The 144,179-nt window shown below is 40.5% G+C and overlaps 4 protein-coding genes across 5 annotated transcripts; 3 read left to right on the plus strand and 1 right to left on the minus strand.

Moving 5' to 3' along the window:
• The first annotated feature begins 36,660 nt into the window (after nt 1–36,660).
• Nucleotides 36,661–48,939, plus strand: si:ch211-149e23.4 (uncharacterized). Of its 2 annotated transcripts, none has more exons than XM_061720411.1 (14): nt 36,661–36,771; nt 39,929–40,258; nt 40,978–41,286; nt 43,248–43,529; nt 43,612–43,750; nt 44,906–45,075; nt 45,166–45,447; nt 45,546–45,842; nt 45,927–46,211; nt 46,330–46,495; nt 47,146–47,306; nt 47,402–47,477; nt 48,592–48,619; nt 48,706–48,939. In XM_061720411.1, the coding sequence occupies exons 1-14, from the start codon at nt 36,705–36,707 to the stop codon at nt 48,850–48,852; spliced, it is 2,739 nt and encodes a 912-aa protein (XP_061576395.1). In that variant the 5' UTR covers nt 36,661–36,704; the 3' UTR covers nt 48,853–48,939. The 2 variants fall into 2 exon arrangements, with proteins under 2 accessions (XP_061576395.1, XP_061576396.1); XM_061720412.1 differs by having other exon boundaries at nt 46,330–46,492.
• A 634-nt stretch (nt 48,940–49,573) lies between these two features.
• Nucleotides 49,574–53,741, minus strand: rrp8 (ribosomal RNA processing 8). The gene is made up of 7 exons (XM_061719653.1): nt 53,377–53,741; nt 52,898–53,159; nt 51,826–52,657; nt 51,112–51,241; nt 50,925–51,031; nt 50,741–50,837; nt 49,574–50,250 (listed from the first exon to the last, which is right to left on the minus strand). Exons 1-7 carry the CDS (start codon nt 53,479–53,481, stop codon nt 50,137–50,139), a joined length of 1,647 nt encoding a protein of 548 aa, XP_061575637.1. The 5' UTR covers nt 53,482–53,741; the 3' UTR covers nt 49,574–50,136.
• Nucleotides 53,742–58,401: 4,660 nt separating this feature from the next.
• Nucleotides 58,402–76,768, plus strand: LOC133441905 (integrin-linked protein kinase). The gene is made up of 13 exons (XM_061719655.1): nt 58,402–58,525; nt 59,955–60,179; nt 69,413–69,578; nt 71,070–71,165; nt 71,248–71,344; nt 71,477–71,560; nt 71,748–71,833; nt 71,943–72,052; nt 72,282–72,409; nt 72,612–72,733; nt 72,873–72,972; nt 75,003–75,133; nt 75,252–76,768. Exons 2-13 carry the CDS (start codon nt 60,091–60,093, stop codon nt 75,399–75,401), a joined length of 1,359 nt encoding a protein of 452 aa, XP_061575639.1. The 5' UTR covers nt 58,402–58,525; nt 59,955–60,090; the 3' UTR covers nt 75,402–76,768.
• A 7,129-nt stretch (nt 76,769–83,897) lies between these two features.
• On the plus strand, nt 83,898–100,759 carry apbb1 (amyloid beta (A4) precursor protein-binding, family B, member 1 (Fe65)). Its single transcript, XM_061719656.1, has 14 exons — nt 83,898–84,007; nt 88,566–89,215; nt 90,255–90,460; nt 90,546–90,605; nt 93,671–93,750; nt 93,860–93,926; nt 95,013–95,159; nt 95,518–95,645; nt 96,688–96,802; nt 96,903–96,984; nt 97,082–97,162; nt 97,243–97,358; nt 97,599–97,775; nt 98,393–100,759. Exons 2-14 carry the CDS (start codon nt 88,588–88,590, stop codon nt 98,546–98,548), a joined length of 2,043 nt encoding a protein of 680 aa, XP_061575640.1. The 5' UTR covers nt 83,898–84,007; nt 88,566–88,587; the 3' UTR covers nt 98,549–100,759.
• Nucleotides 100,760–144,179: the final 43,420 nt, after the last annotated feature.

Below are 144,179 nucleotides of genomic sequence, written 5' to 3' on the forward strand. Positions count from 1 at the left end.
CTTTATATAAGTAAGGAGCTTTTTTTTGTTAATGTAACTTGACCAGAGCTTCCTTTAGTCACCTTTCCAAAAATACCCCAGTAAACACATTATCGACTTGTCAAGGAGCTGGACAGTTATTTGTTTGAATGAGAAGGTGTGTCCAAACTTTTGGTCTGTACTGTATATATTTATATATATATATATATATATATATATATATATATATATATATATATATATATATATATATATATATATATATATATATATATATATATATATATATATATATATATATATATATATATATATATATATATATATATATGCATATATGTATATATATATATATATATATATATATATATATATATATATATATATATATATATATATATATATATATATATATATATATATATATATGCATATATGTATATATATATATATATATATATATATATATATATATATATATATATATATATATATATATATATATATATATATATATATATGCATATATGTATATATATATATATATATATATATATATATATACATACTGTATATATATAAATATATACAGTACAGACCAAAAGTTTGTATATATATATATACACACACACACACACACACACACACACACACACTAGTAAATGCATGCCATTGTGTCAAGAAAGTCCAGTTCTCTGGGCACTTTTCCAAGTTTAATAAAAGCTCTGTTGCAGTTTAATTCAGTCCAACTGCAATAGATTTGCGATACAACTGGAAGGACCTCACATTGAGATTGTTTTGTTAAGGCTATGCCAGCATTTCGTTTTTTCTGTCCTTGCTTAATTATTTATTTATTTAGTGAGTTATATTTGTTGTTTTTTTCCCAAAACAATCCTTCAACATATTGTGAAGTAAAGAAGTCAGAGGAATAACTCTTTGCACAACCAGTCATTAACTTACCGTTGTCCATTGTCCAGTAAATGCGAATGACAAAACAACTTCCGTTCTTTGTTTTAGTCTTCCTGCAGTAAAGATCAGAAAAAGTGGTCTGTCTGCCCGTGTTACGCTCAGCCTTTTCGATAGCTACCGGTCACAAAAGGAGGTTTTTATTCATATACAATGGAGCATTTAAATAATGAAGTATAGTAGCAACAGGCCAGACACAGTAGAAGCTGCCGTATTTACTTTGTGTCCCAGCGATTAAAGACAGGATTAAACATTACCTCGTACAAAAGCACAAGAGAGACGGGTCTAATCTAAACCGGGCCTGAACTGGATGCCTTCCCACGTCACCTTTAAGCAGCACATTGACTTGTTTACAGTATAAATAGATGAGTTTCCAACAAAGATGAGAGGTTGGGCACGGCGACAAAACAGTCTTTGTGCAGGGTCTCCTCTGCGACCCAGAGCGGAGACAATGAAGGTTTTCATCGATGAGCCATGTTGTTTCTCTAGATTGCAGCGAGGAATCATTCACAGATCAGGTCCCGTGGGCTGCTCCCAGCCCACTCCACTTCCACCGACAAGCTTGCTGCTGCTGAGCGGCTGCGTTTCACTCTGCTGACTCAGGGAGCTCACAGAGTCCGTTTTTTGAAACTACCGAGAGCAGCGTATCTCATTCCACAACATGAAATGAAGTCGCAATGATCGAGTTTATAGAGTGACAGACAGAGGTGGTCACAGACTTTTACAAATGTGTCTTGGGTTTTCCCAATGGCTCGGATTCTAATTGGACTCACCGCACGCCACAGACTCTGATCAGAATGGGTGGGCGGCCGCCTTACCGAGCTGTGACAGGGGGGACCCCCACATCCCTGGGCATTGTTCTGCAGTGCTGGAGCAGATATAATCTTCAGTGAATTTTAATCCCCGCAAAACAATGCAGTGCTCCCTGGGAAATGTCCGTAGGGTATACGGAAGGAAACAACAGCACACATTTCAATGGAGCAGACAGAAATACAGCCCTAAATGGACTGAACCTGCGCCTTTTTTTCCCTTTTTTTGTGCAGCAGCAGAAAGATATATGATGTTGCAGCTCCTGTGAGTTCTTTGGTTTCTTTCCTCAGAGGGGTAAACACACCTCAGGACTGGAACACATTTTCTGACCCACCCATGAAACTTCAAATACTCCATCCATAAATATGCACGACATTGCTATACTTGTAAAGTCCAAATCACAAAAAGATGGGGCAGTAAAGAGAAGCGAGAAGGGATTTAAAATACACACACAAACACTTATTCTTGCATTTGAGAATACACACCCACATTTTTTCCTCTGTAGGTCTACAGCACTTTGCAAAAACATGGATCCAGAGTGAAATTAGAAAAAGCAAATATGAAAATTTAAAAATATAATGAGGTTATTTCAAGCAGGTGACGCCATAAGGTGACTGTAATAATGATTTGTTAAAACGCAGTGAAAGGCAGAGTCTTTGAGGACCAGGGACGACCGGAGGACCTTCACTTTCTCATCACAAAAGTAAGTAAAATAGTCTTCAAGACACATTGGGAAAGGGTTGCAGTTTTCTCCTTCTACAGCTCAATATATCATTAAACTATTCACAGAAACTAAGGGAATTTGAGTGTGTAAGGAGCAAGAGTGCCAGTTCAAGATTTACACCACTGTTCAATGTTCCCTCGGACAGCATTTATCAGGAAATCACAAACCAAATGGGTGAAGGATTACGTTTTTGTTAAGCACCTAACACCACTATATGTGTGTATATGCAGATGTGATACTATTGGATTGTACCACAATGTGGAAGCAGCAACAGAAAACCTCCAGTTCTGCTTATCATTGGATCTGGGAAGTGTCAAGAGCAGTTGATTGATTGACCTCAGAGCTCTGACAGGATCATGAAAGTTTAAAAGCTCAGATAAATAAGGTGGTGCCACACCGTTCAGACTCTCACAAACATCCTACAATGGATCCTGTACTGGAGAGGAAGCCAGGGAAGGGTAGCCAGCACAGGGGTGATGTGGTCGCGCCATTTCTTCCCGGTCAGAAGGCGAGCTGCTGCCTTCTGGACAGTTTGTAAATGACGGAGTAGCAATTGATCGATCCCCGAGCAGAGAGTTAAAACTTTACCGTGCTTAAAATAAACTATTGTTACAATACTGTGCAAGAAACTGGTTCATGAGGCTCTTCACATGCTCCAGAAAGTTATAACAGAAACACCTTTACCTCTTTGTAATGTTTTCTATTGCATATCATAACTCATGAAAGACATTCTGACCTGCCTTTGTAGTGTGTGCAGAATGTGGTTTTACATTTTAAAAATTCATGTATGTCCAGAATAGCTGCTGTCTTCCAAGCGAGATGATTATATAAAAAAATGTTTTCTCATCAATCCTTCTGTCTTTACATTTTTCAGACACATGTAAAATACCATTAACAAGACCACTAAGGTTGCTACGACGGAGTATTAGGGCCAAACTAAGACAAAAACATTTTGGAAATTACGAGAATAAAGTCATAATATAATGAGAATAAAGTCGTAAAATTACGAGAATAAAGTCGTAATGTTGTGAGAATAAAATCGTAATAGAATAAAGTCATAATATTATGAGAATAAAGTCGTAATATTACGAGAATAAAGTCGTAAAATTACGAGAATAAAGTCGTAACATTACGAGAATAAAGTCGTAATGTTGCGAGAATAAAGTCGTAATAGAATAAAGTCGTAATATTATGAGAATAAACTCGTAATATTATGAGAATAAAGTCGTAATATTATGAGAATAAAGTCGTAATATTACGAGAATAAAGTCGTAAAATTACGAGAATAAAGTCGTAATGAATAAAGTGGTAATTTATGAGAATAAAGTCATAATATTATGAAAATAAAGTGGTAATTTATGAGAACTCTAACAGGAAGAGCTTCTTCTCCCTGTGTTAAAATGAAGAATATTGAGCATCTTGTGAAGTTATATCTATATATTTATAATATATTACAACTTTATTCTCGTAATATTACGACTTTATTCTTGTAATTTTACGACTTTATTCTCGTAATATTATGACTTTATTCTCATAATTTTACAACTTTATTCTCATCACATTATGACTTTATTCTCGTAATTTCCTTTTGTTTTTTTGTTTGGCCCTAATACTCCGTCGTAGGTTGCTGATGACATTCTGGATGGTGTTTTTCCTCATCCTCAGTGCTCATTTCTTCCAAAGAAATGGTCTTGAATGCTGATTTGTCCGACTATAATACACATTACCAGTTGATGGTGGCCCATCCCAAACACCTCCAATCCCATGAATGAGTGTGTCAGCATATTTGAGATAAAATCATAGATAATGTCTTTGGATTTCATTGTTGGACTCAGTCGTGTATATTTTGATCTTTTGTTTACCTTTTTGACCCCCAGTTACTGTGTATTTGTCTTTTCTGGGGTTTTTTTAATAGCCAGTGCATAAGCTGGCTCTAAGTGATGATGGGCAGAGCAGGGAGGACTCTCTCTCTCATAAATGGAGGGAGAAACATTTGCTGACAGGGGGAAGCGTCACCTTAAAACAAGGACAATCTGCCAGCGCAAACAAGGTTTATCGTGTCACTAATTGGTGCCAAGATAAATACGCAACACAGAACAAACACTCAGTGGCCAACCTGCAGTTTAATGCCTGAAAAGTAACAAATCGGAAGCTTCGCTGACTTTACTGATTCATTTACACCTGCATTAACATTTTTGGTATCCAAACCACACGTTAACAGAACCAGTTTCTTTGTTATCTTCTCACCAGATCCTGGTTCCACCTACCTGATCCTCCTCACAGTACTGAAGCCTCCAGTTTATCTCCACTCCTACTTCAGGTCCTCTTTCCAATCCAAGCTCATGTTTCCGCTGTCCTGTCGGCTCAGTTTTTTTCTGACGTGGTTCTAGATCTTTTTGATTTTTTTCATTTTCTAGAGTTGTTGAACTTGACTTCTTGTTGGCATCAAAGGGATGTTGAGTCCAGTCGATAAACGTTACATCGAAGCTTCACTCTTGTTCAAAGATGTTCGTCACGGATGTAGCTGTGTGCTAAAGTGTGTGCGACATGTTGGGTAACTCAAAGAGCTTACATTAAAGCTCCAGGAAATGACTTTGGTATAACACATATTCTATTTGCGTCTGTGCTTTCCTAACAGAGTTAGGGTGAGCGGCCCCCTGCTCAAAAAGCCAGGGTCTAATAAGAGAGTTCAAGTTGCATGGCACCACCTGCCATTATGCATTAGTTCAACTAGAATTTGGAAGTCAGCAAAGCATTTAATTTAAATTGATGAGGAACGCAAGTGCTTACAAGTGCAGCAGAGGTCAGGAGTTTGAAGTAGTTTTCCACCAAGTGACAAACACTGAAAAGCCATGAAGAATGCAATGGCTTTTCAGTAAATTATTAATTTAGATACAAATTTGATTTTGACAAAGATTTTAAGACTGTTCACAAGAGCTACATGTTTTCAACAGTTGCCTGTGATGACTGGAGCTACTTGAGGTGGTTTGGGCATCCGGTCCCCCTGAAGCCTTGCCGGGAAGGTGTCCCGGGCACGTGTAACCGGGCGGAGACCCTGGGCCAGACCCAGGACATTCTGGAGAGATTGTGTTTCTCTGCAGAGTTCTGAACGCCTCTGTATTTCCCTGGAAGCGAAGGAGGAAGTGGAGGGGGAGAGAGAGGTCCGGGTCTATTTGCTCAGGCTGTTGCCTTTGTGATCTAAACTCCTATTAACAAAAGTAATGGATGGATGGACGGACAGATAGAAGCACGGATGGCCATTATGTAGCCATTTGCAGTAGCTTACGTGCATGGAGCATCTACAAGGCCTTTTCTAGTACCGTCATTACTGATCCTCAAGGTCCTTGAATTTTTGTCGTAAATTTCATCATGGTTCCTCCAGTTGTTGTCTGGATATTTTTATCTGACTAACAAGTGTCAAGCTGTTGCTTCAGAAAAGATAAGCGACACCTTCTAGTCATTGGACCGGTCCTCTGGGTGCTATAAAAGGGGATCCATACAACAGTTTGACAGACCTCCTCTGTGTCAGGCTGCTATTGTGGTTATGAGAGACTTTGAATTTGACTAAAGAATTTCAGCATCCATCACTTTCTGGGTGAAGCTCCATCCATCTGTCTTCACGGGTGCTATTCTGTGCTTCCTATGTGGTTATTTTTAGTGCTGAAGCTCTGTTTCCTTCACCTGTCTGTGTCTGTCAGTCTGCAGCTCCTACGATTCTCAACGGGCTTCATCTGATCCGAGTGAGCGGACAGCCAGCGCTCCCCGAGCGTGCTCCCTGTGAGCAGCTGGCCCGGGCCGCGTGGATGCAGCGTGCTCTCTGCTCTCCGACCACCGACTGTTTGCACTTGTGCATGTGACAGCGCCCGTCATGTGACTCCTGGCTGCGCGGGTGTCAGAGCTGAGAGCAGACCACCACCGGAGCCTGTTGTAGTTGGATTCAAGTCCTTGGAGCAGTGGAGTGGACATAAAACTTCATGTCGCGTTAAGCCCCTTGCAAGCTCAGCTTATTGTGAACCAGTCAGCTAGTTCAGACCTAATAATGTTTAATCATCTGTTTAGCTCTGATTTGTGTTTGCTGTCTTTGTTTTGCACCTTTTCTCTTGAATCTATTATCAGAGCTCCCTGAGTAGTACAGATGAGACTGTCACACTCAGCTGTTCGGTTTGGGTGATCTATCACCAGCGCTCAGTCTCACAATAAGAACCTTCTTTTTTGAGACAACAACATCAAGCCGTCTGTTACATGTGTGATTTAAAGCTCTGGGTCGCGGTCATGTCAGACAGAGACCTCACAGGTCCGCAGACACAAACATAAGCCGGCACCGGTAGTTCTGCTTTTATTTCATGAATGTTCATTATTTTCTGCAAGCGTTTCTTCAAGAATGCTCTGATATCCTTCTTTCAGTTTTATTTCTTTTATGCTATCTATCTTTGTTACAGGTAATTATTATTAATTATGATCAGTAATTATTTTATTTCACTTTACAGATTTATTTTTTCCTTTGTGAAAGTCCAAACTGTATAATTTGCCATCAAACATTTTAATTTTGTGTAACATTATGAAATGGTGGAGTATGGAGAAAGAGAAAAACATTTATATTATCATCATTATCATTATGCTCATTTTACGCCATCTAATTTGAATCCCTGTTATATTTTTTCTAGAGTAAGTTTAGAGGCCATCATATCTCCAAAAGCCTGTAAGTACATAAAAGACCAAGAATCACAAAGAGAGGGACTTCCTTGAAAAGAACTCAGATGTTCTTTGATTGGTCAAATTCCTGGAGACTCACCAGTGGGGAGATACATGTGCTTTTAACATTTTAAAGGAGCTTGAAGCCGGATTGTGGCAAGATTTATGAAAAAATCCGTATACGTTTTAAGTTTTCTAGTAATAATGTCAGATGAAGCGTTCCAAACCCAAAAGAATGAGCCCTCTAGTGTATCTCTCCGTTGCCTTGAACAGGCTGTTGCTGCAAAATGTGCTGCAATTCGGTCCCGAATTTCCCGCGCTGGGCTGCGGATGTGACGTCACATGACGCCGCATGTGCGTTCTCCCCGTTCTCCCGTGCCGGCTTCGCTGTTGGCTGCAGTACCCCCGACGGCCGTCATGGTGAAGGGTGGCGCTAGAGAGTCTCATTTCTTAAAGGAGCCTCAAGCTCCTTTAAGAGTTGATTAACACAATGTTTTCAACATTTACTGAACACTGACTTCAACACCAGAATCATATTTAGGATATGAAAGTTGACAGTGATGCTCATTAGCTGGGGCTGGGGACCATTACACCTTCAACTAAAATAATCTAAATATGAGTATTTCCATCATATTTAGATATATATCACATTTATATGTCAATATGTTGTGTGTTTAACTGAGATTCATTCTTCATACTATTGTTTAATCCACCAATGACCCTGAACAGGGCTGAGGTGGGTGTAGAAAAGGATTGATCGGTGAATGGATATTTTAATTTACCTACCATTCTTGAATGCAACATGTGACACACAACTTTTGTCATTAATAGCATCACTGTTAGTGTGTTGATAGTTCAGCACTTCTGTCATTAACCTACTTAAATATATATTACAATATATATACTGAACTCTTTGCCTTGATATAATTTCATAACTCTTTTAAGCAGCGCCTTATATGATAACCGTATCCATGTCAACGTAGTTCTTTGGTACGTATGTGTTGGTTTGGAGATGAATTGTTGTGTTGAATAATTTTGATATTCTTTTTCATTTTTTCATGTGGCCCGTTTTAAAGCATCCTTGTGAAAAGCCTCATGAAGTTCTTGCTCTTGTGGAGATACACTGCATGGAAAAAATAACCATACACGAAATGTTCACCGTCTATGACATCATAGAGAACTAACGTTAAAACTCAAGAGTTTTACATGTATAACTTTAAGACAAAAGAAGAAAAATGAGGATTTTACACCCAAAGATTAACCTGATTATATGCCAGTTACCATAAAGGCTAGTCCCTCACTTTTGTGTTGAGGTGGTTTTTGTTTTTAATAAGAGCAATTAAGCATTAAGAGAAAAACCAGTGTTTAAAACCAGTGGAGCAGAAATAAACTCTGGTATGTATTCTTCCCTCTGGTCCTCTTGGACTTTATTTGTCTTTATATTCTTCTCCTGGTTGACTGCTTGACTTCCTAATGATCTGTCACCTTCCTATAACAGAGACACTTTTGAATTCATTAAACGCAACCTTGATCATATACAGAAATGGGGACGACAAAGGAAAATGGAGACAAAAGAAGGAGAGGAACTCTATTGTTCTACTACAATTCATCCATGTGTTTCCAGAGAGGGGAGGATGAGGTGAAGTACAACTTATGTCAAATCGAATAAAATAACTTTCAACAGGGAGGGCATGCGGTGGGGAGGCTGGGGCCCATTTTGGAGCTTTTAAAGTTGCACAGCGTGAAGTCTTAATTACCGAGACTTATCACTGGCCACTGTTGCGCTCATGCTGCGATGGTCAGGAGTTGGAAGCTGTTGCCCCCACAGCTACAGAGGAAGAAGAAAAGACTAAAAACTAAACAAAAAAACAGGACATTTTACAGTTTATACCAAAAGGCAATTGGTTGAAGTGAGTTTCATTTATGGATTGTTGGATAACAGTTTGAGTTCATCCTGTTCTTTACTTGATGTCAAAATGGAGATATTGTTCAACCACTTGAACTTTCTCTCCAGTTTGTAATCCGTCTTGTCAGATTGAACCTTCATGCACAGTCATTTTTATTGGCAGTAATGATCCAAGGTTACTCCCCGCTGTACAATCACATGTTAATGTTCGTTGTTCAAACAAAAGAGTGCAGGGGTTGTTTTCTTGGACAAAGAACAGAGATGGTGAGAAGCTGGGCATCCATTAGTGGGATGATGTGAGAGTGAGAATGATGACAATGAAGGTAAACCTGAGAAAGAATCATGTTTAACTATATCAGTGCAGAACAACACAATCTTGTGAAACAGTATAGCACAGCAAAGCAGCACAGTTCAATTCTCTCACTGCTCTGTTTCCTTCTCTCATTGACAAGTCCATATTGATCACTTCTATACAGATGATGCACTTGTGTTCATGGTCATCGCCCTAGCTGGACCTGGGTGGACTATAGCCAACTTCGCATAACTGAATTAGGCTGAATGAAATCTGGTACTGTGACGAAAAAACTAAACAAAACAGAAAAATGCTTGAGTATATCTACTGTATACAGTATGTAACTGCCTCTGGTTACTACCAAGTAAAAAACACTGCCAGAGCGCTGCCCGGAGCCCCGCTGGAACATGATGTCATTTGGTTGACAGGCAGCGTAAGCAGCGTAAGCAGCGTAAGCCACTATGCGAATGCGGATTGATAAACCTAAGGCGATGAAAAAACGGGCAGCCTAAGTGACAAAGAAACATGTAAATGATAATGCTCTGCCATGATTAGATATTTGTTAACTGGTGGCTTGTAAGGGCCCTGAAATGGTTGCCCAGCTATTGTGGCTGGTACAAAAGCCCACAGGTTCACCAAGCCTAGTGTCTTAGGAGACAGAGCAGCCAGTAGCGGCCAAGGCTACCCACTGAATCAGGGAGTCAACCTAGGAGGGTCCTGAAATGGTGAGATGCTGCAAGAGATTGATGGTAACAAGACGGAGATAGAGAGTGTGCTTCTGGCTGCTTAGTTAAGTACACTCCCACTGTGCCCTTTGCCCCAGACTCCTTAAGGTCAACTCAAACCCAGCCATGGTGGTTCTTACAACAGTTAACAGCACGTCATAGAGTTAAAAAAGCAGAAAAAAAGCAAGATTTAAAAGAAAAATCAATGGTCATATTTGCATTTACATGCAAGTACAGGACCTGTCACTGAGCTAGCCAGCATTCCTAATAATGAAGATGCTGACTAGAGGAGTTCTGAAAGCTTCAAAATGGCAGCATGTATCACATTATTTATCGACTATATCATAAAACAATTTATGGAACAAATCAGATATGAAAATGAAATTCAGCTGCATAAAAAATGATTTGGTACATTACTTGGGTGTAGAGGAACATGTTTGGGGGACTCTTTATGACTTCTGTGCATCTGAAGTACTTGATATTTGGTATCTTAATCGTGAGACGATCAAAAAATTCATTTACAGAATATGTGCTGAGCTCACGGTCCTCACAATGAATTAATTCTTCTCTGCTTCCATACAGTAGTGATATTCATAATCAGATATTTTACTGCAAAAAAAATCCCGTACATGTTCCAGTAGCAGATGAGGACAGCTGAGATAGTTTGAGCTCTTTATATTTGAAGTACAGACAGCTGTGTTTCCCATTTCCTCTCCCGGTAAAGACAAACAAAACTCTGATACTGACATCTGTTTCAGCTTTCAAACTTCTTTTTCTAATCTTTGATTATTGAGTAATTTGCACATTTATTGTAATTAAACCATGTGGAAAGATCAAAAAGTAAAGCCAATAATTGGCAAAGCATCAGAGGCTGGAGAAGTAAGTTACCACTAATATAAACTTTAGCAGTGAGTTTTATTTCATGTGATAAAAACACACATGCCAAAGCGGTACTCAAAGTTGTCCAGAGTGCTTGAGTGAAGTTACTCAGTTACCTTCCTGTTTCTGTAAAATTATTACTTGGATACGGTTCATCTTCAGTGCATCCACACTTTTTTTCTGCTTTGCATGCAAGACTTGCTGTTTTACATTTCATTTGGAAAACAGAGGTGCTATATAACTTCATTCAGTCAAGTACTCTGGACTGTTTTTGTTTCGACTTCAGTTAAGTCATCCAACAGCTAAAATGTATGTGATTATAATATATAATATAGTAGATTAAACCCGGCTCCAAGATAAGCTGCAAAGCTATTTACACATACAAATGCAGAAAAAATGTCATAAAAAGCACAGAACAAAACACTAATACTTTTTAAAGAGGTATTTTACTTGTAATTGAGTATTTCTACACCAGCAATGGTTCTTTTTCGTGGAAAATAAATCATGTCCTGGACAACGAGACACTGGACAACGAGACACACAATACTGTGCTTCGGTATTGTTTTAAATAGTCAGGTTTCCTTCCTTAAACTAACATGACCTTATTTTATTCTTATTTATTTATTTTGTTTAATGAGGATGCTGCAGTATTGTGCAAACCAACATTTTGTCCATGTCTCTCTTGTTAAATAGGTCATGTAAGGTAGTGGTTTCCAAATGAACAACTTAAAAACTGTTTAAAAACTATGTTACTGCAGTAGATTATGGTTTTATTATGTTAAAAAGTAACTGAAAGTCAGGTTTGACATACCAGTAGTTCTCTAACTCATCATCATCCTGCCCTCTCTGAACTCTGTTCCTAATTAGCTGAATATCTGGGTGTTTCCTGTGGCGATACCAGAACAAGTGTCACAAGGCATTCTTCTTTTGGCCCCGGTATGTGTCTGTTCTTGTGTTAAATAAAAAAACAAAGATAAAAAAAAGTCTCCCCCAGTCTGTGTTACCTTTAGAGGTCGCGCACCGGCCCGTAAGCAGCCCTGCAGATCAGGGGTCTGGTAGCCGTGACGATACACTTTCATTTCAGCTAGCTAGTAATCCCACAATGCAATAAAACTGTCTGGCCCTTGCGTCTGGCTCCAGTCGGACCAACTTTACTCACAAAAATGTCCCAGCCCCCCACCGGTATTATTAAGGGGAATGTAAATCTCAAAAGTGCAGGTTTAGATCACTTTTCTCCCCCCACCTCCAGTATTTAGTCCAACATTACACAGCTCCTGCCAAGGATACAGACAGTAATTACATACACGAGGAGAATCACACGTGTTATAATGACCGAGTGCATCTCCAGCAAAGCAAGACACCAGCGGGGCCAGAGGTCAAGGCAGCGTGGTCGGCTGTGTTTGCGTTGGCCAGGCAGCTGCAGCTTCGTGCAGAAAATGTGTCTCTGGGCCGAGACATTTCCTCGCAGCTGGTTTTGGTCAACTACTCAAAACAAACAATTGGCTTCTGCTCTATCTTCTTCTGACTTGTATATCATTTTATGGAGACAAATAGTTGCTTAAGGACACTTATATACAATAGAAATACAGTATAACCTGTCTGGGCTGAAGAATTTAGCTTGGCTGGTTGATATGAATATTTGCAATTCACCCAGGGCTGATGCTGTCATTGCACGTATTGAGTCATAAAGTAGCCTGGGAACCAAGCGGTTCTGGGAACTCATATTTCGTTTGATCTGGCAGAATCCCTTTGGCCTTCCTCCTATTCAAACAGATTTCCACGCAACCTTTCCCCACACTGGGCCAATCACAGCTGTTTATATCATATATAACTATCAGGTGCGCGACGTCGAGACCGTAAAGAATAAGACTACTGAGGCACGTCGATCACAGTGACATCACTAATTCACATTTGCTCGTTGGTCAGGTGATTTTCTTTTCGATGGGGATATTTCTACGGAGTACATTTTCTCCTCGGACCGCTATTCGTACCAACAGATCATCTTCCCTTTAGCCATTCTGTTGGCACTGATCACATGATTCTTATTTGATAGAATCTATCATGTGTTTATTGGCACGTTCATCACTAGGAACAAAAAAAAACTCAACTTGAGCTCTTATTTGAGTGACAGATTATTTCTCAACTCAATGCTTCTGCATTGCGAAACCTAAAAATGTGAAACCTCTTTCTTATCAGATATCTATTTCATTCATTATAGGCTGCATGCTAAGCTTCTGATATTAATTTAACCTCCTTTATCACAGCATTCTGCCTGTATATGAGCTCCATTTTTGCTTTGTGTGCATAAACATGTCCAACTTGTATGAAAAGTGCTTTACAGAGAAAATTGATTGATTGAGCTCAATATAATCCCTTAATTATACACATAAACCAATATATCATGGAATTGCTTACCCTGTCTTTAATACTAAGTAAGAAAAAAGCAGCAGAGGATTAGAATTTATACGTTCAGTTTTTGTCTGATTGTCAAAGTGGGCAGCATTAGTCATTTAAATTACATTTAGGTTGAGGCTATACCATGGTCAATAATAATCCTTTTGCTATACCCACTTTACTCTGTTCAGGGTCATTAGGGGGCTGGAGCCTTTCACAGAAGTCCTCTGGAAAAAACCACTAATCTACCTAACATGTATTTTTTGAACTACGGCAGAAGGCCAGAGGACTTGGAGCAAACCCACGCAGGTCTGTGGAGAATATGCAAACTCCTCCCAGAAAAGTCCCCGTTGGGATTCAAACTGAGAACCTTCTTGCTGTGAAGTGACAGAATGAACCACTACGGCACCGCGCATCATCATTCACGCCCATCACGGTTTATTCATACTCAGGATTTACTGCATCCAGCCTTTTGCAGCATTAAAAAATATACTTTAGAGGATGCCAGACTCATTCTTGTCAAATGCCGATCGCACCCGCAGGCCGTCACCGGCAGCATAATCTCTTAACATCAAGAGGCAAATGCTGAGTCAGTGCAGGAAAGATGAAGGTCAGGCTTTGTGTTACTGGCAGATTCAGAGAGAACAGAGACACTCAGGGACAATCAAGCTTCCTCTTGGCTGAAAACTCCTATTAGGAACAGTGTGCACTGATAAGACTACGCACAAGTGTCTGATGGGAAACGTGCGGGAATAGCCCCACATTGCCACTGTGTGAAATCTTGCGTTAACACGGACAGAGCTGCACTGCAGCGTGCTGCAGGAACACACTTCCGGAGAGGCTGGGGAGTACCTGAGAGGGATGCTATGCGTGTGGATCGTGATTGTTCACATTTGTTAAAAGACTGCAACTATCAGCAGCGGACAGAAATGCTTTCCATGCACGCTTTGTTGATATGGTTTTGATTTGCCTAATGACTCACTGCTTTGAGCTGCAGAGAGGCAGCAATCACGATAGCGGCACTCCTCAGGAAATAATTCAATTTGCATGTCATATTCTATCTATTAGTCATTCAGCAATGGGGAAAGAAGTACTCCTATATTTAACCTCAATCAAAGTTTAAATAACCCCATGTGGAAACACATAAGTATTCAAATATGTTTAAAGTAACAGAAGAAAGACCGGTTATTGTGCTGAGTCTCTGGTTCCAGAGTATTGCATTGTGGGATAAATGTGTACTGTATGTGTTCATGTGAATTAAAGTACTTTACTATTCTGCAGAGTTAATCCATGTCTGATAGTCTGAATGTGAACATTAAATACTGACAGTCACAAATAATTCTAAATAATTGTAAGCAGAGTCAATGTTTGCATGTTCTCTAAAGTACTAAACCTCAAGTATTCTCCAATGACAACTCTCTATGTTTTGTAAATGTGTAGAAAAATGTGACCTTATATGAGATAAGAGTGTGTTTTACATCAAAACTCATCAGTTATCAATTCTGCCTATAGATGGCAGCCACAAGTTTTGTGAAGCAGGAGCTCCATACCAAAGCTTCTTGCACGAACCCTCCACCTGGTCATTTTTGTCTGCAGTGTTTGCAACCTGAAACTCAGGGCAGTAATGAGGAATGCTCTTGTATCAACTACAAAAACAGGTGCAGATTCTGAACGAGGCTGTTGCTTCAGCTGAGCATCTTCATCACGGCCGCGGCGGTGTCGCCTGTGTCGTCCTCTGCTGAACAGCCATTAGACAGGAAGATGAATGAAGGCAGCAGAGCTAAGGAGGAACATTTAGGCATGATTCAGGTCTATAAAACTCTATTGATTGGCTGCTCGCCTTCCTGCTGCCCGGACGGTGCCAGAGCAATTTGTCCCCCCAGGTCTAAGGTTGCATGTGAATTTTCTGTTGTGTCAGCTGAGTGGAGGAGCGGCGCATGCTTCAGCGGAGGTGAACCCTTATTATGCCACACTGCTTTAATTAAGAGCTTGCTGTCAACGAACGCAACATCTTTAACTCATTTATTACCCCCTGCAGAAGGAATCTCTGAACTGCAGTGAGCCATATTTCATCGTCCACAGTAGAGCGTGTGTTTGTCATGAACACATCTGAAACACATAAATTCGAAGGAAAGTTGGAAATTTATTGAACACCAACCAGGATTAATTATATCAGTAGAAATGACTTTCAGCACTATTCAAAGCTACTTTTATGATACAGGATTTTTCAATTCATCCGGGGATTAAACTTAGTAAACAACAAAGTTAAAACTTGAGCTTGCACGTTATTTCTTTTCAAGGATTATTAGATCATTTTTGGCCACTTGGGGGCAGTGAAACAAGTAACACACCCAAGACATCAAACAAAAGGTTTTTGGAAACATAGTTCTTATCGCAGTGTGAACTGCTCGAAGCAGAGGAATTGTGGCAAGATGTTTTGATGCATGAGCATGACCTATAACAATAGTGGTGGCATTTTAGGTTTGAAGAAACCGGCCGCTCGAAGTTCCCCCCCCAGCTACATGTTGGAGCGCAGGTCTTATGCTGCAGGAGGGTTCACCTTGTCAACAAGCAAGCAAGTCCACATTTAGGGAGGTATTTATTTCTTAGTGGTTCACCAAGTATATGTTGTGGTTGACATTTGTTTTGTTTTCATTCTTTGCACTATCGAGGCGGGGACTCAGGGGCTTTAAGCTTCAGATAGTGAAGTAACTTAAACCCAAAAAAGAGGGTAAACTCAAACCTGTTTCAGAAACAGGGGCATCTCATGCTTGAAGACTGTTACCATGGTAACATTCTCTGTGCCCATTACCTGGTGGTGGAGAGGAGGTTTCCCCTGTGCTTCGTCCTCTTTCTTAATGCCAAAACATGTTTAAATATCTTTTAGGAATCGATTCGTCCAACACAGAGACTTCAAGTTGGAGATGTGTGAACATGAACACTTGCTCTGATTGATGAAGAGGCTGCAAAGGTTCGAAGGGAGCTGCATTCGTGTTTGACATGTTTTTGATAGTGAAATCATTTTTCTACACTGTTATTTTTGCTCAACGGCCACTCTATTATGTACAGCTGGTAAGTGTCAGAAAATGCTAACATTCATCACTTTATCGGGTATACCAGGTGCACCTCATAAGTGGGGGTACATCTGCAGGCAGTGCATGTACACATGCACTCACTATACTTTTGATTGAGGTCCATCCTCGCACTTTATTAACACCTTATTCTCCCTCTACTACTTGACATTCAAGCCGTACGGCTTGAATGTCTTTCTTTGGTTGTATAACAGTGTGTGGTAAATATAATGCAATTTGGGGTAATGGAATGAGTGAGAGGCAACAAAACACAGAACAAAGGCTTCAAAGAAAACAACACGAGACTGAAACTCAACACAAACAGGGGAGTGGCACAAGAAACTAACTCAAAATCCCGTGACCATGACAAATAGCTGTGTCATTGAGGTGTAGGGTAAATCTGATGAGCAGCCCAGAAACGTGAAACCAGCTCTAGGTTTCAGAGAAATCAAAGAGTATTTTGTGATTGTATAAAAACCTTATGTTGTATAGAAAAAGTTAAAACACCCACGCTGCATCTCAACCATTTTTGAAGATGCCAGACTGTCAGATTTAGTCTGACTGCAGAAGAAGTGAACTTCCTTCTTTCCAGTGTGGTTTCACTGCTCTGTCTGCAGCTCACTCCTGCTCAGCAGAGCAGCAAGGAGAGACTTGATTTTTGCATAAATCACAGACTTATTTGCCAAATCTTTGCAGGATTTTAGACTAAAGTGAAAAGATAAATAACCCAGGCTGAAGTAACTTTTTTTAAATCCTCAAAAATTATTCGGAGACATTGCAATAAAAAATCTTCCATTAGTTGTTTAAGGTAAAAATGTTTTACTCTGCTGTAAATAATTTCCAGCACAGCTGCTTGATTCAGGGAGCCCAGTTTCCAGCATCACTAATCATTACCTTTCTGAGCTGCGAACGGTTGCTTACTTACACATGCAGTGGAGCAACATTTGCATTCATTCATGGACATGTTTCCGATATTCACTCTCCTCCTTTTCTGTTCTGGCATCTCTCTACTCCCGAGGGAACCGCCTTACTGTTTAGCTGCTAAATGCTGCACTATGTGCACCACCTACGTGCTAATTGTGTCTTTCTGCTGTTTGATGCTGAGCTGGTAGTTTGCATAAGATTCATTATTGGGAGTATCTCTCAAGCTGCTGCTGAAAAGTACATGGAGAGTTGTGAGAATGAAGCAAAACTCAGATTGTTTTATTTTTTTGTTTAAGTTTTTTAGACACCAGACGCTTCATGGTGCTAATATGGCTCTTCAGTTTTTTGATGCAGAGCATGCATGATGATTCATTTTGCAAGTAAAACCCTTAGGCTGCTGTTTCGAAGGTGAGGAAGATTTAACCCTGCAAGACGCCCGCCAACCGACCTTATCACACGGCGGCCACTTCTGGATGGGGTTAGAGAGGTGTGTCTTCCTGGTTCTGCAACAAAAACAAGGTTGTGGTTTTAGTTTTTTTTAAACCAGCTGAATGCACAACATTTCAAAACCACTCCCAGAACTGATTGTGCATATAATAATTCTGAAATCCCTTTTGTTATATCTTGATTTCAATCAAAGTGTAAATGGCATCATCTTCTTTGATGAGCACCGGTAGCTTACCCCCCCGGTGGGAGTTGTGCAGCTTGCATTAGCACAGCCTCGCAGACTGCTGGTTTTCCTGTGGCGGGGGAAGCAGGGCCAGGTGCCAGGTCTGGAGGGGTGCACAGGGCCAGTCATGCTCAGCATGTACCAAACAACCGGTGCATGAACCAGAACCATCTGCTGCCCATTTCATGTACATTCTCACTTGATGCTCTTCCAGCAGTTTTCTTTTTCACCTTTGGAATGAGACTAAATAAAGCACCGATCCTGGCAGACCACCCCGATTTTCTGCAGAATTTTGCCAGAAAACAAAGGGATTTACTTCCCTGAAATGTATTTCAAAGTAGCTCCATTTATTACAAACCCTCCCTGACTCCATCCACTACTTACTGTAATGAACAGATATGCTTCTCCACTCTACTTGAGTGTGTTTAAGTAATTTCCATCAACTAAAAAACCATTAAGCACTCAGCAGTTTGGCCTCAACTGTTGAAGCACATGAATGGCTCACGACCTAAACATCAGATGCATCATCCTCAGAACTGCCGGACCACCGTTTGAGTAATTTCCACCAACTAAATAACCATTAAGCACTCAATGACTGCCCCCAAACCACTAAAGCCCTCTGGGTCATCAGCGGAAATGAGATGGATCTGAGAAGTGACGACTCAGAAACAAACCAGAAACAAAGAGACAATAGTATTTGTTTCTGTCATCTTCTAAATGTCTTCAGTTACCAACAAAGTTTCAGTGGCACAAACGTCTCTGCCACTTCCATGGTGCAGTTTAAGTTAACGTGTGATGTCCTTTGGCACGTTTCCTGTCAGTTGTGAGAAACTTCGAAGACTAGCAGTTCAAAATGAGTCAACTTACACTGCAAACACACAAGAATGAGCTTATAAAAAGCTATGATTCATTAAGAATCAGAGCGTATACGTCCATGGGGAAATATTTCCTTCACAGTTCAGAGTTGGATCTGTAAGGTACTATAACTTTTAAAGGGTTGGAGTACAAATCATAAACATTCATGAGACCACCATGATTCATGGTGGATCCATAATGTTTTATAGGAGCTGATAAACGCGTCAATAACCATTATGTGCTCCTAAAATCAAGGTCAGATTGTGTGGTGAATGAATCTGAGTGCCCTTCATGTTTTATAGATATGATTTTTAAAGTGCAACACACTTATTAAGGCTGGCCTGTTGCAATAAAGGTGTTAATTTTTTCATGTCTTCAAGTGTGCAGATGTTTTTTGTGGTCAGAACCTCCTCAACACAGAAATGAACTTCAAATCAATTCCTCCTCTGCAGGGAGGGATATCTGTCAATCAAACTGTTAAACCTACTTCACATGTGAGAGGTGAAATATATACAATACCTTGAACAGATGATAAAAGGAGCGTTGCTGTAAATTTTAAGAACTCAACACACTGAACCTTTAAAAGGCATAAAGCTACGAGGGAGTGATGCATTTGTTTTTTCCTGTTTGCTTCACTAGTGGGTGGGCTAAATGCAGTTTGCATCAAAACACATACAGTAACTATTCACAAAGTTTTACAGTTAATAAACCCGATTCATATTAAACGAAGATTCTACATTATAAAAGTGCATTTAAATCATAATATAATTTACAGTAAGTTAATATTAGCAGTGCCCTGCGATGGACTGGTGACCTTTTGCCCAGAGAGAAATGGGATAAGCTGAAGCCAAGCCCGTAATCCTGAATGGAAATAACCAGTTATGGGGATGGACGGATTATGTGATGAATGATTCCGAAACAGCTGTTCCCTTGAGATGAATGTGCAGGTCCTGCCAGCAAATTGCTAATTAATCATTTTGCTAAAACTTGTTTCCGCAGTTTGTAGGAGGCTAACAAAATATTTCACTGTAAAGAGAAGTTTGCTCACAAATTTAAATGAATCAGTTAAATTGGTAACAAGCAAGTTAATTAAGTACATCCAACATAAGATAATAAGTTGCAAACGTAATTTACCATGTTTGACTCATTGACTTAAAGGAGCATCGTGTGATGTCAATACTGTAGGAGCCATGTTTATGTTTATGCACTTCCTAGCCACAACGCAGAAGTATTTCCTTTTTTGTTTCCTAGTTTAGCTGACCTGACCCGTAAGTGGCGTTGTCATGTGGGAATATAAGTGGTTGTAATCAGTGTGACCAGGTGTTTCTGATGAGCCCGGAGGAGCAACAGTTTTCAACTGTGCGGAGCGTCCTTCGTTCGTTTGTTTTATTATATGAACAGTGTTACGTGGCACGATTAAAATCATTATTATAGTTAAAACCGCAACCAGAAGTTTCCCGTGGATCATTGCTCTCCGTGCAAGTTAAAACAAGGCCATCAGTAACCTGTGGTGACAAATAGGGACTGTCACTACAAATACAAAAATTAAATTCATACTCCACACACCGATCATAATGGGGCAGTATAGTTGCGCAAAGTGAGTTGATCCCCCCTCGCTTACGTGACGAGAAACCGAAGAGTCTTTCCTTGGCAGCGGGTCAATTTAACGCTTAATGTATTATGGATCAAAACCCCAAATCTGAGAGTACACACAGAATCTATCACAGTTTGGTTATTCAGTTCCGGTTTTATTTTGTCTTTGTGTTTCAGTTCTGGTTTGACTTTCCTGTTTCCCATCTGCCCTGATCGTCTTCACCTATGTGTTCTTAACCGTTCTGTATATCTGGTCTTGTCTTTCCCCTTGTTCCCTGCTGGTCCATACTGTTTCATTCCTCAGGCTTTACTTCTACTCTCATGTTTGTTTGTTTGTTTGTTTGTTTAACCCTGCATTGCAGCGCTTTTAGTTTTGTTTGCTTTATTAAACACCATTCTTGGAACTCCTGCCTCCCGACTCTCCTGCATTTGGGTCCTATGTACAACTCATTGTTACAGAATCTGTAACTGAGAAATCAAAAGCTCCACCCGAGAGTGCAATTATTTTTTTCATTTACGCTTCTTTTTTCGCCATCATTTCTAAAACCATCTCCATTTTCGATTCGTCTTTCTCAGCTGCCCTTTTTTCTTTTTTTTTCGGTTGTAATTCTGACGCGATTCAAATAAGCGCCACGTCGAATCTACAGGACGTACTACAGATCAATACATTTGACGATGAATTAACACCATGGTGGTAACCTGACTTACTCTACCATCAAAAATGTTTAGGGAACAAAAATGTAGCTGTACCTAATAAAGTGACCAGTGGTGGTTTACTTACCAACCTCAAAGAAACGTTGCAAATAAAAAAAAAGCTGCCAATATTTACTCTAGTTCTAGCCCGGTTGACATCTGCTCTTTTTTCGCTTCAGACCAGGGAGTTGCGGTGGTGGAAAGTTATCTTACTGAGAGCTGCTTCTGTTTACCTATCCTGAAATGATAACTAGGGGGCGGTACCTGCATGACAAGTTCAAGTACACCCACAAACCACGCAACTTTTTCTTTTTTTTTTTTTATTATTTTTATCCCGGTTTTTTTCCCATTTTTACCACCCCGTGCTCCTACCTACTGACAGTCCTGGGCATTGCCATCCTCTACCAACCCCGGGAGGGCCCTGCACTGAGCTCAGGTCTCCTCCTTAACCTGAGGAGTGAGCAGGCCGCATCTTTTCACCAGACAGGGTGGGGCTTCTCCGGCCAGACGTAGCGCGTGGAAGGATCACGTTATTCCGGCCGGATCCTCCCCACCCCATCTGGCGCCCCGGTTGGCCAGAGGGGGCATGTGTAGCCCAGGACTGTGTGCATGTTTTTGTGAGGGTAGCTCCCATTAGCTACCCAGGGGAACATGGGGAGAACATGCAAACTCCACATAGAAAGATCCTTTCGCCAACCCCACCCATGGTGTGGGCACTGAAGTCATGGAGGACCTTCTTGCTGTGAGACCGCTGCACTACCAGCTGCGCCACCGTGCCCCACCACGCAACTTTTTCATGTCATCGTGGTATTATGAAGCCGGACAAGCCGAAGCTAGTTATTTAGGACGCTGACTCAGTAAATATCTCAGCAGCCAAATACAGTCAGTGTTTCTGTCACATGACTGCACTTCTCACTATGTTTTCTAAATCATTGTTTTCCAATCCTGGTCTTCGGGGGCCCCTGTGCTCCATGTCTTAGATACTACCCTGCTTCAGCACACCGTGATACAAGTAGCTGCTTCATCAAAAGAACTATCCAGACCTTGATGATAAGCTAATGAGGACTGTTAATTTGAATCAGATGTGTTGAAGCCGGAAAACATCTAGGACCAGGATTGGGAAACACTCTTCTAGGTTATTTTGTGATATTTTAAGCTAAAATCTTACACAAATTTTCTCTGAGTGAAATTTTAATTTCCCTTCGGTGACAGGGAAGACCAAAATGGATTTAAAATAATAATAATTTGAACAACAGAAAACAAATCTAGCTTTGTTTCATAACAGGACATGTGAATGTTTTTTGGGTATTTTGGGCTATTTTTTTAGGTTTTGTAACCATTTTTTCTGCTGGTCTTATGAAAATAATTATTATTTCCAGTCCAGGTAATATTGTGCTGCCCAAACCGTACGGTTGTCTTTGAAACCCAAACCTAATCTACATTATTTCTTTTTTTTTCTATCAACTAAACTAAACCAAGCGGTGACTGAAAATGACGTAAGAAGTAAGAAACCAGCATAAAACAGGATATAGCACAAAATATTTAGAAATTGAAGCAGATTCTCTGACCAGTTTTGGATTTGTTTTCCTCCATCATGACACTGTCCTGAGAGAGGACTGATGAAGTTCTTTATAATCCTGAAAGGGAAAGTGTATATCCACCATGATGAAGATGTTGACTGGCTTTGTGTTGTTTCTGTGGTCCTCTAACCTAAAATGAATGTAACAAGCACTACAAAGTCCACTTCTACAACTCAGACAATTCCTCCAGTTCATGGCGGTTACCTGTCTGAATAGTGTGAATATGGCCAAAAGGCTTTGAAAAGTGTGCGAACCAAACTTATGAGGTGCCGTGAGGGACATAATTCTGAATTAGTGTTCATAAACACATATGAAATCCAAAACCTTTTATACACACAGGTGAAATGCTCTTACACATACAACTGGAAATGTTCATAAACACATATGAAATCCAAAACTTTTTATACACACAGGTGAAATGCTCTTACACATACAACTGGAAATGTTCATAAACACATATGAAATTCTCACACTCACTTGTGAAATCTCTCAGACACACAGGTGAAATGCTCTTATACATACAACTGGAAATGTTCATAAACACATATGAAATTCTCACACTCACTTGTGAAATCTCTCAGACACACAGGTGAAATGCTCTTATACATACAACTGGAAATGTTCATAAACACAACTGAAAATCTTCTCACAAACACAACTGAAAATCTTCTCACACACAGTGGTGAAATCTTCTTACAGACACAACTGAAAATTTCAGTAGAAACGGAAGTCATTTCAGTAGAAACGGAAGTCATTTCAGTAGAAACGGACGTCATTTCAGTAGAAACGGAAGTGAGTTGTTTAGCACGATTTTTTTTTTTTTCTGGCAGTTATTTTGACTTATTGATATAGCAATATCTTCTCAGCAGCATACAACAACTCTGACTGAAGAAAGAACTTTACTCAATAATATTAGCTTCAGCAGAGACTGCTGGATGAGCCTCACGTCACTTTTCCCATCACAGTGTTCTGTTTGATGCTACCCGTTGAGAAATGCTACTTTGTGGTTCTGCGCCATGATTGATTCACATGAGCAACATTAAGTCTAATAAAGTTCCTAAATGTCGGTTTCCATTATTTTTATATTAATTGCCCAGCCATAGTGCTTTTATTGTATTATTAATTTAAATGAATGTATATCTTTAATTTGTTTGTGCGAGTGCGAGTCCTGCAGTAGGTGGGCACATTTTGAATGTATCCACTATGACAAAGTCCCACATTATAAGTGCCAGAAAAGTGGCTAACTACTCTGTTTGGCATTTTGTTGTTGTTTGTGTTCGTTAACTTTTATTTATTATTGTTATTGTTATTATGTTATTAAATGTAATTTTCTGAACTTAGCACTCTTCTTTTGAAACGACAAATTGAGACAATTTGTTTGTTTGTGTGCCTTTACTTTTATTTCTTATTATTCTATACTTATTATCAATCCAAAAATAGTGATCACAAAATTGATAAATTGGGGGGTGTAAGTATGCTGACATTCATCCTGCAGTGGCAGTGAGGTGATTAGTATCTTACCTGAATGCATTAAGTGACGGGAGCATTATTTGATAGGATGTTACTGGACTATCAAATTATGCTACCATTAAATAGATTTAACATGGATGATATGGGATGTTGAGTATTTGATCCTTCAAAATACACTACCCATGACATGAATTGCATTGCACTTTGTGAACATTATATGATAAATGGAAAAATAAAAAACTATGTTATCGCTTTATTTGATATTCATTCCGTTATTGGCCTTTATTTAACCAGGCAGGTCATTAAGAACACATTTTTATTTACAATGACGGCCTGGCAAGAGACAAGGACCACTTGGGGAAAAAGGACGTGGGCTAGGGAGTAAAATAGTAAAATTGTAGCTCTACAAAGGTAGAAAACCATTAGGTAGCATTTTTTGATATGGTAGCAAGAATCGATAGACAGACGCTATCGGTTTATGCGGTGGTAGCATTTTTCGACGAAGCAGCAGAAATCGACAAAACAGCGGCAGCGGCAGCTTTCTGCCAGTATATATCCATGTGCGAAAGCACTTTTGGGTTTGATAACGTGGTGTGCATCCTCTCAAAACTGTAGTTGTTGCCGTTGCGGGATGCTATGACGCGGCTGCCGTGATGGGAAAAGTGATGTGCGGCTCATCCAGCACACCTGCACCGATCTGCACTCGCAGTCACCGGGGGGGGCGGGGCTGTAGCCCCGCAGTTGTAACACCTAACAGGGTCCTTATAGTCTCTGCTGAAGCTAATATATTATTCAGTAAAGCTGTTGCTTCAGTCAGAGTTGTTGTATGCTGCTGAGAAGATATTGCTATATCAATAAGTCAAAATAACTGCCAGAAAAAAAAATAAATCGCGCTAAACAACTCACTTCCGTTTCTACTGAAATGACGTCCGTTTCTACTGAAATGACTTCCGTTTCTACTGAAATGACTTCCGTTTCTACTGAAATTTTCAGTTGTGTCTGTAAGAAGATTTCACCACTGTGTGTGAGAAGATTTTCAGTTGTGTTTGTGAGAAGATTTTCAGTTGTGTTTATGAACATTTCCAGTTGTATGTATAAGAGCATTTCACCTGTGTGTCTGAGAGATTTCACAAGTGAGTGTGAGAATTTCATATGTGTTTATGAACATTTCCAGTTGTATGTATAAGAGCATTTCACCTGTGTGTCTGAGAGATTTCACAAGTGAGTGTGAGAATTTCATATGTGTTTATGAACATTTCCAGTTGTATGTGTAAGAGCATTTCACCTGTGTGTATAAAAAGTTTTGGATTTCATATGTGTTTATGAACATTTCCAGTTGTATGTGTAAGAGCATTTCACCTGTGTGTATAAAAGGTTTTGGATTTCATATGTGTTTATGAACACTAATTCAGAATTATGTCCCTCACGGCACCTCATACAAACTCCTGCTCCGATCATACAGAAACCGACCAACCCTTAACAGAGAGCACCCCCCTCGAGGGACACGGTCAAATGCCTTCTCCAGATCCACAAAGCACATGTGACTGGTTGGGCAAATTCCCATGAACCCTCAAGCACCCTGCGGAGGGTGTAGAGCTGGTCCAGTGTTCCATGACAGGGACGAAAACCGCATTGTTCCTCCTGAATCCTCAGGTGGAGGAGTTCAAGTATCTCTGGGTCTTGTTCACGAGTGAGGTAATGATGGAGCGTGAGATTGACAGACGGATCGGTGCAGGGTCCGCAGTTATGCGGTCGGTGTACCGGACCGTCGTGGTGAAGAAGGAGCTGAGTCGAAAGGCGAAGCTCTCGATTTACCGGTCAATCTACGCACCTACCCTCACCTATGGTCATGAACTTTGGGTAGTGACCGAAAGGACAACATCGCGGATACAAGCGGCCGAGATGAGTTTCCTCCGCAGGGTGGCTGGACGCTCCCTTAGAGATAGGGTGAGGAGTTCGGTCACCCGGGAGGAGCTCGGAGTCGAGCCACTGCTCCTTCACATTGAGAGGAGTCAGCTGAGGTGGCTTGGGCATCTGTACCGGATCCTCCTGGACGCCTCCCTAGGGAGGTGTTCCAGGCATGTCCCTCCTCCCTAGGGAGGTGTTCCAGGCATGTCCCTCCTCCCTAGGGAGGTGTTCCAGGCATGTCCCTCCTCCCTAGGGAGGTGTTCCAGGCATGTCCCACCGGGAGGAGACCCCGGGGAAGACCCAGGACACGCTGGAGAGACTATGTCTCTCGGCTGGCCTGGGAACGCCTCGGACTCCCCTCGGAAGAGCTGGAGGAAGTGTCTGGGGTGAAGGAAGTCTGGGCATCTGCTAAGACTGCTGCCTCCGCGAGCGGTAACAGTTGAGCAGAAGAAAAAGGGATGGATGGATGGATGGACTTTTAAAAGTGATGCCAATACAGAAATATACGGTGTACATACTTACTGACGTGGAACAAAAAACATTTCTGATCTACATTTCACATTATTGACCACTGGACTGGATCTTTAAGTAACGATACCACTAAATTGTACAAAACTAAAAATTAGCATTTGCATGGCAGCACCTATGTTCAACTGGACTCTCAGCAGTCTGATCAGCACGTATCCATGCTGGACCCTCTGTAATTTCTTGCTTGTGCTGTTCTCTCAGATGTAAGTCGCTTTAGATAAAAGGGTCTGCTAAATCAGGGGTTCTTAACCTTTCTGACCTTGGGGCCCAATTTTTTCAGTACAGAGTGGCCCGGGGCCCATTAAATATAAACACTGTATAGCAGGGGTATTCAACTTTAAGAGGTCCATTTAGAGAAAATTTACTCAAGCAAAGGTCCAGAACATCATAATATATATATATATATATATATATATATATACAGGTATATATATATATATATATATATATATATATATATATATATATATATATATATATATATATGTATATGTGTGTGTGTGTGTGTGTATATATATTCAAGTAGCCTCATAGTTGTATCAACATCTGCATCTGACTGTTATATTAAAAAAAAGTACATTTTGCCACTTAACATGTTTAACTTGAATTAAACATATTTTTTTCTCTTAAAAATAAAGTAGATTTTATTTTATTTTTCAAATGCTATCTTATTTTATTTCTCTACCAGCAGTTTGAATTTCCCCTTTTCTTTGTTAATTGTCTCAACACATTTTTATACTAAATTAATATAAACACATCTTAACAATTTAAGGTTCAGGTTCAGGTTCTCATATGCATGTGGAGGTGCTCATTGATGAGCCTGAAACGATATTTAGTTTTAATTATGTTCACTGTGGAGAAAGCTGCTTCACAGCTGTATCTGGACCCAAACATGGGCAGGATGGTCAGTTTATTTTTCTGTGACTTCAGTTCAGACTTGAGTGGATATGTTTGATGAAAAACTTTGTGTTTTGTTTCAGTGGCGTTTTACTTTCGCACTTTGAACGCCACGGTCTCTGAACGTATGAGACACTGGTTTTGTCCCAGTGGGAAGACTGAACAGGATGAATTTGTCCATTCCGGGTTGCATATTTAAAAATACAGCGAGGACAAAACTTAGTTTGATTTTACTTTAAGTTATTTACATTAATAAGTTGTCAGGACTCAGTGTGTCGGGTTCATCCGAGCCTGATCAGCTGCGACGGGCACACCCCGCACCGCAGCTCTCTGGTCGCGCTGCAGCAGTTACTTTCCGATGCTTTTTCGAAAGCCCGAACAGTCCAGTCCAGCAGACACGACAGCCCACGCATCTACATCTACCATCCTTCAGCAGTAACGACGGAGCCGCCCGAGCGGCAGCCTCAGCCGACCTCCCCGGCCGCGGGGACGCGCCGGGATAAATGAGCACGCCGTGCTCACTTGCTCTGGGCGCAGACCCAATTAATCGATCCCTAATCCTGGCGGATCTAAACCTACTCTGTGCAAAATGAAGGATTTTCTCTGTAAAGACACACCATTTCTCTTACTATTACACGTACAGCTAGCTGAGTGTCTTCTTCTCCTCATTTGGTTGGGAGTTGCTATGCAGTCCCGCGGCCCTCGCGGCCCACACGTACAAAACTGAATTTCTTTTGGCGGCCCACTAGATGGCGCTCGCGGCCCAAGTGTGGGCCGCGGCCCTATGGTTAAGAATCACTGTGCTAAATGACAGTAGTAGTAGTAGTAGTAGTAGTAGTAGTAGTACTAGTAGTAGTAGTAGTAGTAGTAGTAGTAGTAGTAGTAGTACTAGTAGTAGTAGTAGTAGTAGTAGTAGTACAGATACATGTGGCTTGTAGTCATTATGCACATATTTTACACATATTTTTCAGGCAGCATTAAATATATACATGCTTTAAATCTGTTCTGATGATAATCCTGTTCTGCAGATTGTTGTCCTCGCTGCCTTGGTTTGACAAGTTAATAATTGCCTCTTCATTTGATGGGTGAGTTGGTTTTAGGCATACAGGCATGATGGGAGTTGGTTAGCCACAAGTAAGTTGGTGATAGTTTGGCTGTAAATAAGCAACAGCAGGAGGAAATGGTGCAAATGATCAATGATTTTCCTCCTCTGCAGACAGTGATGATAAGGTTTCAAAGAGTTGAAGAGGTTACCGTGCCGGCCAGCAGCTCTGCTGGTGCTCCACTGCGCATACATTATTACTGGCTGATCACCAGCCGCGTTTTTCCAACTGAATTTCCAGATGTTCATCCAGGGAGAGCGATAAATGGAAAGACAGGAATGCAAAGAGGAAACCAGTTGTACATCTGTGAAAATTATACATATCATGTCTGTGAAACGTTAACAATTCATTGTCAGTAAAATGAATCAGCTCACAGACAGCATATGACTTATCAGGAAAAGACCGAAGGTTTCCAGAGTTTGTCTCTCCACCTCCGCCCACCTGTTGGGAATAACCAGGTCGGGTATTTTAATTAGCAGAAAAAAAGTTACCTTCATAACCATGTGATTTGAACATGGTGTAATTACACAGTACATGTCAGGAGTTTGCACTCGAAGTGAAGTGTTGCATGTAATTTTAGTAACAGACTGAACTGTGTTTTGCCTTCCGGGGATTCAATCATCCACTGTCAGAATCAAGACTGGAAATAATAGGGGTTTAATGCTGCTTGTTAAATGGAGACACACCCACTCTTGCTGTGTGGTTCAGAAGTTGTTTTCTATGATTTTTTTACAATAAAAGATACATTTACAATGTTCTTACACTTGATGAAATGATGTACTTGATGTGGGACTTGATTACAACCCTAAAAAAAAAAAGGTTTGGTCGTATGAAATATAAGTGGTGGGAAATCTGAATTTCATCCTGAATAGTATAGGCTTTTATAGTTGTTTCTGCTTCTTTGTGAATACTCCTTTGAGACAATATCAGCAAAGCACCCTGAAACAGCTGTCTTGACCCTGGCCAATGGCTGCTAGCCAGGCCTAACTAGAGGGCTCTGGCTTGTTGGCTTCTACTTTATGCAGCAGCCCTCATACTCAGCACTGAGGTCTTCTTGTTAAGACACAGTCAACCCTGAACCATTCCAGGACCTTTCCAGGTTGACTAACCTGTTAGCTAGTGGATTAGCTGAGTGGTTCCAGTTGCCAACCTTCAAAATTCCCCACTAAAGCCAACCTGGAAGTAACATAAATTGTCATTCCTTAACTGGCTGCTGGAGACGGGATGCAAAAGTGAGTCAGTCTTCACTGACTCTCATGTTTAAATGTTTGACTTTACAGCAGCCTGGTTCAAAACCCTGTTTTGGTCACCATTGTTTAATTTCACATGCATTGCAACTGTGAGGTTTTTTTTACCATGTCAGGTGAATTTATATAAAGCCATACATTTGTATCCTGGTATGAAGCTTAGCATTTTGATTGACAGTCAGCTCAGCCAAGATCCATTATCACTTCCTCCTCCGTCATCGTCATGATAACAAGCTTAACGAAGCAATGGATAGTTTATACTAGCCAAGCGTTGTCTAAAAACAACAGTTTTTTTTCACTTTGCCACCGAAAAAACATCTGAAGCGGGGTTTTCTATTGTATAATGTCCGCTGGCAGCTTCTCATCTCTATTTTATTGAAGGAGCTGGTAGCCACAACTAACTTTGATTTACATATGATGGGGTTGTTTTTGTCAGCTTCCCGTGCAACATGGAATCACGCAGTACGAGGAAAAAGAGGCTTTAAACGTGGTCATCATTAAAAACCTATATGGGTGATGTCATGGATAGGCTACTATCTTCACTTTTTTCTACAGTCTATGAGTAGCTCCGCCACAGTGACTGCAAGGCTTCTGGGCGACTGAGCAGCCTGCTCCCATGGCTCAAGTTGGCTCAGCTCCATCAGCACTAATGTTTTTATGTTCTTTCAGTAATTACATTGGAGATGATGATGATGATTGGACAGATTTCATCACAGTAAATATAATTGAGCTTTAGTTGGCCTCAGATGTTAGCATGAGTAAAGTCAAGCTAAAACACTAACTCTTGGTTACTGAGGTAAAGTAACCATCTTCCAATAATTGCCAGGCTTACTCATCCTATCTACTTCTCTATTTTTGGATTAACGGTGTTTGGGAGGAGTCAACTTCTGGTAATACACTGTCATCTAGATCAAGGACACTTCATGTTTGAAATCAACTCTTCGGGGGGGGGGGCTTTGGCTAGGGTGGTTGAGCAGGTCGTCCAATGATCCAAGGATTGGCGGTTCAACCCCCCACGCCCTCCAGTCATCTGTCGTTGTGTCCTTGGGCAAGACACTTCACCCTCCCTGCCTCCAGTGAGGGTCTTGCTGGTGTGTGAATGTGTATAAATGGTGGTGGTCAGAGAAGCCGTTGGCACGGATGGGCTGCCACATTTCCAGCACCCTGCCCCAGGGCAGCTGTGGCTACACATGTAGTTTACTATCACCAAGTATGAATGGAATGAGATGAGTGAATGAATGATATGCGACCATTGTAAAGCAACCTTGGGTTCCTTGAAAGGTGCTATATAAATGCAAGTTATTATTATTCAGATGCCCGAGCCACTGCATCCGGCTCCTCTCGATGCGGAGGATCAGTGGCTCTACTCTGAGCCCCTTCCGGATGTACAAGCTTCTAACCCTATCTCTAAAGGAGATCCCCGACACCCTGCAGGGGCTTGTATTAGTAATCAACAGCTACAAGCGGTGTATCCGCCAATCGTGCATACAAGATGCTGAGATGGCTGGAGCATTTGGTGAGGATGCCTCCTGGATGCCTCCCTGGTGAGGTCTTCTGGGCATGTCCCACTGGGATAAGACCCCTGGGAAGACCCAAGACATGCTTGAGGGATTATGTTTCGCAGCTGACCTGGGAACTAGAGTCTAGAGTTCTGAACAGAGCCCGCTGTCAGTCAGTGTTTTCATTTTTGATAGAAGTGAAGAAGGATCGAAAATACGATGGCTAATAATGAAAATATAATATAATCAAACACAATCCAAATCCAAACTGATGAGATGATAGAGTGTAGTGTAGTGTCTGTTCCATCGCTGTTTATCTAATATGTTTACCATCGTTAACTTTGATTCGCTAGTCAAGGGCTACCACTCCACCAATCAGATTGGTCATAGTAGCCGACGGCGAGTGGCCGATTCTACATGTCCAATCGGCCAAAATTAACATCGACACCGACAGACGACTGCACAGGACACACCAACCCGCCTCATCCGACTGCCCGACGATATCCAATGGTCGATAATCAGGTTGATGTGTCCCGGCCTTAACAGTTTGCTCATTTGCATAGATTTTAATAATCACGTTTGCTGTCCATCCAACCGGATGGCAAATGAGCTTCAAAGTCTTTTAGTCTCTTTAAACCTGATACAATTTGTTAATATCCCCACACATAAGCACAGTCATATACTGGATCTTATAATGACCCTTGTTCTTCCAGTATTCATCTCATAAATATGTGACATTTGTATTTCAAACCCTGACGTATTTGAGTTTTCAGTTCCTCGTACTGATGCCAAATCTCACATTCCAGTCGCTGTAGCATCATCACGTCCACCACTGCTGGAGAATTTGCTGCTGCTTTCATGAACACTTCTCTTTTTGCTAAGGATGAACTGGCAGCTCTAACCAGCCTAGGCTGTTATTAAATACAATGATGTTTGTTATATCTTCCAATGTTTTAAACCATGTGTTAAAGTCAACCTGAGTTTTCTTTCTTCATTATTTTGTTAACAAGGTGGCTTCTATAAGGCTGAATATTAATAATACTTCTAATGGTCCTAATATATGTTCTTCTCCTGTGCCTTCTGCTGTGTTTAATGTGTTTGATCCAGAGTCCTTATCACTCCTCTCTGAATTGGTCCAGCGGTTGAGATCACCCAACTGTCCTCTGGACTCTATTCCGTCTTGACGTAGACAGGTTTTTAACACAGTAGGGTCTCGTCTCCCCTGTTTCATTAACAGCTGTCTTAGTTCAGGGTCTGAGCCAACTGTTTTAAGCATGCTGTGGTCAGACCTCTGCTCAAGACACCTATCAAGTCCTGTTAAGGTTTAGACTAGCGTCCTGTTTACCTTTCTTTTCCCAAGGTTTTAGAAAAAGTTATTCTCCATCAGGTGCTGCCTTTTTGGAAGAGAATTATTTTTTCAAAAAAATTCCCATCTGGATTTAAATTATGTTTTCATGAGTGTGTTTTTTCTCAGTTATGGAAGACAGCAAAGGTAACTCCATTACCTAAAAACAGCAGAGAGCCATTTTCAGGACCAAACAGCAGGCCAATTAGCATTCTACCTGTCTTGGGCAAACTTTTTGAGGGAATAATATATAAGCAGATTCATCAGTATTTTGAAGAAAACAGCATCAACTCTGATCTTCAACATGCTTATAAAACAGTATTTTCCACTTGTACAGCTCTAACATCTCTTACTGATGACTGGTTAAAAAGAATTGACGAGAAATCAGTAGTAGGAGCTGTACTGTTAGACTTCAGTGCAGCTTTTGACATTATAGATCATGATTTATTACTTATGAAGTTATTGGCTTACAGGTTTAAAGATTCGGCTGTTGATTTTATGAGAAGTTACTTGTCAAACAGAAAACAATGCGTAATGTTTAATGGTTCTCTTTCAAACACTGTAACACTGGAAAGTGGTATTCCACAAGGGAGTTGCCTGGGACCTCTACTCTATTCCATCTTTGTTAACGACATGCCATATCTACTTAAAAATGCGAGTATGGTGATCTACGCGGATGATACCACAATGTATGTCTCTGCAGAAAGTATTGAATCTGTTAACAAGTCGCTACAACAAGAGTTGATGCTGGTTTCTAACTAGGTAGAAGAGAACAAACTAAAACTAAATGTCTTGAAAACTAAATGTGTTGTTCTTGGTTCTAAACATGCCCTGAGGTCTGATCCTAAGTTGTGTCTTTCTGTGCAAGGTGTTGCCATTGAACAGGTCAAAAAAGCCAAACTGTTGGGAGTGACTGTAGATGAAACATTATCTTGGTCTTCTCATATTAATAATATTGTGTCTAAAATGAGTAGTAACATCTCTTATATTAGAAGAAGTACCTATCTGCTGAATGAAACAACTGTCAAATTATTAATTCAATCTCTAGTCTTGTCTCATCTTGACTACTGCTCAACAGTTTGGTCCTGTGCCTCCAAACAAGAACTAGTAAAACTCCAGCTCACTCAGAACAGAGCGGCACGCCTTGCTCTCCGCTGCTCTATCCGAAGCAATGTTGAGAGTATGCATGCTGAGCTGTCTTGGATGATGGTGAAGGATAGACTAGCATGCAGCCTTATTATGTTTTTGAAAAACATCTGTATCTTACGCAAACCTGGCTTCTTGCTTATGCAGCTGCTACCAACAAATAATAGACACAGCTATGATACCAGACTGGCCCTAGCTAATCACTTTTCTCTGCCTATGCCCAGAACCAATGCATTGAAAAAAACAGTAATGTATAGAGCAGTCACACACAGGAACCATCTCCCCCCATGTCTAGTTGCAATAATCAAGGTGTCAAATTTTAAAAGGAGACTGAAGCAGCTGTGGTTCAGAAGGAAGTTATGATCGGTCCTAGGTATACATTGTGATTATGTTGCAAATTGTAAGTATATTATAAATTGAATAGTAATATGGAGTGCAACTGCTGATTTGAAAGAGCTGCAACTATTAGCTATTGTTGAAAAGCTGCAGTTGAATGGATGTTGGGATGGTTCCTATGTAAAACCTTGTGGTTTTGTTGTTGCAACTATTTTTGTTCATAAGTGGATACAGATCTGGTGATAGTAGCAAATATTGTTACTTAAGATGTTGATGTTTTTGGTTGGTTATTTAATCTTTTCTTTTCTTTTTGTTTTAACTTATTATTTTAGGAATTCTGGTGAATGTTTTCACCCTTTTTGATTTGTGATTATTGTAATCTTTTGTATGTCTTTTTGTGGACCCCAGGAAGAATAGTCTTCACATGGTGAAGACTAATGGGGCTCCTTATCAAATAAACAAATAAACAAATAAACAAACCTGTTCCAGCATTAAATCTGCTCTGTAAAAGGTCCAGAATGACCCTCTTCTGTCCCTGGATGCTAAAAGGCCTGAGCTTCTAGTTATGCTGGACGCTCCTTCTCAGATGTTTAAATCAACTTGTTGGCCTTCAGGGACTTGTGCAGGAGTAGTTTAGGTCCTATTTTACAAACAGGAATGACCTTTCCTCCTTCTCAACACCTCTGACGCCTGGTGTGCCACACAGATCCATTTTTTGGCCTGTAAAATTTTCCATATACATGCTGCTCTTAGGATCAGTGTTTTCACAAGATAGTATCACCTTTCATCTGTAGACAGATCATCTACAAATCTATCTGCCTATTACGCCCAGCTCATCAAACACATTCAATTCTATTCATAGATGTTTGGATGGCATCAAACTCTGGCTAGGACATAATTTTGTCATTTGAGAAACTGAGTCTATAACGTTTTCCTTTTCCAAGTGGCCCCTCAGTGTAGTATATACAGTAGCTTCAGGTCTTGATGCTCTGGCCCCTTATCTTTGCCACGTGGTCAAAAATCTGGGTGTGACGTTAGGAGTTCAAAATTTGATAAAGAGATTGACTTTGTTGTCAAGGCAAGCTTTTGTCAACTTCGACTCCTTACTAAAGTAAAAGCCCTTCCTGCAATGTAGTCCCCTTGAGAAAGCCATCCACGCATTTATCAATACCTGGCTTGATTACTATAATGCATTTTATTCTGGAAATAAAGGGCGGCTGGGTAATTTTATTATTATCTGGGTATATGATGCAGCAGTACCTTTGCAAATCACTGAATGGCATATTTTCAGACTTGGTGGCCCCAAACAAAGTAAAATGACTATTTTTGGGTTGATATTCATTTAAAGATCCTCTTTAAGGTGTACTTATAGACTGTTATTTGTTAGGATGCAACAGCTGGAGTGAGAGGATCGATATACCTGTGTAGCTTTTTAATGGAATACTTTTGGGGACAAAAACAGGTCCACATCTAGAATGAAGACATAGTTGATACTTAGATTGAATGTGAGATTTATGTGGGTTGCACAGTAAGAATAATAGGAAATGTCCTCTGAAGTGACGGAAACTCAACTGTGCATAGACCGAAAGAGGATGAGATGGTATTTTCTTTGTTGTAAAACCCACTTTCACAGGCTGCAGTTCTCACTATCACACTATGCCTGCCAGTTTCATAAGAGATCATTCAAACAACCGTTACAAACCACACAATCAAAATGTGTTCAAAGCAGCCTTTTAATTAGGTCACTTCATTCACTGTCACCCTCCTGTGGTTTCAATGACTCAACACTAAAGCTGATCAGCAAATAAAAAAAGATAATTAGAGATGGCGAACGCTGACTCGTGTTGCTCTGTTGAGTCCCTGCATGACATATTGCCTTCCTTGTGCATTAGTTCGCTTGCACTTTTTTAGTTACAGGATGAGAAATTGTGGAAATAAGTTTGTCTGAAGGGAAAAAAACAATAGCCTTAGAGAAAAAGAGAATAATAAGGCTATAAAATAATGACCATGAGTGAGTGATTTCCCAAAGTGCAGGGCAGTAGCAGCAGCAAGCTGTCTGTGCTGTCAGACAGGCAGTCTCTGAGAGTCCCCACAGGGACAGGATGGTATGAATGACGCACGGCTTACCGTTACCCAAGGCGCCCAACTATATGAGGTGGCCGAGTAACTGAACAGAAACTCCATGCATGGAGATGTGGAGAAAACAAACTATTGGCACCTGAGAAGAGAAAAATGTAAAAGGCATGCAAATCTTCACCAAAGTGTGTCAAAGAACAGAACAGTGAAGCAGCCATGAGTTAGTGTGTGGGCATGTGGGTCTATGAGTGGCAGCAAACATGCACACATGTCAATGTCAGCTGGAGAGGGTGTGTACCTATAACTATAAACCACAGAAAGCACACACTCTCTAAATACCCCTGTGTCTTACATGCGCTTGGTGCATCCACCTCTGTGTCACTTGATGACACCATCATGGGATGCTCTTGGCTGTTGCTTTTGGGTCTCGTCCTAAATGTTTCTCATTGCTTGGAAATAGAAGGTAAGTCTGCAGGGTTTACAACCCATCTGTGACTGTCAGCTGTTGATGTGTTTATTTTTATGAGACCTTAAGGTCTTTATTTAACATGTGGCATTTACGCGCAACAGTACTGCTGCTTTTTTTTTTTTTGTTTGGAGGGTTTTTATTCCTTCCATATTAGTCAAATTATAAATGCACACAGGAAATAAAATCATATAATAAAGAGAAGATAGTTAAGTAGTTCTACAATATACAGCTGCAGGCCTGTTTTTAATGTCAGTGTGGCAGACCGTTTATTGTTATTGATCAGCTGTGTCACCTAAAACCCAAGCAATTCCTTTACAGTCTTTAAAACTAATATATGAGGGTCATTACATTTTTGTGTGCGTGCGTGCGTGCGTGCGTGCGTGCGTGCGTGCGTGTGTGTGTGTGTATGTGTATGAGAGAGAGAGAGAGAGAGAGAGGGAGAGAGAGAGAGAGAGAGAGAGAGAGAGAGAGAGAGAGAGAGAGAGAGAGAGAGGAAAACCCTTGACAGCATGCAGTTATACAGAAACTCGACTGTTAGTAGACTTTGGTATCTGCAGAGTCACTGAATGAATGTTTAAATGTGAGAAAAGGCTCTGGCTCCCGAAAAGACTGAGTATCTTTGTGCGTGTGTGTGTGTGTGTGTGTGTGTGTGTGTGTGTGTGTGTGTGTGTGTGTGTGTGTGTGTGTGTGTGTGTGTGTGTGTGTGTGTGTGCGCTTCACTGCTCAATTGTTGCTGTCTGGTGAGAAAAAGAAGCCCCCAGGGTTCAGGAAATATGATGCACTGCATGAAGGCATGTTTTCTTTCTTGGTTACTACTTAGTTAGTATCCTTAAGCCATGCTTTTTTCCCCCCATTCTTGGCTGACATTTATTTTGGCAATAACTTGCAAGGGCAAATGGTTTATGGACTCAGAAGACATAATTGAAGTGATACAGCATATTTATTTCTCTCCTCTTAAAAGGCTTTGGAAACCCTCCACATTGTTTCCATTTGCTGTGATATATAGGGAGACCAGCAGCTTTGCAGCTTCACCAGTGCTGGATGCAAACAGTTTAGTTTAGCCTGCAGCAGCTGGCTGCATATTTCGGTGTACCATGACGCAGTGCAGCAGCACGTTTTCATCATTGTACTCATCATGTATATAAAGCTGAAAAGAAGCTCTCGGCTTCAGCTGACTGATAAAACAAACTGTCCTCAAGTGCACTTTGAGTAAGAGAGCAGGGGAAGGAGAGTGAGGAGGACTCGCTGTGCACTACAGGAAAGACAGCACGGTGTCCTCCCTTCAAAGTGCTGCATCCTGTCAGTGCCTGTTAAATCCCCTTTCCTTTAACAGCTCCCTTTAACTGCAGCTGACTTCTGTTCCAGGTATCTGTGTGACGACCCAGACACCACTTCTAGAGCGCTTTCACTAACACGCTGGCGAGACCAGGCTACATTTAACAAAAACCAATGTTTCCAATGAAAAAGCCCTTTGAGTGTAGACAGCAACAACTTTAATTAAAAAAGGGCAAAATGCCTCCACTAATATGTTTCAGAATGACATTAATTTGCTGCAAATAAAACTGAATGAATTGCTTCTGGACAGAATTTGCTGCAGAAAACCAGTTGGCTGAGTAAAATGTGACCATTTTACGGTTCCGCTCAAGTGAGTGAACTTTCAATGATCCACATACGTTTTCTGTTGCTGCTGCTGTCTTTGACATAAAAGGCTGAATGGTTATCAGCCAACCAATCATACACTTATATAGCTGCATGAGTGGCTGTCGAACAGTTTGTTGAACATCCTTCTGGGTTTGAATCCTGTGTGAGAACCTTCTTAATTTTCAATTTTAATCTTTTCTTCTTAGTTTAGACACCTATTCTACTTTAATCAGGAAACCAACAGACTAATTGCACTCTTTTGATTAAGATTAACTGAGATCATAGGTATTTGTGGATTGCAAAAACATCAAAGTGCCAACATTGTATTATTAGACTTCTGTGGGTGCAAATATTCGTGATTCCTAGAGGTTGAATCCAAATGACATCTTGAGGCTGTGATGCTGAGTAAAGCATTTCAAGTAGAAGATGTGGAGTGCTTCAACATGTAACTCTATGTACCGTAACAACTTATTGCAAAAAACCTAGAAAACAAGTGTTACTGTCACACAGCGATTGTGTTGTAAAGATGCACCAGAGATACCCTCTTCATTCCACCTCCACTCTCCAGCTGTGCATTCCCAGTGACACCACTGTGCGCCCTGTCCAAGTCCCTCCCCTCTACATCGCTGTCCACAGTCAGCAGCAGGTCCCAAATGTGTCTGGTCACTGGCTGCTTTATTTAGTCAGCAATAAATAATGGAAATTGCTGAATAAAAGACAATACAAATTCAACTTTGTCCCTGTTTTTTCCCCTATGGGACACAAACTGTAGTGCTGCTTTAGTTTTGGGTATTCTGACTGCAGATCTGAAAGGCGCTGTCAGACCACCATCCGGCCCGACAGCCTGATCTGATACATCTTTCCAATTGTCATTTCACACATTGCACACACTATGGCTAAATTTGCTGTCTCCCAAGGTGATGTATCCACGGAAACCAAATACTGCTTCACCTTCTGTCCCATTCACACAGGACATCAAAGCGCCACAGAGGTGGAATAACAAACTATCTTATTACTATTTTACTTAACCTTTTCATTTTATTTCTGGCTCCTATTCTGTGTGTTTAAATACAAACTTTGTTTCCAACTAAGAAATGCTAACATCAGCACGCTGACCCAGTGACCTCAGAAAATGAAAGTAAGAAAGTAAGTTAGTAAACATTTTCTGTTAAATATCACTTGTGCTTCAAGTCACTTCCAATCTCATTTCTATTAATTAGTCATTGGCGACCTCTAACTGTAATGGAGAACCTGAATACCTTACGGCTACAGTTATTCTGGCTCATTTATCGCAGTTTCACATCTGATGAAAGACAAAAAGTATGTTTGAAACCTTTCCAAACCCACAGCAACGTGCATCTAATCACCCTGCACATCGCCCTCTCTAGAACAGGACGCGTCTTCCTCCTCGAAAGTTCTGCTTTGCTGTTGTTTCTGATTGTCGATTGTGTTCAGACGAACTTGTGACCTCTCATTCCTACCGAGCATCATGTTCTTTTGTGTCTCCCAGGTTCAGGTGCGGAGCAGACCTTCGTGATCTCTCACAACGCCACGGCGCTCCTCGGGGAGGACGTGTACCTGAGCTGTAGATATCAGGGCGACAGTCAGATCCACAGCGGCAAGTGGAAGCGCCAGACCAATTCTAAAAGTAAACTCAAGCGCCTGGCGGGATTTCTGAACGGGAAACCCTTCAGCAACGATGACTTCTCAGACCCGGACTCTCCCACCAACCTCACGGTTCGGATGAAGGTGTCCAGCGTGGAGGCAGAGGGAGAGTACATCTGTGAATTTGAGTCTGAGGAAGAGTATTTCTATGAGAGTGTTTTCGTCACTGTATTAGGTAAGTTACTGTGTAGGGCTGGGCGATATGGACCAAAAGTCATATCTCGATATTTTCTAGCTGAATGGCGATACTCGATATATATCTCGATATTTTTTCTGTGCCATAATTGGGGTTTCCCCCAAAGCCTTATAGCATAGCATCTCTGTTAGCTTCATCTTTTTCTGAGGCAAACCCTTAAAAAAACAGTCAGTTTTAATACAAAGCCTCGTGCCAAATGTCACACAGGTTCCTTTATTAACAGAGGTCTGCACAATATCAAAATGTATAAAACAAATGAAATAAAAATAAACTGCCTGCATATATAGAATAAAAATGCTTCTTGAATAAAATAAAACAAATATCCCTTTCCTGCATAACCATTAAATTAAAATACACTGTGCAATTAATACAATGTAGACAGTAACAGGCAGACTTTTCCACTGAGGTTGACAGTTGTGCAAATAACAAAACATTTGTGCAAATCTCAAATAAAACATTCAAGTCCATTTTTCACAAAATAAGCTATGTCAAAATCATAAAAAAAAAAAAATGTAAAAAAAAAAAAAAAAAGATTTTTTTTTTTTAAATCGATATAAACGATATTGTCTCGTACCATATCGTGTTTGAAAATATATCTATATATATAGTAAAATCTCGATATATCGCCCAGCCCTATGTGTTATAAAATGAACATTTTGAAGTCTAAGGCAACATTTAACGCGTGAATTTGTTCCCAGCTCGGCCGGATATACAGGTCCAAGTGAAGGAGGAGACCATCAGTGACACCTCGTACCAGTCTGTGTCGTGCTCTGCGGTCGGTGGGAGGCCCACAGCTCAGATCAGCTGGTTGGTGGGCGGCCTTCCTCCCTCAGATCCCCCCTTCACTGTGAACCTGAGTGAAACTCCTCACTCAAACGGCACCTCCTCCCTGAGCAGCGTCCTCCGCTTCCCCACCCACTTACAGGACAGCGACACGGTGACATGTGCAGTCCAGCACCCAACCCTCCCAAACCCTGAACTCACCACAGTGAGGGTTGAAACATACGGTAAGTGCATCGTTCACGACTCCAGTTGGGAGGTGTTGCATCAACCAGTTGAAGATTTGCAATCAAACATCACGACTCAGCATCTTGCAACACCATAACGTTTTCCTCCTGTTCCTTCTCACTCTGCTCCACATACACACTGACAGACCATTAATCACATTACACAGCGCAGTGCATTCATGTGGGAATGCAGTCTTCCAGAGAAGTTGAGCAAAGGGAACAAAAAGGCAGCAAAATTCAAGAAACTTAGAAAAGAACAAAAAAAAATGGTGCAAGGTACAACGTTGGTGATTGTTCAAGAAGAATGTGCATGTCGACACCTGTCAATCTTGTAAAGCAAGTTTCAGTTTCCTGATCTTTTTTTTTACTTTCTGCACACCACATAGTATTAATGTGTGCACAGGATACATTATTTGTCCTCTGATGACAGCTGGGAGACGCTCCACCCTCCCCTCCGTGACCCTGAACAGAAGGAAGCGCCCATACAAGACGGATGGAGGGGGGCTTTAAATGTACAATCTGTGAAATTAGGAAAGCAGTGGGTGTCACAGTAAAGCCAACCACGTAAACGGGCTGAAAACAGGAAGTGAAACCTTACTTTTTTTATCTTTCAGTCCCTCAATATTATTTTGTTTCCTAAATAAGGGAGACCTTTCATTAATGTTTTTTGTGAAAAGAAATGTACAAGTTCACTCCATTCTGCATGAAAGTGACTCATATGCCCTTTACCGTTACCAGTGGGGTTTTGTGGGCAGGTTTCAGGCAAGCTGAACAGATATTAATCGAAAAATGGACTGGAAAATGTTTGAGTCTACTCATTAGTCAGAGATAATTCTTACTTGCAAATCCAACACAGTGAACAAATCCTGCACATTTGGGCTGAATTGGAACGTAATCGTACTGAAAAGGAGCGTCTTGTTTGCTTTTTGTGCAAAGCGGCTTGAGGAGACGATTGTTGTGAACACATACAAACTGCGCTGAAATGAATACCAGCAGACCTTCTGGTTATTTTCAACTGGTTATTTCAACTGATCCTGACTGCACCCCGAAAACAAAGCTGAACTGAGTGGAGCGGAGCTGTAAGCACACCACGCAGTAGAAAAACCTCCACGGGACACGTCAGACTACGTGCTTAAAATCGTTCTTACCAATTACCTCCAGTGGTCAGTGTATCAGCAGCTGCCTTTGCTGTATTAAGGCATTCATTTTCCAAACTTTCTTCAGGGTTGCGGGGGGGTTTGGACCCTTTCCCAGCTGTCACAGGTTTGAGGCATCTGTGCTAACCACCACACCACAACCAGTGTAATATGATTGGAGCTCTGACATCATGCTGTAATACATATTTGTATTTCCATCTATTTTAAATTGCATATATGAGAACAATCCCATTAGGATGAGTGAGGCCAGTTGGCTCATTTGTCCACAATTCATCCACACTCCACTGAGGCAAAGCTGCTTAGGTAGCTTCCAACACGTCTTTGTTTAAATCTGCAAATAACATTTGGTGTTAACAGATGGAGATTTTTCCGCTGAGGAGTGATGATTCCCCGACACCCGAGGTTTTCTTACCTCTTTTATTCATTAGGGATGGCTGGCTAATGCAAGTCAATTCAACTCTCATGTATTTGATAATAGACTTGGTTCTCAGCTGATTCCCCGTATTAAAGCCTGAGCTTCTCCCAGCTTTGCTCGGACAGCAGCTGGGCCAGACATCTGCTCTCAGCTGTGGCTCAGCCAACAGATGGGACAGGTGATAAGCCTAAGTCATCATTCTCCAAAAACCAAGCAGAAGCCCCTTTTGGCCCATGTTTAGCTAACATTCAGCTCATCCGGCCCCAGCTTCCTATTCAACAAAAAACACAGTGATCCTCTACTTGCTATCTGACTTTTTAATTAGCTGGAAAAAACATTAGGAGCTTGTGAAAGAAAAACTCTTCTCGCCCTTTCTTCCTGCTTCTCAGCAAAGCCAAATGTGACCATTAAAGCAGAGATGGTACAGCAAGGAGGAAATGATTTCTGGGTGGTCTCCTGCATTTCATCCGGAGGGAGACCCGGCACAGACGTCTCTCTGGCTTTGAACATGACTGAAGAGCTGCGGAGGGAGAACGACACAAACGGAGACGCGCAGAGACTCTCGGTGCATCTCCCTGCGACAGAGTACGAGGGTCAAAGTGTCACCTGTGTGTTTAAACATCCCAAATTTACACACGCGGAGTCAAGAGGCCTAACACTGCCAGCTTTTTGTGAGTAAATCTCAGATTTGGTGAACAAGTCGCTGTCTATGAAGTAAAGCAGAGACAGAAACTGTTCTCTTTCCATCGGCAGATCTGACTACGGGTCGGTTGCAATCAGAAGTGGGAAACGGCAGCGATGAATTCTTTGAGCTGCAAGAAGGAGAGACTGATATTGTCATTGACCTCGAGGTCAGAGGGAATGTGCCACGTTACAACGCCTCCTGCAAAAAGTAAGGAATATTTTGTGATAATGCTTTGTGACTGTCACATGCAAAAACTGTGATAATCCACTCAGCATTTATCCCAAATGAGCTAAAAAAAGTCTCCAGATTGGATCTGAAGTGGGTTTGTCTGCAGGTTCCATGGTGGATCTAACTTTGTTTGTCCACATGGGTTTTAGATGGGGCTCTATTCATTTTCTCAGGCTGGGCATATGCTACTTCCACTATATGTGGTCCACACGATTTGCCCCCTCTTGGCCCATTTAGGTCCCTGGTATCCCTCATGTGCCCCATGGCCATCCCATTCAGAGCCCATAACACTGAAGCCATGAGGGATTGGCGCCATTTACCCGTTTCAAGCTCAAGCCCGCTTTAAATCCTGCAGTGACCCACATGGACGTGCTGTCCTGGAAGTGCAACAGAAAGTGGAGAATAAGCAGTTATGATGTCAAGCATGTTAAATCTGACATGCCAGGTGGAGATTGCTAGAGCATGGCACTGAGGTGCATCATGGGAACATTTAAGCAATTAACAGTCAATGCATCGTCAGTAAAATATGTCATTTTACTGCAAGGCCTTTTTTTTTATTTTTTACAGTGCATAAAGTTGATTAGTGATTAGCTTTATCACAAAACCTGGTAATTTTAATGTCTGGTTTTAATTGTTGTGCACATTTTTCTCCTTTTTTTTTTTTACATCAATCAGTGCTTTTTTTCCCCCTTCTTGTGTACTTATAAACTGTGACAACCTACACATCCTGTGGAGGATGTGGCGACACATTTGGTGGCACAAAACCACGAGTGACAGACAGCAGGAACCAGATTTAGACGTTTATATTTTGTTTTTACATTTTGCATGAGTTGTCACGACATTAGGTTTTCTCTTACGTTTTGATCGTTGGAAAACAACTATACACAAAAAAACATTTTTATTGCAACGTCTGTGTAGAAGATCTAGTCATGTCATTTGTAAATGTGCTTTCTTTTTCTGTTTTTCTAATGACACACAAAATAAAATCCCTTATATCATAATAATATATAATCTACTTAATAATGTTTTTTTTTTTAATTTATTGACATCATTGTCATAGTTTAAACTAGCATCCTTTCTGTTTACACCTGTGATCTTTCATATGTTCATGTTCCTGCTGTATTTGCCCTGCAGAGATGACAAGCCTTTGCCTGACGGTGTGGAGCTGCTGGGCCGAAACTTCACAGTTCGGGGTCCTGTTGAGCATCAGCATGCCGGTCTGTATCAGTGTGACTTCTCTTATCATCACCTTAAAGCGACGCTGAGGCTTAATGTCACAGTCAAACCTCAGGATCTGCGGCCTGGTAGGTGAAACTTACTTCCACGTTCAATCACTTCATTGTTTTACTGTAAAATCTTGATGTGGAATCATGTCTGCACACCTTTCCTCTCAGTTCCTCCCACGATCGGAGTTGAGCTGCGCAGCGAAGATGGACGCGTGGTGCTGGAGTGCGCAGCGGCAGATGCTGTTCCTGCAGCCAGTGTGACCTGGCTTCTTCCCGTGGGTCTCTCTGACGACCTTTGGTTCAGCTCCACATCTTATAATGGAAGCCACTCTGTCAGGGGAGTTTTGAACCTCCCGGCCTGTTCGCCCTGGGAGCTCACTGCGCAGTGCGTGATAAATCACCCAGCATTTGAGGAACCAGAGAACAGAAGCATAACCCTCCCTCTCTGCGGTTTGTTTAATCAGCTGATGGATAATTTTTAGCCTCAGACATATTTGTCCATGTATGTAGACGCTTCATTACATGCTGTTCTTCTCTTTCCCACGCAGCTCGCCCCAACATCACCGTCGGTGCCAGCGTGGCGTGGAGAGATGGTCACAAGTACACAAAGCTGCAGTGCTCTGCGATCAGCGTGGCCTCTGCTGCAACTATAAGCTGGCACACTGAAAACAACGACACCATCAGCCACATGATGGAGACTGAAGTCCAGGCCGAGGGTCTGGTACTGACCCGGAGCTCTGTGGATTTACTGTCCTCAGCGTACGCCGGTCAGAATCTGACCTGCCTGGTGCAGCACCCGAGTCTGGACACACCTGAAATAAGAACGATGAACATTCCTGAGCAGCGTACGTTAGATCTTTCTTAGAAACACCTCTTTACTTGATATGCACAGCTGCTCATGTATTTCCTGCTTTCCCCCCCCTTTTCAGAACCCTTGCAGCTGAGTGTGTCTGTGGTGAGACAGCAAGACTCCTCTCTCTGGCTGGCAGCGTGTGACTTCAGTGGGGAGGGCGTTGGGGAAAACCTTACCTGGGTCCTTCCTGAAAATGCCGGGGGAGAAACATCCCTGCGCACAGAATATGTAGGACACGTAATGAAAGTGAGACTGACTTATGAGTTTCCTCTGGCCTCTCACGAGGGGCAGGACCTGACCTGCGTGTACCGGTCTGAAGATGGGATCACGGAGAGGAGGACCGTTCACATCCCCACATACTGTGAGTGTTACAAGGCAAAACCATGAGCACATGCTCTTTATGTAGAAACCCGTTCGAAGGTAAGGAGAAATCCAAACATACGAAGTTCACCTTTGTAGATCGTCTGAACTTTCCGCAGATATCTCCTCCCTGCGCATCCTGAATCACACGACTCCTCTGCAAAGCCGCTACGGGGATCAGCTGGTCATGCACAGAGTGGCCGTCCAAGAAAACCGTCACAACCAGAAAATACTGCTCCGGGTGGAAGGCAACGTGCCGGAGTACAGCCTGGACTGCAGAAGGTGGTGTGTTGTCCGTTATGAACCCAGATATGAACAAGTCAGGCTGCCGTGTCAATATCACTCAACAACAAAATTCAAAACACAACCATTTAAACGCTATCTTCAATGCAGACATTTCACATTTAAAACTAATAAATATGGCTGTTTGTGAAATTCTCATTCAGATTTAATGTGATGAAGAGGCCTTCAGGCAGCACGGTGTTAAAAACTAAACCCCATTATGTTGCATCATCGCTGAGTCGATGCTCTTGTCCCAAACTGGATGAAATATGTTGCATTTCTTTATTTTTCATAAACTAAAACAAACAAACAGAACAGCCCTGTGAACCATTAATCTGAGACCAAAAAAAGGTTTGTTTAGAGCAATATATCAGGATATGGGAGCCTCTCTTTGCTCAGTTAAGGCCCACCGCACAAAATTCAATGTTTCCCACAAAAAGTATCAGCCTAAAAATATGAACATAATTGTTTCCATAACAATGATGTCATGGAGCATAATTGATGGAGATAAGCTGCAGTCTGGAGATGGTTAGTTTAGCGCTGAATATTTCTAGAGATAAGATTATTGCTGACATTCCTGTAAATCCTCGATGACACTGAAAAGTTATTTCTCCGAAAGTTGGTCCCAAAGTTGAAAGTTCCTTATGTTTCAGGAGCGATGGCTCAATTGTTCCCATGGATGGGGCTGCGATGATCCTTCAGACTGACGTCTCAGGGCAGGACAACAGACAGTACATCTGCTCAGCTTCTTTCTACCACCACCGAGCCACGGTCAACATCCAGGTGGAAGTCATGAGACAGGACGAGTTCTTGAGTAAGCATCTGTCCTCTTGTGACGTGTTCATTTTAAAATATGTTTGAAGAGCGTTTGACTGACTCGTGGCTTTGTATTGTGTGTGTTTCTTGCAGTCATGGTGGCCATGATCTGCATCTCTTCAGCTTCAGCCATCCTCCTCATCCTCGCCGTCGCCCTCTTCTTTTGCTGGTGAGTTCCACAGGTGTCGCCTCGGCAGGTGACCCGCCGACGGGCAAGTCGGGGCAGCGCTGCCAGCCTAGTACAGAGACGAGACAAACAGGATGTGCAGATCTCTAACCAAACTCACCTACCAACCTCCGTCACCGCAGTATAGTAGTTCACAAACAGGAAGCGCTGTGGCTGAAGCAGACAGGTGTATATCTGCCACCGCAGCACGGCATGCACGCAGGTAGAAATGGTTCATCAGTGTGAATAACACATTTAATTTTTTTTTCCATTTTCCTGCTCTGGCTTGGAGCAGTGTTACTTCTGGCAATTTGTGCAATAGACTGCTGATAGCTGGCCCATTATCATCAATACCACGTTGCAAAAGCCAAGGTAAAGGGATCAGAAAGTCCACATGTTCGGAAGCTATTAGTATAATGAAATTCAAGCTACCATTCATCAGTCTAAAAATCCCCACATGAATCCCTTAATGTTGTTGATGTTGGACAACATCTTTTACAGCTGGGGAGGGATATCAGACACAATCCTGCGAGTGTTTATGTTTTTCTGTCTGCAGAAATTTCCAGATTTCCACACTGAAACTAGTACCAGAAGGTTTATCGTGGTCCAGCGGGGCCTGGCTCTGAGCAAAGCTGCACAGCCGAGCTTTCAGACACCTGTGGTATGTGGCCTAAGTGTCAGTGCAGTGGGAAGGTCTGTCAGGGTAATATGGAAAGGTCAGCCACCCTGTGAGCAACAAGTAAACATGACTCCCTATAAGAGGTTTGCTATTTCGGTCCCAACGTGAAGCCCATGCAGCTCTGGGGAAGCACGACAGCGGCCCGTCACAGCTGGGTTAAAGCCACGGAGGTCACAAGGCACAAAGCAAGGCGCTACTCGCAGATCAGTGAGGTGGACTCAGTTTTCCCCTGCCATCTATTGATACTGCTGTCACATGCTGATGCATTCACCCCTGCAGTCTGCCTCCTCCAGTTCATCCTGTTTATGATTGTGTCACATTGCCATCTAGTGGCGGCCGGCAGATCAGGCGAGAGGCAGGGTCCACCTTGGACAGCCTCCCAGCATATTCAGAGATGACTTTTTAAACTAATGCAAACATCTTTTGTCTCTCTTACAGCAAGAGAAACAACAAGAAACAATACAAGGTATGTTTTAATCAGTCGGCACACATGTTTAAGGTTTACATGAAGAACAGTGTTCATAAAATGGGTTTGTGATGTCCATCACTCAGGAGCAGGAGTCTCTCTCGGCCTTGACGTCTCTGATGTTGGACCCCGGCTCTCCTGAGGTCAAGAAGCCAGCAGCCACGGCGGGAGACAAGGAGTACGCTCAGCTGACCAGATACTCCATCGTCATTGACATCAAGAGCACAGTGTGAAGACGGAGGCGCTTTGCAGCGTTTTGTTTAAATCAGCTTACATTGTGCAGAAGCTAGCGAGGAAAACTTACTGCAGCTACAGCATTGTTAACAGCATTGTTTACAACTTCAGATTTATTTTTTCCATCAGATTGGCATTAATTTAGTTTTGCACTTTTTTGGTCTTACTTGAATTTTTGCAGTTTTTACACTTACTGTATTTTCAGAGATTTCTTTCCGTTTTTTTTTTTTACTGTATTTGCCAATAAAGTGATTAACTGTAATTTTCCCATTTTGTTCTACTGCAACACATTTTCAGATGCAGTTGAGTTGACAACCAGACAGATCATCATCTAAAATCATCTAAACTTTTGAAGACCACTCGCTGTGCCAAAATAATGAGTGCTTTCCATAAAATCTTATATAATCTGCAAGATGATGCTCCTGCAGACAGACTGGACCTCAGGTTCTTTCTTCCCTGGAGAGTGCAGCACCATCGAATCATCTTGTGGGAAACACTTACACATTCAAAGAATAAATACCACATGATACTGTGTCTCATTTCTTTAGATACTTAAAAGAACGTGCCTATTTCAAGATTCAAATGAGTTCAAAACCTAAGATACATTCACAAATACACCACATATTCTTTAAATGTTTGTATTTTTAAAGATTATTTTCTGTAGTTTTGCAAGAAGAAATGTACAATTTAAATTATTTATTGTATAAAACGAGACATGATTAGGAAAAAGTAGAACTTGTACCATAAAGAAAACAATAAATCACTGTAAAAACATTCCCAACGAACAACAACAGATCCTTAAACAGCAATGATCTTAACACCGGTATAAAAAAGTGGACCAGCTTAAGAGATAAATGCAAGGTTCTGCTGTGATCTAACCCAACCTGAACTAAAGATTTGTTCATAAAACCTCTGAAGACCAGTTAAGACAGACGAGGGAATCTCTCAGAAACAGAGGGCTGAAGGAAGGATGAATGATAACCTCACAAAACAATAACAGGACTGTTTACTGCCACAAAACAATTATTTATAAGCAGGGAAACGTTGTAAACAAACTGTCTCAAAGGACTGACAACAAACTTTTGCTTTGGGTCATTTTTGTTCTTTTATTTTAAAATGAATAGTTATTTGGATGTCAGTTTAACTTAATATCAAGTCTGTGCCATTTTTTTAAAACAGTGAATTCAAGAAACATAGTCCACTGATCTGCTAAAAACAGACATATTTAATATACTTGTTTTTCTTTTTACACTTCTGCAAACTTATGAAGTCCTCCACTGACATCATCTTTTCTTGTACACACAGGGCTTCAACTCCAATTGGACTCTCTTCACGTTTTTCGGCACATTTCCTGTCTTCGTGAATTCAAAGGAGTAGAAATGAGTGTTTTCTGTGTCCTAAAAAGGGAAAAAAAACAGCAGTTATTCTCAGAGGCTAACATATCTACCGGCTTCTACGTTCTTCGTGTTTTATTCAGAATGACTTAACGTTTATCAACGTGTATTAATCTTAACCGCCAGTTAGTTTCCAACAATAAACCCGCTCACTGAATGTTCTTTTCAGCCTGTGGTTTCCTCCCGGCGGTTAATGCATGATATAAATGATAAAACACTCAGCTGGCAGCTGACTTTTAGGAGTAAGTATAAATCAGGATTTCTGTACTGACTGGAAAAACTAACTTTTTTTCAAATCCTTTTATTTAGACTTCACAGCTGAAACTAAAAGTGGAGGATGTAAATAACTGAAGTTCACCGTAACACTGCCCTCTCTTTATATCAGTTTCACTTTAGGGCGGTGGTGCAAATGCTTGCACAATAATGATTAATATTTTAAAATGCCATACGGATGTTCCCGTCTCCTTAAACATGCTCGCTGACGTGGACTCACCTTGTACATCATCTTGAATCCAAGACTTGCCAGCCCCGTCATAAAGTTTCTCACATTGTCAAATCTACTCGCCACTTCTGCGATTTTAAGGATCCCCCTGCAAACGTCACGGAAAACTCATTAAAAACACAAAACAGGGGTGAAGCCAAACATATGAATAATGACTCCACATCACATATTTTACCCTGTTTTTAAGACTCGGTTGGCCTCTGCTATGAAGTCTGGCAGGTTGGTTCCCATCAAAGAAAGACAAAACACGGCGATGTCTACGGAGTGGTCACGAACAGGTACCTGCACATGCAGATTGATTCCTTTTATAGAAAACAGAACACAAAAGAGCCTGTTTGACTCTCGTATGGAAAAATACTCACCCTGGACATGTCGCAGACCGTGACGAGCTCGCAGGTGGCTGCCAGGTCGAAGCAGTGCACTTTGTTCTTCACACTGCGAGCTATCTTACAGTCACCACAGCCAAAGTCTGCTACCACCAGAGAGGGAGGCCTGGAGGGAATGATTAGAAAATAAAAATCCGTTTTCAACCAGGATCGATGCAGCCTTACGAGGAGCAGTAGATCTTTTTTTTTTTACAAGACACATTGTTCTTCTCTTCATGTATTGCTGATGTCAACAAGACCTTCTCCTCATGGCAGAGAGTTGTGTTATCTGCTGCAAGACTCCCGACGGTCTTCTACATATGAGTGAACTGTATTTACTCATTACTACAGATTTGTGAGGTGACGTATGTCATTTAATTTTTTGAGATGACCTGTAAACTGTCCTCTGGAGGCTGAACTTGCCTTCCTGACAGGATTTTATTATGAATAATCATTGTTATTAATCAATCCAGAGATCTGAATTTAGCATCCAGTGGATTCAATTACCCACTGGACCTTTTGCTAAAAGATTAATCATTCATATGGAGATAAGATGACAAGTCTTCGTTAACTCTCCCCATAGAGAAGAAGAAGTAAAAAGAAGAATTGCCAATATAAAGTGACAATTTTCTGTTTGATTTTATGAGCTAAGAGTTTTTTTTTTAAATCAAGTAAGGTTAATATATAACAGCAACAATATAGGAAACGTACTTTTTCTGGATGTAGGAGATGATGACGTCCACCGGGTTGGCTGGCCACCTCTGGACCTGCGCTGTGTAACCTTTGTGGTAAATCCTGAAGGCCTGCGGGTCTTGTTGGAACATCCGCCTCGCCTCGCCGCTGGTTGTGGTGTACAAAACCTCGTTAATGTATCGGAATCGCGCCGACTCCAGCCGCTGCTCCATGCGGGACCGGAGGCTGTCAGCGGGACTTTGTTTCACCTCCTCCTCCTTCTTCTCCGGAGCTGCTGCTGGGTCCTTCTGGTCGGCTGGTTTCTCATCTTGGTCCGTTTCCTGGGTGTTGAGAATCCTCCAAAGCTTTTTTCTTTTCAGAATCTGCTCCTTGGTCAGCTCATGTTTCGGATCTTTCGTAGGAACCTGCTGATCGTTTGTGATCTGCACTTTAAGTTCACCTGCTTTCTGTTTTGATCCATCACCAGAAGATTCAGATGCACCTTTTTCAGTTTTGTTGCTCTTAGTTTTTTTCACATTTTCTTGTCTCTTGTTTTTTGTTTTCAGCAGTTTAGTTTCTCCTTCTTTTTTCTGTTTTTGGACTGCTGGCTGAGCGATTTTTTTGCTGCTAAGTGAATTTATTTTGATTTCTTTTGACTGTATATCAGAGGTCTTTGCTTTGTTTACATCCTCCTCTGGTTTATTCTCTCGGTATTTATTTTTACATTTCCTCTTGTTCCTCATCTTGTTTTTCCACTGTTGTCTGGTCATTTTCTTCTCACCCTCCAGCTTGTTTATAGTTACTTGTGGAGATTCTATAATTTCTTCATCTTTCGTCTCTCCCGCAGATGTGCTCTTTAGCTTCGTTTTCCCTTAAAGAAGAAGAAAATGGTCAGTATTTTATTTTCCTCTTCAGCTTGGGGAGGAGTATGAACATTTAACCATTGCATTGGAGACTGATATTGAAACTTTAACTGAACTTTAACTGATTCAACTGAAAAACATTTTAGAAATCCACAACCTATAAAGTCATAACTTTTAATATAACACAGTACTTTTTTCCCAATTCTCATTTGGTTTAGATCAGCTCAGCTTCTGTCTTTAATACTTACCAGGCTTGTTTACTTTCTTCTTCTTTGGTAAAGGTTCGTCCTTCTTGACAGTGTGGCTGATGTTTCCATTCTTTTGCTGTTCTTCCGACTCCTCTGCAGGCTTTCTCTTTTTCCTTTTCTTCCTCTTCCTCTGACTGTGGGAAGGATCTGCTTCTCTCTCACTGTCACTGTCCTGCTTCTGGTCATTGCTCTTCCACTCTGGTACTGATCCTAGAGTCTGCAGGGTGCGCAGCAGGCTCTTCCTCCCAACAACCTTGATTGACTGATCGGGGAATAATATAGAAAATATTTGTTAGATTTTTCCAAATGGTTGTGGTAATGTCAGGCTAAATAATACAGATACACTCAGCTTTCCACAGCACTGCCACTGTCAATGATCCAGTCACGCTTTTTGAAAATAGCTATGTTTGGTACATAAAAATTAACTGGCTACTGAGCTTTTGGTACATTTGCCTAACAAAATCACAAAACCTCTGTACCTTTACATTTGTGCTGCTGTTCGTCGTTTGGATGTTTCCCTGGACACCTTTACTCAAACCTTGAACGTCTTGTTCATCATTCCAATCTTCATCTTCATTGAACATTTTTCTCTGTCTTGCAAAAAGATAAGACACGTAAAAGCCACGTCCGCCAAACAGCTAACTGCTAATGTTAAGTCTCACCAGAAGGAACTGATACCGGAACGAGTGAATCTTATTCAGATTGTTACACAGTTTGTGTCGATGTTTACGAAGCTGGTATGACAACTGCTGTTCTTTAATGAAAGTATAAGTGGATAAAAGCCATGACTAAAACGCAAGCAGAGTTTTCTTCTGAGGAAAAAGCCATGTGGTTGGTTTGCGTCACGTGGTGTCAAGGAAGCAAAACAGAGCCGTGGGCGCACATCGATGACGTAGGAGACCGGATCTCTGGGACATGAAGTTTTGTTGATGAGACTTGAGAGTACTATGTAAAACAGCACATAAGATCAACATTGAATTATGCACTATTGTCAATCTTTATATTTTATTAGGAGAATTTCACATCCATAAATGTAAATTCCCAAACTCTTCTCCATTATTTTTTTTTTTTTTGATTGAAGTTGATTATTATCTTAAGTCTTTTAAATTAATTACAAATAGGAAATGTATATCAATGATGGATATCCATTCTGAGATTTTCAATCATTAAGCTGTCACAAATATAATTTTCATTTTATGCGAAACATTATAAAGTCGGTCACACCAAGGTTTTCTTTCTTTTATGTATTTATTTATGTATTTATGTATTTATTTATGTATTTATTTATTTATTTATTTAATTTTATTTATTTATTTATTTTTTCTAATTTTCTTGCTGTTGTTGATGATGCATGACTGTGCTCTGTGCTGCTGATGTTGCACAGGTTGCGAACTAAAATGTCTGCTTGTTGTACATTGTATATTGCACACTTTCAATACAACTCCATCCCAGCTCTCTTTGGGTGAAAGGCAGGGTCCACATTGGACACCTGATCACAACGAGGCCACAACCACACAAACAGCCACACACAGTCACACCAAAGTGAACTGCTTATAGTGAAAAATGTGTTTAAAAACACTAATAACTCCCCTTCAAATGAGCCCTTTCAACAACCTGTCCATTATGCTTGTAGTGTCCAAGCATGAACTTTTTCATTTATTCAGGGGAGTTGTTCATGTTTTTGCACAAATAAGCATTGTTTAAAAATGTATTGATAGCAATGTTGAATATTTAGTTTTTAGTTTGGGAACCACTGAATTAGCCTAACATACATGTTTTTGGATTGTCTGAGGAAACGACAGAACCTGCCCCAGTGTGTGCAAATTGATACAAATAAATCTAAACTCGCATTTATCAACTCAAAAAAGTGTTTCAGCCATGAGAAAACATTTTTGTGTCTGTTCTTTTTTTAATCTTTTTTATTTGATTTAATGTTTTTTGACAAACTGATAACTCTGTAACACTATAATATGAAGGGTAGTGTATCATGTTTCGTTTATCTGAGTTCTGCTATTGTGAATCTTGTACACTGTTTTTATTTATTTTCTTTTTAAATTTTTAAATTTTTTTGTTGTTAATTTTTTTACAAACCAACATGACCGGCGTAATATTGTCTGCGTAGAATTGTCTGCAGATAAGACCACTTGAAAAATGCAAGAGTTTAACAGATCTAGAAAACACAACATGAATGGGCACTTGTTTACAGGGTTTGATTTCTTGGTTTTGGTTCTCAAATTGTCTACATTTTTTGATATTTTTTTTCTGCTTTTTCTTTAATATGGTTAAAAACATTTGAGGTAAGTCAACAAACAATCTTTTGTTGATGTAGGTCATCTGCCAGTTTATAATATAATTGGTTGAACCAGATTAACCTGAACCCACCCATCCATCCACCCATCCATCCATCCATCCATCCATCCATCCATCCATCCATCCATCCATCCATCCATCCATCCATCCATCCATCCATCCATCCATCCATCCATCCATCCATCCATCCATCCATCAGAAACCTTCCAGCTGTGAGACAGCAGTTTTATTTCTCTTAAGCAATCTATAACATGTTGATGCAAAAAATAAACACACCATGATAGCTTACTATACTGGGATATTCACACTCAAGTATATTTTATGGTTAGTTTTACAGAGATTAAAAAATGTATATCAAGAAAAAAGATGAGAACAATATTTTTTTCACCAAAGGCCTGTAAGGTTCTTATTATCACAGAAGACCTCAGAAGCTTCAAAAGCTTGCCATATGCAGGTAACTGCTATTCAGCTCTAGCAGCACCCCCTCCTAGTATCACTTTTCTGTTTTTTGTTTTTATTTTTTTATTTTTTACACTGTTTTTAGATCCAAATAAATAATATATAACTGTATAAAAGAAAAAACTGAACACATGACCCGAGGATATGAATAATTGTAGTTGTAGTCACACCCAGGACACAGTGTGTTTGAACTGCTCCCCTCTGGACGGCGCTACAGAGCTCTGTAGCCAAAACCTCCAGACTCAGAGACAGTTTCTTCCTCCAAGCTGTTGCTCTGATGAACTCTCATCACTCATATAGCCTAGTCTCAGAGTAATCAACCACTGTGCAACAATAATAATAATAATAATAATAATAATAATAATAATAATAATAATAATAATAATAATAATAATAATAATAATAATAATAATTAAAGCTGCAAGCAGCGATGAACGGGCCCTCGCACTCACAGCCACCGCCCCCCATAAGCATATCAGACATGACACCACCCACGACTTCCTATGTCAAACCATTCAAAAGTTATAGCAGAAAAAAGGGACAACCAATCAGAAGAAGGGGCGGGGCTAATTCAAGCCAATGAAGGTCAAGGACTCCATACAGAGTCTGATGACACCACCCACGACTCTTTATGTCATACCATTCAAAAGTTATGGCAGAGAAAAGTTTTCCAGGTGGCGCTGTTGAGCCATTTTGCCACGCCCATTAATGCAAACCATGAAAGATCAAATTTATCGCCAGGCCTGGCTTGCATGCAAAATTTGGTGCCTTTTGGGGAACTATCAAATATGGACCAATCAGATGAAAGGGGGGCGCGCTTTTTGGCATCTAGCGTCGCCACGGTAACACTTTTGAAAGAGAAAAGTAATGCGCGTAGTCGCAGGATGGAGACGCATATTTTGATGTATAACACACCTGGGTGCACGTTACGGTTCGGGCCGTATTAAGTCTCGAAGGAATGGCATATATTGCTCCAAAATTACGTGATTAATTCAGAATGTTCAAAATGGCCGACTTCCTGTTCAGTTTCGGCCATAGCGCCAAGAGACTTTTCTTTAAGTTGCGACATGATACAGGTGTGTACCGATTTTCGTTCATGTACGTCAAACCGTATTATGGGGCTTGAGGCGCAAAGTTTTTTCTGTCTGAACAAATCAGATGAAGGGTGGGCACGCTTTTTGGCGTCTAGCGTCGCCACGGTAACGCTTTTGAAAGAGAAAAGTAATGCGTGTTGTCGCAGGATGGAGACGCACATTTTGATGTATAACACACTTGGGGGCACATTACGGTTCGGGCCGTATTAACTGCCGAAGGAATGGCATAAATTGCGCCAAAGTGACACGATTAATTCAAAATGGCCGACTTCCTGTTCGGTTTCGGCCATGGTGCCAAGAGACTTTTCTTTAAGTTGTGTACTGATACAGGTGTGTAGCGATTTTCGTGCATGTACGTCAAACCGTATTGTGGGGCTTGAGGCACAAAGTTTTCAAGGGGGCGCTGTTGAGCCATTTTGGCACGCCCATTAATGTAAACCATTAAATATCAAATTTTTCGCCAGGCCTGACTTGCATGCAAAATTTGGTGACTTTTTGGGCACGTTTAGGGGGGCAAAAAGGCCCTCCTTTCGTCAGAAGAAAGAAAGAAAGAAAGAAAGAAAGAAAGAAAGAAAGAAAAATTCCTACAGATACAATAGGGCCTTCGCACTGAAGGTGCTCGGGCCCTAATAATAATAACCACAATCATATGCTGTAACAATACACCTTTCAATAACCATGTCTACCTCATACTGCTGCACCTTTCACTTCTTTTTAAAAATTATATGTTAATAAGAGCCATTTGTTTATTTACTGTACAGTGAGCGAAATAACCGGAGTCAAATTCCCTGTCTGGCATGTTCAAACTTGGCCAATAAACCTGATTCTGATTCTGGTAAGGTTCTCAGAAGCTTCAAAAGCTTGCCATATGCAGGTAACCTCTATTTAGCTCTAGCACCTCTGTGTAACTTTTCTTTTTTTGTTTACTCTGTTTTTTACGACGGAGTATTAGGGCCAAAGTAAGACAAAAACAATTTGGAAATTACGAGAATAAAGTCATAATATAATGAGAATAAAGTCGTAAAATTACGAGAATAAAGTCGTAATGTTGCGAGAATAAAGTCGTAATAGAATAAAGTTAATATTATGAGAATAAAGTCGTAATATTACGAGAATAAAGTCGTAACATTACAAAAATAAAGTGGTAATTTATGAGAATAAAGTCGTAATATTACGAGAATAAAGTGTTAATTTATGAGAACTCTAACAGGAAGAGCATCTTCTCCCTGTGTTAAAATGAGGAACATTGAGCATCTTGTGAAATTATATTTATAATATATAATATATTTAATATTACGACTTTATTCTCGTAATATTACGACCTTATTCTCGTAATATTACGACTTTATTCTCATATTATTATTACTTTATTTTCGTAATTTCATTTTTTTTTTTGTCTTAGTTTGGTCCTAATACTCCGTCGTAGTTTTTAGATCCAAATATCAAAATAAATGACATATAACTGTATAAAAGGAAAAACTGAAACACATGACCCGAGGATATGAATAAATGGTTCCGCGTTAAAACGACGGCGTAGCCTACGCGGAACCTACTCCGTAGGCTCTGCGTTGGGGTAACGCGGGACCATAAATCAGCCGTAACCGTGGCTGCAGTGCTCGCCGCCGCCGGCAGGGGGCGCATCGCCGCGGAGGGCGTGGGCGTCACAGTGCTCGTTTTCCCGGAGACAACCAAACACTGAGCAACGACATAAACGAGCTTAATTCATCCTTTAGCTGCCTTGTACCACAGCAGGCTGCTGTATAAGGTAGGTTTATCTCCACAGAGACAGCTCGTTTGAGTTCAGACCACAGAAACGACATTATAGTGATTTGTTTTGAGTTAAATGTATCAGTCGGCGGCGTCACAGTCGGTTAGCCTGTTAGCAGAAACCTGTTTGCAACCCATTTTTACTAAATCACACCGTGTTGATGATAGTGAACCGATTTTAGTTCATATTTCTGTTTAAAGTGGTTGTAGGGATAACCCCTGGGCGGTTCTGTCTGGAGCTGAAACAGCTGAAACTTTTTAAACCCATCCCTTCCGCGTTAGCTGGATTGTAGCAGCACAGCTAATTGAAATGATTTTAATTCATTTTAAATCTTCACTGTGATAACAGTTTATTAGAAACCAAAGAAGAAATGTGAACCCCCGCCCCCCCGTTTGTAGTGATTTCTCAACATTCCTGTGCCATATGTGTGGTGTGTTTGTCTTACACTGAAACTAAACTTCCTAAATACAGTATAATGATTCATACATATAGATAAAGCAAAACTGCAATCTTTCTTATTTTCTTTCTGTATCTAAAACCGTAACACCTTGTTTTTGTCTTAAAGTGTGGGACTCTTTACATATAGATTAAGGACAGTTGCATCAAAGCTTTACTTTTGTCATATTGTTTGCTCTGTAATTGGAAAATAGCCCAGTTATTATAAAGTCTATTGAATAATCAGAATTAAGAGTGACGTCAAGATCTTATCAGGATCTTTAATACCACATTAGACAGACATAATAATCAAGTGGTAACATTTATGCGGGGCCTCTCCCTACCTCATACACATCCTACCTGCTTTCTTTCTTCTCATACTGCACTACTCTTATTTTTATTCCACTGTATATACTGTTTATATTTTGTAATTATATATTTTTTTTACTTTTTTCATCCTACTTTCACTGCATGTGTGTGTTCTGTGTACTGCTGCTGCACAAAGTGAATTTCCCCACTGAGGGATGAAGAAAGATCTATCTATCTATCTATCTATCTATCTATCTATCTATCTATCTATCTATCTATCTATCTATCTATCTATCTATCTATCTATCTATCTATCTATCTATCTATCTATCTATCTATCTATCTATCTATCTATCTATCTATCTATCATAAAAGACCCTTTGATGGGCTGTTCAGTGTTTTGTAGATTTGCAGGACATGAAAGAGGGTGCAGCATTTGGATACTGGATAAGGTCAAGATGGATAAATCTGACTACCCTAGTGAACAAGATGCAAGTCATAACCACATTTTATGAGTCACAGTTGCATCAACTGCATACCCACCCAGTTTTACAAAGATGGATAAGATTACCCAACACCTCTTACTTCTTTGGATAAAAAGTTACAATAAAAGTCCACCTGACATGAGAGCTTGTACAAACTATTTTCTGATGCCTTTATTCACTTTTTGTTCTCCCCCCAGTGTTACTGGAGTGCCACAGAGCCTCTGTGATTGTGTCCCAGATGAGGAACTGATGCTGGGACGAACTCTCCTCATCCCGTTTCCATTTAGCTCTGCATCTGCCCTCACGGGTGCACTTTGACAGAATCCATCCAAAATGGATGATATCTTCACGCAGTGCCGGGAAGGCAATGCAGTGGCAGTTCGGTTATGGCTGGACAATACAGAGAACGACCTCAATCAAGGGTGAGTTACAGTTTATTTTCTTGGCAAAAGGATGTCAGTGGGATAGAAAATTCCCAAACCACATCTGTTGGTAACGATCCAAAGTGCTGATGTGTTGTTGGTTTTTTTTAATAGCAGTGAGTTTTGTTTTTCTTTTTAAACATGTTTTTTGGAAATGCTCAAAAATAATCAAATGTTGGGATCATTATTTGCATAATACTTGCCACAGCATGAATTTTCAATGCCAGATAACTAAGTGTGCAGCGTCCCTGCTGAGTTTAAAGGATGCTGTCTTGAATTCAGGCGCTGACAGGGGATCAGATCCCGCCTTTTTACTGCTCAGTAAGATTGTGGCCTCGGACTGAACCCATTTCCTTTTGGGTGCATGTTTATGTACAGAATGCCACTGAGATAATTCAGAAGCTTGATGTTGGACAGGAAGCATGCTGCGATGGTACAGTTAGTCACGCTTGCAGTTGTTGCTGCAATTACATTTCTGGCTCCACAGACAACAAAGGGCATTGGACACAACCCTGGACAAAACCTTTTGTGCATGAAATTCTGCAAGCATATATCTATATAAATGTTTTAATTTAAAAAGAAAGGGGAAACTTTGCACAGCTTGTCAGTCCAGTTTTTTTTTCTTTTGGATGTTCATGCCCAATATTTGGACCAGCTGTATTTGTTTTCACGGCAAACAAATAAAGAATGAATTGGACAGTTTAATAATGTGCTCTGTGTATCTTGGAGTAGCTTCCCTTTTGTCTATTTTTTCTGTCTCTGTACATTAACTTAAGGATAAAAAATAACTTGAATGAACTCCCCCAAAGATTGTTTTCTGTAATTGCTGTTAATTGTTAGCAAATGCATATACATTTTAAGGATGACAACAGCTAAACATCTTTTTCTTTTCTTTTATTTTTTGTAGATATAAACCTGAACACGTTTAACTAGGAGAGAACCTCATTGATGGTTTTGATTTAAGGGGTTGAATCGTGTTATTTAACAACTATATTTAAAATAACTGATTGATTAAAGCATCTAATCATGGATTATATAAAAATAAATATTTATTGCATTTTAATGATATGCAGAAAGTAGTTGCATCACAAACTGGCACACACAGGATGGTCAGTAGACTTCTTTTTAGAACAGCTTGGAGCAATTAGTGCATAGATGAAGATATTTGTTTTTCCTGAATGGTTTGGTGTCCCTTTCTTGTGATTTCACTGATTACATTGAGCCCTTGTAGACCTGCTTCCCCTTATGTGGCTTTCCCATTAGCTGATTACATGTCCAGTTCCTTTTTACCGGATGAAACATCCCCACCAGTTGGTTTATTCTTGTATTTTTAATTTTCCCTACAGAAGCTTTCCTACCTTCCCTCTGTGTTCTTTGTAAATCCACTATTTGCTGGACTATCTGATCTTTACTATAATATTTTACATGGCCTTCGGTCATGCTGTGTTTACACTGATGTTACTCCCAGACAAAGAGTAGTAGTGGAATGCTGAATCTCCTTACAAGGAGTAAGACATGGGCCCCAAGGGAACGCTTGCCACCTACCAAAGAGAAAGGGGAGGAGATTGTTGTAGTGGGCAGGGCTGGATGTGTGTGTGTGTGCACGCGTGTGTGTGTGGAATGCATAGTTAAGCTATGGCAGCACACATCACTTTCCGCTCTTCTTCTAATATGTATCCGGTATTTGGCTCCCAGTGGTAAAAGATAAAGCCCCTATTTCCTCTTAGTCCTTCTCTAAAGTTTAGAGGCCTTAATTGCCAAGTTTAAAACCTATTCTTCCAATTATTTCTTCTATGGCAATCAGCTTAAGCCTTCTCTGTATGTTTTCGATCGCCTCTTCAGCCTTTAATGCCGAAACCTGTGATAGTTAAAATTGTCTGAAAATTCACACGAAGAATTATACAAATTCCTTGTGTGGTTAAATCTGAATAATGATCTAGTGATATTTCTTGTATAACTAGTCAAAATCTCCTACGATGATGTCTACAGATGCCCTTTGTCATTGGACCATCAAAAGTAAACCCCAGTTAGTCAACTTTTCTACCACATAACATTAACAAAAGCATCAAATTCACCCATTTTAGTCCAGTTCTCTTCGGAGAGCTTCTGCATAGTTCACCCACAGCCTCCATAATTTGATAGACTGTCGATACGAGTTGGAGCCTGTTGGTGGTGGTTTATTTTGAAAAGTGATTGGATTCTCCACATCATTCTTGAGCCCGATTTGTTAGCTCAATCTGCTGTGGTCAGATTGGTGCATGTGAACACCGAAACAGGTTGCATCTTCAGTGAAGTAGAGCAGACATTGTAACACATTGCTTCTGGGACGTTTGTAAATCACACTGCAGCGTTTCTGGTGCAGCCACTCTCATTGACTAGAATGGCTGCTTTTCACAGCAGCTGGTGAGGCCTGGTGGGACTAAGATGTTGAGGACATATAATCAAAGTAAAATAAATGATTGTCAAACTACTCAATAAATTAAGGTTGTCCCGATCAGGATTTTTTAGCTCCCGATCCAATCCCGATCACTTCAATTTGAGTATCTGCCGATCCCGATTTTTCTCGATCCGATCACTTTTTTTGGCTCCCGATACATTTCCGATACTTTTTCCTGATCAGATACATTTTGGCAATGAATTGAAAAAAAAAAAGAGGACTAAAACTAAATTATCCCATGTTTCTTTTATTGTCAATTGGAGAACAACATGGACATATATTTCAACAAAGCTTAACAGCACTGGTGCCACAAAATGTACTCACTCACTCACTCATCTTCTTCCGCTTTATCCGTTACCGGGTCGCGGGGGCAGCAGCCTCAGCAGGGATGCCCAGACTTCCTTCACCCCAGACACTTCCTCCAGCTCTTCCGGGGGGAGTCCGAGGCGTTCCCAGGCCAGCCGAGAGACATAGTCTCTCCAGCGTGTCCTGGGTCTTCCCCGGGGTCTCCTCCCGGTGGGACATGCCTGGAACACCTCCCTAGGGAGGAGGGACATGCCTGGAACACCTCCCTAGGGAGGAGGGACATGCCTGGAACACCTCCCTAGGGAGGCGTCCAGGAGGATCCGGTACAGATGCCCAAGCCACCTCAGCTGACTCCTCTCAATGTGAAGGAGCAGCGGCTCGACTCCGAGCTCCTCCCGGGTGACCGAACTCCTCACCCTATCTCTAAGGGAGCGTCCAGCCACCCTGCGGAGTAAACTCATCTCGGCCGCTTGTATCCGCGATCTTGTCCTTTCGGTCACTACCCAAAGTTCATGACCATAGGTGAGGGTAGGGGCGTAGATTGACCGGTAAATCGAGAGCTTCGCCTTTCGACTCAGCTCCCTCTTCACCACGACGGTCCGGTACATCGACCGCATAACTGCTCCACAAAATGTAAAAACATGAAATTGTAAACTAAAACAAAAAGAAGCAGAATAGTGCAATAATAAAAATAAATACATTTAACTTCAAAAGAGGTAGTTGAATGACATCCAGTCAAACTCACAAACACAAGAAAATTAAACTACGTTTTGGCTTAACCTTAGTGCAACATTCTGAATGGCATGAAATGAATAGCAGCAGCTTAATGCAACATGAACATATATAAAATTTCACAATTCAAACATGTAAACCATGTAAGTTTCGCTTACTTACTTCGTTAAATGCAACGATATATTAACAATATATAAAACAAATTAATATATATTAAAAACATTAATAACTAGGTATGTCCCGATACTTTTTTGGCCGATACCGATGTTTTGAAAATGCCGTGATCGGGCCCGATCACGGCATTTTAAGTGTTAAGTAAGTGTTTAGGTAAGCTTATCAGATTGGACTACATTTAAAAAAAACTTTAATAATCCCTGGAAAAAAAAATATCAACTTTTATTTTAATAACTGATTGATTTAAAGCTAATATTTCAAATAAAAGTTAATTTATATTTTTTTATATTATATTTGTATATTTAAATGTTTGTCTTTTTTTTTCTTAATTAGATTCAATCTTACTAGATTTACTGTTCAACATGAGACTGACACAAAGCCTGTCATGTAGCCGTCTTCCCTAACCCATCCCTGCAGCCTGATGCGCTACTACGGACTGACTACTACTTTGCTCATTGACAATTAATTACAAATATGATATATGAAGTGCGCTGCTAATGGGTTTGAAATACTGGTGGTGGATCGAATCAGCTCAAATGACTGCTTTTCTCCATATTTCAACGTACTATAGTCATATTTATTATGTATTTATCCTTCAAGATCTGATTACATCATCTTCAGGGAACAATAATATGAATGAAATCAATATTTTTTTTTCCATTGAAAAGATTAAAATCAGTATATTACAACAAATACTGAAGGGGAGACTTTTTTAGTTAATTTCATTAAGGCTTTAACGAGCAGTAACATTTTTACATTTTTTTTTTTGTTTTTTTTCAGAAAAGCCTCAGATTTCTTTTGTATTTCCAAATAATACCATAGATGTTGGAGTGCTTTTTTTCGCCTGACTGATGGCCTTTACTTTATGAAAATTGATGACATGAAGTTGTTTCTTGTTGCATATGTTGCAATCCAACATACTTAAGCGCGATGTCATCCAGATAGTTTAGTGGTCCAGAGTCTTGTTCAAGCATGTGTTGTTATACTGAAACTGCTGAGGAGTTTCATTTGGTAGTTGGCAACTCAACTAAGAGGTCATAAAGTTGTTTTCAGTCCACAGTAGTTCAACCCCAGTTAGCTCTGCGTATAGCCACGTATCAGAGAGATAGATAGATGTTTGTGTATATGAAACAGAGGATATTAACCTGATCCCACACAGCTGTTTGACAGTAACAGATGACTTCTCTCAAATACCCATCACTCATTAGACTCCCTTTGTGGCCTAATAAACAATGAGAGCACAGCCTGTTCATCAGTCTAAATTAGCTACCAACACACATGTCTTAAACATTGAGGAAAAGAACATACAAGCTTTGATATCTGTTGGTTTCCTTAGCTAGAATATTATTTTTTTTTAATCAACATTATATTAATTGGACTATTTTGAACTTTAATCCTATTTTTTGGGGTGCCTTTTAAAGCTGAATTAAATTGAACTGTATTCACTGGTGCGTTATCACTTTGTTACATTGTTTTGAAAAGTGTTATACAAATTTATTATTGGAAAATCTCCAGAGTCTGCATGCACAATATTCAAATAATGGCTCGGATCAAATGCAAAGCCTATACAGTGTTGGTAATGGACAATTAGTGAATTGCACCACTAGCAGAAATGGCGGCCATCTAAATTTATAGTTTACACATTCTCTAATAAGAGTGTTTCTTTCAAGACGTGTGCCTGTTCACTACTGTTCTCTTTGTCCGCCAAGCTGTACTCTTTGTGTTAAAAAAAGTTACGCATAATTTAGGGGTGGGTGTTGCCAAGAGACCTCACTGTACTTGAGTCAAAATACAATACGATATTGCAATATCCACATTTTGCGATGTTATACATAGTTTGCTGAAAACTGTAAAAGGCATTATGCATCCTAAACTCAGAGTTGCACATACATCAGATGTTTGTCATGGGACAAACTGAGTCAAAACAATGTAATTCAACTTATCCATGGCATTTTATTGTAACTATACAAGCTACAGTTACAACATATTTGCATATGTTTTTCATGTTATTTACATTATATGAAATTAACATTTACAATAAAGTCGTACTGGATTTACAACCCGTCTGACATGATTTTATTCATTGAATAAAAAAAAAATCGATATTCAAATTTTGACTATACCGATAAAGTATTGCAATATATTGCCATATCGATATTTTTGCCCACCCTTAGCATAATTAAGGATCATTTAAAAGCAGCAACGGGTTATATTTTTCAGGCAAACTGTCAGAAGGTTCAGCTTATGGAGTTTTATAATTGGGTGCCTTTTCTTTTCCTGTATCAAAGTTCTTTGGTGCAAGACAATTCCCACACCTGTACTTATTTCTGATTCTTTTCACTTGTTAGATGCTTGTAATTTGTTTTCCCTCAGCTGAGGTTTGTCATTTGACCTTATGGGGATGTCAGTGCAGAGACATAAAGGGTGCAGACAGGGGCTCTTCCTCTGGCTCTTCAATCTGCCAAATTGAGCTCTGCTGGCAGGTGGAAGTGCCAGAAATAAATTACCACAGTCTGTACGGAGGGAGAGAGCAGGAGAGAAGCCTGAAGTTGGCTTAAAGAGGAAATCCATTCCATATAAAAAGCCCTGAAACATAAATAAGTGCAGAAACCACAGGGCTGAACCTCTTTTGATGGAGCCACAGAAGTAGCTTTTCATTAGTTTAATGGGGATTTCAGACTTAAATAAGTAATAATGAGTTAATTACTTAATGGGGCTGAAACGAGTTTTAAAAGCTTTGCTGTGTGTCTTGTGAAAATTAAAAAAAAGAAGTCTTACATCAATTCTCAATATAGAACAGGAAGATTAAGGATTTATTTTCATTTTTCATGTTAGAATGGGTTCTGTTATTGAATACTAAATACATTGCAGTGATTAGAAAAGTTAGTTATGTGATGTGAAAGTTAATCAAAACCGGGAAGGCAGTGTAGGAGGGTTTCCTTTAGCACAAGTCAGTATGGTTTCAGGTAGACTTGAGAACTTCCCTGCTCTGGGTTGGTACTTGAGCATGGCCCCAAAATACTGCTGGGCAGCTGGTAGTGTTGACAATGTTCAGCTGTCTCCATGTCCTCTTCCAGCCGAGTCACTTCTTCTCATTCATCACCACCATCACAGTTCATGCAAACAGAAACGCAGTCACCATCTCAGCTCCTTCAGCATTGATCTTGTTCCAGTTTTTTCTTCCTGGCCTTCTTTATCTACTTCTTGTCGGCTGCCTCCTTCTTCTTCTCCTTAGTTGTCTTCGTCTCTTAAATACTTGAGGGAAAACAGTGGGAGTGGTGCATTACCACCACCAAGTGGTGTGGAGTTGTAGTTTGCCAGGTCATTGGATTCCACCGGGTCCAACACTTTAGTGGAGAGGCCAATGATGTAGACCCTGTCACACTTCCAGCTAGTGATGCACCGAAATGAAAATTTGTTGCCGAAAACAATAATAAACACTTGGCCGAATAATACCGAACAATGTTTCTTCGCAGTTTTTCATTTATTTTGCCAATTTTTTCACCATTGCATAAATCAAATAAATGTGCAGTGAAATACCCGCCAGTCACAATTTGTCTTACTGTACTTATTGTATTTTTTCTCATAATCCTTTTTCTTTTTCTCCCGTTCAAATCCAATTAATCGGGTCGCGGTGGGGCGGGGCTGATCTCCGCCATTTGAAGCCTTGTATAATAATTTTAAAAATCTGGGTTATTTTCTTGGAGGATCTCGTCATATCAGACGGTGAGGGTTCACGCACCGCATCGGTAGTACGAGCCTTTTCCTCTATTCACCTTATTTCATCATTTAGCATTTTGAACGATCAAGTAATAATAGTGCAACTATTAACTAATACAAATTTTGCAAATTTAAACATAAATTTCAATTAAATAAAAACAGCAGCTCAACTTACAATACCCAGCAGGCATGTAAACGAATAAGAAAATAAACGTGCAACAGTGTCATAAAGTAAGGTCAGTAATGTGCTTTTTAGACTGTACTTCTTACTTACTTACTTACTTCTTACTGTCCTTTACTGGCTTAAATAAATGTAATAAAATGTTTGTGTTTGAAGTGACCTACAATCTTCCTCTTCCTGAAACAATATGATAGGGCTCGGTTTTCGATCACTGATCGGATCGTGACATCCCTACTTTCTAAGTCACTTGCAAAATCCAGGCACTTTTCCATCATCATGGATAGTCATAATGCAGCTGTTGACTGGATGTGGTTCCGGCTAGATGTGCCAGACCTAAAAGACTTTTGTACCAATCAGTAATGTACACCCAGGTAAATCAACAGTAGGACCTAGATTTGAATTATTGAATTGAATCAATCAAGTACCCGGCATTAGTATATTTGGAAATGTAGTCAACTGACTCTTCATTGAAACAACTAGTTGTTTCATGTCAAACTATGAATGAAAAAGTTGAAGATCTAATTTTTTACAGAGTCTCTCTGTAATTCTGTTATTTGTCTTTTTTTTATGAAAACACAGTCATTAACTTCATAATATTTCCTTCTCACGCTGGAGTGTGAGTCTGAAAGCTCATAAAACCACAGAAGTCCGCCTTTGGGGAGTTTCTCTCTCTAGCAAAAGCTAATTAGTTTTTAGCATTTGGCCGTCTGGTCTGAGAGGAAATTGCCCTTTGAGTATGCCAGCCAGCCGGCCGCATAGATAGATGACTGTTATGGGACTGGGAGTCTCTGTGGAGGTCTTGATTCAGTTTTGAATTGAGCTCTTCAGGATGTGCGAATACAAGTCGATTCACTGTGGCGGCAGGACAGAGGCTTCAAATTCCTGCAGCTTCATAATGCTCCTCAGTTCTCAGACCCTTTCATCATGCTATCTGCCCACTCAGAATTTCAGAACAAGGGCATAACTTTATTAACCAGAGCACGGGGTTTGTTGTGATGCTTGCAGTGAGGTTCATATTTAGTAGCTAATTTTTAAGAGAGCCGCGTAAATAATCATAACAGTCCAGCTGTTTTAGAGGAAATCAGAAAGAGAATAAGGAAAGGCAGTGGGAGGAAACTTCAGAACAAAGACGAATTTGACCATGAGACCAAATTAGTGGAGAACAGGAAGCTCCCTCATGGCAGCTGGAGTTTGTGTCAGCAGCACTGCCGGAGGATGTTTGCAGTTTCTTCCACCCTTCACTTTTTCATTGACCCTCTGTCACTCTGCACCTTGTGTCTCTCAATCTCTGTCTTGATCTCTATGTTACTGATGCACTTTGTCATGAGCTCTGACAGCCACATGTGTCACTGTTGGTGTCAATGACACGGAAAGTGATGAATGCCAGAAGTCTGTTTAGCTGCCATCTCAGTCATGGTTGCATCAGCTTCCTTTTGAATTAGGAAGCAGAAGTAGTGCCAAGAAGCTTTTTTGAAGGTGATATTTTTAGTCCTTAAGGAGGAATGCTCCATAAAAAAGCTTCTGCCTCTACAATTTAGCTTTGTTATTCAAGCTGTACCGCAGAGATGTTTGCACAGAACAAATTCCTGAATTCATACTGTGCAAGTTTTTATGCCGTTTCCCTCTGATGTGTTAAACATGTTTGTGAAATGAGCTGACTGCAATGCTCCTCTGTCCCCGCAGAGATGACCATGGCTTCAGCCCGCTCCACTGGGCATGCAGGGAGGGCCGCTCCAGCGTGGTGGACATGCTCATCATGAGAGGAGCACGCATTAATGTCATGAACAGGGGAGATGACACGCCTCTGCACCTGGCTGCCAGCCATGGGCATCGCGACATAGTGGGAAAGGTAGTAGTAATAATAATAATACTGTAATTTAGCAGAGGCTTTTATCCAAAGCGACTTACATCTGACAGAACAAACACACAGGGAGCAATTAGGGTTAAGGGCCTTGTTCAGGGGCCCAAGGTGGTTCATCTTGGTTGCCATTCTGGGGCTTGAACTTGAACCCCTCCTCTGTAGCCACTAGACTACCACTCCCCAGGTAGGTTTTATGTACACACAAGGGAGCCACAATACTGGAAATTATTTTTTCCGGGTCCTCTCACTGATGGTGTATCACAACAGAGATGATCGTTAGAACAAAGTTGATTATTTTCAGCATTGGACTGTGAAATGAACTAGTGAATCTAACACCAGTCACAGTCAGAAACGGCTGTGTCTCAGCAAATTTGTTTCAACATACGATGTTACGAAATGATGTAATTTACAGATCAGCTATGAATACAAAAAGTCTTGTCAGATCTTGCTGTGAAGATGCTCACGTGTGATTTATAAAACATGCTTGATGCCGCCTAACAAGCAGTTTTAATGCAACACAAGTTTTAACGGCTCACTGAAAGTTATTGGGAAAAGATCGCTCCCTAAAACACTACAGGTATTGTAGTGCTCGCCAAAGCACTCCCTTTTCTCTGATTGCATTAATTTGCATGTAGGAATGCTGAAGTGATGTAACAGCCAGCTGCGAATTATGAGCAACTGAAACTTGCAGTGTAAATCCTCCATTGGAGGTGAAGTTTATAAACACGGGACTTCAAATCGATCTATTTTGAAGTAAACATTGAGAACTGTTGTTTGAATAGATGATATTTACAAATGGAGTTCTGTGAACTATGATCAACTACAGTTCATACCGTATTGCCATATCTAAGAGTTCCTCCATCTGTTCTCCAAAAGAAATAGTTTTTGAAACCACAAATTGTGCACAATCCGAAGCTGCAATTCTTGTCACAATAAAGGAACTCCCCTGTGTGTCATCACACGCTTTTACATTACGTATTAGATAAGTGGCTTTAATAAGAGATCCATTTTGTTCCATTTTTCTAAAGTGACATCAAATGTGTGGTTTTTCTTAAGAGGCATTGTGCAGTTCAGCATTCAGACTTCCTTTTTGGTGAGCGGTACATTTATTTTACTAACTTATGTGGTTAGTTTAACAACAACAAGACAAAGTGATGTGCTAAACAAATGTAAGAGTTATTAATGACTGTTTATGGAAGAAATATAAAGATTGTTTGAATGTCAGTGTTGCCTAGAGAGTTGTTGACATAAAGTGAGGCTTCTTTCTGCAGGGTGTCTGATTTTAGACTAGCTGCTAGGCAGCTATAGAGTTTAATATTAGGCATGTCTCAATTTCTCTGGTATGTGTCCACAGGCAAAACAATCTTGCACAATCTTTTTTTTTTTGCCAGCTTTAAGGTTCATCTCTGTATATAGCCCAAACAAGCTCTGACGAGCTTGTTTTTCTTTTTCATCTGATCCCGTCTCTCCTTCCTTTAGCTGATCCAGTGCAAAGCAGACACCAATGCAGCCAATGAGCACGGGAACACTCCTCTGCATTATGCCTGCTTCTGGGCTCATGACCAAGTGGCTGAGGTTGGTGTGCCCCCTGGTGGTGATACAATTAAAAGTGGTCAGTTTATATCCATGTCAAATTGTCATGTATGATTTGAACCAGGACCTTGTGAATAATGGTGGTCTGGTGAGCATGTGCAACAAATATGGGGAAGCTCCTATGGACAAAGCCAAACCTCACCTCCGTGAACTCCTCAGAGGTATCTTAACGGCCTATTACAATGGATTTGTTTCCCACTTAGGGTTACATTTATAGTATAAACTGTTAATGTTTCTGATTTGTTTCATTCAATAGGTTTTTTCAGGTTTTTAAAACTTGTTTTTCCTTCCAGAGAAAGCAGAGAAAACAGGTCAAAGTTTGACAAAAATTCCCTTCAAGGACACATTCTGGAAAGGCACCACCAGAACCCGACCCCGTGAGTCCCGACAACTCATAAATCCAATATACCACGTTTTGACTTGGTCACAATGCTTCATAAAAGAAATAAAATATATCTCATTGGCCTGTCATCTGGGCTTTTGATGAATTTACTATGTTCTGCCTCCTTGGTCTGCATTTCTCCTTAGTCATTGCTGAAGTTTGCTTTCATTTTTTATTTTTAGGCAATGGCACTTTGAACAAACATGCAGGCATTGACTTCAAACAGCTCTCTCTGCTTTCTAAAATAAATGAAAACCAGTCTGGAGAGGTACTCTCACATTCTTCCTGCATTATTTGTGGCTTATATTCATGCACAAATGCTGATGGTGGTACGTGCCCTTCTTTTTAATTTCACTATATTGATTTCTCCTCTGCAGCTTTGGCAAGGGCGCTGGCAAGGAAATGAAATTATTGTCAAGGTGCTAAAAATTCGGGACTGGACCACAAGGAAGAGCAGAGACTTTAATGAGGAATATCCCAAACTCAGGTAAATTCTGTCTTAATAAATAAATATATACGGTAAATAAAAGCCTCTCATTTTTGTTGTTGTGACCATCATGTGTCTGTTTATGATGTCTTGAACCAAACTCTGTGTATAATTTATTATGGAGGGAGGTGACTCCCACACCAGGCATCTGTTTATGTCAAATCCTCTGTGTGTTTGTCTCTTTTTTGTCCATCTCTCCCCTGACCCTCCCTCTTTCACTTCATCCCAGGATATTTTCACACCCGAATGTCCTACCTATGTTAGGAGCATGTCAGTCTCCTCCCGCCCCTCACCCCATTATCATCACACACTGGATGCCTTATGGCTCCCTCTACAACGTGCTGCATGAAGGCACTAGTGAGTACTTCCATACTGGTCACAAACTCCGTACTTGTCACTGGTTCTGGTGATTCGTAGGAATTTGTTTATTACACTGCAGCGTTTGTCATTAAGTTTTCATCAATTTTATGTGAAGTCATGATTTTGCTGTATTTCTGTAAAGAGCTTAAAAGCAGAGTGGCCTAAAGCTGTTGTTACTTGATTCTCATCCTCCTGTCAGACTTTGTGGTGGACCAGACACAAGCAGTAAAGTTTGCCCTGGACATTGCATGTGGAATGGCTTTCTTACACACACTTGAACCTATGATCCCTCGCCATTATCTTAACAGCAAGAGTGTAATGGTAAGAGGTCTAAAGGTCATATACCTGTCCAATTGTCATGGATGATTATATTTCATATTAATTATTTTACCGGTACTTAAAAAACATACAAAAACAACATCTGAACGTGTCATCTGAATCAGGTTTGTTTCTTCCACAGATAGATGAAGACATGACAGCAAGGATCAGCATGGCTGATGTCAAGTTCTCCTTCCAGTGTCCTGGCAGGATGTACTCGCCTGCATGGGTAGCCCCTGAGGGTATGCATCACTCACTGAACACAGATCCAAAGTGACAACCGCAGTAACACGAGCCCAAATGAGAATGATGGATGCAGAGATCTTCATATTGTCTCTGAGCCAAATGTAATTTGGAGCTGATTTCCCCCTTGAGATACACTGAAATTCAAGCAAGTAAGAAAAATAAACGTATTATACAATATGGAAAGAAAAACAGTACCAGCAGTGACGCAAACAATAATTGTAATCTCCAGGGAAGGTTTAAGCTTTTCAGGATTGTGTGGATTTGTCGTGACCAGTTACAAAGAGACCACGTCCACATAGTGTATGAACGCTCTCAAACATGAAATGGAGAGCACAGATTAGTTCTATTCAGACTGAAGTGTACACATCTAAATTTGAATGGACGTAACAATGCACTCAGTAATTTCAAAGATGGAAAAAGCAAAGGTTTGAGAGGCCATATGGTGCTCATAGAAAAGAAAACCCCTCAGGTCACCAAAACCTGGCTACATGGCATTCCCAGGATCATCATGTTTCCTGTCTTTCTTCTTTATGCTTTTTATTAAATTCCCTTTTAATTAAAGAGGAAATACCAGAATATAATTACCTGTATGTATATGGTGGCAAAATAAGCTTAATTTGTATTTTAATTGCTGGATAGATTGTACCACTTTTGTGTCACTTCTGGAATAATTGGGATCATAATTTGGTTTGAAAGAGGAGAAGGCATTTCTTTTGGGCACAGAGGAGGATGTCATGATTCAGTCACTGATGTGCCTGCGGAGAAGAGGGAGCTTAAGAAAAATAAACTGCACGATGTGAATGTCAGGTAGCATGATAGAGGGACGAGATGTAATCTAGTTGTTTTAAAGAGCACTTCCATCAGTCTGCACTGATTTATCAAGAAAAATTACAGGGTGTCGATCCTTACATTTACTCTCTGCATCTGTGATGTGAATCAGAGCTTGTTAAGAGTTCTACGTTTTATCTCCATGCATTCGGTTTCCATAGCAACACACACTACAGCAGCTATATCAGAGATTAAAACCCCAAAAGACTTGACTGTGGATGGTTTAGTGGGTTGATAAAGCACTTTAAAAATCTGCTCATGAATAACAGCTTGTAGTAGAGTTGTCTCATCATATGGCTTTTTTTGTTTGAGATTTTTGTTTGAAATCACGGTTTCTCTGTGTGTGCTCACGGTAATGAATTCATGATGTAAATGTCATCTGCACTAGTCTGAGAGAGTCTAATGTATCTCTCCCTAGCCAACTAAGTGCAATGCAAAAATATGCAAACCTGTATTTAAATGCACTCACCCACACACCTGGAAAAATCCTGCTTTCAAAAAAAAAGACAGGAAGCAGAAGAACATGATTGCTTGTTTTGAGGACCTTTTTTTTTTTTTTTTTTTTAATTAAAAAAACAAAAGCCATTATCAACATCTCTATGTATATCACATTTTAATTTAGAGGGACTTTCTACTTGATTAAGTTTTTCTGAGTAAAAATGTGTCAGATGTTGCATACATGGCAACTGCTTAACTAAACGGCACATCTGTTCAGCTTTAGGAATGTTTCTACAGGAAAAGAAGTCACCACCAGGACTGAACTAAGAAAAGCCTCCTATAATAAAGGTCCTGAAGTGATTATGTCTCAGCGGTTTGCCTTCTCAAACCCATTCTGTAAAAAAGCTTCTCATTTCTTAAACAACTCAGGCTGTTGGACACATTGTGGTGCCGTGGAGAGATGCTGCTCTGTTTCAAAGGGTCTGTATTCAGCATGATGTAAGCAAAACTAAAATAAAATAAGGGCTCAGCTGACTTCCTGAATATACAAAAATGATCAGGTTTACGGTACTATTAATAGGTTTTTCCTCTTTTGGGTGGTCTTGATGTCACACTCCTATTTTAGTGTACTCCTTAGAGTTTATTCCTATTCAGACAAAATAGTTTTGTTGTTTTTCTTAATTACAGAAAGTTGAGGTGCCCAAGGTGTGTCGTTTAGGTCACTGTGTGAGCTTCATTTGCTTCTGTTTGTGGTTTCCAGCTCTGCAGAAGAAGCCAGAGGATATCAACCGTCGGTCAGCTGACATGTGGAGCTTTGCTATCCTGCTGTGGGAGTTGGTGACCAGGGAAGTGCCGTTCGCTGACCTGTCCAACATGGAAATAGGCATGAAGGTTGGTGATATGTGCAAATGCAGATGAATATAAATTTCCCAGTTTATTAGCATAACTTTCAGGAAACATTTGTAATCTTACTAGTTGAATGCATTCACTGACTGTTTGGGATTTTTAGGTTTCCTTGGAGGGTTTGAGGCCGACAATCCCCCCAGGCATCTCACCACACATTTGCAAGCTGATGAAGATATGCATGAATGAAGATCCAGCTAAAAGGCCTAAATTTGACATGATTGTGCCAATTCTAGAAAAGATGCAGGACAAGTGAAACACCTCAACTCTCCCTTATTGAACTGGACACTGAATACCTGGATATCTTATCCCAGCTATGACTCTGATATGGTTGTGTGGTGCTTACCAGTATTGCCTTAAATTTTTCTGCTATCACAGTATTCAGTGCCACTGTAGCTTCTGATTCTGAGTTCAATAGCTGTCACTCCGTTCATATTGCATTTTTCTTCCTCACTCAATGTGATATTATGTTTTTATTACTGTCTATCACTGTCTTTGCCACTGCTTTGTTAATATTGTCTTTGCAGAACTTGGTATTGGTTGTCCATCTTTGAAACTGTAATCATGTCGAGAAGTACAATCTCTCTAATGACTGAACCTGTGGAGGTCAGCAGATGTCTGCTGGAATGAACCAGTGGATTTATTTACTTATTTTATCCAGAATCACATTGGACTTACTTTTAAGAAATAACTATCTTAAAGTAACTGTTGTGGTATAATGTAAGTCAGTTACTTTCTTAACCCACTTCAGTCCAACTCACTGTCATGTGGGGGGGTAGAACCTGTACGAGTGGTTAATGAGCAAGAGGAGGAGAACACTGGACACATCGCCAGTCCATCTCACATCTGCCCTATAATGGTTACTTAAAATTAAAGAGAATATAAATTAACCCAAAGCTTGTTTTGTGGAAAACATTTTGTCAATGCTTGTTGTTTTAGTGACAAACTAGAATGCAATGAGCAAGCATGTGGAAAAATAGCATGTAAGGTGATTAATAAAAGTCTGCGTTTGATTGTTCAAACTACAGCACGAGCTTGGCTTGTTTTAACCATTGTTTTCTGATCATGTTCTTTAAGTGGCTACACAAACCTTTTCTGCAAAAACTTGACATTTCCATTCTGGAGATATTAAGTTCAAAAGGCATTTCAAGGTCGATGAAACTGTTTTATATGTATTGTAAACATTGTATCATTTAATTGTTTTCATTTAATCTCAACATTTCTTTTTCCCCTTGTTAATTTAAATTCTGGTAATGTTGAACAAAAGGTTTAAGCAGCCTCTTTCCAGATATGTTATTGTGCTTATTTCAGAGCATATCTAAATGTCTGGGGCAGATATGCTCTGTTTTCATAGGTGTGAAACTGCTGCCACCGTGGGAATATTATGGGTTAAAATTGCATCCTGCAAATTGTTGCTTTTTTCAGTTTTGTAATTTCATTCTTGGAGTCCATCTGACTTTATATCCAGAGTCATGAGTTGTTTCCTTTGCCTACTTTGTTTCTTTACCTCTACCTGCTTGCTTGTTTGTGCTGAATCACATGGTTGAAGCCAAATTCAAGAATGACTTATACAGATATATGTATTTATATATACAGTATATTAAAATGGTACAATATGGACAACTTGAATGTGTCAGGTGTGTCATTTGTAGTGGAAGCTCGACACAATGGGTGAATGGATTGATATGTAAGGAATTATAAGGCAACATCAAATTTGAAATTGCTTATATTCAAGTGTGGACCAGCACACTTTGATTTTTCTTTTATTTTTTCTCCCCTCCATACTAGATTTAGACTAAACTTGTGAAACTAGAAACTGGATGTTCACAACCGCTTGCTTCAGAAATGTAAAAGGTATATAGTTAGTTGTATTCGTGGTCCTGCACAGGAAATTAACTCACAATAGATTTAATCGAAAGTATTGTAGGTATTACAACTAGATGAGCATTGTTTTTGTTGGTATCGTCCAAACTAAAAGTTTAAACCATTATGCAATTACTCAAAAATTAAGCATGTGAATGTGTGTCTGTATCTGTGTGTGTGCGTGTACGTATGTATGTGTGTATATGTATAGCTATGTATGTGTTTATGTATGTATGTATGTATGTGTGTGTATGTATGTGTATGTTTATAAATACTCACACTGCTAAATAACATTATTATTATTATTATAATATACTGTAATTATACTCACACACATACCAATACATACATACATACACATAGTTGAATATTTCTATATATTTGTACACACATGCCCATATAAATATACTTATTTAGACTGTCTCTATTAACCGCATATTTAAATGTATATATAGCTATATATACACACATAATTATTATATAATTACATGTGTTATATAATGTGTTATCATTATATAAAATATTATTATATATACCGTTTGTTTTAGGCTTGTGCATGTTTGAGACAAATAAAAATCAAATCAAATTAAGTCATGAGAAATAATGGCACAAGATTTTTTTGCTAGTAATGACAAGAAGAATCTTGTCCCACTGGCAGATTTTCCTACTTATTTCAAGTGAAAATTTACTTGAAACAGGCGAAAATTGTCAAATAAGTTATTTTTCTGGTGATGACTGTAAATGTTGAAATAACAGTAAAACCACATTCATTGATGAAATGACATAAGAGATGGAAAGGGGGGATGGCAGTTTTACAGGGGGGGGGGGGGGGGGGGATTTGGATCGTTTTTATTTCGGGGGGGGGGGGGGGGTGATTTGGACCGTTTTACGGCGCCGCCATGATGGATCTGCCCGTCCGCGTGACGTCATCACGTACATCAAAGAGATCGTTTTTTCATGTTGGGCGGGGCCTCTGACGTAATTAGTTCAGCGCTCACCAAGGTTACCAACGTTCTCACAACATTCCATAGTGGATTGAACCTTCAAGACGCTACCTGTTGCAAGACTCTCTGGTGAAAACCACGTCTAACGACTCGGAAAACACTTAGAAAACGCTACAGAAATTCAAACTTACATTTACTGACACATTTCAAACCGTATATCTTGAATTCTTCAAGACACGACCTGTTGCAAGACTCTCTGTTGGAAACCACGTCTACGACTTGGAAAACACCTCAGAAAACGCTTCAGAACTTCAAACTTACATTTACTGACACATTCCCTACCGTGTTGATCGCAGAAATGCCTTTTAACGGAGGTCCAAGACCCAGACAGGGACTTGTGAGCTCTCCCAGGGATGGAGCTCAGTCCCAGGTCTCAGAAGAACTCCACCAACTCCAAAGGGGGTTAGAAGAGTGCAAAAGAGACCATGATTTCCAGACCAAATACAGGAACAAACTGGTGTGTGAACTTGTTGGTCGCAAAGAGGAAATAGAAAGTATCTTGTCGATCAACCAGAAAATGTACTCAAACACAGTTGACCTGAGAGAGCAACTCCAGCAGCTGCAGGAGGAAAATAAAGCTCTCCACGAGGAAAACAAGAATCTGGAAGAGTACAACATGGAGATCAGTCTCCAGCAGAAGCAAGAACAGGAAAAATCCTGGGTCCGGGTGGAGGAGGCTCTGGCAGAACTGACAAGTAAAAGGCAAGGGTTCGAGGAAAGAGGGGTCAAGGTTGAAAAGGAGAAAATGAACCTGGAAGAACTCAAAAGACAGACTGAAGAAATAAAACTAGAATACGAGAAGGAAAAAATGGATCTGAAAGAGCAGAAGGAAAGCTTGCAAAGAGAAGAAAAAATAGTGATGGAGGGCAAGAAAAAACAGGAGATGGAGATGGAAGTGTTGCAAGCAGCAAAGCTTGATCTGGAGGAGAAGAGGTCAGACCTGCAACTGTTGCAGTGCAACATTGATGTGGAGAAAGATGAGATGAAGCAAATGAAGGAACATGCTGTAAACTTGCAGAATGAGAAGAACAAGCTGCAGGGAGAGATCAAGAGTTTAATGGAGCAAAAAAGAAAGAAATGGAAACGGGTCAGAAGGACCTGGAAATGGAAAAGACACAAATCTGTGATACCGAAATAAAAACAGACAAAGACTGTGCACAACTCAAGAGAGAGGTGGAAAGTGTGGAGGAAAAGGAAGATGAAGCAGCACAGGAGAAAGACTTGGAAGAGGAGGATGAGAAACTGCAGCTGGAGACACAATTAGAAGAGAAAGAGAGAATCCTGGAGGAGGAGGAGGAGGAGGAGGAGGAGGAGGAGGAGGAGGAAGAGGAAGATGATGATGATGATGATGATGAGGAGGAGGAGGAGGAGGAGGAGGAGGAGGAGGAGGAGGAGGAGGAGGAGGAGAAGGAGGAGGAGGAGGTGGAAGATGATGATGATGATGAGGAGGAGGAGGAGGAGGAGGAGGAGGAGGAGGAGGAGAGGATTGTTAAAAAGGAGAAAAAGAAGAGATGTTTCTTAAAGATCTTCAAGAAACAAAGGGGAGATGAGGAAAGAAGAGATGAAAAAGTACAGAAAAAATGGAATGACATCAAAGAAAAAGATGAAGAGCATCCTAAAGAAATGGAAAGTGGAGAGAACAAAAAGAAGGAAAAGGTGGTGAAGAAGAAAAGTTGGTTCAGCCGGATTTTCAAAAAGTCGAGCAGAGAGAAAGCTGCTGGAAACCAGTAGCTCAGCGACTTCACCTCCTCTCCTCCTCCTCTCCAAATTCTTCTCCCCAACATCTCTTCTCTTCCCGTCTTCATCCTCTCATTTCCAGATGGCTTTATTGCAGGAGGACAATAAAGCCCTCCAAGAGAAAAACAAGTCAACAGACAGGAAACGGAGCCGCTGAACTTCACCTTCAGAGGCTCTTCTGATGCTTCTTGCTTCAGCAGCAAGAAGCAAGAAAAAGCACAATTAAAGCTGCAAGCAGCGATGAACGGGCCCTCGCACTCATGGCCACCGTACCCCATAAGCATATCAGAAATTACACCACCCACGACTTTCTATGTCAAATCATTCAAAAGTTATAGCAGAAAATAGGGACAACCAATCAGAAGAAGGGGAGGGGCTAATTTTCACCAATTATGGTCAAGGACTCAATACCGAGTCCGATGACACCACCCACGACTCTTTATGTCAAACCATTCAAAAGTTATGGCAGAGAAAAGTTTTCTAGGGGGCGCTGTTGAGCTGTTAGGCCACGCCCATTAATGCAAACCATGAAATATCAAATTTATCGCCAGGCCTGGCTTGCATGCAAAATTTGGTGACTTTTTGGGCACGTTTAGGGGGGCAAAAAGAAGAATAAAGAAAAAGAAAGAAAGAAAGAAAGAAAGAAAGAAAGAAAGAAAGAAAGAAAGAAAGAAAGAAAGAAAGAAAGAAAGAAAGAAAGAAAGAAAGAAAGAAAGAAAGAAAGAAAGAAAGAAAGAAATCCTACAGATACAATAGGGCCTTCGCACTGTAAGTGCTCGGGCCCTAACAAGTGCAAAGAGCAACAGCAGAGCTACGTCCGGATGCTCTTCGTGGACTACAGTTCTGCATTTAACACAATAATCCCAGACATCCTCATCACAAAACTGACCACCATCGGCCTGCCCCCTCTCACATGTCACTGGAGTAAAAACTTTCTCACCAACCGACCCCAGACTGTGAGACTCGGCCCCCACCGGTCCTCCACCCGCATGCTGAGCACCGGCTCTCCACAGGGCTATGGGCTGAGCCCCCTCCTGTACAGCCTGTACACCAATGACTGCAGTCCGACCCATAACAACAACCTGATCCACTGGGCGGTGCCCCTCACCCTTCTTCTCTTCTCCATTTCCATTTTTATGTATTATAAGTACCTCATAGCTATCATTTTTGTCCATCGTTCCTGTAGTTTCCTGTGCTGGCCCCCTTTTTTCTCTTTTGTGCATGTTTGCAGGCCGGAGCTTCAGGAGCTGCGTGCTGGCCTGCGGTCCCCCCCTCTGGTCATCCCGTTGCTGCTTCCACCTGCCTGCCCCCCCCTCTGGTCATCCTGCTGCTGCTTCCACATGCCTGCTGTGTGCTGTTGACGTCCCCGACTCCCACCAGTCTGGCCTTCGGCAGGAGGGTCCCCCCTTATGAGCCTGGTCCTGCTCAAGGTTTCTTCCCTCCTAAAGGGGATTTTTTCCTTGCCACTGTTTGGCTTAAGGTTTTTCTCCCACTATGGGAGTTTTTACCTGCCATTGTTTATGTAATAATTGCTCGGGGGTTTATGTTCATGTTCTTGTCTCTGGAAAGATCCTAGAGACAACTTTTGTTGTATTAGACGCTATACAGATAAAATTGAATTGAATTGAATTGAATTGAATTGAATTGAATTGAATTGAATTGAATTGAATTGAATTGAATTGAATACTGCTTATCCATGGAGAGCCTGCTGACATACTGTATTACAGTCTGTAAATTAAGATATCAAGTGTTAAAGTATGAAATTCTTTGTATTGTTGTTTTGTTTTCTCATCATATCTTGAATTGTTATTTTTTACATGTACAAAATAAATCAAATCGAATTTAAAAAAATCTAATACTTTTTCCGGCCTATCTGTGCAATATTCCACCACATGTGTAGTAATATGTTAATCTGTAGATAGGATCTCAGGTCTTGATTTGACTATTTAAAAATGCACCTTAGCCTTTTAATATTATTTATATTTCTTGAATCTGTTTGCACTGTCTTGCACTGGAAAGGTGATGCTGCTTTTAATCTCACTGTAGCCATGTATAATGGCAATAAAGTATTCTATTCTATTCTATTCTATTCTATTCTATTCTATTCTAACACACAGATGCTTAAGTGTGTTTAAGAGAAGCACTGAGTGGCTTCAGTGGATAAGAGACAGACAAGAAAATAATGTCAAAATAAAATAAAAAGTAAAAATAATGGTGTGAATGACCATATTGTTCTATATGTATTATATGAATCTTAAAGCTACCTTGCATTGTTTTTCTAGTGCAGGAACACCAATTCACATACATTATATCAGGCAGTATTTAAAAAAAAAACTCCACCATGTATAGTCATAAAAAACAAATCCCACTCCAGGGAAAAAAGGAAGATAACTCTGAAATTAATTTGTTCACAGGTATTGTTGGAGTCACAATAAAAGTGCTCTACTCTCAACCTGCAAGGTGATGGTGCCTAACACACAGTAGCAAGAAAAATATGTCAAACGTTTGGAATGAACTGGTTTTCTTCACTAATTTATAATCAAATTTAATCAGTCTTTCATCTGAGTCTCAATTTTAGACAATCACAATGTGCATTACATGATAGCACACAAAAACAATTGAGCACCCGTTAAACATTCACAGTGCTGTTGGAAAAAGTAAGCGGCCCCTTGGAGTCAGAAACCTGTGGTTACTGCACAGCAGTAACAGGGGAAACACTAAAGGTATTTAGCAGCTAGTTGTAGGGTGGAGTTCAACAAGAGGGTTCGTCCAATGTAAAGAATCAGTCCAAACTGTAAAAGAGGTGCAAACCGGTATTCTGTCAATTTCTGCTACCTGCCGAGAAATGCTACTTTGTGGCTCTGCGCATGCGCACAGTCGATTTTCAAAGTTTGATTGCCACGCTAAATCGATAATATGGGATGATGAGTATTTGATCTTTCAAAAATACACTACCCATTACATGAATCGCATTACACTTTGTGAACATTATATGATAAAGAAGAAAAAAAACAATTCTATCGGTTTATTTGATATTCATTCAGTCGTTCGCCTTTATTTAGCCAGGCAGGTCATTAATAACACATTTTTATTTACAATGACGGCCTGGCAAGAGACAAGGACCACTTGGGGGGAAAAGAAGTGGGCTAGGGAGTAAAACAGTAAGATTGTTGCTCAGCAAAAGTATAAAAACCATTAGGTAGCATTTTTTTTGGCAAAGCAGCAAAAAATGGCAGAACACCGGATCAATGTGTCCAAACGGTCCAAACCTAATATTATAGATCCATGGTCCAAACACAGTAGTTTTTTTTTTTTAGAAACTTTATTGAAAGGTCAGACGTTACAATTAGTGAAAACACATTCAGGTGTTCCCAAGGCAGGTAGTAATGTACATGTCCAATTACAACAGTAATAATAAACAACAATTAAACAAATGTAGTACATATAATGGCATGACGTTATTAATAGAAAAGACTACAACAGCTGAGTGAATTGAGCATGACGAATAATACAGCATTAGAAATCCAGAAAGGGTAACAAGGGAACATAAAACTGACCCTAATGTGACATATTTTAAAATGCTTTAACCTAAAGTGCAACAGACTGAATAAAATAAATAATAAACAGACATAATGAAATAAAAGGAACTTATATAAATAAGTAATTAAATTAGTAAAGTAATAAAACTACTAAGGAAAAAAAGCAGCTTTTATAAGGGGGAATTCAGACTGATTTTATTCAATTCAGTAGGGAAAATTCTTTAAGAGATCATATAAATTTCGTGACTTAATTGTTGTTATACGTTTTAGAGATTTCATATACATTTTAAATTCGTTCATAAATACACAAAATTTTGGGGATGATTTTAGTATCCTATTCTTGTGGATAAAACATTTTGCCAAGCAGAGGATTACATTGCAACAGAGTTCATCATTTTTGTTTTTCAAGATCATACCAAAAGTTACATTATCTTTAGAAATAGAGGATGGGAACGATGCAATTTTCCGTTTAATACATCTGTGAAGATTATTCCAGAATGTTTGTATTGCATCACAAGAGAAGAAAATATGGTCCGTAGTTTCCGTGGTCCAAACACAGTAGTGAAGCTGTTGGTGTGTCGCCGCGAGGCCCCGCCCCCTGCCCGTGACGTAGCCGTGACGTAGGTTCGTCCTCCGCCGCTGCCCACAGTCCGAGCGAGTCCCGAGAAAATATGTAGTTATCGCTTCGTTCTTCGACTACGTGACCTTTGGTGGAGTTGGTAAGCCAGAATTGTTAATAGTACATTGTTAAGTCATTTGTTACTACAGCTGGGCTTTTTAAAATCTGCTTGGGGACGTTGTCCAGCTAGCTCCGGGAGAAGCTAAGGCTAGCCTAGCACTGATGATGGCGGATCGATGCTCGATATTTACAGCTGGCATCTGAAATCTACACCTGTGTTGTAGAGCTGGAGCCTGGCACTGTTTTCTAGTTAATATTCATCCGTTGTGGCGTATAATCTTGCGCTGGGGTTGGTTTTAGTCTGACTGCTAACATTAAGCGGCCGCGTTGGCATAAATAAGGTGAAGCGGTTTGAGTACGTTTCTTAAGGCTGATTTATGGTTCCGCGTTACACCGACGCAGAGCCTACGCCGTACGGTACGCGGCGACGCGCACCGTACGGCGTAGGCTCTGCGTCGCTTTAACGCAGAACCATAATTCAGGCTTTATTCGCTCATCGCATTAAACTGACCACAGCAGTCCGGACTGAACACAGAAACAACATTCAGTTCAAAATTCAGATACTATTAGATGTTTGTTTAAAAAAAATATTTTGAATAAACTGTGTGGCATATTTCAATTAATTAATTGTTTGTTTGTTTGTTTGGTCATTTCCAAAATAAGAATTCAAATACAAAAGAAATGAAAGAAAAGAAAACAAATAAACATGAAGTTAATGCTAATATTGCATTAGACCAAAATATACAAACAAAACAAGACCAAAAAGGTGTAGGCTGAAGCTTGACTTATTACGCCTACCCTTTTATAATGTCAGCTCCTACATATCAGAATCAGGTTTATTTGGCCAAGACAGGGAATTTGACCCGGTTACTTTCGCTCACTGTACAGTAAATAGAAAATCACAGCTCTTATTAACATGTATACAATTTAAAAGGGAAAGATGCAGCAGTATGAGGTAGGCATGGTTATTGAAAAGGTGCATTTTTATAGCATGGAATTGTGGTTATCATTATTATTATCATTATTATTATTGTTATTATTAATATTAATATTATTATTGCACAGTGATTGATTACTCTGAGACTCTGAGTGATGAGAGTTCATCAGAGCAACAGCTTGGGGGAAGAAACTGTCTTTGAGTCTGGAGGTTTTGGCCTATAGTGCTCTGTAGCGCCGTCCAGAGGGGAGGAGTTCAAACAGACTGTGTCTCGGGTGTGAGGGGTCTGCAGAGATGTTACCTGCCCATTTCCTGGTCCTGGACCGGTCCAGGTCCTGGATAGATGGGAGGTTAGTCCCAGTTATCCTCTCTGCAGACCTGATTGTCCGTTGCAGTCTGTGCCTGTCTATATACCGATACAGAGCAGTAAATCAATTAAAAGAAAAATATTTCATATACTTTGTGGTGGACACAATCACGGGGCATCATCGTTGCTGAGCAACGCGTGTTCTGTGTCAGCTGTCAGTTTCTGTTGAGATTCTGTCGTGTGGAATAAAGTCCTGTTTACCAACCTCTGGAGTCAAGCTTCATCCTGCCACAACTTTTTGTATATTGAAAACATTCAATATACTGCATAGACCTATTATTTTTTAAGTATTTTTTATGTACTTATGTTTATGTTTTATGTTGGTTTATTCTTCAATCTTCCTCATCAATCAATCTTAACTCAGGTGTAGTTCATATTGTTTTACCCAACAGTGACAGTTGAAAGAAGCCCACCACTTTTCAAGGATTGAAGTCAGGTGTAGAAAGCTGGCAAGTCATTATCTGATCAGTTTTCAGACCCTTTATCTAACTAGGCCAAGCATGAGGTGCTGCACTGGATAAAGATCTTAAATATGGGATTATAGTTCCTTGAAACACTGTTAGCGAATTCTCTCATATGCTACACATACTGTGTGTGTGATTGATTGTATATTTGCACAAACAGACATCTTCTCCAGTCTTCCAGTCTCATCTTGATCCAGAAAGGTCCAGGCAGCTAATCCAACCACCCGTAACAGTTATAATTTTCCACTCTGTAGGTCCCCAACGGGCAAAATTGCCCCACGTCTTTTGACATTTTATTGAGTTTGGTTCTGATCAAGTTTGATGTTCTCTGCTTTCCTTTTGACTTCAGGCAATATCTCCTTGTCATAGGAGTTATCAGCTATTTATTGTTGAGTTGTGAAGCTGCACTGAACCTTCCGTGTGTATGTGGTACTCATTGCACTGAAGACATTTGCAACAGACTTTTTAGTACACAAGGGGTTGATTCTCTTTCAAAAGTGCTCAGTGACTGTTTGCTACAGGGATCTCTGGTCATTGGAGAACAGATAGCGATGTATCAATCCAGATTTAGAGTTGGTTATTCTTGTAGGGAATTTATCATTCAAATGGAAGTTGAGATAAGCATCCTCATCCCAATAAACTGACTGTTTCAGCCTTTTCCTTTTTTTATTTCTGATGTTCCAGCCTTTATAGTGCTATGTTTCCATCTTGGTTGTTTGTCATAGTTGTGTAGCAACACAATTCTTCTACCTAAGAAGTTTGGAGTTGGAAAGCCCCGGTGTTTCATTGAGTTTTTAGATGATTCAAACCAAGCAACTAGGTGATGTTTAACATGATCTCAGACTGGTTTTCCAAGCTGTCTGATCAATGCTCTGTTCAGATTACTGGACGTGCTGTATTGTAATCAGGGGCCATAGACATTTAGCTGTTCACATTACTGGGTACATCACAGATGGAGGCTCACACACTAAAGGATCTGATAGCAATACAGTTTCCCTGCTGATCTCCAAGACCTAATTTTATCAACAAATCATGGAGCATGGCCACATGCAAAACACAGCTGATGATTTGAAAGTGGTTTGAGTTGGGAAAAGAGTATTGGTTACTGTACTTTTTGCTCAAAACATGGACAAAAAAAGTCAAAGAACATGGGTAAAGGAATGGATTAGCATATCAGGGTATCAGATTTTGTCTGCTACAGAGAGGGTTGTATGTGGGTTGTTGACATGATCAAGAATACATTCTGACTGCTTCCTGCCTACTGACTTGTCATCACCAGTTTACAAATTTTGACTGGCAAATCGGGCCTGAAATTTTCTATTCTGAAAAAAGTTCTTGTTATATAAAGCTTTATATATATAGTGCCCTGAAAAGAGCATTAAATAAATAAAATGTATTATTATTATTATTATTATTATTATCATCAGATTTTTGTGTGTAATGATTTGTTTAAAAAGAAGAAAAAGATCAAAACAGAATCAAACCCTTCCCTATAACTACACTTGTCATGCTGTTGAGTGACTGACCCCAAATCACAGCTCAGATGAGTGGAAGTAAATATATGGATGGATGAACTTTTCTGCTGGACAGAGATCTATTACACAACCACTTCATTTATGTAAATGTGTCTTCCAGCTATGTTTTGTTTGGACCTTCATTTGTTTCTCTTCCTGCAGCTCGCTGTCTTAGTATTGCTTCTTTAGTCGCCTTTACGTAACACTTTTGTGCAAAAGAAAATCGAATGTCTGAATTTGCGATAAAGGCAGCAGTGCAGGGGGTCGTTGTTTCCATTGAACAGTGTTTTTGCATTGTGTGTAATTCTCGTAACTCTCCATATCTCATTTGACTTCTTTTCGAAGTCAAATGAAGTCAACGAAAAAGAAGATCTCAACATTTAAGAAAATGGACTCTTTAGTCTTTGACAAGACGATAATCACAGTAATAATTGCGATTGTACCTACTGCAGGTTGAGAAAATAGGCAGATGATGAAGGCAGCGGATGATTATTCAGAGGCAAAGCCCTTATGGAATGTATAATGATTAAGTATTGTTACAGCACACCTATATCGTATTAATGAGGCCAAAAACGTCTGGAAACTAGACTTTGATTAATTTAAATTGACCGACTATGTCACATCCAGCACTGCCAGAGACCGGAAATTCACAAAGAGCATTTCCATTATACTTTTGCAAATAATTGGATTATTAAATCACCTGAAAAACCACCACCTGGGAGTGAAACAAATGTTTATTCACTCTTGGGGGATTGTTGATGTTGTTGTTTTTTTTTTTCTTTTTTAAATTAATGCCATTCCCATTACAGGATTTGGTTTTTTGATGTTTGGTTTTGTGCAAATCTAGGGGTAATGGAAACACGCCTTCTGTGTGACACATCCCCAGACATAGAGGGATAATATTTAAACTTTGAATCAGATGACAACAATTGCTGATTTTGAAGTTAGACTGTGGCTTAGTTATTTTGAGAGCTAAGATTTATATATATATATATATATATATTTTCTATTTTTTAAAATTTTTATACAGTTTTTAATGTTTTAGTTTTTTTCCCATTTTACTTGGAGCCATACAGCTGCACATTTAATCAAATATGTTAATTGCTTTAGACCACACATATTACATTGATCAAAAAATAAGTTGTTTTGGTTTGGAGTTGAATTTTGTTTAAAAACAATGAAGAGAAATGCTTACCTGCCCAGTAATTTAGTTGTAAATGTAAATGTTTCTCAAAATGTGATGAAAAGCATTTATCTGTATGCTAGGTACCATGCTGTTTGTAATGCTGACAATTTGCTCCCTCTGTCTCCATCAGATTAATTACATGGAAAGTTACCATGGGTGGCCATGATGATGAAGATATGACATACGTTGTGAATAAACAAAAGCAAGATGAAGAGCTAAAAAACAAGCTGAATGATGGCAACCATTGGTGCGAGCAGGAGTCCACCAGCAACAATGCCAAGTGGGTCAAGGAAGGCCAGAACCAGCTGAGAAAAGTGGCTGAGAATCAACAGGATCAGGACCATAACTGCAATATCAACCAGAATGGAAACCAGGAAGACTTTCCTCTCCAGAAAATCACTCAGGAAGAACAACTAGAAAACGAGGTGCAGACCAAGCCTCCTAAAGTAGCAATGACCCCTGGCCTCAGTCAGGAGGAGTCCAAGAACATCCTCAATGAGCCCCTAATTATCGACACTTTGGAGTCAACCGAGGAAAAGGATAAAGAGAGAGAAGAGGATGATAAAGAAAGGGAAAATAAGTCAGAGGAAGATGAGGAGACATCGGGTGGCACCGTGGGAGAAAAGAGTCTTGCTGAGTCTCAAAAAGAGGGCAGTGTTGTGGGGAGAAATGCTTGCCTCCTTTTCTCCAACATGAACGGGACACCAAGTGATGAGGAGTCCAACTGGCCTGCACTGTCTCAGGACAACACCGCCGAAAGTTCTCCAAATGGCAACAGAGGTAATGAGAAGTACATGGGGTTGACTTTTAAGCCACACAGCCTGTAGAATGTCAATTCTTAGAGAGGGAAGTTTGCTGTCATAACAAAAATCCAAATGTTTATCAGTAGACGCTTGCATACTGGCATTCTGTAACATTTACCCAAGTGTACCACCAATTGAACTCCAGTGCCCATTACACACTGGACCAGGCGAGAGTTAAAAATCCAGCAAACATGTGTCTTTATATACACAAAACTGGCATTCCAGAAACGATGTGCGACTCTACATCGCATCCGTCAAACATGACTGAAGATGTCATCTTTGTTGCACACCATTATCAAAACAATAATGGTGGAGGAGGCAGTGCTGGCAGCTTTCTTCATATTGTTATAAGTGTCGTGGCCCCCCTTTTTAAAAAGTGTCCTCGTGGGCTTCTAAAAGTGTGTGTGTGTGTCTGTGCACATGAAAGGCACAGGAATGAAAGAGTGATTGTGTGTGTGCTGATGTGTGGAGAAGTTGACTTGAACATTCAACTGTTTCTTTAGTTCTAAAATGTCTCCATAATGTAGCACCTGCTTTAATCTTCTCCTAAAATACCAAGAGGGTTTCTTATTTCTGTATCTCCCCAATTCAGTATTGTTAATTTATTTAGAGGGAATGAATAAGAAAAATGGACAAAGCAGCCAAAGGTTTTCTGTTTCTTCCACGTCACTGTGAAGGTGCCGAACGCCTTCAAGGTGATCAGTTGTTAGGAATTCTTACACTTTTGTCTACCCCTAAAGGTGGAAAAAAGAGGATTGGTTTTTAAGCCTTCCAGAAAATAGTTCTAGGATACAGGAATGACGACTGGGGAAAATGGGGAAGAAAGGCCAGTATGTAAGGGTCTTGTATTAATTTTTTTGTGTGGAATAGTCAGTTTACAATGCTTTGTTTAATTTAAACATTTTAAAGAATAGTATTTTTTTTGTATTTGCGTTGTCACCATTGAAGTCTTAAATGCTTTTACTCTTGAACAACAACATGATTTCCTTTTCACATTTTGCTCTGCATTTTTTTAGAGTCCTTCTGGGACTCCAGTGCTTTTGAAACAGACACAGACCTGCCGTCAGGATGGATGAGGGTGCGAGATACATCAGGCACGTACTACTGGCACATTCCTACGGGCACAACCCAGTGGGAACCTCCTTCCCCCTTGGGTAAAGTTGGTGACTCCATGATGTCCTCCAGTATGTCCCTAGAGACTACACCCTGTGAGGAACCTGACGTGAGTGCAAGAGTAGATATTACTTGGCAGAAATATTGAAAAGTAAATTTATGATTAAAAAAAGTGTTTTCTATATAATTTGCAGGAGTCATGGGCTCAGCTCTCTGGCACAGAGGAAGGTGCTGATGAAGGTGAACAATGGAAGGTAAGCCATTTCCAAATTTAAAATGAACACCCATTTTGCTGTCATATATGAATTGATCTCTCGATAGATCAAGTGAATACGTGATTCAAAAGATTATATGCAGTTTGGCCAAGGTCCCATACATTTCACATGTGTGGCATGAGATACAGAGAACTGGTTTAATATTTCAAGAAGTAAAGTTATACAAGTTTTGAGCAATGGCTAGAGGAATTGTAATTCCCTTACATGGTCTTCCAAAACACCAGAATATGAATATGTAAAGATACAGTGATTGTCGGGGACTCTTCAAATGTCCCACATAGCTGCAGGACTGAAGGCATCTTTGGGTGTCTGTCATGCATAAAATTGTCCTTTTTTAATAGGAAAAAGCTTGAAGGAGGATTTTTGAGATGTTATTTTTCCTCTGGTCCCACATCTACTTTGTCATTGTGCCATTTTATGCACTTTTCAACATCAGTGACCAAAGAGAAGGTGTGGCAGTGGCACCCCCCCCCCCTCCCCCCACCCCCACCCCCCCCCCCCCCCCCCCCCCCCACCATGGTATCCAGCTACTTGGAACTTGTGGTTTATCCAGCTTTGGCCAGATGTTTATTTAGCTTGCTGTTGTGGGATTTCTATTGTCTATTACACCCCAAAGCAACATTTCATTTCATTGTTTTGTTTTGTTGGACACCGTTTCTTACAAAACATTGAAATGAATCAGGGTTTTGAGCCCAGATGGTCCCTCCTTGTGGGGGAAACTCATTGCAGCCTCTAGTTTCCAAAGTCTTATGCCTTTAGTCATTACCCGCAGTCTGTGACCCCCGGTGAGGATAGGACCAACCTTTGAACAGAGATTTTTGCACAGCTTTGTTTCACCTTCAACAAACCACAACAGAGTTCGCATTACTGCCGATTCCACAGCAATTTACCTTTCTGCTGTTTCATTCTTCCCTCAATTGTGAACAAGATCCAGAGATACCTGAGGCAGCTCCTCCCTCCTAACCCCAAGAGGCCATTCAACCATTTTCTGACTAAAGCCATGGTCTTAGATTTGAAAGTGCGGATTCTCCTCCCCAGTGCTTCACACTTGGCTGCTAACCGCTCCAAAGAAAGCTGAAGGTCACAGCTCCATGAAGCCAAAAAGGACCACATCAGCAGTGGCTGAGCCCACCCCAGAGTCTACGGACTCAGCTTCCTCTGAGGAAGAGAAATGTTGGTTAGATTGAGAAGATACTCACAGTAGGGATGTCCCGATCAGGTTTTTTTGCCTCCGAGTCCGAGTCCTTTGATTTTGAGGACTTGCCGATACCGAGTCCCGATCCGATACTTTTTATAAAACAATAAAAAATGAAGAAGAGAAAATAAAATTATGCAGGATGACCCTTTTATTATATTTTAACATGTGTACTGTAAACTGAGCACATAGGAGGTAGGCAGCTTGAACATTCTTAAGTCAGTATAAAAAATTTTAATGAGCAGAGAGACTGCATCTGCAGCTGATGTGTTGCCTGCCATTACAGGTAATTTTTATTCATCATTTTGTTTGGTAACATTTTATTTATATTGTTATTTGAAAAGGAGAACTTCTCCTTTTCCTTTTTTTTCCTTCTTTTTCTTCTTCTTCTCATAATTTAATTAACTCATCATGCACTTTTTTTTGTTGACTTTGGTACCTGAGTTCTGGCTGTCGTGCGCAATATATCTCAGTGATTGGTTATTTACATCAACAACAACAGACATGATAGCATAGGACTGCTTCAGCTTCAAAACAAACAGGCGTGCTCTGCGCGCATGCGGTGCTCTCCGCGCATGCGGTGTATGGCTGCCGCTCCGAGCCCACTACTCCACGTGTGCGTAGGGTGCGCGTCGCCGCGAACCCTACGCTGTAGACTCTGCGTCGGTGCGACGCGGAACCATAAATCAACGCACACGTGGATGTCGGCGCCAGTGAGTATTTTCACCGGACATTTTGACCGGAGAGATTATAAAATACCGGACTGCGGCATATTTTACCGGACAAAGTCCGGCAATTACCGGACAACGGAAACCCTGATATATATATATATATATATATATATATATATATATATATATATATATATACATACATACATATATACGATTCCTGATCGGCTCATAACGTCCGAGTCCGGATCGAGTCTGCAATCACGTGATCGGCCCCGATTTCCGATCACGTGATCGGATCGGGACAACTCTAACTCACAGTATTCCTTCCACTGTCCAATGACACCCCCAGTCGCGTTTTAGGCACATGATGGCTTCTTGGAGCCAGTTAAAAGATTCTGCACATGCCAGTAACATCCCCCTCAAGGGACCCCAACATACACCCGAGGGGCTATAAGAGCTATGTATATATTGTTGCTCTTATTATGTGTGTTTTGTAACTCTTCTGCTCTTAACTGCTGCCAGTCTTTGCCAGGGGACCCTTGAGAAATGCATTCATAATGTCAAGAGTTTCTTTCACTTGTGAGATTAAGGTTGATAGATAATAAAATATAAGTCAGCTCACTCAGCCTGCCTCTCATCCAGAGCAATTACAGAGTGAGATAAGGTCAAGCCCCTCTCAAGGAGATGGTTTCCAGAACCCATACTGTTCATCAGGGTGACCCTGACTAAAGCTAGTCAGCACCTCTCTGCCTCATACAAATTTAGGTTCTTTCCCCCACCAGAGGTAACTTTTTTTTATTCCCAAGAGCCAGCTTTGGAAGCTGAGGGTCAACATGTCACGGCCCATGCCTTCAGCTGCTTCCCATAACACACAGCACCAGACCCAAAGGCCCACTCCTGCAAGAAATTAGCTCACAGGAGATTCTCCTGCGATGCTCGGATCAGTAAAAGAGAAATGTCTGTTATTACATCGTCAAAAAGAAGTCTCCAGTGCATAATTACTAGATTTATGAGTAATTATGGTTCCTGTTTCTTAAATTTTCTCATCTCAGCATACCAATTCGCTAATTTACACGTATCTAATTTATGTCTTAAAACTATTTTTGTGTTTCTCTTTATAAATAAGCATAGCAAGGTTAAAATAACTAATTATTATGTTGGCTATTTATGCTCAGGAGGAAGGAGAAGTTGCATCTGATCAAAGTCTGAAGGAGTTTGAAGGAGCAACTCTACGCTATGCATCTATCAACCTAAAGTATGTGATATCAACTCTCTGATTCGCCAGTATTTGAACCATTATCGCATTTGTCTGATTCTTTTCTCTGTTTTGCTCTGAATTGTCTTTTTTTCCCCTGCATCCATAGTTACAGTTGCTCCCAGTCTGACGAAGAAGAGAAGCTTGCTCCACAGTGCACAGATTTAGAAACCAAGGTAAATCCTGACTGATGTTAGCAGTTTAGTAAGAGTTAAAGAACAAACGAAGACTCATTTCCTTCAATCAGACAGCATTTGAACATTTCAGTTTCATGTCCAAATTAAGAATCTTACATCACCAAGTCAATTGATCAAATAGATAAAGAATAGAAATGTCTGAATTTAGCTACTCCATGGTTTTCTCTACTGCTTCTAGACGGAGGAGACTTGCGGAATTCCTCAACTAGTCTTATTTATTTTATTTTATTAATGTTAGTTTTCTGAAGGAGTGTGGGTGTTTGAGAGGGAGTGTGTCCTTCACAAGCCCTAGTTTTATTTATTTATGGGCTGTCCCTTCCCTCCAACGAACGTCAAACAACAAAGTTATCACAAGGGAGATGGTGAACTCAAAGGTTACAAGATTCTTTATAACACCTCTTCAACAAGTTTAAATATGAACAGAAGCAATAATTACAATCACTTATATATTTTAATCTACTACTCTGCTTATAAGTAGTTTTTTTTCTCCCAAATAATGATGTTTCTGAAAGAAGCTGTTGAGCAACATTGACATTTCTGAACAATATCTTTGCTAAAATTGAGTAAAACTACAAATTACATGTCTAAAAGGGGCTTTAAGATCTTGGATTTAATGTAACATATAATTAACTGTTTTTGAATATGAGATTGAGTCTTGTTTTTTTCCTGAGTTTTGATCTGTGGTAGTATCGTAATTTTCTGAATTATCACTTGCAACTTCTTACTTCTTTTGGACAGTTGGAAAATGTAAAAACCCTTTTGTTGTAAGATATTGGAGACATGTTGCCTGTAATTTGTCTTGACTGACCCAATTGTACTTGTTATACCCATTGTATTTGTAATATTTGGGATTTGATAAATGACAAATAGTACTTTTCCCCCCCTGTAAGCATGGTTATGTCAGCTTGGCTCATGAGTGAACGGAAATTAATTTAGGGCCAAAACAACTAAATGTATTATATGGATCCATTAAAAGAAAGCGACAACGTAGTTTTCATGATTGTTTGAATTGTTTGACTGTGCAACAGTGCATTTTTTTGACATGTTGCATGTTTGTACTGTCAGTGTTTTGCAGTCCGCTCCCTGGGGTGGGTGGAGATGTCTGAGGAGGACTTGGCATCTGGCAAGAGCAGTGTTGCTGTCAACAACTGCATCAGGCAGCTCTCTTATCACAAACACAACCTCCATGACACAGCTGGTATCTGGGGAGAGGTGAGGAGACGTTTTTGGCTTGTGCAGACACTTTGAAGGCAGTCAGTGTCTTGACTACTTTATCTTGCATTTCACTCTGCATTACAGTAGCATGTTGTTGTATTTAGTGGCTACAACGAGTCACCTGCTTCAAAGCAGTGCTTGTGTTGTCTTAGTTGTTGGGAATGTACAAATGAAGTAAGTGTTCTCACCTTTTTAAGTGAAAGGAGGTTTCCTGCAAAAATTGACAGTCATTTATGAAGACGTTCCTCAAATTATAAATATTGAATTGTAGTAATTTCTGCAAAGTTGTCTTAATTTGGTGCTGGTGCTTACTGAAGTCAGTCAGCTCATACATGATGCATGTGTGCCACGGCAGGGTAAAGACATGCTAATGGTACTGGAGAACGACACCATGAACCTGATCGACCCGCTGGGTCAGGCGCTGCTTCATGCTCAGCCCATTGGCAGCATCCGGGTTTGGGGTGTTGGCAGAGACAACGGCAGGTCAGTATCCACAGCTTGACACAAAGTGTCATTTATTAATTTATGCTTTGGTAAATTTAAACAAAGGATACGCACATACACAAATTATTTATTGGCCTTATACATTTAATGCAAAATATAATATGAAAAAAATATATAGTCAGAAGCTCCATGCTCAAATGTCTTTTCCAATAGCAACTCTACTTCAAAATTGAACTTTGGGGCTCATGTGCTCATTTTGATAGCAAATTCATTAAAATTGAAAGTGAAATATCTACATTTTATGTTGGGTTTTTTTTTCCTGATAACATTTTTATTTCTTTTTTTTCCCCTTTTCTGGTGGTGAAAAGTGGTGATGGTGCTTGTATTTGATATTTTTATCAAACAAGCACCAATACATCACAACAACAAATGATTAGATAAATGTAATAACAAAAAACAAAATACAAAACAAAAAAGAAAAGAAAAAACAGAATTACACACATATATCCTTGTTATATTGCTATAATTCCATGGTGAAGTAATGCCCATATTATTAAGTATAACAATGCAAGATTAACACACACCGGTATACATTTTATGTTTTGAATGATATGGATATATCTTCAGACTAGTGGTTGATTGAAGAGTTGTTGACATTTTTTCATATTCTGCTGTTATGATGCTGAGTTTTTGTTCAATTCAAGATAATGTTCAAAATGTCGAAGTGCATCATCTTGTTTCTTCTGTGTGCTGCTGCTGCCCCCTGCTGGCTTTCTGTTAACACTGCAGACAGAGATTGCGGCTGAAAGATTACTGATCCTTTCTACCTGCCTACTGTCTGATCTCTAACTAAAGTTTCTTTGTTTCCCCTCATGCTGCATTCCCATCATATACAGGGAAAGGTATATATAATTAATATCCTGAAGATTTTAGTTGTGCCATTGTGGTTTTTACTAGTGTGTGCTTGTCTGTATGTGTGTATTGTTGCACGTAGGCATACCTGCTAAAGGTGGCTCACATTTACGCTGTGTAAATGACTCAACATTTGAATATGACCTTTTCCATCCCATTTCACCTACAGGGACTTTGCTTATGTGGCTCGAGACAACTTGACCCAAGTTCTGAAGTGTCATGTTTTTCGCTGTGACTCGCCTGCCAAGAACATCGCCACCAGCTTACATGAGATGTGTTCAAAGGTCAGCCCTCGTTAGAGTTAATTTAGCTTTATTACAAATGCATTGTAACCTTGGAGTTCCTCATTGTAATTCAGATTTTTGATGCTAATTTTTATTTTAGATAATGATGGAGAGAAAGTCCGCTAGGCCAGGGATGAGCAGACTGAACTCTGACTCCAGCAGACCGGTCATCCCTATTGAAGGTAAACTCAATCTTAAACTCAATCTTAAGCCATTTTAAACGTCTTGATGATTAACAGTGTAAACCAGATGTTGTCTCTTTTTTTTCTTCCTTAACAGAGTTTCCTGTTCCAAAAAATGAACTCTTCCAGCGCTTCCATGTTTACTATCTTGGTTGTGAGACTGTGGCCAAACCAGTTGGTAAGAAAAACTTAAGATTTGGATGTGGCAATAGTTTCAGTTGGTTTTACTAACTCAGCATCTAATGTTGTCTTCGGCAGGAATGGACACCATTAATGACGCATTAGAGGCAGCGGTTACTGGCAAAGACAAACATGACTGGACCCCTGTCTCCGTGAATATCGCACCAGCCACTCTAACGATACTGTCAAAACAGGTAATCACACAAGCTTGACATGACAGTAAAACTCACATCAGGAGATGTTTTTCATAATTGGCATCGTAGATAGGATGTCAGTTGTATTTTAAGTATAAAAGTTACAAATGTTGGTTTCATCATTGTTTTGGTACACATGAGAAAACAGAATCATCTGACTTCAATCATTGGTTAATTTTGTGACTGTGACTTGACTTTTGGGTTGTTGTTTTTTTAAATGATTTATATTCCTACCTCTAGGATGACGAGGTGCTGTCAGAGTGCAGGGTGCGTTTCCTGTCATTCATGGGTGTGGGGAAGGACGTCCACACGTTTGCTTTCATCATGGCGGAGGGTCCCCGAGACTTCAGCTGTCACATGTTTTGGTGCGAACCCAACGCTGCCAGTCTGAGTGAGTCTGTGCAGGCTGCATGTATGGTGAGTCCTAAACATCCCCGTCACCATCACACAAGACATTAGCAGGTCCATGGATATTTCTGTAATATCTCCAATATGATCAGTGAGCTGCACTCCAACACCGTGAGGCTTGTTGATTTTCTTTTGTTTTTTATTTATAAATATTTGTTTTTACTTGTCTATATATATATATATATATTTATATTTATTATTATATATATATATATATATATATATATATATATATATATATATATATATATATATTTATTTATTTATTTATTTATATGTATTATTTATATATTTTTTTTTTTTTTTTTTTTTTTTTTTTTCTTTACCCATGTACAAATAAAGGATTCAGAATCAGAATTTTCCCCATATTTAGCCAGGAACCCATCCTGTGTAACAGGAAGCACGATTTTTAGAATGTGGCCTCAACAATTTCAGACCACCTCTGAACATTGCCTGAGTGATCAGATGTGATCTTAGACCGTTCTCACAGCGCTCTGTCCACAATAACCCACAATTCATTGATAGGTTTTAACGGGACCACAGACTTCATGCAGGAGTGTTTTTATTTGAATCTACTGTATCTAAAGCACCATTGATGTTGTGTGTATTTTTGTTCATATCTTCAGCTTCGCTACCAGAAATGTCTGGATGCACGTCCACCCGGTCTAGCCTCCTGCCTGCCCACTCCTCCTGCCGACTCCGTTGCTCGGCGGGTCAAGAAGGGGGTGCAGAGTCTGCTGGGCAGCTTTAAGAGCTACAAGTCCGGTTCTCAGTCCCCTTGAGCGGGAGCCAGGATGATCCACTTTGTCCATCACAGCAGCCCCTTTTCACTCCCACAAACACTTACACTCATTATTCTGCCACAATTTCGCCTTACAACTGTTTCTGTCGTCTAGTCATTTGTCCGTGTGGAGTAGCTTGTGACGATATGATAGTGTGTGTCAAAAAAGATTGAATTTAATCCTTTTTTTAACAGCGTTTACTTTGTACAAGAATTTTAAACTCATCTCCCAACATAAGAACCCCTGACATCAGAAGTTTTCATGACTGGGTTCTGTGAGTCTACTATTTTTGTGTTTTAACAGAAACAATGCTATGAATGTTGGACATGGATGTAATATATATAGTTTCACACAAGAATTAGTTTGAAAAAGAGAATATTAACCCCCAGACAGAAATGTTCTCCTCAGCTCATCCTCAATGTAATTCCCATCCTTATATGATTGACTTCCACAAGAATGTGCTGTGATGCAGCTGCTGTGAAGTATCATCGTACTGATTTGTCTCCAACAGTACTGCATCTCTCTATACCATGAGCTTCTAATACAAGCACTGAAGTCATCGCAATTGTGTGCAATGTAACTCTGTCCCTGACAAACAATGTAATTTAGTCTTCCAAAGAATTGTATGGTCACCCGTTACATCATTAGCAAGCAAACGATCTCAGTGTCGTCTGTTCTCATCCATTTTGCATGAACATTTGCAAGCTCAGTGCTAGTGTGCAATAATCAGATGTTTCAGTATGATGTGGTGATAAGATGACTTCCTTAGAATTATTCTTTCACATAACTGAGTAAATCTGAACAGATTGGATGTGAGGCCAACAGATCCGTGTTGTTGAGAATCCTTGTGTTATGATAGAAATGATAGTAGTTATCCAAAAACACAAACTCTGGGGTTTGTCTCACAGCCATTTACCACCACCAACTACTGAATAGTACTGTAGAAACTCGCCACAAGCTGCATGTTTTGATAGTTTAGAGTTCTTGCTGCCTGCAGCAGTGTAGTGCTTAAGAGCCATCGGTGTATCCTGTAAATGCTTTGTGTTTCTGTTTGGAAAAAGGAGGCTGGGGCTGATGTCAGGTTTTTGTGTTGCATAGGCATGTCCCTCTGTTACCGTCTGTTTATCAGAAGCTAAGCAGGAGAGATGAGAGCAGGACAACATCTGTATTTACAGTTTGTGGAAAGCCCAGCAAGGATTTCTCCAGCAGTTTGTCTTTTTTTCCCCCTCGTCCACATTTTGAAATGTGTGGGTCTTAGCCTCTCCTTTTATTGTATCCTTTTTTTTTTATTGTTTCCACACTACAATGTACACAATTAAGACATTTTTCACATTAACTTATTAGATGTAGTTTTTATAATGAATACACTAATAGCCAAGTTGTATCTTATCAGTGTCTGTTGTCAGTGATCAATACTGTATGTAGCACAATAGTAATGATCAACATCAATAATAAGAATGCAGTTTGTTAGACGTTTTGGGCAGTTTGATCTCTACAGAGCAATTATTAAGCTGCGTTGTTCAAAGTGTTTGAACACTGATTTCCAAGTGAGGTTTCTTGTTTTATGTAAGATTAAGCAAAAAATGCATCGAGTCGTTAATACTTGAGATCAGATTGAAGAAATGGGGTATATTTTATGGAACATTGTGCAACAGCCCACATGTGGTCTGAGACACATTTTTATTAATTTGAGTGATCTTATTTTAACAGCACTAGATTGCTTACAACTAAAGCAGTAGGTTTGTCTATCTTTCCCTTTTAGGGAAAATAGTGCCAAATTAAGTATATTTAAAACAAACTACACGTCTGTTTAAATATATGATGCTGTCATATATTTGAAACAAAAGGTGTGAAAGAAATCCGTTTTATTGTCTCATTCAGTTGTGAATCAATGCTCTGTGATGACCAGATTGTCTTAAACTGTCAGAATCATGGCTCCGAAACTCGTCCCAACTGCCTCTCGTCTATGTAAGATGTAACACTATAGAAACTAGCCTACATGGACTCATGTTACTGCCTCGTCACTCACGTGTCACTTGGAGTTATTGTGTTTTTTCTCCCACAAAGATTGCCGTTTCCAGTCGGTGGCAACACTAAAGCCAGACGAGTTAAAGAACATTAGCAGATTAATTTATTTCTGTTTATGTAAATTTGGTGTATAAAACGTATGTATATAAAAGTCATTGCACAATAAATGTGAACATATCATAACTCATTATCTCGTGGTCTTTTGATGTGAGTTAATATGGTCGTGTGAAGCCAAGTGGCTCTGGAGAGATTGTTTTCCAAAGGGCAGGTCAGGACCCCGTAGCCTAGAAATGTCTGCTTCGGTTTCAGGTTGTCGGAGCACTGGATTTATTTTCATTTCCTTTATGGTGGCTTTACCTGTCATTCTTGGATATATTTCATTAAAATTTAAAAAGAAGCCGCATGCAAGCTATCTTTGCCCTTTTTGAATGTGTAATAAAGCAGCTGGTGCTGGTGTTGACAAAAGATGCACCTCCTCCCTTCCCAAGTCACGTGTCCAGGTATAATGACGCTCCCGCCTCCATCCAGGGACCTCAAACGCATGAAAGATGCTCCTGAGGCGGCAGCAGAAGCAGAGAAGTAACGTCCGGCTCTGCTGGTGGGATGCCGGTCATCGGGACAGATGAAGCCGCGGCTGGACTGAAATCTGAGTAATGTGTGACAGACTCGCACATCAGTCTGCAGCTGCACAACAAGAATTATGGCTGGTTAGCGCTTCAGACAGAGCTGAGATCAGTCTACAAGGACCTGACTGAATGAGGACATGCGAGGAACATCCCAGATCATAGATCCCATTTAGAGCCTAAATGAATGGAGTCTAGCCCAGAGTTATATTAAAGTTATTAATACTTAGTTTAAACCTTAAGGATTGAGTTTATTTTTAAATAGCTAGTTTTATGATTTAATAAAGCACCACAACCAAATAAACTAGAGTGCACTCTCTTGTTGGAAAATCTTTTCAAATGCCCCACCATGTGATTGCATCGCTGCCTGTCTGACATTTGTGTTTTCAGTGAAATATCACCTCGGCTTTTGGACCAATTGGATTGACATTTAGATATTTATGTCCCTTAGGATGAAATTATAATAAACTCATGTTTATGACTAATTATCCAATGTACATAATGGATACTAATGGCTTAAATATAGACTAAATTGAGATGGTAAACATTTAGTTTGGTGTTTGTGAACATGTGATTCAGCATTTAAGAGCTGCAAGTATGATATCTAAATGTCATGTTTCAGTTTGGTTTGCATGCTGCACATTCATGTGTATTTCTTTTATTTATAAAATGATTGTTGTTAATATTGGAGGCAGCAGACACGGGTGGATATTACAAGCCGTTGTATCTGCTTCATTAGTAGATGGAGGTAAACAGTGACTTTCGTCATGGGCTCATTTCTAATGAATAGTACATTTGTGTATGTTTTTGTACCAGAAATAATGGATGTGCATTGATGGCATATTTAATGCCATCTCAGTCCCAGATCCCCATTTGTCCCCTCCATTTCGCTGGATGCTGCTGTGCCGCCATGTGTGTCCGTGTGTCTCTGCAGTCATGTTAATGCACTCCACGAATTTCCTCAGTGTCAATCACAATTTACATAAGTCTGTCCTTGGAGAAACTAATCACAATGATAATTATTCCTATAGCCTAATTATGCATATGGCATTTGTTTAATGGAGATTTATTTTGAGTAATGAAAGTGTAGTCTTGTGGAACATTGCTTTTCCTCTTGGTGTGGCGGAGAGGAGTTGTGCTTCCTCGGCTGTGCTCTTCAATCTAATCACCAATCTGAGACTGGATAAAAGGAGCTGCTGCAAGCTTCCTCTTCAACCTGGTATCAAGGTCTGAGAGAGCTGATGGAAATCCCTGCAGGGCTCAGCCTTTCCAACAGATTCTCACTGCTAGATTGCACCTCTCTGTACAGAGATTCTCATATCTATGCAGCCTTTTAACAGTGCTTTCCCACTGTGATTTCAATCCTTTTTCATTTTTACCCACTCCTGAGCTCTGTGGAGCTTCTTGATTTTCACTGATGAGCGCCAGGCTTTGGTCAGGGCCACAGCAAATCAAACACGGCCACAGGAGACGCGTGAGGGCACAGAGTTGGATCAACTACAAAGAAGAGAACAAATCAGAGACAGTTGGAAACTAACAACAATCCCTGCACCAACCTTTTAAAAATACAAGATGCACAAAACATGGAGTGACAGTTAATGGAGACAGACGATGCAGGTGCACACACACACACACACACACACACACACACACACACACACACACACACACACACACACACACACACACTCTCACTCTCTCTCTCTCTCTCTCTCTCTCTCTCTCTCTCTCTCTCACAGCTTCTCTGATAATGCTTGGAGCTGTTCATTTTGGGATTAAGCAGCTGGATCTAAAAATGCCCAGTAATTTATTCTCTTCCCTCCAAAAACTGGAGCGATTGCTTTGCCAGTGGGAGCCGCCAGCAGCTCACTGATGTCTGGATAATCGTTTCTCCAGTGGTCCTTCAGTGATTCCAACAACTCAGTGGTGGCTCGGTGATAGTCCAGTACACACCAATCTAACAGGGGCCGCGAGCGTTTGCTGGTCCTGCTGCAGCGTAGCGTGAAGCCTGTGGTGCACCATGACAGCCTCGCACCAAAACACCTCCAGCATTTTTAGACATTCACTTCAAATACACTCAAAGCAGCACACGTCTCATCGTAGTGAAGATGAGAAGAATACTTTGTTTCCATCAGAATTCCCATACAACCTTGTAAAAATGCAGATCACATTTTTGAGATCACATTATCATAAATTAATCTAATTAGTTCATTTGAATATATAATTTATTCCCTGTAATTAAAATGAATTTATTGCGACAGGTGCATCAATCAATGTGCAATCTCACTTTTTTATGCTCTAGCTGCCTGGAACAGAACCAGTTTTCAATATTTTATGTATTATTGAGTTGGTTAATCTGTTGCAATTTTATTATATCGTCTAAACACGTCATATTTTATGGGTATAAAGTTATAATCTCTAAATTATTGCAGGCAAATAGCTGTTGAGTGAAGCTTTTACAACTTTGTAATTTTGCACTTCTTTCTCATGCTAATTAAAATCATTCTGTCATTGAGGAAACCAACTTATTAAATGTTTTACTTATTATTTGGTCCCATTTTTCCTGCAAAGACCATGCAAGCTGGTGCAACAGTATGCGGTGATAATAACAAGAATATTTACAGGCTTACAATATACTCAAGGTTGCCCTGGAAGCAATGAAAAACATGACACAGCACAACAAATATTGAATAAATAAATAATAGCAAACAGAGAAAGAGAATATCACTGTCTGAGTCAATGGGTTTTGAGCTGAGATGTAAAGAAGGAGAGAGAATCTGACCTGTTGGTGTTTAGTGGCAGCGCTCTATAGATGAGCTGCTGAAGGCTCTCCACCCCACGGTGTCAAACGAGCGGGTGGTTTGGTGAGCCGGAAGCCAGAGGAGGACCCGAGTACGGGTGGGTGTGTTGGATCGGGGGACGTGGTGAGGTCCTGGGGGGTCTGCTTGGTCTGGATTACTTTGAAGGGGATGAGCAGGATCTTATACATGATACACAACTTGACAGGAAGTCAGTGGAGCTGTTGCAAGATGGGTGTTACATGAGATCATCTTGACTGCAATCTTTTGTTTGTTTGTATCAACATTGTCCACGCAGGCCGGCCAGTCTGGAGTGTGACTCTTCTTCTAGAGCTTTAACTTTATAAAGATGCTGGATGTGGTTTTGCATGGTCTCACTGAGAAGTCCGTGGATTTCCCTGGGAGGGATGTTGTTTTAAATGCAGCATATGTTGCTTGAAAATCATTTTTCTGTGCTGCCACAAACCACGTTCCATTACAGACCATGCCGTCTGGACTTGTCTGATTATAGTACACGTTTTCTATTGTGTGATGGTCCATCCCAGATACACCTGAACCCTGACACGTCAATGCTGCCTCTGGACAAGGCCAATGTGAGGCTTTGTTCTTCTAAATAAGGGTGTAAACTGAATTATGAATGTGTCTTCATAATATTGCACCTGGTTAAGGTTTCCTACAGTAATCTATTGACCATCTATATCAGCTATTGATAAAGGACAGCTATTGATGCAGAGCTGACTTGAAGGGACTGGAGATCACCGGTGTCCATCTTAAGGTTTCACCCTTTACATACTGAAATTTCTTCATAGCCCTTGAATTTTTAAATAATATTATGCACTGTAGTAGAAGAAATATGCAAATACCTTCCAGTCTTTCTTCATGAATGTTGTTTTCACACATTTGACTGATTTTCTCACACATTTGTGGAGATCCTTTTTCAGTCTTTCCCCCTTAACCTTAGCCTTAGCCTTTCATGGATACTGTTTTTGTACCAAATCATCACTGTAATCATCTGTTGACATGTTAAATGACATCATTCACTTCCTAACGCACACATTTCAACATTTTTGTTTTGTTTTGGAATATTTTTCTGGTCTGAAAAGCAAAAATTGAAATGAAATTAAGTCAACAATAAAAGTGATGAAATACATTGGATTCATACAGTCTTCAAAATAAAAGTCGAAGTAAAAATCTACACTTAGATTTAGATTTATTTTATTTGTCCCGTGGGGAGATTTGTCTTCACGGGAGTTTACATTGCTGAAGCTTTTTCTGGTTTGGAGTTGTAGTTAAGGTGAGCCTGAATACTTCAAAATCATGGGCTGAAAGTAAAGAGTAAATGCACCGGTATAGCACTTGTGTAAATATTTTTGTTGCATTCCTCTTCCAGTTATTTATGGTTTATTGTATCAGTATTTGCCTTGGAATGCATAATACTAATAAAATGTTTTTATTAAAGCGCTTCAACAACATTTATGAAGTCCCCGTATGGTAAAATACATAATTATATAAAATGTTCTGACTCTTTGCACGTGGTTATTCTCGTTTTGGATGTTGTACCTATGGACACTTCAAACCTGTTGACCTGTTAATTGTTTTGGGACCCTACAGTAATTTGCAACAATATAAGTTAGTGTGGACGTATAAAGCTCGTCTAAAACCATCCATCTCTCCTCACATTATTATTGTGCTCCCTAACTCCCTTTCCCCCATTTTATGGACAGCAGTAATGGAAATGCTGCTTAATCTGTGTCCAAAATCTCACTATGACTCACTGACAAGTTCTTTTGTTCCGAGACCAGTTTGCTTCGCCGGCGCTCCTTGGCTGCACCCAGTCTTTCATTTCAATTAGAATATGTCAAATTTCATAATAGAGTAATCGCTGTGAGGAATAGAAACTGTCACACTCGAAGTGAAGGGTGTTTTTATTACCCACACTTCCGTATCAGTGGAATTTTAAACCATTAGAGCCGAGCTGACAGACAGACACCGATTCATATTCACATGGAGATGATTGGAGTTTGTCGAGCTGTAATGTGCAATGATTGGGAACGGTTAAAAATGACTTGTCTCATTATACGGAAAAAGATGAACAGTTTAAAAAGTTTGTTAAAGACTCACTTCTGAATGATGTATTTCCAGGAAATTAAACATATTTAGCCTTTCATTTCGGCAAAAAAAACTCTCTTGTTTTCTTATAAAGATTTAACGAGAACGTTCACAACACTTTTATGACTTTGTGTTAAATATTGCACGAAGCTACTGCTGTGACACACAATAAGTGTATATTGTTTGAATTGTTTTGCTTTTCTTTGTTAATTTACAGACCTAACAAATGGTCGCTATGGTGACAGGGACGTCAGTCATGGTGGCTTGTTGCTTGTTAAATTGATCCAAATGCTGGAAACCACATCTCAAATAACAACAAACAACAACAAAAATGTATAACTAGTAGATAAATATCCTGTATATTTGACTCCTACTGTAAATTAAAGATTTTTGCCTGTGAAGGCAATTTGTGTTTTTTTTGTTTTTTTTTATCTTTGAATTCAGAAATGTGGAGGCATTTGGACGAGATGATGGAGCTGAATGATGAGAACTGTTTGGACAGAAGTATGTTTCTTTGAAGTGTAATATCTGTCCAGGGGTATTTTCAGAGGGACCACAAGCACATTCATCAGAAGAGGTCAACCTTGCTACTGACCCTTTAATCATTTTTTGAATGAGTCCTTTTCCAGCAATCCTGATTCTTTTCCTCTTCGATATGAAGAATTAGTCTGGTTCCCTTGGATTGGACTTTCAAAAAGAAGCTGCCTCTCAATGACATTTTATGACTGAGATCAACAAAAGGTGTTTTTATATTAATTCTGCAGCTGTCTTGGTTGTTTTTAACGGGAGGTTTTGGACACTCCTGCACCAATAATAGCATAAAGCGCATCTCCCTCCCCGCTGAAATTGGTTTGGTGTGCTCTCTACCGGTGGAAAATGGGAGGGCTTCCAGACATATTTCACAAGAAAACATTTTTTTTTAAATTGAATGGGCATGGCTGGCCTGACTGCTCTTTTGGATATTGACATCAAGCTGTCATCAGTTATGCACTTGCAAGCTAAGCTGGACCTGCCAAAGCTGACATTGCAGAATCCGGTGTGTTCTCTAAACACTGTATGGTCAAATGTAAGGAGTTTTTGTTCCTGAAATTTGAATGTTTGGACTGCTATTTATATGCCGGTCTGTCTCTCCATTTTTCTGTGAACAGATTAATTTCAACACAAACGCATCTAAGCATTTAAATTTCACTAATTACTTAAAGGATCTATTCATATGGAGATATTCCCCATTTACATCAAATTGACCATAAACACCATCAAATTAGAGTTTTAAGAAATGCATTTGTTCATATTTTAAACTATTTATCAAAAAGACTGACTTCAGCTTTCCAGACGGATATAAAACAGTTCACTGCCTTATGAGTGTAATGGTGAACAGTGAGATTGATTTCCCTGCAAACAAGTCCTTATGAGAAAACAAAAACAACTTTCCAGCCTTTTCTGCTGCGAGTCTCCTCTGATCTGACGTCCAAAGGCCTCCCAAGGCATGGGACCACAAATTGCATTGTTACTTTGCAAATTTGTTCAACCAATCAACTCAATCTCACTTGAGGTACCAATCTGACAACGGGAATGATTAGAATCCTGGCTGGCTCGCCATTTGTCACTGGGGACCGAGATGAGAGAGGAATTACAATGAAGGCTGAAATTGCGTGTTATTGTTACCTCCCTGTGTTCCCATCCTCTTTTTCTCCATCCACCCTTTTCCGCATGCCCACATCTGTCCCCTCTATTCTATCCTTCATGGGTGCTGTAACAAGGTGTGACTGTTAGAGACAAAGCCAAAAGGGCAATTGTCTTGGATGGGAGACCAGAAATAGCTCTCGTCTTGTTTTTTTTTTATTACAGAGCAGATCTGCCATCACTGGAATGTGCGTACCTTGGAGAAGAAGATGAAATATGTGGACCAAGTTTAGGAAGAAGAACATTGGATTACTTTGTTACAACCTTTTATAAACTAGAATGCAGGAAATGGTGTAAAAATACACATCTTTGCAAGGAATTTTGGTGAGCGAGGTGGTTTCGTTAAGTTCCCTTAGGGTTTGGACAAAATACATTAAAACGACCTCAGGAATTGTAGTGAAATGCGGAGGGCAGAAGCAAGCGGCTTTCCACTTGCTTTATATTTATCAGTCTCTCCTCACACGTTGCTTTCAAGAGGAGGGGAGAGGGGGGTGAAATGACCTGATGGGAGCTGAGGGGAGGAGACGCAGGCTGTTGATTCTCATTTCAGCGCTCCCATCTCCCAGCAGGATTGTCTGAGACATAGATAAATACTGCCAGCACTGCGATTTATAAGCTCTGCTCCAGACACAATTTCACCCATTACCCAACTGACTCAAAAGTCCAGCATGCTTCAGTCGCCTGCATACAGAGCGCCCTGATTTCAGCTGCTTTTTACCTCTCCTTTCCTCCAAGTTTCTCTTGTGAGCACCACGGGGGGGCGGGGGGACTGTTGCTTTTGAAGATAATAGATGTGTTGTGTGTTTAAAAAAACAGAAAGAGACTTCATTTAAAAAAAAAAATGTATATATATATATATATATATATATATATATATATATATATATATATATATATATATATATATATATATACATATACATATACATATACATATACATGTTGTGTTTACTTTGATTGATTAATCTCAAACCCCAGATTTCAAAGCCTGCATGGAATTCAAGATTAATAGTTTTGTGTAATTGCATGTTTTAAGAGCTGAACGTTCTGCAGGATATATGATGTGTTGTTAATATTGCAATACTGTTTTTTCTAAGTTTAATGTTCACATTTGATGTAATTTGGAAGTAAATATAAATTATCAGCGCAATTCCAAACACAACAGACCCCAACAAAAAAGTGTTATTTAAAGTTTTTTTTTTTTTTTTACATTTATTTATCTTTTGCTTGTAGTTATTCATCTTTTGCTTTTAAAAATATTACGTGTAATGAGTCAGAAATGGGAGAAATCCAAATAAAAAGGATCTCATATGAGTAGCAGTGTAGTAAGGTTGCAGATCCAAGCAATACTTAAGCTTCAGTTTTTTACTTCAACATCATTTGAGCAAAACAATCAAATCCTTGAATGATTTCTCTCTCCGGTGGCTTTTGTATTTTCTCCTCCATACAGTTGAAAGGTCAGCTCACCCAAATTACGAGAATAATCTTTTCTCACCGTGAGCAGCATCTCATCTTGCAGAGGGTTTGAGTTGTATGTGACTGGATTCTGAGATCTCAGGCTTTTAGTCGTCTGCTGCCACCACAGAAAATAGATGTAAATTAAAAAAGAAAAAGCTTGAAATTTAGGTGAACTGACCCTCTAAACCTCTTTTTGCTATTTGTGGAACGACTCACCCACACCGCCTAAGGTTAGGACACAATAAGCTCTGCTGGCTTCTGCACATTAATCTTCTTTCTTAATCTTTGGATCTCCCAACGAATTCTTCAGTTTTCTATTTTTCTTCTTTAATTGCATTTATTGATTGGCTGACTTTTTCCAATATCTAGCTATATTCTTGGCCAAAAACAACAATAACAATCCGATAAACACCTTTGCCTGTGCATCCTGATAAGGGTGACTTATTTAGTTTAATTCTAGTTTTGAGTGTTTGTCCACAGATGAAAAGAAGTTCACCGCTCAATACTGCCCGAAGATTATTATTGTCCCTTAATTTACAGTGTCCACCTCTTCCAGAGTTACAAAGTATTTAGATGTGTTTTTAGAGTAGTATATTGTGTTTTGCTGTTACTAGATTTTGTAAACTTATTTTCTTTAGGAAGTTTTGTGTTTGGTTCTGAGTTACTCAAAAAGATGCAACAGCAAGTAGACTTATCTGGATCTGGTTGGTTGTGTGTCCCAAGAACCAGAACCAAGCAAGGTGATGCAGCGTTCAGTTATTCTGCTCCTCACCGGTGGAACAAACTTCCTGTAGACCTGAGGTCTGCTCCAACTGTAGATCCTTTAAATCAGGGTTAAAAACATTACTGTTTACTGAAGCGTACTCCTAAATTAAATACTTACCTGCTGTACTCTACTGCCCTTATTTTTAACAGCTTGCGCTTTTTATTATTTTACTTCTTTTCTTATCATCTTATTCATAATTTTATTCAATCTTATTTGTTATTTACTATCTAATTATGTCTTGTCGCTTTTAATGTCAATGTAAAGCATTTTGAATTACCTTGTGTTGAATTGTGCTATATAAATAAACTTGCCTTGCCTTGCCTTGCCTATAAAGAATGATAGAAGAAAAATATATGCAAATTCTTCATTTCACAGTTGGAGCTGTTTCCGCCATCCTGGTTGTAATTTTCAGCCAAAATACACTGGACCACTACTGACTGGACATAACTCAATGCATGATTTCAGATGTCTGCACAATCAATTCTGCATTTGGTACCAAAAGCAGCAAACCCAATCTTCTTCTGCTGGCTATTTTGTTTCCTAAAGTATTAAAGCCCACAGTCTGTCCTCCCTATTCTCTTTCAAAGTCAAATTACTCTTCCAAGGCCTGCCAGTAATATAGGTTAATTGTTCTGGATGGCTGGATCACTTCCATGCAGTTCATCCAATTTCCATTTAAATTGAGCCATTGGAGCGTGACACGTACAACCCTCGGCTCTGCTCCGCTGCAGACAGGCGACACTGTCGCATTTCTGGATGGAGAGAAATCTGTTTACAGGTCACACTGGAGACTCTCAAGTGGATCCCGACAAATGAAACGCAAGCACGCACCTTGCTGGTTCTGTCAGTGGGGCTTTAAAGGGGAGAAGAGAGAAAGAACTTTCATATCGGTCTCATGTTGGCTCCTGATTTCTTCATTTATCAGCTATATGTCTCTATACTTATACTCCGCGATCCCAGCTCCTCTAGATTCAGACAGTTGGTTTAGTTCATTATTCAACTAATAACAAACAATATTTATTCAAAATGGGACATACTGGGATTTTTCTTTTTCTTTTTTATACCTGTACAGGAACTAGGGCCTGAGTGAGAGGGGTAAAGAGATGCAGCAGAGACTGGGACTGGGACTGACTGGAACCAGCTGAGATACATGGCACCCTAAATTTTTGTGCTCGAGTACATACCGTCTTTTCGCGACCATACGGCGCGCCGTGTGGAAAGGCTCAGTCTCAGTTATGTGTGTCATTACTATATTTAACACACACACGGCGCACCGAACGAAAAGGCGCCGTCTACACACACAAATGGCACGCTGCCTTACAACAACACACACACAAGCATACAAGTGTGCGTATTTAAAAATAGAGCGGGAGCAAATCTGAGTTCTATTGTGCTTTATTTAAGTATTTATTACAAAGTACTAATATTTTTTATATCACCAATGGGGGAGAAATCACCAATCCAGGAGAACTGCTCAGTGCTGCGACGGGCACGAGCCGGGGGCACAGTTCTCTGGCCTCGCTGAGCAGTTTTCCTGGTCTCAGCGCGATCGGGGCGCGGATGAAGCCCGACGGGCTGAGTCCTAAAAAATGTTCCACTTTCTTCGCTGTCAGAGTCACTTTCCGTGCCGTGCGGCCCCCGGAAACGATGCCGGCTTTTGCAGCCAAGCACAGCAGTAAACGACGGAGCCCGCCGCCGGGCAGGCCGACCTCCCCGCCCGCGGGGACGCATCAGCTGCCGCTCGGCGGCGGTTCCTCCGGAACGCACAGTGGTTCTCAAAGAGCTCCCGCGAGGGAGCCGCGGTGAGAGCCCCCGACAACCCACATTCTGCGCACTGCGCCATTGGGCACGCCGCACATTTTGAAAAAAAAACAAGACGTTTATATGAGCCTAATGGTCGCGAAAATATGGTCGCGAAAATACGGTATATATGGGCTTATGATGTGAATACTGAACCACAAGAAAAAAATGCACATAAGACATTGTTACTTCATTTAGAGGCAACTGAAGTCCAAAAATATGTTATTCACTGAGCTGTTGGCAGAATGCTAAACATGACAGAATCACATCAGAGGGAACTAAACTAGCTTCCAACTTCATTACCACCAAATTTAAAATGTTGCTGTATTTCTTAGTGCTTGAAGACTGTTTTATTGGGGCTCTGGGCTCTAATCAGCCCTGGTTAATCCTATTTTAGCTTATTTTAGTTCATACTAACCTACGATGCTAACATAGATTATACCTTACACTGATTCTGATCCATCCATCTTTTTTCAGATGTCACTACTGATATGAGTCCTCCAACAGGCTTGCGGAAAGTTGACGGATCTTCTGGACTTGGCAGAGCTTGGTCCTGGTGGAGGCCAGGTGTTAGTTGCTAGACAACAGCTGACTAGTAGTCCTGCTAGTCAGTCTGAAAAAGTCCAGACCACCTTGTAAGGTGGTTCAAAGAGCTTGAGGCCTTTCTTTTGGGCACCAAGGCAGCCCCAAGTGGCTACTGAGTGAACTGCAGTTTTCCCTACTTCCACAACAGTGACAGCCTCAACAAACCTGACGTAGCCCCTTGAGGACACATTGAGGAGTGTGGAAAGGGAGGAACGAATGGAGTTAGACGAACAAAACATACCGCAGATGTTTTATCACTACTTCTAGAAATTGTACTAATGGCCAAAAAAAAGACATGATATGACTTTAGTTGCCACCTCTAATGTGAACTATAATTCATAATGATGTGAGACTAATTTCTGCTCTTGCATACCTTTTTTTTGTTTATTTAAATAAAATCACACAATTAAGGCACAGCTTTTAATTTCAAAGACATGACAAAATCAATTTACATATTCATCCTGATCTTTTTTCAATTTGATATATAAACTTTCTTTTAAATTTCAAAAGCAGGGCGCACCATTCCAACTGCAGGACTCTTCTGCGGCTTCATATTTTTGCTATTTGAACTTGAAGTTGACACCATACCTCTTCTACCTGCACATTTACATGAGAGAGGTACGGGTGTCACAAGTCACCAATTTATTCTGTCAATTGGCGGTTCAGCCTTCATCTTGGCTATGAACTCAGGTTGGTTTTTTTTATCGGTGCACTTAATGCTGGTGTCAAGGGCTGCCCTTAACATCCTGTGAATAAATCAAGAAAGGAAGGATGAAACGTGGGAGGTGGAAATCAAAGTTTAAGAGAATGCAATCAGCGAAGAGCCTCCGAACTAAAGTTTATGGAGAAAAGGGCTAGAATTTGGACCTTAGACAATCATTCATGCAAGAATCCAAATGCATAAAAACCTATTTGCATACACACAACCCCTTTAAAGAGGACAGCTTTACATCATATTAAAGTAACATTAAGCGTCAGATTTTCTATTAAATACCTGCACAGTTTGGAAAACTCAGAGGGGGAAGATTTCCCCTTCATGTCCGGCCCGGACCGGGTGGTCGGGGTTCGCCTGGGTCGCGGTCCGCCGCCGTGGGATCCCTGGCTGCCTCTTCCCGTAGCCGTGGGGGCCCCGCCCGTGGGTCCCCTCGGCTGCCGCTGGGGGGGGTGGGCCTCGCTGGCGGTGGGCTTCCTCCCGCCTTCCTCTCGCCCTCTGTGGGGTCGGCCTCTAGTCTCGCGGGTGGCGGGGTTGCCCCCCCCCCCCCACCCCCCACTATAGATACACTTCAGGTGGAGCTTTGATAGGATTATTACACACACACACACACACACACACACACACACACACACACACACACACACACACACACACACACACACACACACACACACACACACACACACACACACATATACAGCCACTCAGACATATACATATACACACGCACATACACACACATAGCCACAGACACACATACACACACATACATATACACACATACACACACACACATAGCCACACAGACATATACATACACGCACACACACGCATAGACATACACATTCGCTTGTTCACCTGCATGCTTGCTCTGTAGTCTTTGGGGTTAGTTAATCGCGGTAGCTTAGCTCAGATTGTGATTTGATCTCGAGATTTGGGACGGTTGCTGCTCGTGTTTTGGCCGGTTCCGTGTCGGTTTCGTGTCTGTTCCGTTTTCTTTTTCACTGTAAGATTTACAGTGCTCGACGTGCGCCTCCGTGTGTGTTCTTGCTTCCTGGTTTAGCAGCGGATGTCACCCCCCCCCCCCCAAAAAGAAAAGAAAACAAAAAAAACTGGGTTTGTGTGTGTATATATGCCTTAGGTTTTTACCAGCATGGTATTAACCATTAATATGTGTGCAGACAAGGTGAAAAAATAAATAATATATATAGATAGCTTCAGCTCTTTAAACAACATACAACCAAAAAACAATAAAGTTATGCCCTCATTTGCAATTTTACAATAGTCGACCCCAGTGCGTTCATGTGTGTATGATATGGGGAGGTACTGCATAGCTTTATCTACGTTTATTTGGGTTCCAGTGAAAATCTCTGTTAAGTTTTTCTCAAAACTAAAAAGTCTCGTCAAAGCTCCTAACTTACCGTGGTTTCAGTGTCATGCAGATGCGTCACTGGTTTTGTGACGCATCTGTGAGTGAGCGTAGTGAGCGAGCACAAAATCTCACAAGCAGATACAATATGTATTGCAAAGGAAAGAAAGAGAGAAAAAAAGAAATAAAGAATAGAAAAATAAACATGTTGTGACAGACTTCACAAAAATATTCTATGCATAACATGACCTATAATTGTGACAACCAATCGGTTGAAAACTTCTCAATGAATATCAAAAAATTGATAGACATTTTCTTGTTTGTGATTACTTTAAGAGACTTAATAATCAATTTCAATCAAAAACAGCTTAAATAATGGGGTTGAATTTTGAAATGTACTTTTATGAATATAGAATTTAATTTACCTAATAAAATATAGAGGTTGACAATAGTGCAATTTCTTTTCTCTTTGAATTCAAAATAAGTAATAACATTTTTCCTTTCCATGCTGATTTTATATGTTGTTTTTGCACACTATGTAGTTCCTCAAGTTTTTTCCAAAATGTACTACTATATAAGCAACCATAGAATCGGTGAGTTACACTTTCAGATTCAGTTTTACAAAAGGTACACTTGTTATCGATATCACTAAATCTTGAAATATATGTGTTAGATGGATATATGTTATGCAGTATTTGTAAGTGTAGTACTCTGATTTTATTTGAGACACAAAATCTAAAAGGAACAAGCCACGCCTCATGCCAATTTATATTTACAAATAGAGCATTCCAGAAAAACCTCCCTTGTGGTGTTATTTTTCTTGCATTATAAAAACATCCTCTAATATGTTTATTAGTAATTTTTTGCTCAAGATGTCAATACCATTTATATAAAGGTTGTTAACAGCTGTATGTTGCACAGTCTGTCTGTTGTAGCTTCTCATTAACTCTACGTATGCTGCTCTCTAATGTGGGCGTTTCTCTGTATCAACAGGTGGAACGGATTGGGTAACTAAGCGATGCCGAAGGCTCTCCACCTTATATAGTGAAGTCAGGGGAAACCACATGATATGTGATCATATTTAAGTAAATAATGAAAGGTTATATTATTATTTATTTAAACTCATATTCCTGCATCGTTGTGTTGAATTTGTCTGCACTTTTTTGTAAAAAAAAAAATATATAAAAAAAACAACAAAAAAACCCACCAATTATTTAGGGGGGGGGGGCTTAAGAATATTCGAGGGGGGCTGAACTCCCCCTAGAATAAGCGCAACGACGCCAATGGTGTCATGGTAACACATGCGGGACCCCAGCGGATCGGCCTCGCTGACTTGCAGCTGTCACACCCCCACGGTTAGGCCAGCCCAACTTCTCATAAAATCCGCTCCAATCTGTATCATCAATTCGTTCCCATCTAGGAATGAGTCTCATGTCACATGTATTGTTTTTAGATTGAAAAGGAGCCGGCCAACATGTGTTGTAAATCACAAATTTCTATTAACCGGAGGGATCCCTTCTCCCTGTCTCTTCGTCCCGGGTCAAACCATCGTCTAGATTTCTTCTTTTTTTTTTTGCCCCATTTTTGTAACCTTAGCAGGACAAACCTTCCACCACCGGCTCCTGCGTGAGAGGAAGGGCTTGTGAGCCCAGTATTGTCAGGTACAACATTAAAACGTTTATCCAGCCAGAGGGGCTGCACGACCTCTCATTCTGAGACGCTCCGTCAGGTCAGAATGAGAAAATGGAGGTCAAAGAACGCACAAACATATTTTGTTTTAACACACTAAATGACCATGGTAGGTTTTTTTTGTGTTTTTTAGTGGGAGAGGGGGTCCACCTTTGCACGCATATAACCTCTGGATGTTGTCTTTTTCAGTGAGTTAAAAGGGGCAAATCGAGCAAAACATTTTTTTTTCCATCAGATCTGTCGTCACACACAACCGTGAAATTCTCTATATATATTCTGGCGAAGATGCGAGAACAAAAATATCTGCAACATTTGCTCTGGACTGCATGTGGGCTCCATACGGGCAATTTGTAGCCAGTTTCCTCCTAATATCTGTGAAAGATTGCCGAGCGGGAAAATGCATGAACATAGTAGTGAGCCATCTGGAGAAAGAGTGTAAGGTACCGCTTTATGCTCCTCTCTGTCATGGAAATGTCCAAATATAAATGATACTGATATTTTAAAAAAAAAATCATCATGGTGTGAATCTTGATGAACTGTAAACAAATCACAGCATCCTCTTTACCTCATATCCCGCCTGCTCTGTGCTTGCAACAGCGGTGTGATCTCATTTCCTGATACCGTATTCTAATCCAAAGTTTCTTCACATTTATCATTTTCATTTCATTTCATTTTTTTGGATCAGCGCCCTGTCCTGGGTGTTCACTGACTTTTGTTCATGTGAGGGGATGGCTAAAATCTGTCTCTGACATTCCCAACCTCTTTCTCCAATCATCATTTGTGATATTTGCACTGTATTTAAAACACATCTCTCATACAGCTCAACAAGTCAAAGCTGCATTTCAGAATCAAAATCAGCTTTATTGACCAAGTATGAACATGTCAGACAGGGAATTTGAATCTGGTTATTTCGCTCACTGTACCCAGATTTAAATACTTGCAAACAGTAATAGACAAATGGCTCTTATTAACATATACCGTATTTTCTGGACTATAAGCCGCTACTTTTTTCATAGGTTTTGAACCATGCGGCTTATACAAAGGTGCGGCTATTCTGTGGATTTTTCTTCCACCGCTAGGGGGACTGCTAACCGGAATTAGAATAAAAACTAAGACAAAATAAATGCAAAGAAGAATACGCTACTTCTTCTTTAGCAGATAGAAGTAGGTAGAAGCAGATTTGAAACAGATAAATAGATAAATAAATACAGGTTATTTTCTCTTGGTTCTGTCCCGTTTTAATCAGCAAAGTTGCTGCCGTGTTAAAAGACACTGTTAGGAAAGATCTATTTAGGTACAAACATGTACATCATTTACAGTTCAAAATCCTTCTGTACATGTAGTAAATATCTAATCTAACAACATAAATATCTGCGGCTTGCATATCTTTTTTTTTTTAAATAGAGCGGATGCGGCTTATATACAGGTGTGGCTTGTATATCTTTTTTTTATTATCTTTTTTAAAAATAGAGCGGATGCGGCTTATATACAGGTGCGGCTTATAGTCCAGAAAATACGGTATAAAAAAAAAAAGTGAAAGGTGCAGCAGTATGAGGTAGACATTTGCATCGACGATGTTTCTATTGTTGGAGACTTTATTGAGATTGGGGTTTTAAAAAGGAAGCTGCATCATTTCAGCCTTTATGAATTAAAATAATGGATGAGTGTCTTTTTCGCGTGACTTTATCCAAACCACCTCCCGTGACAGGCTGATGATGTCGCAGCACTCAGGTCCTGCACGTTAGTGCTTGGCATTCAGCTGACCTTGACACGAACACTCGGACCGAGGCGGGGGGGCCGAGGGCTGACGGCTGGGCTCCCCTCAGGTTCCCCTCCCCCCAAAGCCTTTTGGCAGGTTGATTGCAAAAGAAAAAAAAGAAGAAAAAGAAGAAAAAAAAACCCACATTCAGATACTTCAATTGTTCTGTGCTCTGATCTTCACACAGGTTGCTAAAACAAAGCCCTCCCATTAATATTTATAGCCTCTCTGATGGGACGGGATCAATGGAGGGAGGCGAAAGGGAAGAGGGAATGTGCCTGAATAATCATCTCCCATCCACTCCCAGCCCTCCGCCTCATCTCTCCGTCTCTCTGAAGTGGAAGTGATGTTTAAGACGGAGAATAGACTCAGTGAGAAAGAGATGGGAAGTTGATATAATAAGGAGAAGAATATATTGTTTTGTAGATTTATGTAGGTTTTTTTTACAGCCATCTTGACAGTGGGCATTTCTCTTCCTTCAGAAATTCTGGTCTATCCGTCCAATTACTTGTGCTTTATAATTAAAACCTTAATTTCCTGGTTGTGTTGACTTTCATTTGCCCTAATTTCTCCCCTTATCTCAGCTGTAGATGTGTGGGAGAGCGAGAGTGTGATTTGCAGCAGACTCTGGGTGTCTTCATTGGCCGACGCAGCACGGTGGAACTCCAAGACGAGAGTCCGACAGCCCGAGACAGTCTGCGTCTCCTGCAGGTGGGCGAGCTGCCCCGTGCTCAGTAAACGAATCAGACGGGCAGCGGGCCCAGCGCTGGCCCTCTTGACTGACAGCAGCCCTGCAGAGCCATCCTAACCTGCACGGGGAGAAAGTTAGTAATCAGAGATGTTTGTGTCTCGTTGGCTTTCCCGCTGCGGAGGAGGAGGTGGGAAAGGGAGGAAGGAGAACTGGCTTGGTGATGAATGCCCTCACTTGTAGGTATTTCAAAAGTAGAGTTTATCCATGAGGAAAGGAGCAGCTTGTACACGGCTGGAAGGAAAATTGCCTTTTTCTTTGACCTGCAGCCAAGGGTGAGGAAGTGAATAGAAAGCGATATGAGAGTGTCTGCCCTCGGAGATGATGAATACGGGGCAAATTAGAAGAAGAGGCCTTTCAATCTGTAGCGCCTTGGCTTTTCGTACTCTTTACACTCCTGATTTATTTTCTCTCTTTCGCTCCGAAGCCCTATTTTTTTTTATTCTTCATCTTTCCTCTCTTTTCATCTATTTTTATATCCTCTTTATCTCTAGTCTCCGCACGCTGCAGGGGAGCGCGAGTTGACAGGGGGAGCTCTGGGAGGTCGAGAGGCCGAGGGCAGCATTTGCAGAATGTGGGACAGAAAGCTGAGGCAGCACGGCCTTCAGTGAGAACACAGTGTGCAGCAGGAATCGTGAGGCCGTGCCGAGTCGCAGCGATCCACGACCTTGATCCGTGAGCGGAGAAAGAAACAATTCAAATCCGTCGAGTCTTTGTAAAGCCTCACAAACCCTGCTTCCCCTGGATATGATCCATTTTAAGTGATGTTCTGCTTGGAGGGGTTTGGAAAAAAAACACATCGTGAATTACTTTTGAAAGCATGGTTTTAGGGACTGCCGGGAAATAAACAAATGCTTTTATCATGTTTGGCCCAAACTGATATTGATTTTCAACTTCCAACAAAACACTTGGCACAATTATGAACAATAACCCTCATTTATTAATTTCAACTTCAACAGCTATCCCACAGATAACCTCTTCCACTCAAACAATACATCATTCATTATTCATCCAGTTGCTGGCGAATAATGATGGCAGTAATGTGCATGCAGCTCAGATTCGTGGTCAAAATAACACTGCAAACCCCCAAACGCCACAAAATATTCACCACAAATCCTGCGGGGCTTAAAGGTGTACGTGCGTGGAGTAGCAACACTGGGGGCCGACTGGTGGACTGGTTTAAAAGTATAAATGATTCCAACTGGACTCAATCCTCATTTGGAGCAATTCCTACTGGATTGATATTGATGTCCACCTGGGAAAAAGAGTTGGCCAGGTTGTGTGCGTCTGTGAGTTTAACTACTTTTTAATTAAAATTATTCCACATAGAACTGGATGTTTTGACGAAACTACTAAAACTGCATTTATACATGATGGATATAGCCTTCAGAGGATGTGAGCTCACTCTGAATCATCTTGCAAACGAGACGGTAATTATTAAAAACATTGATAAGTACGGTAAGTACTACCTTTAAAAAAACAACATATATTTTTTTAAAGGTAGTACTTTATTTTGTTTGTTATGGTGGCACAGGTGTTCAGATTTTCCGACACCTCAGGTGATTGCTTAGGGGTGTGGTTGGATGGTATTTAGCGGATATTGGAGTGCCCAACAGGGAATGGGGGTGATGGGTTTTTTGCAATCTTGTCTGTTTTTTTTTTTAACATGTTTCTTTATTGGGTAATCCATGTAAATTATATTACACAATAAACATTTCTTTTAAAGGGTTCGACAGAATACCCCGTTTTATATTTTACCATACACACTCAAAAAAAATAAATAAAAATAAAATAAATAACTAAATAAAATTTAGAAAAAATAAATAAATAAAATAAATAAGGACACAAAACTTAACATAACAAACACCCCAAAACACACCCACTGCAAAATACGTAATTATAAACAGGTCCCAAAGTAAGTACCGATTACCAATCAAACTCTGACTGAAGACAATAATAATAGGAAAAATAAAGTAATAAACTAAAATACAGGACACGCAAAACAGCAGCAACAAAAAAAGTTAAAAAAATAAATAAATTAAAAAATAAGATGAATAAGATAAATAAATAAAAATTAAAATAAACTGACATAAGAGGAACCCTAAAAAAAAAAGAGACATGGTTAGCAATATCATACTTCTCTGTAATTAAGTTAAATCAGATTAAATTAATCTTCCAAGGATGCCAAAGAATTAACAAAAGAAAGAATAGGTTCCCAAATATAAGAAAACTTATCAGAGCAACCCCTAATACCGTATTTAATTTTCTCTAAATATAAAAATGACATCAGGTCTTTCAACCAAGAATTGGGAGATGGAGGTTTTTGGTCCTTCCAATCTTGTCTGTTGACCGTCTTTTTCTTTGATCATAGTCATTCTTTAGCCACTGTCATCCTTCACCTGTAATCGTCATACTTCATTGTCATAAGTGTTGAAAGAAAATATTAAAACGCCAGTGGGGCTCATTATGGTTTATTGAAGATGCATCACAGTACAAAAACCTACTCAGCCAGCAGCAGCTATGTCGTTGGATGGAAGTCACTACAATAATAAAGAATACAGCTGTGTGAAACACAGTAAACACTTCGAATAAAAGGCATGAAAGCAATCGTGACCCTAACAATAAAACATTTTTATCATAGAGTGACTAATTAAACATTTTTCAGACTCACACTTTCTAATTATTGTTACCCTGATGGTTAGCAGATCCCAGGGGCGGATGTCATGGAAAAGTGGCTTGTTATTGACTAGAATGCTTTGCTTTTCCTCAGAGAGGAGGGAGGGAGGAAGTAAATTATACCTGTTTACGTCTTCGGCATGTGGTTACCTTCCCTTGAGTTTAATTTTTCCATCAGTGGATTTATTGCAGTTAAAAGAGTGAAAGATATTTTTCAGAACCTTGTTGGCCTTTACTAGTAGACAGCTTCACAGAACAAATTGAATGTGATAAAGTAGAAGTCATAGTTTACATTCAGTCACCTCTTCACAAAGCCTTCAGTAGTGTTTCTTAGACAAAAACTATTATGGATTATTCAACAAATGATAACGTCAGTGACTGTCATATAACCATCAATGTTTGTCTTAAAATTACTTTGACTAGAGTTAAATAAAATATGGTTTAAAGGAATACTTTCCATTACAATGGACTAGCTGCAGTGTCACATGCACATCACTTATTATCATTCTCTGTATAAAGAGAAAGACAGAAATGACAGGGGTGACCGGGATTCTGTTGTAAATTCTGTTGTAAAGGCTTTAAAGGTTGGCTAGGACCAGTTGGGAAAAATTGGAAAACAGTCAGCAAGATTTTGAAACTAAATAATTGGAAAGTGCATTCCATCGGCCCTGCCTCCAAACGTGCAGACAGGCCAACAGACCAGTCACTTTGCTAGGGCCAATAACAAGGATTGGATTTTGTTTTTAGAGTCCCATCTCTTCCAAAGGTGATCAATATTTCTTGTTTTGACATGGCAGTATAAATTCCGTAGTTTGCTATTGGCATGTTAAAAGGATTTCTGGAAATAAAGAAAAACAAAAGTAGTTTGTTTAAATCTGGTACAAGTAAAGCTTGAGTTATGGTTCTGCGTCAAAACGACGCCGTGCCTACGGCATGTGCTACACGTCGACGCAGACCACACGCCGTCACTGACGCCGTAACTGACGCCGTAACTGACGCGCACCGCCCGAAAATTGTAACTACGCGTCGAGGCAACGCCGACCAACACGCAGACGGAGAGGTCTGTGATTGGTTTGCTTGGAAGCAACGCATTTCCGGTTTCCGGTTTGAAGCTGTCGTGAACTTTCAGCGCTCTTTTCTTCGTGTATGTGTGATTTTTTTTGTTTTGTTTTTTTGCACAATAGTTGTCCTTATCTCTTTGATTCACTGTGACCAGAAAAAGTCGGATAAACCATTCAGGAAAAGATCGCGAATTAGCGGTCACGGGGGGTACTGCACCGCGGTGAAATTAAGTGACGGAGAAGTCCGAAGGGTTCACAACGGCGTCACGGCGATGGCGTGTGCTCTGCGTTGATTTGATGCAGAACCATAATTCAGGCTTAAGTCGTAACAAGAGTTGAAGTTATATCCAAAGAAATGCTATTTTTGGTAGATGGGGAAACCATTATGTATTTATTTTCATGTAGGCTGTTCTGACAGCAGGGCTGATATTGATATTGTAGCATACATGCAGCAACTTGCAGCCTCTGAGTGTCCAGACGTGGCTCAGGCTATTGGGCATGTTGACAACAACCTGTACCATTACACCCCTGGGGCTCCTGCACCTGCCCCCCTTGCAGCGATGGTTCAACAAGCTCTGCATGGATCCCTTTGGGCACCAGCGGGTCTTTGTCGGGTGATTAGGCCGTGCATGACTCTTCTCCGACGTTGGATGTAGTCCAGTACTGTCCCTGTATACTGTATGTTTAAATAGATACCAGTTGGTGTTTTGGAAACAGTCCTGCAGTTCACAGAGGGCATTCTTCAGCCAAGTTGTTACAGACTTTGTGGTTGGTCTGGATCTTCATCAGAGAGAGTTATATGCCGAGCAACAAGGAGAGATGGTCTGACTCACCAGGGGCAGTTTTGATTACTGTTAGCTCTCTGGAGAAAATAAGGCCAGCTCCTAACAGACAGACAGAACTCAATTTCAGTTGAGCAGTGCCTCTCTATGACCATGATATTGTTACACCAATCCACCAAATTGTATTTCAATGTTTACCTGTTCAGACAGAGTTATGGGACATTATAAGGATTTGGCTTTCATCTCGATTAGTCATCCCATACGGTCGCCGTGGTGCTGCTCAGGGATGACTGAGAGATGTCTCACCTCTCAGCAGCTCCTGCTTAAAGGCTCATGTTGCTCTGAACCGGAGCGTCGCTGGGACCGGTTCAGGGCAGTGATCTAGAAGGATCTTCTTGGTGACCTAAATCGGCTGATGATCCAGTCTTCATCCTGGACCAGCAGATCACCCTGGTCCCTGAAGACTTGCTCCTTCCAAACTCTTTAATGGCTTCAAGTTTTTCCAAAGCTTCTACAGTTCCGCAATTATGCAGGACTTTACAGAGTCATTTATAGTAAATGCATATAATTGTCTTAACATGTAATTTTATAACTAATAAAATGATCAGTTCCAGATCCCTCCGTTCATCTGGATCCTGTTTTTGATCAGTTCCCAGAGTCAGAACCAGACATGAAGAAGATACATTCATCTTCTATGCTCCACATGTCTGGAAAAAACTCCCAGAAAGCCTCAGATCAGCCGAAATCCTCAATGTACTTAAGTCAAGGTTGAAGAGACACCTTTTTTCAGCTGCATTTGAATAAAGCTCCAAACCTGCACTGGTACTATTTTACGCTTGAGTTTCAAAACTTACTCAAATTTTAACCACTGATTTTAATATTGTTCTTATTTCTATCGTTTTTGTTTAATTTTTAAGTCATGCTTTTTTTTCTAATATCTCTGCAAGCACTTTGAATAACCTTGTTGTTGAATTGTGCTATACAAATAAACTTACCTTGCCTAATCTCATGTGACTTGTTCTTAGTTCATATGGTTATCAACATTGTTTTCTTTTCAGTGAGAATGAGAGCTAATGTCATTTCATTTGATGGACGTTCGATCGTCGATGTGTGTTAGCATTTTCAGGTGACATAAACAGAGAAAACTTAACTGTTTACATTGGATTTAGGTTGTGTCAATCACTTTAAGGCATTTGTGTGGGAAAATTAGATTAGACGTGGGTTTCTTTGGTTGTTCAGATGTAAATTATACGTGTTCAAACGGGATTTTTGGTTTTCAAGTCCCTCTTAACTTCAGGGGATCTAGCGGAACATATTTTGGTGTATAAAAGCCAGTTTTACTACTTTATTGTTGGCTACCGTCAACTGACAGAAGCTGCATGGTGGTACGACCATTTTCACACCAGGCTGGAAATGTGAGTGGCGGTACGTACAAATCCCAGCAAGATTGGTTTTTGAACATCCCGATGCGTGACTGGAAAATGGCGTACACACATTGTTTATGTGCCATTTTCCACAAAAAGTGTTTTGTACATGAGGCCCCTGTAAAGCAACTTGCATTCAGACTGTTCCTCAAAGGTAAATCTGTCCAGCTTCAGATTTGATTTCAAGTGAAGTATTCATTCAAAACACTACCATTTCAACTGTTTTTTAAATAGTTTTACAGCCAGAAAGATTCATATCTGTACTTTTTTAGTTGTTTTCATTTATTCATGTCTTTTGATAAGTACTCTCTTAGTTCAAATCATTAGAAAATAACCTGGATATACATTTAAAGTCACTTTGAAAAGTCTTTTAAGGCCCCTTCACAAATTATGTGAGAACTCTGACCTTTTTAAACCTTTTTAATCAGTTAAAGCAGCTCCCTTATGTGATTTTCAAAGGAAACCGATCCCAGGTGTTCTGGACGTGGAAAGCTGCTTAATGAGTGCACTGAATTGTTGGCTCCTATCTAACGTTATTGTAATGCTCTAGTAAAGCTTTGGGGCTGTTACAACAGCCGAGATATGCAGCACAATTCCTCCTGTGTGAACCACCCAGTAATGGCCATACTGCGATTGTACACCTCCATCAGTCTAGAGGGCTTAGCCGGAGTGAAGCAGCACTAATGATGGATTCATCGTGTTATGGAGCCGCTTGCAGGCATCACGGGATGAGAGTATTTCATGCTGGGATATTGTCTAGGACAGTGCTTTCTTTTCTTTTTCCTCTGTTATTCTCTCAGTACACTGATAACAGTGAGAGATGTTGTGCATTCAGACTCTGCAGGGTGACCTCTTCTCAGGGTAATGTCGATCATTTTCTGGATTGTCTATGAATACTGTGTGTGTTAGGGGCAGTTGTAGGTTGATGATGATTCATGGTCAGCTGGGAAGCTGCAGCTGCATATGCAGCAGAGTAAATGTATAAGGATGCAAGAAATTCACACATTTACTATACACTTATGTGTTTTCAAAGATACTCCTGTGATTTAACCTAATGTTGAAATGATGTAATATGCTCTGTCTAGACATCAGCGCTATTACCGCTCTTATATTTGTAGTGAGCATTAGAAATAACAACATAAATTTATAGGCTATAGCTTTCACGCAGGAAAGAGCATGAAGCGTCAGCTGCTGGCTGCATATATGTAACACATTTAATTCCCTACATTTTAATCCCTCAGTTGCTTTTTTTAAACATGCTATGACTGAAGACTATAAGAGTTTGGGGTCAAAACATTTTTCCTGGCACGGCAAAAACAGAAATCATGTAACACTTAAAAAGCATAACCCTGCTGAACATGCCTAAAGCGCTCGAACAGACACGCCCAATATGTTGAAGCTAACAAGAACTGCTCAAATTAAAACATAAAACCAACTGCTTCTGCTGTCTTTCACTGGTATCAACAATCAAAACAACGTAAAAGGTGCTAGAAGAAAAATCATTTAATTCCTGACATGATCAGGGTAGAAATTTCAGAAATGCCATATATCAACTTTGCAACCGACTGCAAAATACACAGTATTTATCAGGATGCTTTTGGTTTTTGGACACTGAACAAACAGAACAGAAGACTTATCTGCTATATTTTTGGAGTGGATACAACATTTGTATGTGAAACAAAGGGCAAAAAAGACAGCCAAGAAGAACAAGAAGGAAAAGAAGAAGCTGAAGGATGCAGAGAATAAAATGAAGGCCAAGAAAGCAGTTAAGAAGAAGGCATGAAAAAGCTGGAGGCATAGAAGAAAGTGACAGAAAAGGCAGCAAAGCAACAAAAACATTTTGAAAAACAAAACAGTGAAGAAAAAAGCAAATAAATGGGTGAAAAAGAATGGAATCCAGTACGCCTGGGCAAGAAACCGAAAATTTACTGTCATTAACTGCGATGACCAGGGTTGTGCTAGTTACTGAAAAATAGTAACTAGTTACCGTTACTAGTTACTTCATTAAAAAGTAACTCAGTTAGTGACTCAGTTACTTAGACCAAAAAGTAATGAGTTATTATGAAAAGTAACTTTTTAGTTACTTTAAAAAAAACAACATTATTTTAAATGCTCCCATTAATGCTCCTCTAGCCTTCATTTCAGCATGGTACTGTATGGAGAATAATACAAACTTTTGATCAACTTGACAGTTTCAATTCATTTGCATTCACATCACTGAAATCTGCTAAACGCTGAGAACGGCCAATGAGCTTCAGCAGCAGCTCAAGAATGGGAGCCTTTTGATGAATTGTTCATTACAGTTCTCAAATATAATCGATGGTGGCATGTCGATTTATAAGAATCTTTTTGCCCAGAAGAAAAAAGAGCGACAACAACAACCCATAACTATGTTCTTCTCTGGAAAAAACACACCTGCACCGCTGGCTTTAGAAGAAAAAGACGCTACAGAGTCGGGATGCAGCGGCTCAGAAGAGCAGTGGAATATGTGCGAGGTGGTGCTGATCTCGGCAATTTGAAGCCTTGTATAATACTTGTAAAAAAAAAAAAAGGTTGCTACTTAGTGGATTTCATTTATCATGGGTTCTTTTTGGAATGTATCCCCCGCAAAAAAACAGGGATTACTGTAATGACAAAATCTCCACGTTGTGAATCAAATCAAATCAAATCAAACTTATTTGTTATACTTATTTATATAGCACTTCTCATACAAATAATGCAACATAAAGTGCTTAACAAAAAAACAAATAAACATAAAACGTATTAATGCCCCTCCCCCCTCCCCCCTCCCCGCACACACAAGCACACTACAATTCACCTAGGTTATACACACAGACACACACGCAGACACACGATGCAGACATGGCTAGGCACAGAGGATCCAGGTGAGGAAACGGTAACAGGGAGCCGTCCACACCGAAACTCGCCTTGCTCTCTTGGCTCGCCATTACTGGTCATGTTTTTGAAAGCAGACTCGCCCACTACGTTTCCTCTGGTCTCCGCGTGCGGGGAGAAAAAGCTTCACTGTAGCCAGAAATAACGGAGTAACGCACCGTTTGGTAACGGTAATTGAGTTACTGAATTTAAAAAGTAATGTGTTAGAGTATTAGTTACCGCCAAAACTAATGGCGTTACTGTAACATGTTACTAAATAACGCGTTAGTCCCAACACTGGTGATGACCGACGTCAATTTTCCCATGTCGGAAAATTCTGTGTTTTGATAAATAAAAAATAAAGAAATGTCTTTGTATCTGTTTTGACTGTGTGTGCTAATAGGCTATTTTTATTCCCCTTTAAGACGTGTACAGCATGTGTGTAATCACGTGACTCCACCCATCCAGTCTGAACGAGAAGGTAAACCCAAAAAAATGGCTGATGGTTCAAACGAAAAAGCAGCTGACATACCAGGGCTGTCTAGTGTGAGACTTGCGCATTTCCACAAGTTCAGATGCTCTCACACCACACACGGCATTTCTCACCCTGAGAAATTGACTTCACCGCACAGTAATACCAAAAGTCCATCTTACAAACGAGCATAGGTGGTCTTAACATAGAGGCATAAGTATATTAAACAATGTAATTGTTCTTGTGAAATTCTTCATCCATACATCTAAATGGAGAAAAATGAAACCCCTCTTCTCTGTGTTTAAAGACCTTGTGGGCAATCATCTCAATGCGTTGAAAATAATGAAGAAAAAAACTGCATTATCCATCCCCAGAGCATATGAAGAACTGAAAATATTTGAGGACCCTGAATATGACATTATTTTTTATCATTTATTTATTTTATGTCTGAATTTATTTGATCTATTTACTTATTTATAATTAATGTTAATTATTATTTCAATATTTTGATTGTTATCTTCTAAAAAAAAACAAAAAATAAATAAATAACAGAGGCATAAGTAGGCAGCTGTCTGGTGCCCCCACCATTGGCCGTAGTAAGGGGGCCCCAGCCAACCTAAAAAAAAATAAAATATGAACATGAATACTTCAAAGGCATGGTCAAATGTATTAACATTCGCAATAAATACTTTGAAACGTTTTAGTAGTAGTTAAAAAGCCAATTTCATGGTCATGGTTCGCAGCAGTGTCCCGGGAAAACATAAGTGACCCCAGTCCTGCTGGTGGCGGTAGTGACCGGTGAAGCTGCAGCCAACTGCCATTAACACCTGATAGAGGAAGAAAAAGAAAAACAGACGCAAGTGACATAGGAGTGAAAATGAAACGGACATGGCCAAGCAGTTCAAACAAATGGAAGAAGAAAAAAAGATGCTGACAGGTATTTAGCAAAGCTGCCCAAGTTAACACACCTTTTCCACACCGGTGTTCTGAGATTTCCTCCTACCCATAATTGTTTCCTACTCGAGTTGACTGCGCATGCGTATAGCAGCAACTTCAGACTTCAGAAGGCCATAATATCCTGCTACCTGATCGCCGCGGAAGAGAAAAGGTTAGTTTCTTGTATTTTAATACTTTGTATGGACAGTATTTGATGCATATACGTTTGAGGGACAAATCAAATGCATGTCTTTATGCCTGTGTGTGAGTGAATGTGCTTTTCCAGCTGTATTAAACAGCTGGAAAATTTATTCAGTTTTGTGCCAAAAGCAGTGATGGAAATCAACAGGTAGAGCAGGAAATGGACAGACTGGTTAACTGCAGCATCCAGCAAGATGGTTTGATTGATTTCATTTATTATAATTTTTCGCTACGGTAGGAAAAAATTTTAGGTAGGAAGAAATCTCAGAAGACCGGCGGGGATGCAGCAGCAGCGGGAGCTGCGCGGGGCCGCACCAGGCCCCCAGTCTCGCGCTCAGCAGGCACGCCGATTTTTTCCAGTGGCCAGCCGCGGTACTGCAACAAAAAATCCCATGGGGCCCAGAAAGCTTTTTTCCCATAGACCGCAATAGTAAAAGAGAAGCCTCTAAAACTGTTCACAGGACACCTCCAGCTGTAATCACCACCAATTACTAATCTTTGTATTCTATATTTTTAAGTCATGGACTTCATATCCGTCAAAAATGTTTTATAACGGCCAGAAAAGTCAAAGAAAAGTCTCTTTCTGGGCGTGACGTCACGGCTGTGCCGTGCACTCGCAAAGCGCGGTCGTGTGTGTCTCGGGAACGAGGATGGCTGAAACTAAGCCGTTAGGCGGAATAATCACTCAGAAACACATTGCATTGCCAATTTGCACCAAACAGAAATGTTTAATAGCAAGAATAATAATGGTTTGTCATTCTTGTACTTAAACATTTCCGTTGTAGCCAACGGTGTATGGTTTGTGAAAATAAGATATCAGGCAGGAATAACACAAGTCTAAGACCCTGTCCACACGTAGCCGGGTATTTTTAAAAACGAATATTTCCCCCCCTCCGTTTATAAAAACATTTGCATCCACACATAACCGAAGATCTGCGTTTTCGACCACATTCATAAGCATTCTAATGATCCTGTAGATCATCTGCGGCTCCGCGGAGGCGCAGGTGTGGGTGTTTCCACTGAGATCCTCCTGCACACACACACCTAACGCACTTCAAATATGTATTCTTCTGTTGCTCTTTCATTTGGAGGCAGCGCCCTGCACGGGACTAAATGAGGGTCAATATTAACAAAATGAGCTTGTGGCGTGAGATCCCCACCTCACAATAAAACTGACCTCCATCAGGTTTGAGCAAACGTGCAGGGAGAGAGATGTGTCGTAGTTGTTGCAACGGTGCCGTGGAGTTTTAGATGTCATGTGTTTAACATCATCTTAACCCTTAATCCTCAGCTTATTTTATGACAGTGCTCCCGGGGAAGCTGCACCTCCGCAGCTCCGCGGGCACTGCGAAGCCGGGCAGTGCCCGCAGGGCAGTGGGCAGTGGGCAGTCCGCGGCTCCGCGGCTCCTACGCCGTAGGGTGCGCGGAGCCGCGGAGCCTACGGCGTAGTGTAACGCAATAAATTAACCACATTTAAACATAATATTTGACATATTTAAACATAATACTTGACAAAACTTGTAATACAAAAAATATTTGTCTTAATGTAAGTAATAAACTTGGGAAGTTTCATGGTGATACCTGCTATTTACATTTTTACCCTATTTTAGCCTATTAACCTGGGGTGTCTCATCTTAAATAAAAATGACTCGTTTTATCTTTAATTAAAAAAAACACACAAATGAACCATGCATAGTCTATAACCATGACTTTGAGAACAGCATCGGTTGATTTGCCCTATAAATCCCTCATTTCATTGTGTACATCTATCATTACCGGTCTAAAGGACTCATGAGCGCGCAGCGCTTGTCCAGAGCGCGCAGCGCTCGTTCACATTGCCCCGGGGCATGATGGGAGGCCCCAGAGCATCATGGGAGGTGACTCAACTGCGCATGCTCTATGGGCCCGTGTACCAGGAAGTAAACCAGGAAGTCAGAAATTTTTTCGGCGGATGCGCTGGGTGAGCAAACTCCATTGAAATGAATGGGCGGCCATTTTCGATCCGGTATCCAGTTATATAATACATCCATGGGCCGCACAAGGAGGATGACGTCAGCTTGGCGCCACAACAGCATCGGCGCTGGCAATGGCGGGACTTGGTGAGTCAACCTTCCTTAGTTGTGTGAATACTAGTGGCGACTCCTGACTACTGTTGCTATGGTGACTAATGGGTAAAATAATAATAGCCTACATAAAGGAAACGGAAGAGTATTAGGGCCAGGCAGGAGAAAATTAAAAATAATATTTTAGAGGAGAAAGATTTTTTTTTTTCATTATGCACTGTGAGAAATTGTCGAAATATCGAGAAAAAGGTAAAAATTTCGTGAATAAAGTTGAAATGTTGAGAAAAAAGGCGAAATTTCGACTTTATTCTTGAAATTGTATTTCAACATTAATCTCGACATTTCGACTTTTTTCTCGACATTTCAACTTTTTTCTCGAAGTGCACAATAAATAAAATTCTTTCCCTCTCAAATATTTTTTCTCCTGCATGGCCCTAATATTCTTCCGTACTGTACCAGTGGCGGCTGGTGCAAATTTTGTTACAATGGGGAAAAAAGAAAGGTAGAAAACAATATGTTGGTCCTTTTATTTTTGAAAAATTTAACCATCCAACCATGACTTTTTGGTCATAAGTTTTAGTGAAGCAGTTCAGTTATGCTGCACTGGAAAAAGAAAACTGAACATAAAGTAGGGGTTTATCATTTCAACAAGTCCACTATTTTGTATTGTTTTGTTTAAACAGGACATTAGAAAGAAAGAAAAATTAAGAAAAACATTAACATTTCCATTGTTCTGTCTGGAATTTATATTATTTGAAAATATAACAATCCTTTCTTTTAGATATTTGATAATATACAAAATCAACAAATATTTTTGCAAAAGCAAGTGTTATTTAAACTATTTAAAACAAACATAAAAATCTGGTTTGTGTAGTTCAGTTTGATTTTCTAAAAAAGACGGGGAATGAATTGTCCAATCACATTAGATAAAATATTAAAAAAATCATACGATACTGATCGCGGATTCGTTTGGTAACTGAATTTCAGGGACGCACACAACTGCGTCTCTTTACGAATCTAATTCAAATCAATTAAAAGAGATCCTCAGGTCACGTGCTTATCAAATGTTCGAGAGCTTACACTGGACCGGCACCCCTTACTTCCGGAAGTAAATGAAATAAAATAAAAAATATTTTGTAACAAATATTTAAACAACATTTAATTACTATTGACAGTCACCCACAGACTGAAATAACACATCCTTTAATAATTATATGCATCTTTCAGTATGTTTTTTCTTTTCTTTTTCTTTGATTCTTCTTCCCTTGATTTGATGTGGGCGGCACCCTAGCGCTCTCTACTGACCAGCTCCCACTGCTCCGTACTGTCAAGCCAAAAATGTACATGTCGAAAAAACTGCTATAAAATCTTTCAATACATCAGTATTTTTTCATAATGTTTTACGATAATTGAATTAAACACAAGAATATTGATGTATGAGGATTTTAGTGTGTAAATTTTTTTCCCAAGGGTGTTGAAAGGGAGTAAATCGCAAAAGGCTTGTTCTGGGTGGTCCCAATTCTTTAATAGCCAATTGTCTACATTATTTTGGCGACTGAATTTTGGACACTGCTACTCCCTCAATGAAGTGACGGAGTTGCAGTTGCTAGCCAAGGTTGATCTTGCGGCTGTGTGCGCTAGAAATAAATTGCAGGGTCCAAAATTTGGAAAAGAAAACGTACAAGTCTGGGAGTCCCTGGGGCATTTTAAATGTGGCTGAAATTGCCCCAACAGGGCTGCTAGTTCTCTCTTTTTTTCATGTGGCTTAAAGAGGGCACTGAGGGCCAGCCACCCCTGATGAATACTGCTGACACCAACCAAAACAACAATACAACAAATCACATTATTTCATAATCCCAATGATTGACTGCTGCACTTCCTAGTAGAAGAAAGAAGCCAATCACTAACCTCTGGATAGCTAAGATTATTGACTCAACCTTTTATTTGACTCAAAACTGGTCCAAAGCCATTTTGTTCATTGACCATATTGTAATTGGTAACAATTATTTTGGTTTTTCTTTTAATTGTTATTATTATTTTATAGGTACTGCTCCTACATCTGTGATGCGATGTTGGTGTGGAGACCTGTAAGAAGGCGCCAGAAGGTAGGACTTATGTGGAGGACAATTTCTCTTCACTCACTCACTCACTCACTCACTCACTCACTCACTCACTCACTCACTCACTCACTCACTCACTCACTCACTCACTCACTCACTCACTCACTCACTCACTCACTCACTCACTCACTCACTCACTCACTCACATGTACATAGTATGTTTGTAGTTTTTGAAACAGTTCAATAAACGGTGTTGGTTTTCCTTGCATTTTGGCAAAGACGTGTTATCTGAAATCTTATTCTCTGTTGGATTCCACAGTGACTATGTCTTTGTGTATTGCTAGACACTTTGTGTTCCATCTTCATTTTGGCGTGAAGTGTGTATGTCTGGTTTAAAGAGCAAGGTTTTGCTCCTCTCCAACGTCCTGTATGTTTACTTCCTTCAGTTAGTCGTATACCTTCGCCTTGGGTCCCCAATTTGCTTAATCCGCCACTGTTAGGCACATTAGGCACAATGAAACATATCTGATAAAATCTCTTTATACTTTTTGCTTGAGCGCGCAGCTTCCAACATGACCTTTTCCTTGAGTGCATAGGCATAAAAGTCCTTACAACTGTATCCAAAGTTGCTATTGACTTGAATTTCAGATTTGATAAGCTCCAGCGAGCACCTGTTGCGTTGGTCAGTCCAGGCTGCTTTCATGAGCGAAAATACTCTCTCTACAGAAGCATTAGTTATGGGGATGCTGAAGAGAAAGGATGCAAGAGCAGTCATATTTGGGGTCTTTGTGCCTTGGAGCAAGATCGACCACTTCTCCAGAACAGAAGCTCTTCTCTCCACAATTTCCTGCTGGCGAGGCAAAGTCACACAGTACTCCTCATACAGTTCATCCATGTCCAGTTTCTCCCTTATCTGGAGGACATCCACTGCATCACAGAGATGTGAGAATGTGAACTTGCTCTTCAGTGCCAAGCTTGCAACATTCTTCTGGAAGTTGTTGTCTGAGAAGTCATACCACTTCTCAAGGTAGTTGAGTGCAGCCTGGTAGAAACTGGAAAGATCATCTTTAATAGCTGCTGCCTGTTGGTCTGGAAACTGTTGGTGGCTAGCACTGGTCTCCATGCCAAAGAAGGAATCCCTCTGTTGTTGTTGGAGCTTTATCTTGAGATTGGACATGAGCTCATATAGCGCACAGACAGTTCCATCCTCCCCCTCCAACAGCAGCACAGCATCATGGAAGATCTTCAGCACATTATTCAAGAAGGACAGGTAGACCTGTAGCTCAAGGGGTTGCCCTTCACCATCCTGATCCTTCTTAAATAGCTGCCACAGTGACTTTGGGCACTGATCCTCTCCCAGTGACAAGAAATAGCTCTTGATAGCAGCCCAGTTGTCCTGTAGTCTCTTGACAGCAGGCCACAAACTTAACCATCTTGTGGGTACGTGTCTCAGTACAACCTGATAATCTTCCTCCACAAATGAAAACACTGCCTTCAATTCCTCTGTGTGTTTTGAGGATACTGAAAAGTGACTGAATATTTTGTTCACTATGGACTCAATGTCAATGTTCAACCTGTCTCCAGCATGTTTTGCACAGTTGTGTACTACATGAGCAATACAGTTTGCCTTTATGATGCCACTGTTGTCTGCTTTCAGCTTCTGGAAAACAGAATTGTTTTTGCCGTAATTTACACTTGCATTATCGGCAGTGTATGCTGAAATCATGTCCAGTCGCAGGTCGTTTTCTTTTAACTTGTTTGTAATCTGGCGGTGTATGGTAGCAGATGACTCATCGCTGTCCTCATAAAAGTCAAGGATCTTGCTTTTCAAACCCAACTCTGGAGTCCAATATCTGAGGGACAGCGGGAAAAGTTTTTGTAGTGCCGTGATTAGAAGCACGTTTTTAATCCTTTCAAACATGTCTCTACAGAGGCAGGTGCAAGCACATCTGTAACTATGGACGCCGCTTTTGTACGACCACAGGACATTTTTTTTGCTATCTCAAGAGTCTGGAAACTCGTCTTTGGTTTTCAGCAGGAATACATCCATGGACTGGGTTGTCTCTTTCTGAGCCACACGTTTCTTGTGAGTGTCACATACACTGTGTTGCTTGACATCATATTCCCTGCCGTGTGAAACAGAAAAATAACTCTGGCAAAGTTCGCAGAAAACCCGCTGCCTTTCACCTGTTTCACCCACTCATATTTAATTTCCCAGTCTTTGTTATAGCTGCATCTCCTCTTTTTTGTTGTCGTTTCCATAATTTTGCCTGTTTCTCCTCCAGTCGAGTCGAGACTGTTTTCAGCACCGCCACTGTTGCGCGTGTACGCGCAGCTGCAGCAGCAACACACGTACAAGTTAAACTACTACACTTGACCACATGTGCGCAGTTTTATTGACAGCATTATCATCAAATAAACAGCCCCGCAATGACGGCCTTCTCTGTTTTCTTCGCAGCCATTGGATAAAAGCTAGAGGTAAAAAAAAAAATAAAAAATACAGATGTCAATCAAATTGCGGGACATCATCTCCCAATATGCGGGACACGGAAAAAGTGATGAAAATGCTGTGCAGTCCCGCACAAAGCGGGACATCTGGTCACTGTAGCAGGGCGAGTGCTACGGGGGCCCGAGCGACAGGACAGAGAGGACACAGAGTTTAGTGCAGAACCCTTTATTTGTCAAACACCGCCACACGTGCACAAGCACCTTCTCCCAGATCAGCAGCAGCTTCTCCCAGCAGAGCCATGCCTTTTGAAGGCAGGCAGGGTGGAGGGGTTGATGGGACACACCTGTGACCCAATCAACCCGAGTGGCTGCAGCTCCTCCACCCTGCCACAGTCACCCTACACATCACACACACACACACACACACACACACACACACACACACACACACACACACACACACACACACACACACACAGTGACAGAATAACCACCACCGTTCAATATTTAGGGCTAAATGTGTTTTTCATTATTTGATTTTATTGTTTGTTTAGAGCAGAATGAGCTCACTGCTGTTCAATTATGATTATTATACATCACTAAGACGCATTGTTTAACATAGCATGAATATTGTGAAGAGAGAACGGCCACTGCAGTGTTTTCCTTTCTTGTAGAATAAATAAACTGTGTGTATAATATGGATGGGGGGGGATCATGCATTTATGGTTATGGGGTAAAACTGCCTAATTTATCAAGATATTAATTTGGGGTCATATTGGCCAGCCCTAGACTCAACTACACAAGACCCAGTGCCTTGCATTTTTAGATGTTTCCTTTAAATATATATAAAAAAAACAAAAAAAACCCACATTATTTAACCAACCATTTTACCATGCAAACCTGGTTTTAACGCCAGGCTCTTCAAGGACCTATTCAGCTCTGATTGGGCAGCGCATTAATTGGAAATAGTGTGATGGCTGACATCATTTCTTTGAGATGAGCCAATCAAGCCTGCAGGTGCTCATTATCCTAAAAAATGTTTGATGCTTTTTGGAAGAGAGGCCTGAACCATAAATGAGGCCCTGCGGTCCAGGAACATTGTCTTCTGTGGCACAAAATTACCTTTGGTGTGAACCTTTTATAAGCAATATGTCTCATGGAAAAAGGGGGAGGTGGGGCACGACAGTGGGTGGGTGGTGAGATAAGATGGACTCTTCCAGTATGTCACAGGTGTAAAGCACCTGCACTGTGATCCCAGCTCTCACCTTCTCTGTGGAGAATACGAAAAGACAAAGGAAGGAAGCAAATTGAGTACACTCAGTTTTGCCGACGTATGTACAAATAATATGACCCCTAAAACCATTCCATACATCACTTGAATGAATTTTGTCCCATCAGTAGCAGAGCTTTCCAACTGTTCATTTATGTGAGTTATAGGCTCTCCTTAAAAGTGGATCTGTGCCACTTCAGCCTGTATCTCAGTTGTGTATCCCTGTGCTGCACCTTTTTGGCTTTGCCTGTCTGATCGTGTAGTGTAGCGACGCGTCCACTGGGACAGCGGACATGGGGTTAAAGTAATCACCACAGAAAAAAAACTGGAGGCTGTTTTGGCACTGGTGAAGAATGGGCAGACATGAGCATGGGTACCAGATGGCAGCGAATCTGTAATTATAATTCTCTGGAGCAAAATGAGCCACTGGTGGAATGAATTTCTTGCTGCAGCCGTCCTGCTTGTGAAAGCCTTTGTTTACTTGGCAAAAGGTCCAGCAGTCCTCTGAGTTTCTCCGGGGTACAAATGTCTTGTTGTGGATGTCGGCTGCGGAGTCCGAACATTGAGGACAGGCTGTTTAATACCATCAGACTGCAGCTGTGTTGGTGTCTGCCAGCATCTTTGTGGAAGGGTAATTACCCAGCCAATCAAAAAACACAATGAATATGCACAACGACAGTCGAAGTGAATTTAAATAAGGTGAGCCTGTAATGGCTCCCAAATGGAAAACAGGGTCTGGGCTCGCCCCAGAGGGACTCACCTGTGATTTAGCCTCCTTACTTTCGTATGTGACGGGGTGGCATTGTGGCGTAGCCCACCCCCACCCCCTTGACCCTGAATGCTCCCTCTACCATAGGAGGGTGCATAATTGTCTAATTAAACAGCGAGACAACAGCCCCAGCATAGCTCATTAAAGACAGTGCTCCATCAGCTCCTGCCTTTCCAATTCTTTTAAGAGACGCTCCCCGTCCTGGCAGGGAAGGTCAAACAAAGAAGTGCGCTGACGGCTGTTGTCTCTCCTGTCCTGTCATCACTTCTGGCATGTCGAGACAAAAGATGAGTTATTTATGACCACATCTGGCCATCATATGCAAGAAATATAACGCTTACATGTGGATTCTGCATTTTTGTTTTAGTTTAATAAAGTGACTCAAACACTCCATGTAACAAAGATGAGGCAAAAACAGAGAAAGGATACAGATATAAATGGTGTGTTGTTTGCCTGCACATAAAGTAACTGCAGTCATCTATTTTGTATTAATGAGGCATGGACTATTGAATCATTTCGACAGTGCCAGATTTGAGCAGCTTATAAATGAGGCAGTTGAGCAAAAGAATCCCAAATGATTTTGTTCAGAGCTTGGAATATATTCAAATAATTAAGTCGCAGATTACCATCGCAGTTACAATCCAAGATTTTAGCATATGTATATTGAACTATTGTATTAGCTTTTGCTTTATCCGAATACTTGAAGCTTCATTGCTGTGTGAATAAAACGTTGCAATCTGCGAGAAGCCCAGTAGCACATGTTTGACCAAGTCTTTATGCAGTTTGTAAGTGCGTGGGTGCAGAAAGGTGTGTGTATGTTGTGTGGACACACAAAAGCGCCCCTGCCATCCACCAGTCCAGCTAATGCCACATGTAACCTTTCCATGTCCAATTATATGTGAAGTCTACAAACATGCCTCCTGTTTCCTGTCTCATAGGTTCTCCTTACATATTTTATATACAAGCCTATATCATAAATAATTCAGAGAATGGTTTGTCGGAGACTAACATATGTCCTATCTGAAACGTTATTGGCCCCTCCAGTGGCGAGCCTCCTGTTGACAGAACAGCAAACCATTTTTCTTTTGGATGCAAGACTATAATGGGTGTTGTTTAATCTCTTAGCTCAGCAGGGACGCAGCTGCCCCGGTAACACAGGTTTGAATTGTTCAGCCAGGTGTCTCTTGTGCTTGAGAAAATGAAACAAGCCATCTTTTTTTGTCAGTTCTGGATGCAGAGTGGCTTCATAACATGCCATAAATACCACATCTTTGGTCTGACAAGCAGTCTATTCATAATCTAGACTTTATAGATTTTGTGTCAGAGTTTTAAGTAGCTGCTTGAATGTTGCTCGCTGTTCCTTAGAAACCATAAGTAATCATGGTTGACAGCTTTAGACGGGGATCTACATTAACCACATCTGAGAGTAGGAAAGATTTATTTGGATGGGAGCGAGGTCAAACAAGGTCTCTCTCGGATGGCATCTCTGAAATGAACTTGCAACTGAAGTCGTGTTCATGTTTTTATGTGCATCTCATCTTCACATTTCTGCTTTGAAACTTAAATTCAGCTGATGAAGCACATTTACAAACTTTCTGAGAAGAGTTTTGGCATGACAGACTTTCCTGGCATCAACATCTTCAGTACTGCAGCTGTATGTCCCCAAAATTCATCAAGTGTAGTTGCTTTACAACTTCTTGGAAACTGCACAACAGGTTTACAGGAAAAACTTAAAGGATTATATTATTATTATGAAAAACACGTTTTTTTCTTGCTTTAACATGTATAAAGTGGTCTCCCCTGAGCCTGCCAACTCAGAGAAGGAGTAAAGCAACCAAATTCTGCAGGGTCTGTACAGCCGCCCGGATGATCCTTCCAGTGTCATGTGACTTTTATGAGCCGTTCAGATTTGCGCATTTTCGTTACGTAAGCAAAATGCAAACCACGCCTCGGTCTGCCTCAGCTGTGTGAAACCACGCCCACAACTAACTCCGCCGGCCGTAGCGTCCGCCATTGTTTCGAAGCTGTGTATTGTGTGGCTGTTTCAACAACGAGGGACAGTAAAAATTAGGTTTTGCATCAACACTTACCCTCATAAAAGGATCAGTACCAACAGTACGGACCCGGCAACTGCACACGAGTCAGCGGTAAGCGACGTTAATTTTTTATGTTATTTATATTTGTCTACAAGTATGATCTTTGCATGGGCTAAGTATTTAGCTTAGCTCCGGTGTTACCTAACGGGTAACACCGAATTGGAATTGATTTTGTCGCTGACGCTCGCTCGCATGGGACACGGTTTAATAGTTTACGCAGCCGGCTGCTCTTCTGCCAGAGCGAGGCTTTGTGCCCTCCCCTGCTACACGTCATTCAGGCAGCCAATCAGCACAGAGCCTCATTATCATAGCCTCCCCGCCCCTCAGAATCCCCCATAGAGAAGGAGGTTAGAAGCGGTAAAAATAGAGACATGGCCTAGAGGCTGAATTTCTAATTTATTTATTTATATAGGGGGGTGACATCTGCTGCTAAACCAGGAAGCAAGAACACATGGAGGCACACGTCGAGCACTGGAGATCTGCAAAAAAACCACAAACGAAACACGAAACCGACATGGAACCGGCCAAAACACGAGCAGCAACCGTCCCAAATCTCGAGATCCAATCACAAGCTAAGCTACCGCGATTAACTAACCCCAAAAGCTACAGAGCAAGCATGCTATGTGTGTGTGTGTGCGTGTATGTATATGTGTGTGTGGCTATGTGTGTGTGTATGTGTGGCTGTGTGGCTGTGTGTGTATGTGTGTGTGTATGTATATGTCTGTGTGGCTATGTGTGTGTATGTGCGTGTGTATATGTATATGTCTGAGTGGCTGTGTGTGTGTGTGTGTGTGTGTGTGTGTGTGTGTGTGTGTGTGTGTGTGTGTGTGTGTGTGTGTGTGTGTGTGTGTGTGTGTGTGTGTGTGTGTGTGTGTGTGTGTGTGTGTGTGTGTGTGTGTGTGTGTGTGTGTGTGTGTGTGTGTGTGTGTGTGTGTGTGTCAGTAGTAATGATAATATTAATAATAATAATAATATTAATAACCATCTTTGTATAGTAATAATATTAATAAATTATTACATTTTGTTGTCCTGCCAATGGAGGCCCAAATCCTCCATGGCAGGACCCTTTCATATCGCATTCTCACCGACAAAGACGCACATTCACACACCGTTTCCCCCTGCCCGGGGGGGCCCAGCACCGCCAGAAGGCACCCCAGGCTGCACGGCGAGCCCCGCCAGGCCCGGGCACCGCGACCCGCCCGTCCCAGGCCGGCGAGGGAACGCGGGTGGTGTGGGCCCCTCTCCCGCCCCTGGTGTTGAGTGCATGTGATTAATGCAATAAAAACAGGGAGGGGGAGGTCAGGGTATCATACTGACAATGAAATAGGTCTCCTCTAATATACTGTACAGTAAGTGAATAATTTTGTTGATGCATTTCCCCCAAAATCTTGATGGATGAATGAGACTTTGCTGTGTGGTCCATAGTTATTGCCCTGTAGAAAATGAATTTTAGAAAACCACATTAGACAAAACTATATAAAGTAAGTTTATGTATAGTTAGGGCCGTGTTACCGTACTAAGAGACTTCAGCGACCGGAATTGGGTTGGCCTGGAAGGGTTTGGAGGTGACGTAAACCAGCCTGAGGCAGCTTTCTTCATCCCCGTTTGAAAACAGAAAGCCAAGGCTAACCCACTAAACACGCCAAATGTGGTCACCCTGTCACATTCTAACACTGTCCAGATTTAACCCATAAAAGATGTTTAAAATTGGTATTTCTTTATATCCAAATGTTGTTTAGACAACTGTGTCTTGTAAACGTCTTTTCTATATAATTTTGCTCAAAGGGAAACGTATGACACCAGCTGGATGGTCACTGACTCGTCAGCTTCAAGTAGAAACACTTTTGCATCTTTTCAGGACCCTTTGACTTGTGCTACCAGAACTGAAACTAGTCACTCGTGGGCTTATACTGGTTGGCTTGCTCGACCTGCAGACCACTGGAACCGTCTTAAGCTTGATTTAAGGTTCTGCGTTAAACCAACGCAGCGCCTACGCCGTTGCCGTGATGCCGTCGTGAACCCTTCGGACTTCTCCGTCACTCCATTTTGCTGTGGTGCAGTACCCCCCCAGAACGCTAGAGGGGGGGGTTCTTTTCCGGAGAAAAGAAAAGGCGATTCATGCTCGAAAACCCTCCAATGTGGCTGAATTACAACAATTTTATTGTTATCGTCGTCTCTAGTTGATTCTTTGTTTAGCTTCCGGCTTTTCCGGTCACAGTGAACAATGGCGACCGAGAGAGAACCAGAACCGGAAATGCGTTGCTACCAAGCAAACCAATCATAGCCCTCTCGGTCTGCGTTGGGTCTGCGTCGCCTCGACGGGTAGTTACATTTTTTGGGAGGTTCACGTCAGGCTATGGCGTAGGCTACGGAGAGCCTCCCGCGTAGCCGCGTACCCTACGGCGTAGGCTCTGCGTTGATTTAACGCAGAACCATAATTCAGCCTTTAGACCAGTGAGTAGCAGGCTGAGCGAGGGTTGTATCCCAGACAACTTCCTTATTTCAGCTCTGGCAGCAGTTGTTCTCAGTGTTGTTTCAGTAAGCACAATTGAAATCAGGATGTTTGGATAGATTTGATCCAATGAATGCAAAATCATTTTAATTAGCATCATCAGTTAGCATAAGACGAGTCACCCAAGCTAGCATGGGTAACTTCCAGTGACTGAACTAAGTGGGGCATGTGCTCCTTCACAACTGACTGAAAGAATGATATTCCTGACACAAACAGCTGAAATGAGTTTCCTCTGCAGGGTGCCTGCAGGCACTCTCCCTCAGAGATAGGGAGAGAAGTCATCCTTCATCATTCAGTCATCCCGGAGGGAGTCAGAACAGTCACTACTCCTCCACATTGAGAAGAGCTGGTGAGGATGCCTCCTGGACACATCCAACGGGAGGTATTTAGGGCATACTGAACTCGCAGCATGCCCAAAGGCAGATTCAGGACATGCCAGACAGATATCTTACAGCTGTCCTTGGAATGCCTCTGTATCCTCCGGGAAGAGCAGGAAGTTGTGGCCAGGGAGAGGGACGTCTGGGCCGTTGTGGGCTGCTGCTCCCACAACCTGAACTTCGATAAGCAGAAGTTAATGGATGGAGTGATGAACAAGGTTAGGGATGCTGTTTCTAATTAAAACAGGTAGCTGTGTTCAGTTCAAGTTGTCCCGTGGTAATAATTATCTAAGGGGGATGCTTTTGTTACCCCAAGCAACTCTAGTCAGAGTTTATGAAAGAGGTTGGCCGAGGCTGTGTACCTTCACCGTACTTTATCTCCAGGATTCAAGATCTAATTAGCATTCTTCAAAAGGAGGTTGTATAATTAAACTGCAAAGGTTGTCCCTCTCCTTCTACTCATGGGAGGAAGAAAGAAAGACTAAATTATCAATTTAGACAACACAAATTGTTATGAATTTGCAGTAGATACTACTGATCTTTTCTTCCCTTCTTTTTGTATCATTTGGGGTCTGTAGAGACACCGCAGCTCACGAATGTTACTGATGCTTTATGGATGAGCACTGTTAATGCTCGGGGCATTTTGAATCACCTGCTGCAGAACTTTCCGGGAGTTTTTGTTAAGACCCCAGAGAAACTGCAATTTTCCAGCTTTAAACTTAAATTTCATCGACTAAAGGATTAATCAGTCAAAGAAAACAGTTGTGCCTTGAACTTGCTTTCTAAATCATACTTTGTTTATCATGTACCGATGTACATGCTTTCCAGGATGCAAAGAGAAATCTGTAGTAAAGAGCTATCATTTTAAAGTGTCAGAGATTTTACCCCTTTAACCTGGACAAAATGTAGATAGATGCACTAAGGCCAATAGAGGGAGCCCAATAGCTGCTTGTCTCCCAGCTGAGCCGGGGCAAGAGGGCTCTTCTGCAATTTGTCTTCATGCAAGATTATTTAAGGAATTAATAAAAGCAAAATTGGAGGGGAATAGGATACAGGTTGTTTACAATAAACATTCATGCTGTGGCTCTTAGCAGGGCATATGCTAACTAGAATGTGATTCCTGGTCTTTTTAAAAATGAGTTAAAGCCCAGCTGGAGAGCTCTGAACAGATGAGTCTGTCCCAGCAGACGTGGTGAAAGAGGCACCGAGTCCAAAACAGGTGTGATCCGTCACTTTGTCAAGGTGTTTTAGGTTTCAGAGGCTTCCAGAGGTTCTCAAGCTGCCGCAGGAACCTGTCAGCAGCTTCAGCTGCAGAATCAGACTGGAGTGTCTCAAGGGGCCAGCAGGCTTTAGTATTATTACAGGCTTTGGTGCTTGAAGTAGTGGGTATCCCACAATACTATCGTGCTCAGCTGTGTCACACACTCCAATACACAGTATAGTCATAATGTGGCTGGTTTGGGCATTATTTGAAGATTAA

This window comes from Cololabis saira, chromosome 4 (assembly GCF_033807715.1).
Source record: "Cololabis saira isolate AMF1-May2022 chromosome 4, fColSai1.1, whole genome shotgun sequence".
Taxonomy (NCBI): Eukaryota; Metazoa; Chordata; class Actinopteri; order Beloniformes; family Belonidae; genus Cololabis; species Cololabis saira.

Bases quoted from the DNA above. Each gene is read 5' to 3' on its own strand.
- apbb1 (XM_061719656.1), top strand. From the start codon at position 88,588: ATGGGTGGCCATGATGATGAAGATATGACATACGTTGTGAATAAACAA. The intron at 90,606-93,670 runs GTAAGCCATTTC...ATTTATGCTCAG, and splicing joins ATGAAGGTGAACAATGGAAG to GAGGAAGGAGAAGTTGCATC. The intron at 93,751-93,859 runs GTATGTGATATC...CTGCATCCATAG, and splicing joins TATGCATCTATCAACCTAAA to TTACAGTTGCTCCCAGTCTG.
- si:ch211-149e23.4 (XM_061720411.1), top strand. From the start codon at position 36,705: ATGGGATGCTCTTGGCTGTTGCTTTTGGGTCTCGTCCTAAATGTTTCT. The intron at 36,772-39,928 runs GTAAGTCTGCAG...TGTGTCTCCCAG, and splicing joins TCATTGCTTGGAAATAGAAG to GTTCAGGTGCGGAGCAGACC. The intron at 48,620-48,705 runs GTATGTTTTAAT...TCCATCACTCAG, and splicing joins ACAACAAGAAACAATACAAG to GAGCAGGAGTCTCTCTCGGC.
- LOC133441905 (XM_061719655.1), top strand. From the start codon at position 60,091: ATGGATGATATCTTCACGCAGTGCCGGGAAGGCAATGCAGTGGCAGTT. The intron at 72,053-72,281 runs GTAAATTCTGTC...ACTTCATCCCAG, and splicing joins GAGGAATATCCCAAACTCAG to GATATTTTCACACCCGAATG. The intron at 75,134-75,251 runs GTTGGTGATATG...TGGGATTTTTAG, and splicing joins ACATGGAAATAGGCATGAAG to GTTTCCTTGGAGGGTTTGAG.
- rrp8 (XM_061719653.1), bottom strand. From the start codon at position 53,481: ATGTTCAATGAAGATGAAGATTGGAATGATGAACAAGACGTTCAAGGT. The intron at 53,160-53,376 runs GTACAGAGGTTT...TTCCCCGATCAG, and splicing joins ACAGCAGCACAAATGTAAAG to TCAATCAAGGTTGTTGGGAG. The intron at 50,251-50,740 runs GTGAGTCCACGT...TTCCCTTTTTAG, and splicing joins GATTCAAGATGATGTACAAG to GACACAGAAAACACTCATTT.